Source organism: Numenius arquata, chromosome 7, assembly GCF_964106895.1.
Source record: "Numenius arquata chromosome 7, bNumArq3.hap1.1, whole genome shotgun sequence".
Taxonomy (NCBI): Eukaryota; Metazoa; Chordata; class Aves; order Charadriiformes; family Scolopacidae; genus Numenius; species Numenius arquata.
In genome coordinates, this window is record NC_133582.1 from 1,351,621 (window position 1) to 1,473,516 (window position 121,896).

At 41.4% G+C, this 121,896-nt stretch overlaps 1 protein-coding gene across 1 annotated transcript; it reads right to left on the minus strand.

Moving 5' to 3' along the window:
- Window positions 1–19,788: 19,788 nt before the first annotated feature.
- Window positions 19,789–118,051, minus strand: COL12A1 (collagen type XII alpha 1 chain). Its single transcript, XM_074150628.1, has 65 exons — window positions 117,979–118,051; window positions 110,011–110,127; window positions 109,175–109,318; window positions 108,220–108,276; window positions 107,508–107,771; window positions 107,224–107,388; window positions 106,605–106,778; window positions 105,758–106,048; window positions 104,931–105,533; window positions 103,282–103,554; window positions 100,690–100,962; window positions 99,467–99,739; window positions 86,970–87,239; window positions 84,657–84,923; window positions 82,095–82,287; window positions 81,269–81,390; window positions 78,443–78,592; window positions 78,237–78,356; window positions 77,535–77,699; window positions 77,198–77,344; window positions 76,417–76,556; window positions 75,973–76,102; window positions 74,772–74,917; window positions 74,364–74,493; window positions 73,407–73,546; window positions 72,778–72,907; window positions 71,782–71,921; window positions 71,378–71,510; window positions 71,233–71,259; window positions 70,775–70,917; window positions 67,636–67,765; window positions 66,350–66,489; window positions 64,392–64,521; window positions 63,546–63,688; window positions 62,378–62,507; window positions 61,305–61,447; window positions 59,672–59,801; window positions 59,359–59,478; window positions 58,562–58,708; window positions 57,653–57,769; window positions 57,150–57,296; window positions 56,603–56,677; window positions 56,095–56,234; window positions 54,127–54,250; window positions 53,780–53,923; window positions 52,087–52,251; window positions 50,779–50,817; window positions 50,547–50,685; window positions 48,270–48,412; window positions 47,774–47,883; window positions 42,553–42,702; window positions 41,642–41,719; window positions 40,917–41,003; window positions 40,007–40,060; window positions 39,390–39,485; window positions 37,686–37,739; window positions 36,486–36,539; window positions 35,205–35,258; window positions 34,021–34,092; window positions 26,417–26,452; window positions 26,240–26,306; window positions 24,733–24,921; window positions 23,564–23,632; window positions 22,343–22,513; window positions 19,789–19,970 (listed from the first exon to the last, which is right to left on the minus strand). The coding sequence occupies exons 1-65, from the start codon at window positions 118,049–118,051 to the stop codon at window positions 19,789–19,791; spliced, it is 9,369 nt and encodes a 3,122-aa protein (XP_074006729.1).
- Between the last annotated feature and the right edge of the window lie 3,845 nt (window positions 118,052–121,896).

A 121,896-nucleotide genomic window follows, 5' to 3' on the forward strand; every position in this document is an offset into this window, starting at 1 on the left:
AGGAGCTCCCCACGTGTAACGTGGGCCTTTGGACATAACCTCAGGAAGATATGGTGAGCCCTGGTTCTGCAACATGGGGGTTTGAAGTTTTTTCCCCACTCACATGATGCTCTCAAGTCCTTCCACATCAGGGTGCATCATGTGGGATATGTTAGATATTAATTAACTGTACGTCATACCTGCCTCTCTGTGCCCAATCCCTAGATCATATGGGTGATTGCAAGCTCACATAAGACACAAAAAAAAAAAAAAAATAAATCCAACTCATAGCAAATGTAATATCTTTGATTTACCTTGCGGCTTACCAAGAAACTTGAAAAATACGAGCCAGGACAGAGAGACCCATTTACCCCTTCTCTCATGACTGTCTGTCTATTCTGCTTATGGATCTTCATCAAGCGGCTCTCAGAACCAAGTGATATCTTTCCAAAAGGCAGACAGCTTTTACTCAAGGATTTAAATAGTGACAGATTACACATCCTTAGTTATAGCATTTTAATAGTTAATTATCTTCACTGTCAGTAGTGCCACCTGGGTTTACTTGCCTTTAATTTCCAGCTGCTGGACCTTTTGATTTCTTTTTTAAGCTGCTTTGCTTTTTAATGAAACTGATCTGCCTATGGAGACATCTGGGGAAGTATTTCAATAAACAACAGGACAGGAACATACGTAAGTTACTGGGTACCATCCTTTAGCCTGTGTGAGGTGACCTGAACAGTAACACTCTGAGCTGCTTCTAGATTTCAACCTGCATAATTATGCAGGACTGCAGTGCCAGGTGGTGAGAACACGGCAGTTTATGTAGTTTTGTGTTGCTTTTGAGGTGAAATTTAGCTCAGAAACTCAGGGAGACAGGATTACTTTTAAAAAGTAGAATGTAAAGCACCTCACAAAAGCAAAACCATATCTCAGGATGGTCAACCTTTATCCCTCACTGTCTCTTGAAAACCACATCCTGGGATAATTTCGTGTTTGAGAAATAACTGCATTTTTGCAAGAATTCCTTAGCTAAGCAGTTCAATGCTTTTGTTAATTATCTGTTGTTAGTCATAAGATAAAAGGTCATTTCAGCATATAGGCATATGCCAACTTGTGTAGAAGAAGAGACAATGGTTAGATCTACACAGATGGACAGTAGTTAGTCTGACAGGGGAGTCTCTCAGCGTATCACCAACCAGTGTTCAGCTTCTCAGGTACCATGGGAAAGGCATATGCTAAAATACGTGTAGCTCTTGAATTTATTAAGATATATGAGAAGGTTCCTCTCTCATGAAAAGATAAACTTGGGAAGACGCATGAAGATGTTTCTCATAAAGATGTGATTGGAGGATGGTGGTGATTTGTACTGTGTTGTTTAGAGTTGACACCCTGGGAATATACAGATGATACAACTGCTTCTCAGTGCAGTTAGAGAGGACAAGGAAAAAACCACTTGAAGAAGCATTCCAAATTAGAGGCCAGGCTATTGGGCATCCCACTTTCAGGTCAGGTGTTAAAATACTGTAGTGTGCTAGTACGAATCCAAGCTGAAATCACAAAGGAGGGAAACCTCTGATTTGAGGCTTATATTAAAAATGGGGAGCAAAAACCCAGAACCCTTCACCATGCTTTGTCTTGACTCTTACACGCTAAAAGTAGCCACAAGCTTGTGCTTAATATGGCCCAGATTTGCCAAGAATAGCAGCCCTAAATAGGGCTTCATATTCCTTCATTTTTAGGTAGCAAAAAAGGCGGTGCAGGGAACCATCGAATAGTAAGCACCTGCTCTGCCTGCATTAGTGTTCTGGCATATCCAGCAAATGTGCCAAAACAGAGACACACTAACCTAAGAGCTGATGGGTTTGGTACACTCCTTATGACTCTGTGGTCCTGACTATGTTTCCAGTTGCTGGCAGGAGAGAAGGGCAATGGAAATCCTTAAATTGCTTACACGACAGATTAAACAGTCTGGTCTCTCAGCAGCATTCAGAAACTTGCTTGCAGACCCTGAGATCACGAGGCTGAGCAGGAAAGCAGGGCTTTGCTGGCATCATATCACCATTAAGTGCATACAGTGGTACTGACAAAAGCCAGACATCCCCAGATTGCCTACATTTCCTTCAGGCAATCCGCTCCAGATGCCACCAAGTGACTTCCAGCAGTGCCCGCTTTGGAAAGGGGGGTTAGCTGGATCATCCCTGCAAGGGCCCTGACTCACTTCAACATAAAAAAATGTCACAAGAACAATATATAATAATTATTTCCATTTCAAACGTGTCCTAAACTACATGATTTCAGAAAATAAGAAATATAGCCGGGAATACTGCAGCAGTGATGTGATTTGTGTAGCAGGAAGGAATTACTGAAAATGCTGCCATGCAAATGGAGGTTTTGCTTCTGCTGCCTAATTGCCTCTTCCTTGTTGGTGTATCTCCAGAGAGCTTCCAAAAATAAATTCAATTAGGTTTAAAAAACACACTTTGAATTATAATTCTGTAACTAAAAGGGTGTGGAAGTGATAAGTCTATAGGAAATTCAAAATTTGTCTATTAAACAGGACATTTTTGTAAGGAACTTATAGTACAGATTGACTTATATGTAGATTTAGGAGCCAAATACACTTCATTTCAAAACATCATTGTGATTTTAAGCAACTCCAATCGCAAAAAGATGGACAATTACATGCCTGGACATAGTTAGAGAAACACCTTCCCAAAGTTTGGGGGTGGTTGAAGCTAATGCTCTGGACATTCTTGCCTTCCTGCTGTTCTGGTTTTCCCACAATTAGTACCTCAGAGGCATGAATGTATCAAAGACAGGATAATGCTGTGCAGAATAAGGAAAAATAAGGTTTTTCCTCAAATGAAACACTGTTTGTCTGCTGTTCCTGCCCATGGAGAGGTGGAAGGGCAGATCATCCGGCAGGAGGAGGTGCTGGTACCTATAGAGAACCCAAGGAGAGGGAGATAACTACTGGCAGGAATTAATCAGTGAATGCCTCTTCTCTGTCCCATAGCTGCTTTGGCCCTTCTTGACCCCCAGGAAAAGGTCTAAGGTTGCACATACTGCTTCAGGCCATGTCCAATGAAGCTCTTCTCACTCTTTGTATGACACATGAGAAGAAAATCCTGACCCAAGGGGACTGCCTTGACTGTAATTCAAGGTCCAAGGCTGAGAACACAAGATTAGGTTTGACTCCGCACCATCGAAAACTGCGCCTCTAGTGCAAGAAGACTCAAAGTACGACCATTTTCCCAGGCATTAATTTGTACAAATTCCATCTACCTGGATTGTGCAGCTGTGCCTCCTTGGCTGGAGTATGTGGGCAGAACATGATCGTGGGCTACAGCCTTTCTGATGAGGGGACAACAGCAGTTACTCTGCTCCCACTCTCCTAGGACTTATGGTGTCCTAAACCGACTCTGAAAAGGGCACAAGCTCTTGTTTCCTGCTCTTTCTGCACACTAAATAGATCTCAAGCCCAGGGCAACTGGGCTTGTTTTGAACTATGGCTTTAAGGCTCATTTGCGATTCATGTGGTTAGAGTTTATATGTGGGGAAAGAAAAAAAAGCCGTTTCTCACCCCCACATTCATTCTATGCTCATGTATATTCCAAATCATCCATAAAAGGTCTGCAACATCATCCTTACACTGGTCAAATATGAAAGGCAGTCTTGCAAAATTTTATTCACCCACACTGCCTGCATGAGTCACCTTTCATTTTAACCAGTAAGGCATTGTTTGTCTGTTGTTGTCACCACTGATGGAAGAAGGGATGAATAGGTTTTCTGTGACTATAAGGCATATTCTCCTTCAGTGCTACTTTTCTCATGGCCTTTTGCAAGTCTGAAGTCAAAAATGTTTCGTTCTGATCCTATTTTATTGGGTTTTCTCCAAATCTGGGTGCTTGCTAGACATGAAGAGCACCCATTGCAAAAACAAGAACTCATAACTTAATTTATCTGCAGTTTTGCTTTTTAGGATTTATCAGCCAGCTACGTTTCTGGAGAATCATCCATGACTTCCCTGAACAATGAATAACTGTCAAACAGCCGTTGCCCTCTGTGGTTGTCCAACTGTTGATATGCAGCATCCAGCTCTCCTCTCAGCAGCAACGGACACAGTGGTCACAACCCCAGCTTTAAACTCCTTTGTCATATTTGGAAAGGTGCAGTAAAGCTGGAAATTGTTTGTGTATTCCTGAAGCTGAGATTGGTAAACCAGGTCAGGTTATAGGACTCCCTTTGAAGAAAGTAGTTGTTAATCATTGTCGGGGCACTTATAAGCAAGGAGCAACCGGTTTCCCACCTTCTCACTCCTGTTTATTATACACACTAGACCTCTTGGCAATAACCAAAGCATTGCCAGAAGTGATTTTTATTTTCTTAGCTATCATGAGTAAGAGGTTACAGATGCTGAACGCAGTTTATGTCCTACCTAACTGTGCCATTGATTATGCTCACCTGGAGTTGGAAATGGCTCCTCCCCAGGATTACTCATGTAGAATTAGTTTCAAGTATAGCAAACAGCTGTCCTCTAGACCATCATTTCTCAGGAAAAGATCAATAAATTCTTAATTGCTTTTGTTATTTTTTATGCAATGATTTCTGCAAGCCTTTTCCATTTGTGCATTTAAAGGTTCCCTCAAATATTTTACCAATAGTCTCGTTTGCTCCAGTGAACAGAACTCTTCAGGTCTTTTTTTTTATTTTATTTTATGTTATTTTTAATGGGAAGATGGGAAATTCAAGTTCAAAGCACTAATCATTTCTTAAATATTGTACATAAAAATCAACATGAGATGTAAGTCTTAATTTGAGACCCATGCTAGTTCCGCAGTGCAGTATGACGTTATGTTGCCCTTAAATAGATTATTTTAGTAGCTAATGCAGCATAAAAAGAAAACTACCCTGTGTGATTTTGCAGCTCCCCCAATACCTGCATACTTTACGGTCTTTCAGAGTACTTATTGCAGTATATTTATTCATTGAGCCTAGTCCCCACAGTGGCAGATGCTGTACCACGTAATCTCTTCCTAAGGCACTCTGTGGCTACTGACATTGCCAGCATCAGAATGCTCCCTTAAGATTCCCCTCCCTCCACTTACCAATCTTCATCTTTTATGTATGTCAGAATCTGGTTCAGAAAGTCTCTGTAGTCCTAATTTCCAGCCCAACTATATTTATGACCATTTCCAGAATGACTCTTCCCCTTTGCTGAGATTTACCAGTTCCTGCCCAATGTACTTCTAGCCAGTAATATTTTTGTTACTTTTTCTAATAGCTGAGGAGTTGGATCACAGGGAAACTCAGCACTCTGAAGGACTGCAGCAGGTTGGATAATGGCATCTTTCTTCTTTTTGTCTGTGTGACTTGGAATCGAAAAAGCTGAAACTTTGAACTCTAGCCCATTCCCTGCCTTTCCTAGTAACTACAACAGACATGGACCATTTGTGAACAGCTCAGACCTTTGGACGCCACTTACGTACACAAAACTTAATCCAAAATCCAAGTGCAGTCAATGGAAAGACTTCTGGTTGACTTCCATTCTCTCTGGACAAGGAATACTTCATGGGTCTAGAACATACATGCCGTCTTTTGCTGCTTTTTCTCCACGTAGTAGCACATACGTATTGCCTCTGCAAATCTTTTCCAATTAGTGGTCCAAAATAAAGACCCAAGTGCTTTAGCACAGTCTCCTTCTTCACAGCAAACTTCCAAAGAAGGGTAGACAGTGACTGGGAGCCACCACACCCAGAACAACAAACCAGTAAGTAGCAAATGTTCAGTAAATATAATGCAGTATCTATAACGTGCAGCAAAACAAACAAACAGAAAGGCTTTGAAGCAAGATTCTGGCCATGAAGATGTGAGTTTTTAGAGATGCTGATCCATTTATGAAACTTTACAGCAAACAGAAGTGAGACATTTTTGTTTCTACATTAAAAAAAAGAAAAAAAAAATATTTATGCCAGTCTGTAGTGGGAGTCATTGATTAGGCAATAGGACAAGAGGAAATGGCCTCAAGTTGCGCCAGGGGAGGTTTAGATTGGATATTAGGAAAAAATTTTACACTGAAAGGGTTATTAAGCCTTGGAATGGGCTGCCCAGGGAAGTGGTTGAGGCACCATCCCTGGAGGGATTTAAAAGACGGGCAGACATAGTGCTTAGAGATCTGGTTTAGTGATGGTTTTTTATCAGAGTTAGGTTGATGGTTGGACTTGATGATCTTAAAGATCCCTTCCAACCTGGCCAATTCTATGATTCTATGATTGTTTTCACTGATACCTTTGCGATGTGCTGGCCTCACTGGCCTGGCACTGCTTTGGTTACACCTGACCTGGTCAAGCTCTGGTTGACCTTACCCTTCCTCACAAGTGGTTTTACAGCCCAGATTTATTTCCACGTTACCCATCTCTGGACTGGGCCTGAAGAGCATTACCATGGATGTTCTTCAGCAGCACAGGTCACCAAAGTGACACTACAGTGCCTCTGTGCAATCACTCCTTGATAAGAATGGTCTAAGTCCTTCTCCAGCCCAAGGCGGTGCCATGAAAACAGCCTATTTATTCTGTCCTTTCTCTCATGAGTCTGATGCTGGTTTGAAGGCAGGTCAGGCTTTCGGTTCATGAATTTCCAAAACACGTGATCTGAAGTAGCATCATCACATTTTTTTAAACCAAATTTGCAATCAAAGTATTTAGTATCAATCTGAATCCAGAAAAAATTTTTTGAGCTCATTGGCGATACAAAAAAAAAAAAAAAAAAACAGGGTAAGAAAATATAAGAATCAACCTGCTTTTCCAGTTGCAGTTACAGCACTGAGCAATCCAGACCATTGACCAATACAGAGAAATAATGGATTAGTGCCAAGGAGGATTATGATATCACATCAGAAAGGTTAAGATGATAAATAAAACATTGAAAGAGAAGATGTCTACAGATCTAAAAGATAATGTTTGTTTTTCTTTTGAAAAGCATTTCTTAGGAACCCAACGCTCCGCAAGAACAGGCTGTACTGGCATGGGCAGACAAAAAGCAATAGGAAAACCCAGTAAGTCCACTTTCAACCACATAAACAAACTTGTCTCTAGGCATGACATCACAGCCCATAAAAGCCTCCGGTGCCAGGGTTTCATTCTGCTGTAAGATCATCATGAGCATTCTTTTTAGACTTGGCATGTTGAATAACCCCAGGGGAAAAAATGAAAGCAAGGAATCAAGGCTCTCCTCTGTTCATCAAAGATCTGAAGGCGGCATTTCCCACCCACTGACACAATGTATTTCAGCATTTTTCCTGAAGAGCAGCATCACTGGAAAGAGCTATGGGGCATGGAGACTCCTCCTGGCATCGCTCCTGGCAGTAATGTGGACTGGTGGTTTATCTTCTGAAGGAAGAACAGTTTCTTGACAGTACATTGAATGTAACAGAACCAGTAACAGAACTGTAACAGAACCTCTTTAAATAAGGACGTAATTCATCCCTCCCTGAAGTTTTGTGGTTGCATTTCTGATAGAATCTGGCAATAAACCAAGCTCTGGCTGGAAGACCTGAACCTACTTCTCCAGAAAGAACAATCAGAGATAATGTCAAAATAGTAGGCTGCTTCTGAACAATAATCTGCCACAGAATGACAAACCACTGAAAGACAGCTGTCAGTGGTTATAGAATGGTTTGAGTTGGGAGAGAACTTAAAGATCATCAAGTTCCAACCCCCTGCCCTGGGCAGGGACACCTCCCACCAGACCAGGTTGCTCTAAGCCCCCTCCAACCTGGCCTTGAACCCCTCCAGGGATGGGGCAGCCACAGCTTCTCTGGGCAACCTGGGCCAGTGTCTCACCACCCTCACAGCAAAGAATTTCTTCCTAATTTCTCCCCCAGATCATTGCCATTGAGAGGACACTCCTCTAACTAACACCTCTCTTAATGGATAAGAAGGTTCCCTCTTGAATCCATCACTGGTGTCCCACTTGGCACTGGGGTCCATGTTCCAAAGCTTTCACTGGGTGGCAGCTAATGATTAACTTAAAAGCAGAGCATTTCAGCGAGGGAGAGGGTTGGTCCTCAACTGCTTTTAGTCCCTTATAATGATGGAGGAGAACAAAACAGGACAGAAAAAGCTGAATTCATTACTGCCTCACCGCTTTAGTGTAAAAAAAGGTCTTGCAAAAAATCTTGTTTCCCATGCTGGCTGCCATTATTTATTTTGCAAGGTGCCAGGAAAAGGTTAAGAGCAGGAATTAGATGAGCACAGTCAGAAATCAGCTCTTTTATGACCTTCCCATACCCTCGCCCTTCATCAGTCCTGGGACGGCTCTTTCCCTAAAAGCTTTTCCAAAGGATTAGTGGCCTTGATTTTCACTTCTACACGTGAACCAAATGACTGTTCTGGTCCAAATTCAGGTCTGCCTGAAAGCAGCTCAGAACTGCAGTTTTTCAAACCGTGGCAGGAGTTGGCCTCAGAGACAGCACGTAGTTCTGCTGCGTGTGGGATCAGAGCTAGGACGTGCTGGGTGACCCGGGGTGGGAAATTATGCTGGCCCTCGTACACCACCAGGTCATGGAGGACCCAGCAGAGATGCTCAGAAGCAACCTCTGCACATCTCAGGCTCCCGTCCTTTTCCGAAACTGCAGCCTCTATTTAGGGCTTTTTCATTTGTTTACATGAAAACGTTGTCCTCTCTAAGGATTCACTTCTGAAAATAAGCCTCTGTTTTAAATGCTTTGACAGTGACTGCATAAATTTACATGACTCCTGTCACAACACTGGGAAGCTTGCTGTGCTAATGATGGATACTCAACATTTCTTTGAGATAAGTTTGCAGTGGGAGCTGCGGGGGAAGGCCAGACTGGCAAGGCCTCAAAATCTGAGGAGATCGTTAAACACTGCGAATGACATCTTCATGCTTTATCTCAACAAGCTATTTTTACAACATGAGAAATTACACCAGAAATTCAAATTACATTCATTTATTACACTTGCCCAAGCAATTTTGCATGCGGGTATGATCCACTTTGCATTGCAGGAGTTAAGGAAGAGCCAATTACTGAATAACAGAACTGTTGAGGCTGGAAGGGACCTCTGGAGTCAGGCAGTCCTATAGCAGACACCCACTACAATGTCACCCCTACTGGTCTACTCTGGAAAAATGTGGAGGTGAGGAGTGAGTGAAAAATGATCAATCTGTAATAAGCTGATTGACAGCATCACTAAGATTTGCCTCATTTTTCAGTACCCAGGAAGTCGTGATTGGGTAGGAAGAAAACCATGAAAACTTAAATGTTTTTAAAGTGCAAGAGAACGAAGACAGAGATAAATTGTTGTGGTGTTTTTTTTATTATTATTTGTCTTTGTGCAACTACCTACATTTCATGTAAATATATATGATGACAAAGAGACTTGGAGGAATTGCAAAACTAATTTTATTTTTATTCATCATTTGTTAAAACAATTAGGCTTTTATATAACCATGCTCACATGCTTCTGTTCAGTGGCAGATATGTTTAGCAGATGTGCCTTTTGTGTGTCCTACCTATTAGGACAGATAGATGGATATTTTTAATATGGGAGGGATCCTCTCCTCTCCTCTCCTCTCCTCTCCTCTCCTCTCCTCTCCTCTCCTCTCCTCTCCTCTCCTCTCCTCTCCTCTCCTCTCCTCTCCTCTCCTCTCCTCTCCTCTCCTCTCCTCTCCTCTCCTCTCCTCTCCTCTCCCTTCCCTTCCCTTCCCTTCCCTTCCCTTCCCTTCCCTTCCCTTCCCTTCCCTTCCCTTCCCTTCCCTTCCCTTCCCTTCCCTTCCCTTCCCTTCCCTTCCCTTCCCTTCCCTTCCCTTCCCTTCCCTTCCCTTCCCTTCCCTTCCCTTCCCTTCCCTTCCCTTCCCTTCCCTTCCCTTCCCTTCCCTTTCTCCTTGGTGCATTTTCTACTTTCTACTCTAAAAATAGCACACCAGAAAATTAATCTGCATTTTATTTTTGTACGCTATTAGCAGTATATTTAGTTGTGAGATCCAGATTCACCCACCCAAAGATGATATTCTCCCAGTCTCATGCTTGGTGAAGTTCAACAAGGAATGATGTCCTACCACGAAAACAATCTAGGCATGGCCCCCCCCACCATGGAGCACCCACTGTGCAGTCTTCTCCTAAATGTCCTGGTTGAGTAAGCAGGGAAGAAAAGTGTTTAGCCAAAGACTTCCTAGTTTTAGTCTTGATGGTTTACCTTTCTGTAGGCACCTACAGCTTCCTGGTGGAAAGCACTGGGTCACTCAGCAGGATGGGTTCATGATCTAGAGTGAACAAGCTCACTGTATCTATGGACCTATATAGATCTATATCTATAATGCATTCCCAGCATGCATTATAGCTGAGCTCTGGTTTTCCTTCTGTTTCCTTCTTCTTCCCCTTACTCCTGAAAATACCATCCCACTACCTCCCTTGAGCTACCACCCAGAACCAATCCCACCCTCTCATCTGGCCTTTAGTCCGTGCACTTTGGGTGCCAAGGACACTTGCTAACTTTTATTTTCTCTGATTTTTCTCCGACGCTATCTTCTATATTCACCTTCACTGAAACCAGACAACAAATTCTTACACACTAGACATTCTTGAAAACATGAAATCATTGAGATTAAGGCTGTGTAGTTACTTCAAGACATGTAAACCCTACGTGCATTTGAAGATGGGTTGTTACAAGCCACCCTCAACTCAGGAGCTGTGTAGATGTGCTAGATGGGCACTTAAAAAAGCGAGTCCTCTCAGCAGATCTCGCTCGCTCGGGCTCAGCATCTCGACAGCCTCCTCTAAAAAGCTGCTTCACATCTGACCCCAGAGCGCAACTCGACTCAGTACCTAAACAGAAGTTGAACTTTCTGGAAATAAAAACCCAGGCTTAACTCATATTACCAAGGCTGATTGAAAATCTGGCCACAGCTTGTGAAATTCCATACTGACCCCTTTCCAAAGAGTTTATTAAAGGCAAAAACCCAATCGGTTTGGAAGGAACTAGTTCTTCCTCCAGTGGAATTTCCACCACACTGGGATGTGGCTCTTCCCACAGCCCAACGCACAACAGTACTAATGTTACAGGATAACCATATCCCAACGGGACCGGCCAAAACACTACGTACTAAGAAAGTGAGAAATGTTGGTTGTAAGTTTTGACTGCCGAAGCTGAATGGCTCCATGCAGCTTTAGAAATAGGTATGATTTTTGCAGCATTTTGTGTAAGTGATGGTCCTGGGGAAAGAATAGCAAGAATAAAATCAGACGTAGCAGATAAAGCTGAGTGAAATTTGAACTGCAGCAAAATGTCACACTCTATGGGTGTTGCAGTGAGAACTCCCCAGATGCTGTAGCTGGAGCCATTCTAAAAACTGCAAAAGCAAAATAGATAGATTAAATACGCATCACACCAAGACACAGTGAATATATATCTTGTGAATCACAAAACACGTCCTATCATAATGTACCTCCTTCTGTTCACTGTGTTTACACAGAATGCAAAACAAGGGGAAAAAAAAAAGAAAAAAAGAAAGTAATTCTGCACGGGAAATATAAGCTATTTTGGTCTGTTGGGTTCTGAAAGCACAGTTGACTGGACTTTTTTAATTGACCATGTAGCACAGTATCTAAGTATCCCAGGAACGTTCTTTCATACTGAAAAAATATTTTTATGAACCTTTTGGTGTTGTAAGTTGCCATAAATCCAGTGTGCTCTGTTCTGCCTCGTGTACATTTGTGAAGCATGGCAACACATGCAGAAATTCTAATAAAGACTGTTATCAAGCAACAAAAGTAAGGAAGCTCTGTCTCTGCTGAGAATTTCTGGGTAGGATCTATACCTTGATCTGAAATGAAACTGTCCTTGCGTATCCCCATCCAGGTGCTTTTTCCCCTCTGTTGTCTCTAACTTAACATTGAACCCTACCACATTTTATAAGGCCATTTTAGAAGCACTTCTAAGAAGGGATAGATAATATTTTTTTCTTTGAGACATCACAAACTCTTCATTTACTCTAAGATGGATCTATTAAAAATACACAATATTACCATGCAGAAAATAGGAAAAGCTGCTCTTGTGATACCTGGCCATATGTGGCTGTAATATTACCCATTCAGCTTTGAATAAGAGTCATAGGATGATGCAGAAATGTGAAACGAGAATTTTTTCATTTAAGGCAGGAATTTAAAATTGTAAGTTGAAGTCTGAATAATGCAGTTAGACTGAAGTTGCGACATATCACAGATGAACTGAGTCAGAGTCACAACTGAGTGAATTCTCTCACAGAATCACAGAATCCCAGAATGATATGGGGTTGGAAGGGACCTCTGGAGACCATCCAGTCCAACCTCCTGCCAGAGCAGGGTCACCCAGAGCAGGTCCCACAGCAACGTGTCCAGGCAGCGTTTGAAAGCCTCCAGATACAGAGACTCCACCAGCTCTCTGGGCAGCCTCTTCCAGGGCTCTGCCACCCTCACAGGAAAGAAGTTCCTCCTCTTGTTTAGATGGAACTTCTTATGTTCCAGTTTGTGCCTGTTCCCTCTTGTCCTGCCACTGGGCACCACTCGCATGCAGGGTTGTGGAAGAAAACCTTATTTTTCAGGAAATCTGCGATATTGTCTCTGACAAAGCCAGTGCTTGGCTGAAAGACTTAGCTCAGTGTTGGGGCCCATGCTAATTAATCTATTGCAGGGAGAAAACTGTTGGGAATCTCATTAACGTTGCTTTCCCCTTCCTGTCCTTTTAGTCCCTAATATCTCAGATTCAGGAAGAAATGGGAGCAACCTGTGACCCTGTGGTTGTACATAGTTATTGTGCAGGATGGTCTCTCTACCTGGTTTTCTTGACCTGTGGGTGGGAATTTACATTGGGCCAATGCTATTCTGAACCATGGAAACACTTTAATTTTGTGCCCCTGTCTAAAGTAAAGCTTTTAATCTTTACTACACATTTAAAACTTTTTCTCTTCAAATTTCTGAAAGCTTCACCTATTTCACTAGCAAACTTCTTGGCTTTTTTGGGGGGGAATCAAGCGCTGTAGAGAAAACACATCTTTCAGGCATGTCTTTGAGAAATGGGACAGACAGATGAAATGTTTGGGGCTGTTTTGACTTCTGTTGCTACTGGAAAGAGATCGGCTGGGGAGATTGAGAAATACAACCTCAGGATGCTACCTCGGAGGATGCGCTAGCAGGGATTTTACAGTCTGCAGGCGTTTTCTGTCAGATATACTGTACACAAGGGCATTGCCAAATAGCAAACACAGAGTATTCGTGGTATTCTGAGGAACTGCCAAAGAAAATAAGCCTGCAGATTGCCCTTTATTTCATGTTATGCTGACATTTCTCACATCAACAAAGTTTCTAGAACTCAAAACTTCAGGATAAACATCTAAGGATGGATACGGGGCCAGGATTCCTTTTCAGCTTTTTAGGGAAAAATCCTAAATATATTGAAATCAGCCAAAAGTCAGAAATTATAAAAAAAGACCTTCGGCTCTAAATAAAAAAAAACCCTTTCCCTTATCTGTAAGTGGGTGTGTAAACAAATAACATATTTATATATTTTTTAAGATTTCTTTTTTCTATTTCAAACCTTGATTATGGTTTTATATCTTTGGTTATTTACCATAATGTAAATTAAAATTAAAAGCCTTTATAGTTAAGAGTATTTTTTTCACTCTCTTGTGGTGCATAGAAAAGTACTTGCTTTGTTTCTTGTAATTATGTAAAAGAAATAGATTTGGAATAAAAACATGTCTTGAACCATCTCACCTGGTAACTGACACCTGTAGCTACGTATAAGAAGATAATAATGAAATCTACCCAGGAGACTTCCTGCTTGTTAATCCATTCCAGCAGTAGTATAAAAGCAGGAAATTCAAAAAAGATAAAGGAAGACTTCAAAAGGACAAGTGCCAACAATAAGGAACCTTAAAGCTCTCTTCCTAAAACCCTACTTGACAGTTTGGGATGCAAGACGGGCCGTAGCAAGTCACATCAAGTGCATCATCCAGGAATCCTGGGAACTTTATTAGTCTTTCATTCGTGTAAATAAATAAATAGAAATAAAATAGAAAAATAAGTATTTGGAATAGCAGGAAGGCAAAGGGAGTTGAAGACAGCAGAGGGATCCCTCCTTTGCAGACTTTGCTGGGCTAAACAAGCCCAACTCTTCCAATCAGCGGGTGCTCAAGCCTCTGGACCACCGTGGTGACCCTCGGCTGGACGTGCTCCAACATATCCTTGTTCCTGAGGAGCCCGGAGAGCTGGATGGAGGGGACTAGCTCACAAGCTCCAGGAAGGACAGAGGGCTTGGGAGAAGCGAAGGACGACTGTGAAGGACATGACACGTTGGCATAGCTGATAAAGAGGAAACCATGACTGTACAGTGTACAGTAATTTTTAATTAATTTGTTCTGCTCATTGTCATTAAATAATGTGTTGCAACTTTCCAGTGGTGGTTGCTACGAGACATAAACAGCAGGCTCTTATCGTTGATAAATGCCTCACATTTGCTTCAGCTTGGCAGCTGTAAAAACAGGATTACTCAAGGTATTTATCAGTCCTGTGTACTCCTGCTTACCCAAATAGGAACGCTTTTGTCATGATCAATACTGGAGCTCTGGTAACTTATAAATGTCTTTCTCATGCTGAGAGGCCAATAATTCTGGTGAATTTATACGGCAGAAGTCTCTGGATAGGTGCCCTGTCTAACGGAACAAGATACAGCTTTTGTTTTCTCCTTTCTGGTATTTCCTGAGCATCTGAAGCTTTTCTGCTTTCATTATAGCTGAAGGAAGAAAATCCACCTCCTTCAGTATTTTTAACTTAAGAACTTTGCAGGGATAACACACTATGAAAATGAGAGACAGAAGACATTTCTTCTCTGTCCTATTTTTATTGGGATTTTTAATATTTAATATTATCCAAATAATCTTGGTAGTGACTTAGAAGATAACTTGAGGCTGGTTAAAGACATCAAGTTATTAGAGGCATGTTGCCTTCTGAAACTAAGAGATAAATGAGTTATTCCTGAGGACTTTCCAGATCTCCAAGCTCACAGCAGAGATTTGTTGAATGAAGGCAAGGCCATAAATTCAGCCTCACTAAATTCAGTGGCAAAATGTAGCTGATGTTACAGGAGGAAGGATTTCACTTTGCATTTCAGAATTGCTCTCCGAGGTGCAGTTTGTCACAATTAGCTTAATGACCTCATGCATGACACAAAAGAAGAAAAAACAATGAGATGGGGGCATATTACACAGCACAGGAAAATAACTCACTGAAAAACGTAACTGAGCATTTCTCTTCAGAGGCCAATCGTGCATCAGCACCAAAATCCCTCTCTGATTCTATTCTTTTTAACTGAGAGTCATCTAAGGAATGTTCAGCTGTGGAAAAGCCTTCAAGAGAATTTCCTTTCATTCCCTTCTCTCCTTCTAGAGCATGGAAGCGTTGGCTGTGCTTCTTTTAACTACCTGGTCGAGGCAAGAGTTTGAGGTCTTCTGCAGAATATTGAAGGAAGAAAAACCTCTATTAGAAGCTGTGTTTTCTTGATGGCCATAAGCTGGTCTGATCTTTCTGACTCTGAAGACCAGAAATACAACTGCCTTCGTATCAGGATGTTCAACGAGGCATCTAAAGTAAAATGACACAAAAGGTATTCATTCTTGTATTAAAAAGCTGACATGAAAACAATTACTGCTTTCCCAGTACAACACCTTCCCATTTGTAGCTTTGGTCTGAGTTGCAGTCAAAAAATATCAACGCCTTATTTTACTTCATAAAGGTAGTGGACAAACTCAAGGTCTATGTGATGCCTTTAATGTGTTTTCCAAGGTGGAATTTATTTTGGAAATTTGCTAATATGAACGACTGCCTTTAAGATCTCTACAGATTGATCAAGTTATCACTACATCTTCTTGTTCTAGTATACCCCATCCCTATATCCCCATCCCTGGTTCAAGGCCAGGCTGGGTGGGGCTTTGAGCAACCTGGTCTGGTGGGAGGTGTCCCTGCCCAGGGCAGGGTGTTGGATGATCTTTAAGGTCCCTTCCAACGCGAACCATTCTATGATTCTATGATTCTTTTAATATATCAACAGGAGCTTTCATAGGAACAAAGATCAAGAGCTGATGTTGTTGGTAGAAACTCTTCATGTCTGGCTAAATCAGTCACTGTCCCTTTATCTTCTTCTTTTATGACCGTCTCTGTGCAGTCAGTGCCAAGGCATTCACAAACCTATTGAAAAACCACAACAGAAATGAAAACGAAGGGAGGCAGTGGTAGAGAGGTGGTGGGGTCTTCATCTCTGGGGACATTCCAAACCTGCCTGGACATGTTCCTGTGCAACCTGCTCTAGGTGCACCTGCTTTGTCAGGGGGTTGGACTAGATGACCTCCAGAGGTCCCTTCCAACCCCATATCATTTTGTGATTCTGTGAGGCACTTTTTCAAACAAGGCTCTTTATGTGCTGTTCCTTCACTCCATTTTGCTTGTTATTGTCCAGAGATCTCAGTGGTGATGCTTTACCGCAATATTTAGCCTTCATAAAACAGTCGCGCAGCCCAGGTACTTGTGCCGTTTTCCCATCCGTTCCACCAGGAATGTGAAGAACTTGCTCTTTGAGCAAATGTTTGCGAGACACACAACGTCTGTCTTCGTTAAGGCTCTCACTGCAAAGCTCAGTCCAAATTTCCAACAAGCACCAGCCCTTTCCCACCTGGTTGTTCATATCCAGTTTTTGCCAAAATGAGAGAAAAATGCATATACAACTAAAATGGAGCTTTTTTAACCATTTCCTTCTCTAAAACTTCTGGCCCGTGTAAACTGCTCAGTTGTGCATGAGACATTCAGGGACTCGGACTTGTTTGTATTTGCTTTATGTGCGTGTGTTTCTCCAGGATTTGTTTGGCTCAGCCTCGCAGCAGCTTTCCCAGAAGAGGCAGCAGCAGCCCCCTGCCCCCCCAAGAGCCATCCCCTGGAGAATTCCTGGAAATGAGCCCTTCTTCCTTGTTGGCCTCCGTCAGTAAACACCCATTTACACGCTGTCCAAACACTTCAAGTATTTTCTCCAGATTTTGGATGAGCCAGTGAGTGATGAGCCTTTTACACTTCAAAACACGCTGTCAGAAAAAGGATGCCTCTGTCAAACATGGTGGCACGGGTGAAAGAAGTGTTAACCAGGTCTGGGGATTACGGAGATTTGTTTGGATGAAGTACAGATGTTTATCAGCACTTATCTCAAGCTCAGAGATGGGCATGACTCATACGTAGTAATTCTGTGCCTGCGGGAAGCACACGTCGTAAAGCTGGTATCCATCCTGCAGGTCCATCAGCAGAATTTTGTCCTTAAAATGTACTGACTTACAGTAAGATTAGGTTTTATTGAACATTTAAACATTTCAGCCCACCGGATAATCAAATAGCAGCTCCTAAGATTGATATTAATAAAGCAGACAAAAAATACAAGGCACGGTTGGCAGGCATTGGATGTACTGTGTGAAGAAATAGGAAAATAATTTAAAATATATGCTTTAAATAGGGTAAAACCTTCTGCTTGGAGGACGGAAGGGAATCTTTATTATGAGGATACAGGCATCTGGTTAAGCTTGTCCTTAAGGACACACAATGCCAGAAAAAGATAGATCAATGCAAGATGTCAATTTTTTTTAAAAATACAGTTCAGAGAAACGTTTTAATCACTTCCCCAGAATTCTACCAGTATCTTTTTTTTCTGCCAAACACATGCATTTCTTTATTGCACATCAAGCCGCAGGACATGTTTTTGATATTTAACTCTCTGCAATTAGAAAGAAAACATAAAGAATCAATAGCTTTGATTCTCCTTTAAACATTCCTCAAATGTTCAGCCCAGAATTGTTCTCTTACAGCCCAAAAGGCATATGTCTGCAATCAGGATCACCCTTTGAAATGCCATTTGTTGAGATTTCGTTGCGCTGATAACCAGTCGGGCAGTCTGAGGAGCGGCTGGATAATTTCCAGTTGTGGGCACTGAAAGCTGTTGTATGGCTTCCAGTGGGGAGTGGAATTCCATGACGGAGAAGGTAGCCAGCACATCTGGCTCCAGGTCCCACGGCAAAAGCCATTTCTGCTTCTCAGACAGACCTTGGTTGAGATCCCATGGAGAGGAAGGATCACCACCAGTCCCCTCTCTCCTCCTCAGCTTCCACGTGATTCTTCTGGTTCACTGCAGTTTTTTGTTCTTGTCCAAATCGTCCTTGTCACCCTCAATAGGTAAAGCCACATCGCAGCCACCACTGCGATCAAAGCTCATGCAGATAGGGGCGACCTCTTGAGAAGACAGCAGCCACCTCACGTATGGTCCCAGCAGGATGGAGCTCAGCAAACACCAGACACCCGCTTTCTCAAGAGAGCCCTTTGCCACGACCTCAACTCTCACAGCACACGAGGCATTAGAAGTTTGTGTGACTTTAGGTACTCGCTGCAGCCCATGTAGTTCCTCGGGTGGGAAGAGTCTCTTTCTCGCCAACAGCCATCCACCAGAAACTCCCCAAACGACCACAACTGAAGCGCAGAGCCTCTCTCTTGCTTTCTTCACCCAAAGCCTCACAGACTGAATTTGTTAAAAGCCTTGTTATACCTCCGACAGAGGAATCCCCTCGTTCCACCCACCCACCTCCAGGCACCACAGCCCCAACACCTATTTCAAGACTACTCCCATTCGAGTTGATTTTGGGGACCTGGAATTTCCAAACGATGGAGTAAATGACACTAATAGAATGCAAAGACGTCAGTCCCACCGTGCCTTGCAAAAAAACAAAGAGACACCTATAAATTTTCAGTAGTTTTATTGAAAAATGCCTCTTTCATTTCAGAAATAAATAATATAAGGCAGTGAAATTCACAATTTGCAGTTAAAATATAAAAGCAGCAATTCTATATCCATAGTCTTGCAAACAATTTCCAACTGCTTTTGATAACTAAGAAACATTGTATTCTGAAAAAAAAAAATAAAATCCATACTAAATATACAACATAAACATGCAATTCCATCTCTGCAGGATTGACTGCAATTTGGCATAAATGTTACTGTGTCTACAAACAAGGAGATTTCAGGCATTATTAAACTGTATCCAGTTGATACAATGATTTCAGCTACTTAATGTTTGTGGTGTTTAAAGGAGATGTATAAGAGCAGTATATGCTCTGCGAAGTGTAACTAAGAAGAGAAGAAAACGACAATGATATTGGAAGGAGAGGGAATTTTTTGTTTCTTTCTCTTGTAACTAGATAATGCGGACCTGGGATGGGGCTCAACGGCAAACATGCATTTGAAAAAGGAAGAAAAAGGCAGAGCTAAAGCAGACAGTCCGTAGAAAATTTGCAGCAGCTCCGTGGTTATTTTTGGTTTGGTTTTTCGGTTTTTCTCTTTTTTTTTTTTTTTTTTTTTTTTTGGTTTCTTCGTTTTTACATTATTTCAATGAGAAGGCAGCACTAGGATAACTGAATGCACATATTGACCTGTCGGCAGCCACTACAAGCAGAAGTATTTTACAAGCGTCTCCCGAGCAGTATGAAGTCTGTAGGTGCACACACGTTGCTATCCCCACACCAGCCAGATACACAACGGGGGGGCGTCCGGCAGGAAAAGACCAAAAAGCCAGATTCTGGCGTGAAAAGACCGAAAAGCCGGATGGTCGAAGGAAGGAGGTGCCCTCCCCGTGCATATCCGCAAATGCAAGTATAGCAAAAACCAGAAAAAAAAAAAAAGAACCACCAACCAAAACAAAAACCCCAAAACCCAACCGAAACAAGACACAGCTCTTTTATGGTTCTGGTTTTGCTTGTCTGGAGAGTGACCTTTTCCAGCGCATGTGCTCGGGGTACTCGGGTGAGTGCATTTCAGCGCCATAGTCCTCATACTCGTCCTCCCTCCTCTCTGACTCCATGGGTACCACAAAGGGTTCCCCCTCGGGCTGATAGGGTCCGCTTTCGGGCACGTATGGCTCTGGTTGAAAATAGTTGTCCGATTGAACATAATCGTTACCGCATGGCTTTTGAATCCACAAACACAACGACAGTTAAGTTTGTCTACATCATGTTAGTCCGAGCTTATCGCCGTATAACAAATATATAAACTAATAGGTCACGGGGGAAATTTTCAGGTTTTTTGTGAATGCTTTTTGGCAGTAAAATAATAATAAGTTTAAAATTCATTTCAAAAGGCTTTGTATTTATAATACACAAAACATTGCAGAAAGTCTTAAATTATGCAAGGGACCAATTATTGTAAAAGGAAAAAAAAAAAAACACACCACATTAAATCAAATAAAAATATTATTTTACAGCTACTTCAGTAAATCCAAGCACTGAACTTTATTTTAGACTGCGTAATTAATAGAAGAAATGGAGCAGGTAAAATGAAGGGGTGGATTGGCATATACTAATTTTCTCTGAGAATGGGAAAGCGTAGACATAACTATCACCAGCGGCAATATACAGTACATGGCATTTTCTCGTGCTGTTCCTCGTAACAAACCGAGTTACAGCTGGTGCTTCAGGAACACCAAAAACTACAGCAAAACAGAAGAAAAATCATTATAAAACTTTGGTATTTGTGACTGCGGTTACAGAATCCAACAAGATGACATATTGACAAGGCACATGCCCCGATTCAGACGTCGGTAACAAGCAGAGGGGGAGGTTTCATCAGTCGTCAGGGGTGTTATCCCGGCACACAGCAAGCAGCAGCAGGCTTTTACGCAAGAGCATCACGTAGGATTGTTAACAGATTTTAGTGGGTACGGTCCCGTACAAATCATTTACAAGCCACAATTAGTTTACTATTTACATATGTCATTTCTCATTTACCAGGTTAAATCTGTCTCTTCTAATGGCGTTACCTTTGCTGGTTAGTAGTTTTATAAGCCTCCTTCACCACGAGGCTTTGGATGGTCTGGGTCTTTTTTTTTAGAAAAAAAGAAAGACTGTCTATTTAATTATTGAAATGCAACAGGCTGAATGAATTGACATCACTGTCCTTTATCTCATTCCCGAGTTGGGTTAGTAAAAAAAGAATCTCCCCATTCTATGAGGCCAGCATGGTTCAAAAACCATATCCGGGGTGAAATATCCATACGGACTCAGTTTCTAATAAGCACGTGCGCAAACATCTCAGAAACAGGATTTTCATGTATTCAAACTGTAAGCAGCACTGGCGACTTAGAAAATGTGTTAGCCGAAACCTGAAACAGGTCAAAGATGATGTTAGTCTTTTAAAAGTCCATCCGATGTGCAAAAACATACTTTCATTCAACTCAATACATAACAGTTAAGTCATAGGCATATATTTATATATGTATACAGAGCTGCTTACTAGAGAGGAGAACACTGCTGAATCACAGACACAATTTTCTTTCTTTTTCGTTTAAATTAGAATTTTATGTGAGATCTGCACGACCACCTGGCTCTTTAACCAGCAGCACCGAGTCTGCAAGTGTGTACATATATATATATATATCTTTTCATTTATTTTCTTTCCGTGGATACATGCACAATACACTAACAGCAAACCAGATCCAAGAGTAGTATCACATACACTAATTTTGAGATGTCGCAATGCATACATATTAATTTGTTAACAATACTGTGGTCCTGCAGGATCCCCATGTTAAAATATATTAGAATCTTTCCAGTCAGAAATTGGAAGCCGCTGTGACCCTTTATTTTGATTCCAGCAGCAGCCCATTCTTTTGAGCTACATCACAGGGTGGAAGGCTGATAGGACCCAGGGCTAAATCAGAGATTCCGTGGCGTTTAACTCAGCAGAAATTGTAGGACAGTGGTGTTTTTCAGTTGACTGCACTGTATCACCAAATGGATTTCCTTTGTGGATTTTTTTTTTTTTTATTTTGGGTATCAATTTTTGCATAAATAATCCTGACATTGCTCAAAAAGAGACACACGGAAATTGCCAACCACAGCATTCTTTTTATTTTTCAAGAGAAACATGGAGAATTCAACCTTGTTCTGAAGACGATTGGGTAGGGTGGGGATGGAGGGGAAAAAAGAAGAAGAAGAAAACGGTCACTTAAATCCTATGAGCAACATTATCAACTACTAACCGTCTACATTTTAAAAAAGAATACTAAAATATTTAGTTACTACTTCCTATTTAAAATAAACCCACATAACATCGAGTAAATCCACAAAGTCCAAATGGCTGCTCATATTCCTGCACGTTACAATGAGGCAGACCTGCTTCTTGCAGCCAGTTCCTCCCGATTGGGCAGGTCCGGGCCAGCAGGACTGTCTCATGTAAAGCAGCTCGATATGACCAGCCACCTCCCTGAAGGCTGAGGCAAGACATTCATAACCTACCTGGGAATCCTTGGCCATTGTAAGGGATGCTAGCACACTGGGATGAATCGCAATATCCTGGTGGCCCTGGGGGACCTCGAATACCCGCATTTCCAGGACGACCTGGCGGCCCTGGTGGTCCTCGTGATCCCGTGGAGCCTGGTGGACCAGTCCTAGATTCCCCTTGTGGACCTAATTTTAGAAATGAAAGGTTGGGGGTTTTGTTTTCTTTAAGAGCCAGCTTGATAAAGCAGCTAACGTTACTGCTGTCTAGACTGCACAGTCTTTGGTGAGAAAACACTTGCACTTTGTTGCTAAATGGGGGTCAACAGAAAGAAAAACAAAAGAAAACTAGAAATGTGACTCATCATTAGTTCCTTCCCCGTGTGTGGCTTACTTAAGGATTTATTCACAGCAACTGAGTTAGTAAAATTTGAGCCAAGTAAGAAACATCAATGAATTCTCTGGTTTATTATTTCCCCTCCGTGTAAGATACCAAGATCTCCAGGGAAACCACTAGATTAGACAAGCACACTGGATTTCAATTAAAATATCAGAGTACACTAATTCTGCTACCCTGCAGCCCCAGGACAGATGAGGTAATGTTTTTCTTGGAAGCGGTCTTATTATGGTTAGGAGAAAAGTAAAGCTTCGAGTAACTGAGGCTACAATTTGCTGCAAGCATCTTATGGGTCCTGCAACGAAAAACCATGTTTAACCGAGTCAACTACAAGCAGAAAGAAATGATGCAGCTGATTTCTGCCAAGGCATCAGCGAACAAAATTGCCCGATGCAAAGACCAAAATCGATGGTCAAACCATCTGACTCCATCATCTGGCAACTCGGCACGTGGGAATATTTTGTAGTGTGGGGACTATTTGCAGTTCTGTAATCACGACTGAAAAATGGAACTAAATATTTCAAAAGTATCATCTGATAACGCTTATGAAAATATCCATCAAATATTTGGACAATGTATTTTCATTAAATACATTTTTGCACAAGCAAGCATGCCAGAAGAGTAAATTACAAGATAAAGATAAATACCTATTAGCCATATCCAAAAGTCTTTCTAAATTGCCCTTTTTTGTAGTGGTTTCCAGTAAACTCTAATATGTGTCAAAAGCATGAAGTGGACAGAGTAAAGCGTGTTCATTCACCAGATGTAGTCTGGTTCCCTATGAAGAAATGTTGGCTATTTCTCCTACTTTTCTGCAATCTGATAAAACAAGAAATATTTACCAGGTGGTCCTGGCAAACCTCGTGGTCCTTGAGATCCAGTCCCTCTTTCGCCTTTCTCTCCAGGCATTCCTACAGAATGAAAAAAAATTTAAGTAATAAAAACCAAAGGATGGAAACCAACAAATATTTCTCCATGTTCTCTCACTGATATTAACATTTAGTTCCCATTATTTAATATAACAAGGCTGGTCAAACCTTATTTTGTACAGATGTCCAACTGTGCGTTTGCGAAAATAATTTGGATACAAACATACCAACCTAAAAATAAAGTAGGATGGAGAGGTAATTTTGTGTGAATAAGCTTTCTGAAACATAGAAAAGTCTTTGAGATACTTAAAACACTGCAGAACCTTATTATTTTAAACTACAAACAGGAAGGTACTTTTAAGCTTGCATACTTCTGCTATAAAGGATGCTTTATACTTTCTTACAAACAGTTATGATGAAATAAATTTAAGAAAGAAGAGAATTCAGAAATTCATTCTTCTTTGATTTTTTTTTTTTCAGTCTGTTTTAAAGATTATAGTCTAATAGATGGTAGAAAACACAGCATGAGTTTATGCTACAGCAGAGCCGCTGGAATAAGCAAAGGCCACAACATAATCCAGGACAGACCCTCTGTGTCGTTGCAGGGACCCAAGGAAACCACAAAATAGGATCACCCAAACGCTCAAACTCAGCTCAGAGTTGCTCAGAGTTGCTCCCCCTCAGAGTTTGGCTGCACAGAGCCAAAGATGCAGACCTAATTCTTTCAATTCCTACTTTTTATTCTAGGTAATGACTCATTTTCTCTCACAGTCAGGGTTCTGTTCTGCAAAGAGTTGTGTTCCTGCAAACAGCCTTTCGAGATGTAGCCGTTTAGCGCCAGAAGAGTTCTGAGAACAATCCCTTTCCTTGGGATACCCTGTGGAAGCCTGAGACAGCAGCCAAAAGGTTATACCAACTTGTGTCTCGTGAAACACGAGCAAGGGAGAGACAGAGGAAAGCAATGGTGTAATTAATCTTGTCCTCAAGAACATCAGTGTCCCTCAGACAACCCAACTGACCCAGAGAGCTGCTGCTAGGGACGGGCTTCCTGGCCTGACATGGTAAAGGGATGAGACTGCTCCCCTGGCAGCCCCTGCACTGTGTCCACTGTGAAATACACATCTGCCTTGGAATTTACTCACCTCTTTCACCAGGTGGTCCTTGGACCCCAGGAGGCCCTGGGAATCCTGGTCTTCCTCCAGGTCCAGGCTCTCCTCTTGTCCCAGCCGCTCCTGGGGGACCAGGTGGTCCTGGTGGCCCTGGCTGGTTACGGTTTGAATAATAATCGTTGGGGATTTGATTCAGCATTTGATTGAACCGGCTCATTTGACCTTCGAAAGGAAAGAAAAATGGTTCAATAAACCATGTGAAACGAGTGAAAGTCTTTTACCAGAATGGGAAGAAATAACAAATTATCTCCCTTCATTAAAATCCTATCCTTGTTCCCATTCAATAAATTAGCAGTGACCTGGTACAGATGAATTAGGAAGACTTAAGATGATGTCTGATAAGAAGGATGAACATAAATGGAGGAGGAGGGAAGAAAGGTAAGGGGGATTCTGGAAGCCAGTAACATTAACAAAAATTAATTTTAAAGCAATTAAAGTCACAAAAAGCATTTGTTCACAATATTCTTGCAATCACAGCCCTAATTAGAGCTTCTGCTCTGAAGAACAGAAATGACTTGTTACACTTCATTAGACTGATTAGTGTAACGTGCCAGCCCAAGCATAACCCTGACCAGATGAGCTGAATATGAAAAAAAAAATAAGGCAGGGATGTTCAAGAAAGAGATGCTAAAAGATCTCAGGTATCTTCATTCATAGGCCTAGTACATTCCTGACTGTACTTTCCCTCCTCTGTGAGGGATAACCAACAGACACATCTTAAACAGCAGCCACCACAGACATTCTAAAGGACATCCTGTCCCTTTCCTGTACACACGCACCCTTAATGATCCAGAAGGTGTATCTGTTTACCTCAATGTCATAAAAATAACGTTAAGAACAGTTTATGGGCACATTTGTCTCTGTCCTCCTTGGCAGGTCTACTGATAGCAAAAGCATTGCCTCAGGGACAGAGAAAAAGGCTGTTCTCTCTCCAGAGAACCTTCCATGGACCGCACCGCGTGGCAGCAGAGGACTGAAATTCAATTTGCAGTCCTCATCCAGATAAATATCATTTTTACTTGCACAGCACAGCTGATTCTGTGCACAGTGTTTACCCAACACTCATTTGTCATTTCAAAATGCCTGCACTGAGCAACCTTTTTCTCACCAATTCCCTCCTTCTGAAGACAACACGTTTAATGAGAAAATAGATACTAATTTTATGACCAAGATGAAGTCATTTTGGACCAGACTGACAAAGGAAAGTCACTTTCCTTGTACAGAGCATCAGACTTGCATGTGTGTTTCCAAAGGTCACAGATTGGTTCAGGACCAAGCCAGCCATCTGGATCTGGCAAAAATTTAGTGCTACGTTTTTTTCCACCACCTCATTGGCACTGGACATCTCTCAGATCACTCACGCTCTGGCTGGGCTCTGAGGCCAGTATCTCTCACCTTCAATTTAAACCACCGTTTTCCCTTCTAACAAAGAAAGTAATAAATTATTAGCATGAGGAACAAAGCAGGCAACGCTGTTTACCATTTATCAGTTGTTCACAAACTTGTCTTGCCACCGCTCGCATCATGTTCTGAGAAGCAATGTCACCCTAAATGATCAAACCCGAAACAAGTGTTTTATTAGCAAGTGTCTGTGCTTTTAAAGACATAGTGTTTAATTAAAAAAAAGCTGAGATAAACTTATTTAAAGCAGACTTACTCTGTCACCTTTCTCTCCCTTCATTCCAGGTGCACCCTAAAACAAACACAGTAAAAATAAAACAACTGAAGGATTATGTTATTCCACCCCCACCTATAGGCTTCATATATGCAATTTTAGAAAACATTTTGACTCCTTCAAGACGACAGACCTGGTCCTCCTTGAACTTTACATTCCAGAGATGCTACAGCAGGTGCCAAAAAAAGACTGGACAAGCTGTGATTTTCTGTGTACAATCAAACACACTGACAGATACAGAAAGAAAAGATCTGAAGGGAAAATTCAAACTAGGGCCAAAGAAAGGGGCGTGTTCTGACACTGGGAGCACACTGGCAATTTGAAAGTTGGATTTCTAGCATCACGTTTCTGTAAATGGTGAATTTGCCTCTAAATCCCTGCTAATTCTCAACCATTTCTGGTCTTACAACGGCCTCACAGAAGTCTTAGCTTGAGCTACTTTATTATTATTGACATTTTCCAAGAGCTAACTTCTGTCTAATAGCAATTTCCATTTGCCTTTGAATATTCTAGTGGTTGTTACGGTTTTTTCTGGTTTTCAAGAATGCCATGTAAGAAGCCAACCAGAAGGACTGGTTCTAGTTTTTATATATGTACGTGTTTATGGCTGGAAAAACATCAGGTGTACTGTGAAGATGTTTTTAAAATGCTGAACTGGAGAAATGGAAGCACAATCTACTCTGCAAACAAATTTTTTTGTGTGCACCTCTCACACAGCATTCGGAGATTTTAGCCTGCATTCTACTGGGGGCAAACAAAAGCATCAAGAGAGAGCAAATCATACTTTCCAAAGAAAATGTCATTACAATGCTTGGTATGATGGATTTTTAAAGATTTTCAAAATAGACAGTCATGATCTCAGTAGGATGTTTATAACTCACTTTGGTCTGTTTGACATGATTTTGACCACAGTGAAAATTGCAGATGCTCATTTAAAATAAGTAGAAAATTAGATTCACAGTCATTTGTTTTAGCCACTAGGTCACCCTTTGAAAAATCTAAAGATCTGCCAAGTGTTTAAAAACTATTATTTCAATTTTGACATCGAAATACAAAAGAACAAAAAACCAAAAAAAAACCCCCCCAAAAACCCCTGCATTTACTGCAAGACCTGCTTCGGAAGCCGCCATGAATAGCTCCTCCGATGCTCTCGAATACTCACCATGACAAATGCCACGCGTGCCAAATTCCAGAGCAGCACAAATCAAGCTTTTCCCTGAACTACGGCTCCTGAAGCACCTACTGTGAGTTTTACAGGTGACTGCAGGGGGTGCAGAGTTAGGCCACGGCTGAGTTCTCCTAAAAATCTACTGTAAATTCACCTGCCAGCGTGTGTCCAAAGAGCACAAGAGCTTCATTAGTCAAGCAAAAAGGGGCTCGTATGAGTTCGAATAGATTTCCACTCGTAGCCTAAATTACTATTTGCACGTAAGGCGTGTTTCAAAGGTGAAAGAGCAGTCTGGCCATCTGCTGCTCTGCGTGGATCTCCACGTAGTTACACCTACATCCTAAAGTATTACTGCTTTTTGCACTGTAGTATTTCTTTAAGGAGCCTGTTTATCACCATTAACGAAGCAAAGGCCAAGTGTGGGCCGCAGCTGTTTCTCATAACATTCCCACAGTACCCACAATTAATTTCAACAACACAAGACAACAAACCATTCCACTGAGGTCGCAGTGGATGCAATTCGAATGCGGTGGCACCGTTCCGCAGACTTCCATCAAGGTTTTGGGCAAAACAAATTCCCACAGGGAATGCTGGGGTGTGAATGTGTGAACCCGGGCTTCTCTGCAGAAACTTTGCATACACCTACCCCATGACACGCAACAGAAAATACAAGGCACCTCATCCATCGGTGGGTTGAGCAGTCGGCATAGGGTACATTTGCAGCAGGCGTTAACAGATCGTTCATGGAAAATTAATTGTACAGACTCAAATGAAAGATTTAGAGTGGTGACACCTTAACGCACTTGGGGTGCACCAGGAAGAGTGTGGCCAGCAGGTCGAGGGAGGTCATCCTCCCCCTCTGCTCTGCCCTGGTGAGTCCACATCTGGAGCACTGGGTCCAGTTCTGGGCCTCCCAGTTTAAGAAGGACAGGGAACTGCTGGAGAGAGTCCAGCGGAGGCTACGAAGATGATGAGGGACTGGAGCATTTCTCTGCTGAGGAAAGGCTGAGAGACCTGGGGCTGTTCAGCTGGAGAAGAGCAGACTGAGAGGGGATCTCATCAATGCTGAGCGATATCTAAAGGGCAAGTGTCAAGAAGATGGGGTCAGGCTCTTCTCAGTGGTGCCTGGTGACAGGACAAGGGGCAACAGGTTCTGTCTGAACATGTGGAAAAACTTCTTTCCTGTGAGGGTGGCAGAGCCCTGGAAGAGGCTGCCCAGAGAGGTGGTGGAGTCTCCTTCTCTGGAGACATTCCAAACCCGCCTGGACACGTTCCTGTGTGACCTGCTCTGGGTGACCTTGCTCTGGCAGGGAGTTGGACTAGATGGTCTCCAGAGGTCCCTTCCAACCCTGACCATTCTGTGACTCTGTGAAACCATAAATATGCCACTGGAATAAATTATGCCACCAATGAGACAGTTACTAATCTGTAAACAATATACCCATCAAACTGGTGAATATTCTTTCCCTTCTGTCCTTCACTCTTTCATCTACATCTTTTCTTAGCTGATTAAGTCCACGGAGAAAAGATCTGTCTTTTAGTCTTAGCTTCGCACAGCTACGAGCTGGAACAGCCCATGGACTTGTAAATGCCGTAACATAAATAAGGTGTAACAATTAAGACCAGCAGGAAAATATGACATTTCTATCTGTCCTCTTATTAAATTGTGGTAAATGCTGATGCACTGAAGCTCTAAAAGAGATGTATTTTGACTCTCAATTCAGACATTAACATCTCAGTCATGAACTATCACTTTTATCTGAAATATCCATTGAATAGGTGTGGAGGTTTTTCACTTGCACTAGTCTATAACATGAAAATCTGGGGGAAAAAAATTAACAAATTATTGCGTGCTTCTCTTTCTGTTTGAAACTTGGCAAATTTTTGCTGTTTTCTGAAAGTATATTCATTTGAAATTATCTGCTGAGCACATATTTATAGAATGCATATATAATGTGTGCTGATCACACATTTATAGAATGGTTCGGGTTGGAATCATAGAATGGTTTGGGTTGGAAGGGACCTTAAAGATCACTGAGTTCCAACCCCCTGCCCTGGGCAGGGACACCTCCCACCAGACCAGGTTGCTCAAAGGCCCATCTAGCATGGCCTTGAACCCCTCCAGGGATGTGGAATACCTGCTCATTCTAATTCTTGTCTTTCTGAGGCTTTAATGGTACAACCCTGTATTGTTTTGACTGGAAGCAAATCACGCAGTAAGTTTTCTTGATTACTCACTGGGTAAGTGCAAGCACTAGAAATCAGATTTCAGGTCTACAGTCCCAGCAATATTCTAATAACTACTTAAATTTCCCTGTTCCAAGAGTTCACTTGCTAGGGTGTTCACACACCAGAACTACACACAGAAGAGAAAAAAAAAATAACACAAACTTAAAATGTTCAAATCCTCTATACTGTTTCTGGCAATATTTTTGCTGACCAGTCAAGAAAAGTTCTTCAGGCTGCCTTCAGCCACAGGCCACGTTGGTAGGACAGGCGGGTACTCTGGTGACAAAAGCAGAACGTTGCTCCAAAGTATTGACAAAAAGGTCCCCCAGCCAGAAAAATGCTATGGCTGTTCCTTAATTAGAAGTTATATATGGGCAACTTTACAATTCATTGAACTCAATTGAGCCCCATTCTTCAATCTGTGACCTCACAATGATACACAGATTCAGCTTTGTGATTCCGAACTAATCCTAAAATTTGAAGATTAGAGGCTGACTAGCTATGTTAACAACAAAGTTCATTTTCCACCTGGATGTTTTAGAGATATGATTTCCAAAAAAATAATTACAACTGCAATTACCAAGTTGCTATTTGCATCTCCCTCCCAATTGGTTATATTCTTCTTACATTTCAGTTTATTTTCTTTTAAGAGACAAACCCATGCAATTTAGGCAACTGCTTGCCAGCATTTTGAGAAGCAGCAGCTGCTGCTGACATTCTGTTTTGTTGATACCCCACAATGAGGGAGTCACTTGGGGTCAGTGTGCGGAAAAGCCAGTTTATGCTGCATGTGGGATTTTTCTGGGCTGTGGGATGAAGTCTGGGGCTGCGGCAAAGTTCTACAGCTGAAGGAGGACAAAACAAAGGAAGTTTTGCTATTTTTTACTTTGAAAGATAATGTGCTCAATTGTTTTCCCCAAAAGAATGTTCGCTTCCCACAAGAACCACCAGTTCACCGCTCCCAAAGTGGTGTCTCTTTGAGACTTCATCTAGGATGTCTGCACAGATGGAGGCAAGATCAGCAAACACGTGGCAGCAGAGAACGGAAAATGCTCAAAAACTGCATTTAGCTCACAACAAACATCCCTGCTTGGGATTAATCTCTGAAAGTTTTCACTGTCTGTTTGGTCCTGGAGGCATCAGTCTCACAGCACCTTCTACATCAAGCATAGATGCCTTGCATCGTTTCCTGGGGACCTTCTAGATCTACAAAGTCAGACCCCTTTGTCACAGAGTCTGTTTCATAAACAAGACAGCTCTGCCTTAAGACAGCTTTAGTCTGTCTCCCCATCCATTCCCATTTTCACTCTCACACCTATAAAACAACAGCGCTGAAACTTTTCTTCTTGATAGTCCAAGATCTTCTATTTCCCATTACATTTATTCACAGGAAACATATCCATTTTTTCCTGAGCTAACATCCTCTTCTAGCCTAATGACTCTTTCTTACCCTTGCTGGTTGTTACCCTACGATATATGTATGGACTATTATCAAACTCTCACTCTCTGTGGGATGAGAAAGACAGAGGATAGATATTTCAGTCTCCTGTAGGACAGCCAGTGCTCAATTCTCAATAGATTACTGACTCCTTTGTGTTCTTACTGTTCCTTTTTCAGTCATTTTGTTACTATACTGAAAAAAAACCCTATAGTTTATCTTGGAAATACTTATAAGCAGACTGTAAAATCAAATTTCCTATTTCCATGACAATTCAGTTAACACTTCAAATATCAACTTGCTGTACTATAAGTACACATTGAGGTAGAGAAATGTCTACAGCCACATTGGTGGTGTCCTCTGCCCCAGCTTAGCACATTGGGGAAGAGTTCCCTGTTGACCCAAGTCACTGGGAAAGCCAATCACATCCTGGGCTGCATCCCCAGCAGCGTGGCCAGCAGTGCGAGGGGGGAGATTCTGGCCCTCTGCTCCACTCTCGTGAGACCTCACCTGGAGCAGTGTGTCCAGCTCTGGAGTCCTCAGCACAGGAAGGACATGGACCTGTTGGAGCAGGGCCAGAGGAGGCCACAGAGATGCCGGGAGGGCTGGAGCCCCTCTGCTGTGAGGACAGGCTGAGAGAGTTGGGGAGGTTCAGCCTGGAGAAGAGAGGGCTCTGGGGAGACCTTAGAGCCCCTTCCAGTCCCTAAAGGGGCTCCAGGAGAGATGGGGAGGGACTCTCGATAAGGGAGGGAAGCCATAGGACCAAGGGTAATAGTTTTAAACTGAAAGAGGGGAGATTGAGATGAGATGTCAGGAAGAAATTCTTTGCTGTGAGGGTGGTGAGACCCTGGCCCAGGTTGCCCAGAGAAGCTGTGGCTGCCCCATCCCTGGAGGGGTTCAAGGCCACATTGGACGGGGCTTGGAGCAACCTGGTCTGGTGGGAGGTGTCCCTGCCCAGGGCAGGGGGTTGGAACTGGATGATCTTTAATGTCCCTCCCAATCCAAACCATTCTATGATTCTATGAATGTCTTCACAACACCAAGGCTCTTCATAATTTGCACGTAGCTGCGTACCTTTTGCCTGGGGCATAACATTCCTTGCTTTGTAGGGGTCTTTTGTAGGGTCCTTGCTAGGTAGGGTCTACCTGAATAATTAGATTATTCAGGTAGAAATAAAAAGTGGCAGGATCTGGTGGAAAATTATTTATTCCTTGTATTTATCAGAGGCAACGTGAAGCCTCATTATCTTTCTCCGGGATGGGAAGTAACAAATTCAGGCAGGTCTGAACTATAATTCATGACACTGCAAGTTGCATTTGGCCATCAGGCTGCACCTTTTGCAACTCTAATACCAGACACAAAGGAAAGCCTTGAAATCCTGTCCACCAGGAGTCTGATAAAACATGTGTGCAAGGTGCAAGCCAGAATTCCTGCTGGGATCTGCTCTAGAAATGTAAGAGAAACGGTAAATATGATGCACAGTGTCACATTACAAGAAAGTGCAATAACTGGAAAAAAAAAAACGTATTTCTAACTGAAAGGAACTCTTAAGATTATAGTGTAGGAGAACTTAGATGTGGTGGTTGGACGGGAGTTGACTGCCTTGCTTTGCACAAGCACCGAAACTGGGCTTGTGGCCAAATTTCTTTCTACGCACATTCTTTACCTGCAGCAGCTTTGCAGCTGAACTGGGTCAGTTTTCCAGGGTCCCAGGTGAAGGAAAAGCTGGGTACACCTGGTCGTTTGAAGCTTCACTTGTGAACAAACCACAGCACCTTGTGGCCCCAGCTATGTCTATCAGGCACCTGACCGAGCAGGAATATCACATCAGCAATAGTCATCTAAAGGCAGGAAAGCTTCAGTGCTTTCCCAAGACACTCAATGCAAGGAGAAATGGGATTTATAGGTTGGCAAATGCAGGCTGAATTCAACACACATATGAGGAAACAACCCAGTTTCCAGGTGCTCCTGGGAACTTCCACTCCATAACCATCTACCTTCCCAGCCTACGATATATTCCTCCAAATTATCCAGCTGCCGTACACACAAGGACACTGAGGGGGATGGAGAACTCTGGCTGATTGCCTGACATTAAGGCACAAGTAATGAATGACTTCCCCTTGCAATTGCTGTCTCCACTCCTGACTCAAACATAATTTCTCAGAGATCCTATAAATGAATCAACTCAAATTTCTCCTGAAACTGTTGCGGGGGGGAGGAAGGGCAACACCTCCTGCTCTTTCTCCCTATTCAGGATGCACTTTAACTTTAAAGGTTTGAATAGAATCCACAGAAACCATCCCCAAGTAATTTTAAAAATTAAAAAACACAAAACATTTGCAAAACAGAAGTGATTACATACTATTATCAAAGATTGTCCACCTTCAGCACTGCACCACTTTTTTACTACACACACATATAAACAGATACCAAGACTTTCCAGTCATTTTGCTGACCCAGTTCTTCGTGCTTATGCAGTGTAGGAATATGTATCTTGGCACGTAATGGCCTACCATCTTTTTAGTGGAAACCATAGACCACAATTTCCAGCCCCAACTATTAAACTCAGCGAAATGACACACTGTAAAAATAAAACTGTTTGAAAAAGAAGGCTTGCGGTCTTAGGTCAGCTCCATTGTATTAACCACCGCCATAAGCACAAGACCAGTACTTAAAGCACGGAGAAGTCTCATATTCATCAACAGACTGTAATTTTAAATTTAATACTATAAAAGGGTATCATTATCTTACTGGTGTCCCACGATCTCCTGGCTTCCCGGGTTTTCCACTTGGGCCAGCAACTCCTGGAACTCCCGGGGCACCCTGCAGCAGAAGACACGTAAAGTCAGTTGTGGAAATCCACAGTTGCCTAAGTGCTAATAAGAAATGTGTTATTGTATTGAGTGCAAAGCAATACTGAATATGGTTCCTATCAGGTTCTTGTTTTTTTCTGTTAAGTACATGTGAGGCTTGAAAACATCCCTCCAGAAAAAAATAGTTTGTTTCTTTGTGGACATGTACCCTTTTACATAACACCACAGTTTAACAGGCATTTCTGAATCTAAAGGTGCAGAGAGTGTCTATATGTTTTTTGGTATTGCTCTTAATGACAGATTCCTAAAGGAGTACAAGACAGTTTGGCCTTCTAACTTCATCTAGCAGCTCTGTGATCCATGTAAAATCCACAACAAGAGGTCCAGAAAATTCCTTCCAGTGATACAAGACAAATATGAACAAATAAAAGACCGGTGTTAGGTTATATGATAAAAGCTCATCCACACACCCACAAGGGAACACCAGAAAGACAACAGTGGGGGAGAAGGGGCAGCCCAAATAATACCCTGCCCTGGCAACTCCTGTCTATATATACATAGGTGGTGTAGATGTGTGCTCTGTGTACATGTGCCTACTGGGAATGCATCTTCCAACTTGCTGCTGGTCAGACCTGGTAACACGGAGCTGCAGCAACTTGCCCATCTCGAGCTGTTTTTCTCTAATGACCAGCACCTTTTCTAACGTGATCCCACAAAACACAATGAAGTAGCTTTTTCAGCAAAAAAACAATCCTCAAATACTCTTGTCACGAAAAACTTGCATTAACAGCGTTTTATTTTCATCAGACGACAAGTAATAATCTGAGTGGTTCCAGTAGACCTAGCTAAGCATTTAAAGATCATGGCTAAAGAATCAGGTAAGCTGTTTCTTCCCTTATTTGCACCAGCAGAAATCAGGTTCAAAACATCTCTTATGAACATTTGTGAAGACACGCTTTGCACAGCTGCCTGCTCACCTGTTACTGAGAGTTCCCCAAATCCATTTAGGACATTAAACAAAGGATCCATTTCATATTTGACAGAAACTGAAAATGCCAAAGTGGCTCTCTCTGGGCTCAGGACTCTTATTTCAGAGTGTATCAAAGACAAAATTATATTTACCCCTGGTCCTGGTGGGCCTCTTGGACCTGTGGGACCATCTTTTCCTGTGAAACCCTATTCAAAAACAAAAGCATGATTAGAGATTAATTTAAGATTGTAGCCTGATTAAAATGGATTGTGTAATTGCAATACTCCTAACTCTTACCAGCATGTATTTTAAAACCTATCCGTAATTTAAGATATAAAAATAGCTATCACAATTAGTGCTGGAGAAGACTATGGAAGAATGAGCTTCAGCCAATTTAGAAGATGTTCAGCTGCTGTTGATTAACTGAAGATGGAATGAATTTCTCAACATTTTCATGAAAATGAATCGTTGTTCTGTCCCAGAGGAGCAAGATCTCCCTTTTTGCTGTTCTCTCACCCACAGATTAGCTGGGAAATCTGAGGTTTCTACCTAAAGGAAGAACAATCTCCCTCTCAGATACCTCCCCTGCAAGAAGAGATGCTGAGAAATCCCATTTCATTAATCTAACATAGCACTCACAAATCAACATTGATGGTCCACGGCCCGCTAATGACCCCCCAACCCCATGGTATGTTCTTTGGCACCTGGCTATCACAGGGTGGTCTGTTTTCATTCCCAGCTATCAACTCCCACTAAAGGATAACTATAAATGTATATATCAGCTATTAATTTTGACTGTAAAGTCATTGCTTCAGTCAACTCAAAGGTGATATGCCACTGTGAAGACAAAAGAGATTTGCTTAGTTGACCTGAAATTAGAAGAAAGGGATTGCAACAACTCCAAAATGAAACCCCTGTGTGCGTGCCCTTCATTATGAAGGCAGTTCAGAATCCCCCACCCAAAGAAAAGCTCTTGCTCCAGATAGTCAGAGGTTAAGGAGCAAACTTGCCCTTCACAGGAAGAATGGCGCAGACAGATTCTTTATGGATAGGACATCTCCCAGACATTGAGACAAGCAGAGTTTCAAAGGGATTCCCTGCAGCAGCAAGAGCATGTGGAGGACATCAGGGCTGAGAACCTCAGCAGAGCCCTGCTCATGGACACACTGCTCTGGGGGTACAGTCACCTGAGAATCCCATCAGGAGAGGGAGCAGAGCAATTTTTACAGAACCTATCTGGCTACCCTACAGCCATCTCAGAGGGTTTTCACCCCTAGGTTTTTCCAGTCCTTCCACTTTTACCTCTCCAGGTTGGATAATGATAAAAGGACTCCTTTTGAAAAAGCATTTGGATAAAGAAAAGAAAAAGAGAAACAAAACCAAAACAACCACATCACTTGGTCTTTTCAGAAGGTACACTGAGGACACCTTACCCTTTCTCCTGGAGGTCCCATTGGGCCAGGTGGACCAGGTAAACCTGGGGTTCCCTAGAGGGAAATGGAATGATAAACCGCATTGATGACAGAACAAACACCACTGCTATGCTAATCACTCCAGTGTATATGCACACATTTAAATACTTAACTGTCCTCAATATTGCTTTTTGTCATTTACAACAATAAAAAAACCCAAACATATATATGATACAAGACTCTTCACCCTCACTCTGCTTTTTACTTCCATTTCTTCACCAGCCCATAATTCAACTTCAAAAATTATTTTCAGTACTGTTGCCATAAAGCAGATATATCTGGTTTATTGCCTTTACTAGCACGACTTACAGATGTCAGCTAATCCTTTAACACCTGGTGCTAAGGCCTAGCTGCAGTCATCAACCAGAGTCTATCTAAAGAACCAAAAATTAGACTCTTATTTTAATATTCTTTTCCCCCTATTGTCCTATTTTTTAACATTCTGCTCCTTTATTGTGCACATTCTAAATTTTCTGTTTCTGTCCCTTGTACCTTCTGCATAGAGAATAAACCCTAAAATTAAACAGGCAGGCAGTAAAATCAAGGACAATAGAGTAACCAAGGAAGATTACTTATGTCAACACACGTGCAGATTGATGACCTTAGTTTATCCAAATCTGGCTGATTATCCAAAAAAAACCCTTATTTTTTCTCCTCAAAACCTAATCCTACTTTACAATATAGAAACCTGCAAGTAAGTGAAATTTAATATTGCTTTCTTCTTTCAGAAAGCACACAATTAATGTCTCAAGACCACCTGACTTCCAAAGGGTGGTCTGAAGAGTGGTTCAGCAAAGGTTCAGCAACCTTTATTTTAGGAAGACATTCAACTGCAGGTGGTCAGAAGTTGGGGGACCTTCCCAGGGAGTTATCAGTGCGCTTTTCCCAATCCACTGGTCTGTTCCCGTGCATTCACAACCATCCAGACAGAGATTTGGCTTGACTCAGTCCAGCTGTTCTTTCACTCTTGCTGTTTTCAATGGTTTACTATTTCCTACACTTCAAATTCCTAAGTGTAAGATAATTATGTTTCCAAAACTATTACTTGGGAATGTATGACAAGAGCCCATGACTCCTGGTGATGTCGAAGACATCTGTCCAGCAGCCAACCTGCATCAGGAACAGTGTAAAATGATATATCTCGTCTAAGCGTCAACTTACCGATCGTCCTGGTAGTCCAGGCTGGCCAGCATCCCCTTTCATTCCTTGACGACCCTATAATTTTCATAAATTAGAGATTCTGAATAACAGAATAGATCAGCAAAATAATTAATTTTTGTAAATGGACACAAAATATTTCCTGCAAGATACCTAAACTAAGGAATCCATAAGCCAACCATGTATTATGGAGTAAACCAAGTTTTCTCCCAACCTCCCTTATATTTCTCAACTGGTGAACAGAGCCATCTACACTCACAAAAGGTAAAAACTCAGTCTTTTTAAAGTATCACTATTTTTTTCTAACCCATGGTCTAAAGGGCATTACACACTTCCAGGACACAAGGTGTGGGAACATTTAAAGAAGCAATGTATTGCCTTTCACAATTAACTTGCATTCCACATACACTACAGCACATAAATGCACAGTCTAAACCCAGATGAGCTAAATTTGACAATACAATATTTATTTTCCACAGTGGCTTGCGTGATAATCCAGTATTAATAATTGCTGACGACAGACAAATAAGCAATTTGTAAATGTAGCCTGCCAAAAGGAATTGCAATTGTTTTGAAAAATGAAATTACATGATGCAAAAGTGGCGCTCTAACTTATTGTGAATTAATGAGAAGTTCCATCAATATTGGTGGTTTCATTCTTCAGAGGCTTCAAACTGAATGTGACAAATAAATTTATTTATTGCATTCCACACGTAAAAGGAATGTATTTGGCCTTTCCTGCTGTTTGGCACCTCTAGTCATCTCAATGAAGTTTTTCTTCCCAATATACAACAAAAAACTGAAAAGCATCTACACTGGTTAAGAAGATCTTTGTACTTTTTCCTTACAAAACAGAAGGTGTACCTAATGTCTTTCTTAAAGCACATTCTGTTTCCCTCTTCCCAAATTCCATTACAGACTGAGAAGGTAACCTGGTTTCAAATGTAAAATTAGACTCAGACATCAATTCTATTTATTTTTTTCAATAAACTTTGTATTTTAATGAAAGACTTCATACAAAAAGCCCCTGATTATATAAAAATTCAAGCTAATCATAAACAGGAACCAGCAACATTATATTCCTGGAGTGATTACTTCTTAAAATATGGCAAAAGCAGTCTTAATTCATTCAGAATGTAGACAAAGGGTTACCTACGGTATCTGCTATAAAAAACAGAATCTGGTGACACTTGATCAGTGTTAATAGAGTTACTCTGGCATGGAAGACATGTATATCTAATCAGAAGTAGCCGCTCACTAAAACACACATGCTATTGCCAAGAAAGCCTCCAAGGAACGAAGGGTGATTTTGTATGACCAGATCTAGGCACCTGTTGCCTCTCTGAACTTCCAGCTACTGACTTAAGCTCAGAAAAACAGAAGTTGGACATATAAGTCTGGGAGAAAGTCTTCAGAGTCATATTGAACGCTTAGTTTTCCTGCACCGCAGTATGATAGTTTTGAGCCCCAGAACTTGAAGGCCCGGAAACTCTTCAGAAGAGCTGCAAGACTGACAGCGGAGTAGCACAATTGTACTTAGACTGTCCCTTCACAGGCATCCCATAAGGACACATCACATTCAGGATAGAAAATGCTATTGCATTCAGAGACTTGTTTGAGGAAATGACTTGTTTCATGCTACTACTGTGTTATGAGGAAAAGCAAATGTCATACGCATTGTCACCCGCACCCGGAATGGCCACTCACCGGTTCTCCTGGGATTGAAAGCCCATTGGGGCCCTGCGGACCTGGGGGACCTTGAGGGCCAGGAGGACCTGTCTCGCCACGAGGACCAGGAGGCCCCTTAAAGCAGAAAAGGAAAACAAGATTGGAAATGACAACCTGTAGATGTGTAACTGCAAAATCATTTCAGTTAGACTCTTAAGGTCAGAAGCCTGGAGACACATTTAATGCTCCAGGACAACTGTGGAAACAGTTATCCAAGTGGTACATCCTTTCATGAACTATTCTCTGATTCATGTTGGAGGTCCCAGGCCAATACATGCCTTCTGGCAGCATTAATTAGAGGTATAGCTGTCTCCTCTGTAAAGGAGAAAGGACAACGATGCTGCAGAGTGTGTATTAACACCCTGACGCGTGGACTCTAGTTTCCTGATGTGCGGTCAGTGCCTTTGAGGCTACATATATACATAGGTCAGGTATTTGTAGTCTCAAATAGGTAGGCTGCACATAAATAACATATAGGCATGTTTCCAAGTAGATTTTTAATCTCCAGTCTTAGCTCAGCATGGAGCTAAGCATACAAATTTCCATACAGGTGAGCGTGTAGCAACATTATAGATGCATTCCAGAAAGATACTTACAGACGATCCAGTCAAACCCCTTTCACCTCTGGGACCTTTAGCACCTGGGCCACCCTAAATTGAATATTTAGAAAGAAAATGTATTTAATATAGGGAAATACAGGGTACATCATAGTGGTGTGCGTTAAGAGTCCTCTTTATCAAATACTTATGTGAAAGCCCAAAGTTCTGAAGTGTATAGATCACACCGCTAAAAAGAGTAGCAGAATAAAAGATGCATCAGAAACTCGGGTAAAGCACATCTGCTTCGGCCTTGCCAAGTCAGCCCATGATTACTGTCATTTTGGTCTCTGCAGATACAAAGTTCATTTTACCTTCACCAAAATCTGGATAAGCAGACTGCCAGACAAATTAACCGGGCTTCAGATTCCTCATGCAGCACTTTTGATAGTTTCAGAGTAGAAGGACTACTGGCCCTTATATACAAAGCAATTTGTAGGAGCGCACCCATTCCATAGATTACTATCACTCCACATAAAAAAAAAAAATAAAATAGAGTAACTAATTTATTTCCCTGACAGAGTAAAGAATCTTTCCTTGGAGTGAAATCCTGACTCTGTATTTAGGAAAAATATTTGCACAGTCCATTAAAAATATCTTGCACATGAAGTGCAAGACAGCTGAGATCAGGCCAGATTCTTTCAGCCTATCAAACAACGAGGAGCTAATCACAGCGATCACCCTGGAAATATGGGAAAAGGATTATTAGATAAACAAGTAGAGGTGGTAATAGCTGCCCATGTGTGTTTTAAACTAAATGAAAGGGGAATAGATTACCACGATGTTATGGACCTGTTGACAGAAACTATCTCTCTGACAGACTTCTGTTTCACAAACCCACGGATCAACACAAAACTACTTCCATAAATTTAAACATCGGAATATCTGTCTATTGTGAGTAGTTCCTTACAGCTGGTCCAGGGGGTCCTGGAGGTCCCACGCTGTCTTGAGTGCAGGTACAAGCATTTGGAAGAGCCGGGCATTTGGCTTCATCTCTCTGAAAATTCAATCACAACTATTACTGTCCTTTTTTAAAAAAAAAAAGTACTTGGTGTCAGCATACTTTCCTAAAACAATAACAGCAAGACTCTCTATTATCCTGTTTTCAAGTACAAGCAAAACTCACAGCTAAACACTGATCTCCAAACGTTTCTACGGGACCTTTCATATTTTTAGCAAATTTTCTCTGTGAGCTATACAAGACACTAACAACAGAGGCACAAGCAAAACCAAATTTATATGCAATTTCTGTTCTAATATTTAGATCCCTTATACAATCACCTTGAACTGACAAAGAATAAACTAGTTACTTTTTGAATGCCAAACTAAGAACAGATTAAATAAAAAAAATAATACAGCTATTCCATTCGTAATACCTAGGGTCTTAAATGTCACTAAAATACAAATTATAACTGACATTTTTTCCACCATTCCTGAGGGACTCAATTCTAGCCCAGTACAATCGTTCTCCCTCAGACATAAAACTCTGAAATGCCTGGTTGTTCACTGCTTGCTCTGACGACTATGATTGAGATGTTTTGTCAGTATGAGGTATAATACCAGGCTAGTATCGATATTGTTAAATTTGCTATTAATAATGATTTTCCGAATAGCTTCTCGTTCATTTACACTTACCATAGAAGGAAGATCACAGCATCTGTCTCTGCTGGTCCAAACTGGACTGCATACAATGTCAAAATTCTGGATTTCTAACTGTAAAAGAAAGGAGGACTCTTGAAAGATACTAGAGACATTACTTATGAAACCTAGTGGCATTATCATTAAAAATGACTCCTCAAGCAATTTATTTTTCATGTAGTTAACGTCATTCAGACTTTCACTTCTGTTTTGGACACTGACAGAAAAATAATTTAAAAATGAGAAATTAAAACCAAGCCTACATAAGACTACAAGAACTACAAGCACCAGTGCTTGCTCTTGCTCTGAGGCAAAAGGTAACCATAGAAAGAGACTCAGGGAAGTATTTTGCAATGTTTAATGAATAATACCAATGAACTTCTACATCGGCTGACTGCCTGTGTACTTCAACATCATGAAATCTGGCTGAAAAACTTCTGGACCAGCTCTAAGGGTCATATTCAGATTCATGTGTGGAACTTCCCACTGACATTAGCAGGGACAGGTTCTGAAGAAGTGTTTCAGTGGGGACCTTATGTAGACTGGACAGTAAAAGCAGTTTCCTCTCTTTTTTAACCCCGATAGTTATGACCCTGCAGTTTGATATAACCAAACATTTTGGTGTTGAGCACAATCTTCTCCAGGTGTTAGGGTTTGCACACATGGGTCAGATTGCAGGCTTAAATCTTCTAATATGAAGACCAGGTAATACCATTGATTACATATTAAGTATAGTTAATCCATCAAGATAATTGATGTGCCTTTCATAGTAGTAGCCACTTTATCATTATGGGTTTATAGATCATAAAACCAGTGGGGGTTGTCTTTCTTAGCAGTCCTGAATCTCTCATCTCAATGGTTCATTTAAACGTTTTGCATTAATGAATGGATTACTGTTCGTTGCTTACTGTTGCTGATCGCCGGTCACCTTTCAGAAGTTTCCCAAGTATTTCATAGCCATCGGTTGTGATGTTCCCAGCTTCCTTAATTGGTTTTTCCAGTATTTCACTGCAGTCAATGTAAATCTTAACATTTGATGAAGTTACAACAATATGGACCTGAAAAAAAGTTTAACGTAATATTTAGAAAAGGCACGTAAGCATATTTACTTCAATATTTTAACAGTATTTCACTCTTTAGGTAACACTATTTTAAATTTTCTTCCTAGCAATCCTGCTTTACTTTCAACTGGTGGAAAAATTCAAATTCAAGGACACTCTATGACATTAGTAACCTCTTTAAAACATGTTGAAGGTCAACAGGATGAATAGACATGCACAGCTAAGAAGAGCTATTTAATATAATAGTTGAACCACAATGATCTATTTAAAAAATTTTGCCTGAAAATTGCTTTAAGGTGGCAGAAAAGTAAAAAATAAAAAGAATTTTTGAGAGAAAGTGAGTAGAAGCTTTTCTTGTCCTCTTGTGATTGGACCACACAAGCGGTTTATGAGCCTGTGCCTGCCCAGTGGCTGATAGACTCTGTCTGTAGTTCAGAGAGGAGATTTTTCAGATCCAAAGATCCAGGGTTCCATTTCCACAGATGACTCAACCAGAGGCATTAGTTGCATTGAGATACAGGAAGTGAGCAGAGAAGCCTGCCCAGAAAAAGACAATATCATCAAAGAGGCAAGAGAGACATTTCCATGAGAGAAATTTGGCTACAAAAACATATGTCAAAATAAGGGGAAACAGGGAATAAGAGGAAGAGATTAATTACTGGAAATAAGGGAAACTTAGGAGGGAAAAAAGAATGAGTGTAACAAAGGGAGACTAAGTTTACCAGGAGAGGAGAATAAAGGTGTGGGGTAAACCTTAAACAGAAGAACAAACAAAACTGAAGCAAAGGTTACCATTCCAAAAATGTATAGTTCATCTGGTGAATGTTATGCAAGTGAGTTTCCTACACATCTATGAAAACAGAAGACATTCAGGAGTCTCCAAGGAAGAAACAAGGGTCTGGCATTTTACTAACTCTAATATGCAGATGTTGGAAGAACATCTTACGGCAAAAGAAAGGTCTCAGTGGCTTTATATACCTTACATACTGCATAAATTTTATACACTTTATAACATCTATCTAACTGTTAAAATATCAACACATTAAGATCAACAGTAAAGAATCCTTGAAGTATGTCTTCATGTTTTAAAGCTTCTGTTATCACAGTACGTAACCCTTCAGAAATGTACTGCTATTTGATGACCGCTTAAAAAAATTGGCGTAAAGTTGAAGTGGAGATTCCCTTAAATGTCCTGAGTCAACAAGTGCTGAACAATCTCCTGAGAATCTGTTCTTTTTTTCCATATTAAATATTTTCCCATGTGGAGCAGTCTCCAAGGCATCAGCATTACTTATCTAAAACTTTCTAAACATTATGCGTTTATGCTTTATATAATTGGAATTAAGACTTTTGAAACTGCCCTCATTTTTTTGTCATCTGAAATCCAGTTGGCATCACACAGTTTAATTCTCGGTGCTGTGTATACAAGTGTTTTTATAATTAACATTCCCAACATAGTTCATTGACCAAGTAAAAAACTGGTGGAAAGACAGCTGAGTGCATCCAAAGTACATTTTGGTATTATGTACCAAACTTTCCACAAAATAGAAGCAGCACCATGCCATAACTTTAAATTCATTACCATTTATACATCATATACTCAAGTCATTTGACTATAATACTAAGTTTTACAGGTTAACTAATGCATCAAACAGCTTAAACTCATCGCAGATGTAATTTGCTAATTCTTAAAGGTACCTAACATGCAAATCCTTCTAGTGGAATGTTATTTGTCACAAATTAGAAAAAGCAAATTACATCTGCATAGTGAGCACATATTACTGTGTTTTTATTTGCACACAAAACTTAAGAGAGAGGAATCTACATCAGAGTGCGGAATGGGGAGCATAAGTTTGGAGATGTTCAGGCAGCCATGACTGCTGAGCATCGTCTGTCTGTCCAAGGAAGAAGCGACCCCAGCAGTCAAAAAATAAGCAGGGCTGCCCCGAGTCATTGCCTCAGCTCCCTGCTGATTTCGTGCCAGCTCTGAATTCCAGCCTGAACCTCATGGCCCCAGCATAAATCTAACAAAAGTATGCATCTAGTGTTTGCAGTAAATAAAACATCTCTGTATCCAATCCTGCCGCATTTTGTTTTTAACAACAAAATGTTAACAGAAACATTCTCTTCAATTTCTAACACAAAGCATCACTTCTGATCATTTCCAGTGCCAGAAGGCCCTGAGGTTTTAAGAAAGAAAACTCCGTTTAATCTTTCTCTCTGGACCCCCTTCTAAGACAGAGTTTGATGGAGTTCTGATGCACTGCTAAATGAACCACATCAATAAACTAAGCAAACTATTACCCCGTGTGTACATCAGCAGAACGACACACACTCATCATCAAATTTCCTGTGGCCAACTACTGCAAAGCTGCGAGCTGAAAGGAAGTCTAGCACAGTAAGAATAAGAAAGTAGAAGTCATCCGTCTCTCCAAAACATTCAGTTATAAATTTAACAACTGTCTCAGGCAGTCAGGATTTTTCCTACAGGGCTTGCCAGATTCAACAGCTCTCACCAGAGCTGTGCTGCGCAAAGCCATCGAGGACGCCAAAGCAAATTTCCCTGCACAGTTAGGTGTAGTTAACTCTGCTTCCCTGGAACGGGCCAGGAAGTCATCAAATAAAAACCACAAAAATGCTCGATATTTTGGAACACACCTTCTCGCATTCTAAAGATGTGTTATTTCTTTGAAACTGGATGGCAGGAGAAATTGCAGAAGTACCTTCTGAAATGCGTTAACCTCACTTTCCTACCTTCACTGAGCTGAAGCTACTGCTGTCCTTTATTAGGAGCTAATTACCACGGCTGATACATGAGGCTTTCCCAGCACAGGAGCTGGGGAACCCCATGATCCTGTCTATCATTCAACAACCTGACTCATACAGCAATCTCCATAATCATCCTGGAGACAATCCAGAGGAGTCAGCTCAGTTGCGGGGTGAAAAATCCCAAATACAGCTCTTTAAATCAAGGTTACACCTGTTACTTTAAATACTATCAAAATCTGAACTTTTGTTTCCTTTTGCTTCCTGCAGTAAATAACTGATATATGGTTCATTTTTGCTTAAGAATTCATAGTTCCAGAGCTTTAACATAATTTCCAAATATCTGTTACTCCTGTACATTATTTGGCATCATAGGGTTGCTTTCTGTTCATATGTATGAGTGTATTTAACTATTAAAATAATACAAAATGCTGGATTTTTATTTCCCCTGTAATTATTTTTTACCAGTAACCAGCCGTAACTAGTGCTGCCGGGGTTGTAGGTTGTTCCCCCTTTGCTCTGATAAATGAGCACAGATTCACTGTAAGTGCCATCAGATAATTCTGCTCAGGTCTATCGCATTCAGAGGAACTGCAGGGAAAAATATGGCTCTGAATGTCAGTTAAATTAGCAGCAGCCACTTCAAACAGGCTCTTGGCAGGAGAGTACGCAGAGAGCTTCCCACCACTGACCTGGAGAAGGGAAATCTCAGCTCTCACACTGGTATCTCAAATGAGGCACGCTACCTGCTGCCCCGGGTTTTAACAGGGCTTCTTGGTGAGAAGTTGACCCAACTTTTACATTTCCTGAAAATTCAGTTGCCAAATGCCAAGGACAAAACAGCAGCTGCCTGATGTAGGTGTGATCCAAGCCTATTTATAAGTATTAGTCACAAAGCCAGTGACATAAACATCTATTCATATATGCAAAAAATAATTAACCATTAAATAAATTATAAACACAGGAATAATTGGACACAACATAGAAGCAGTTTGGGAAATTTTCCTCTGACAAATTCTGAGGAAACCAATAGCTTTTATAGACCTGTGTGACTCTTGTAGTCATCCGTGTTTTAAATAGAGGAAGTCACCAAAGGTGATGCTGGCACCAGGGAGCTCGCCCGGCTCTCAGCCCGGCAGGGGCAGGGTGACAGCGCGGCCTCCAGCATCAGCAAGTAGAGACAGAGGCAACCTCTTATCTCCATCCTCAAAGGAACGCCGGTAATGATTAGTTAGGCGGGAGAGGGTATCACAAAGAAAACAAATGTTATACTCCAGCCTTATTTAGTCATCAGAAGAAAACTAAACTAAGCAGAAGGGAGATAAATGAAAGCATGAGAATGTGCATTTCATCTGACCAAAAATGTTGCAATTGCAACTCACTTCAGTGCCCGAAACATATATGCTTAACACTGCAGGAAAACGTTTTTTAAATTGTCTTTTAGACTGATACGTAGCCTGAGTCAAACACCCCCTGATGACTAGAGGGAAGGAAGCCTGGCAGGAGCAATTTGTCATAATTCAGTGCACAAAATCAGAAAAGCAAGCACAAAACTATCCCAGCTGAAGGCAGCTGCAGTAACATGTAAGGATTTCACTAGCCGTTTTGACAACTCAAAAACCATGAATTTCATTCTAAATCACAAATAAGTTATATGATCTTTGATGGGCTCTATGTCATTATTATTGCTTCCTCAGTTAATATTACTTTGGAACGCTTTGGAACATTTCAGGCTCAGTGAATTTAAGCCAAAAATACACCAATACACATGTATACATACAAAATATATACATATACATGTATTACGTTTGTTAAACTTATGAATCTTATTCAATATGCTCTTCACCTCCCCAAATTGGTTCCCTGCCTTTTTCTATGAGTCAATATCTACTTCCTTTCTGCGGTTATATCATCTTCTTCTTTGAATGATTCCAAATCACCACACTTCCCCCCAATCTTTTCTCATCACAACTTCCTTTTTTTTTTTTTTTTCCAGTTTATCTTTTATTCTTCCTCTTTCATGTGCCAGGAAAACCAGGCTGTAGTGTCTTGTTCAGATACATCCCTCCACTTACACAACCTTGACAAATCTCTTACATTGGTTCCAAGCAGGACTTTAACTCAATAACAAAAAGAAGAGCTATAACTTCAGAGATCTTACTTTATACGATCTGTAAGTCCCTATTTCAACTTACAGCACTATACAAAGACTGGATATAACTGACAGCAACTTCTGCTTCCTTGTCCTTTGCTTCAAAGAACAGTACTCCAGAAAGCAACATTCATAATTACAATCCTTTACCTTGTGGAAGCTTCCATAAAAGATTTTCTTTACTTCATCATTATCAAAAGTCACAGTTTGAACCTCTCCCCTTGTATCCTTGTTGAAGAATGACAACACTTTGCTGGCAGCTGCAATAAATGAAAATAATACATTTCATTTTTATATGTACTACTAAAACCACCATCCTAATATACACTTACGGATAAAATGTGGTATATTACTCACATGGATAAACACTTAGATATAGATGGTCTTAGTGACCCATAAATACATAGATGTACATTCCTTTGGTTTTAGAGGTAATACCAAGGATGAAACGTAGCTTAGTTGAATTATTCTTAGTTGAAAAAATAATCTATGTACAAAGTATCCAAAAAAAGATATATCCTTTAAAACTAAAAGTATATAATCCTTTTACCATGTAAGAATGCTTTGGTTTTGGAAATATTTGGGAAGAATGCATGCAAAGTAATGTAATATAAATTCTCTGCACAACAAGCAAAATCATTCTTACGATCCAGCACAACTCCAACTTGGGGTTTGTAATCTCTGTCTGTAATCTGCCAAATGGCAAAAGGCTCATTGGGGGACTCGGGCAGCAGACGGAATAACAGGATGATGGTGTAAGCTGGTGGCAATCCCTCGGGGTGAATCTCCCTGGTAAGACAATGTGAGGACATTTTTTCACATGGAAACACAGGAGGAAAATAAGATGCTCACCGTTTGCTCTTCTTCAAAGAAAAGACATGAGAGTAACGGGGAAACCGCAGTGTTTAACATAACTGAGCATTTTAACCACTCTCTCAAATAGAAAAGAACTTTGTGATAAAAAACATTGTGTGATTTGTTAAGATGGACTCACAGCCTGTCTTCAATTGGTCTCGGCACCTCGGTTAGGGAGGAAGCCAGAATACAACCAAGAACTCTTGGAGACGTATTCCTGTGGCAAGATTATGCATAAACTACACATATTTCAAATTCCTTGATGATAAGTACAGAAAATAGGACCAAAGCTTTACTCTTTCATCTGGCCTATTTTAGACAGGCAACAGAAAACAGCACTTAACTATTGCCGCCCTTCAGGCACAGATACAACGAAGGATGCATTTAATGTGTTCCCTGCAACTGGTGATGTATTTGGCTTCGCTTGATTCATCAGTGGCTGAGGTTTAGATTTGTGCTGTTCAGACTGTTAGACATTAAAAAACAGAAAGGCAAAAGTAAATAAATACATGCATTAAATGGCCTCCAAGGTTTTCTGAAGGGGAAGGGAGGGAACGCAGGAAGGGATCTGTAAGAAAGGAGGTAGCTTCTGCTTCTCCTTAACTGTTTTAATGGAGCTGAGAAGGGGATTTGGCCTCATGAACATCAAGATAGAAACCTTAAAATGAAGAGAAAAGCTGCTCTATTCTAGGCAAAGCTTTTGTACCCGTACAATTATGGACACTGCAATAATAGCACAATCACTAAGTAAACACCACCACACAGCACAGTGCAAGAAATAAAATATTAAAGTAGGTATAGCAATACTATTTATAACTTGGATACCAAGTTATCTCAAATATTGAAACAACGATGCCACCGGGATCAGGATACTTTTATTGCTTTGCTGACTCAGTCTAAACAGAGTTTTATTTTCTGGCTTCTCATGAAAAATAAATGCCCAGAATACTCTGGCAAGTCTACTCCACCCTTCACAGCAAACAGACTGAGTATCACAACATTCTAAAAAAAAATTAAATACATAGAATGTCTGTTTATCATCTTAGCCTGCTAAATGCAAATTTAATCTTAATGTAAGGAGTAGCAAAACAGGATCCCAGTGACTGGGATTATCTGTACTTCCCTAGATCATAAAAATCCAGGCTGTCAGAGATCTGTCACTCCCATAGCTATAATGGCACGTCAACGAACTCAGAAAGTCCTCAAGTCCTCAACTTTTAAAAGTTGTGAGCTGAGAAGTCTGGCAAATGAAATTACTTCTTCATACACCTCAGCTGACCTGTGACCTGATCTTTACCCAACCTGGCAGGACTGTAGAAGATTTCAAAGGCTTGCATGAAAAGAAGATTAAATTTCCTTAAATTTAATAGGAACAATGGGCTATCTTCAGGCATCTCCTCTGACTCAAAATGACTTTTTTGGAACTTACTTAAATAGATAGCAGAGGAGCAAACATAAAGAGAGGTACTGTTCTCCTCTTAGTAAAACTAACTTCTAACAGGGTTTTTTTGTGTGAAAAAATTTTGGAAAGAATGACCATATGTTATCCCTCCATAACCAAGCTCTAAGACCATAGGCCCTTGAAAACTCCACTCCATTTGCCAAATACAGCAACTCAAGTAGAGAAGAAACCACCCTAAGTCAATAGCATCAAGGTGCCATCATCGTACTGCAGAATGAACCATTCTCCTGCAAAAAATGGTGCTTATCCCTCGTAGTGAAACCCTTTCCCTCCATCAACGTGCAGCTCGCTGTCCTAAGGAGGCTGTTGCTCAACTGCCTAAGGACAAACTGCGGATTATATGCAACTCGAATGGTTAAGAATCATAATCTCAAAAAAAAAAAAAAAGAACAATAAGCAACTGGTTAACTGGTTTAATAGTGAACAGATCACAATGGAAGAAACAGATTAGCATTTAATGATAACAATGATTGATGTTCTTTGGAGTATATTTCTTGGGAGTTCATAAAAACAACATCAAATAAATGCATCTTCCATTAAAATACTAATGATGTCATCTATAAACTCTATTAATCCCCTAACTAGGAGCCCTTCAGGTTTACTCACCGTATGGGCTGGCTGACAAAGGCGTTTTTGTGGAGCCGATATGCTACATAGCTTGGGAAAGAGCCTGATTCCAGTGACACGCCTTGTACAGAAGCAAAATGCTTCTCTGTTAGATTATATGATTCCAGCATCTTGAAACCTTTAAATCCGGAGAGAATATAAAAAATAAAAGCACTGTAGAGCTGGAAAAGACACAAATGTATCTATGCCAAAATATTAGACAGTTACTTACCAGGTGAAGTGTATCCGTCCAAGTAAATAAGAGGACAAGCTAAAAGACAGGAAACAACATATAATTCAAAACTATAAAACCAAACAGGATATGAACATATATAAACTTCAGAAAGTTTTATTACCAAAAAGTCAGTGCCATTATTAATTATCAGCCAAGTTTCATTACAGATGTCATACTGTGTTCCGCTCTGTGGTAGATGCACCGTTAAAATCTTTACCCGTTACTTTTAGTAGGGTATATCTACTGTGACAAATTGTAGGGAATAACAAAGGAAGCCCCCAAATATTTCAAGAGTCTAATTCATAAGAAAAAAGGAGCACAACGACACAGTCTTTCCATGAATATTTAAGGCATGAGTCAGGCTGCATAACAGCTGTCAGATTATCAAGGAAAAACTGCAGATTTATGTGGCTCCTCGGGAGCTGGCGGGTGAGGCAGCGCGGGACCACGCAGTTGCACATGACAGGCCTGAGAATTTCTCATTTTTGCCATAGAAGGATTTCACTGGAGTAAACAACTAAACTTTATTTAGATTAATTTTAAAACAGCGTCACAGTCTATAACTGCACCTCTTGAGCACCCCTAGACCAGTGGTAAATAAATGAGAGACCTCTTGTGCCACCCAGTTCACATGAGGCATCGTTCTATGTCTCCTTAAAGAGCAGTAGTTCTCACTGACTTACTCTCTTTTTGTTGTACCAGTCCTTTTGAAATGTGACACGAGATTATATGAAATGTAATACCTACTTCAAATTTTTAAAAAAGTAACTTGCTCCCTTTAACTATGTCCAGTTATTATGAAACCTAACGCTGTGAGGACAGGCTGAGAGAGTTGGGGGGTTCAGCCTGGAGAAGAGAAGGTTCTGGGGAGACCTTAGAGCCCCTTCCAGTCCCTAAAGGGGCTCCAGGAGAGATGGGGAGGGACTCTCAATAAGGGAGGGGAGCCATAGGAGGAGGGGGAAGGGTTTGACACTGAAAGAGGGAGACTGAGATGAGATCTAGGGAAGAAATTCTTTGCTGTGAGGGTGGTGAGACCCTGGCCCAGGTTGCCCAGAGAAGCTGTGGCTGCCCCATCCCTGGAGGGGTTCAAGGCCACATTGGACGGGGCTTGGAGCAACCTGGTCTGGTGGGAGGTGTCCCTGCCCAGGACAGGGTGTGGTCTTTAAGGTCCCTTCCAACCGAAGTCATTCTATGATTCTAACTTCTATATATGACCATTTCTTTTGATGTACCTCAAATGGGATGGCAACCATAGCAGTGTATGAGCAAATGTATTAATTTGGGGAAACGATGTCTTCTACTCACTTGAGGTAGCTGTCTCACACACAAAGGTGACGAGGTTATCTTGAATCTTTTCAAAGGCATCGAAATCGTCAACAATAAACACATGACGCTCACTGGGCTTGCTGGCAATCTTGGCCAGCTCATTGTAATCTACATCAGCCACTCCAACCACAAAGACACTGAAGCCTGTAAAAATAACACATTACTTGAAATACAGTAAACACACATTACCATTTTCAAGTCAATATTTCACAAACCATTTCTATCATTGATTTCTCAGGTTCTACCTACTCTCTTATCTGGTCTTCATTGTAAGCGTACATTCTGAATATACTTTCACTCTATTGAAGCTCAGGAGAGATTAAACTGTTTTTTGCATCTTTCATTCAAAACTTTCTCCTCCTTCATTGATTTTAGTTGGGCATTATCCAATCTCACACAGCCTTGGCTATGTAGTCCACTCACTCTTTCATGCAAAATGTACGATCCCCTCAACTCTACAGTATATTTTATCTGTTCTGTGTCCAAAATCTCTGTGCAGACTCTTAGTTACCCACTTCTCTTCCTGTTGCTACCTCCTGCATTTCATGCTTCTCAGTTTCACTATCTTTGGGTGGTATTTATCTCACCAATTACTCATTTCTTCTTTTCCCTTTTCCCATCTAAGCCTCCATGTGATAATTTGACCTCTCTTTGCTGTACCAGAAAACAAGGAAGAAAAAAAAACCACCACCACACAACTCAGCACTATATAGAAAAAAATCTCCCACAAAATTTCATTCACAAGAAACTGCAGAAACGTTGGAAATGCCGGTTGGAGGCTGAAAGGAGAATTCACGTTTATTACAAATGATAAAGCTATCTTTATTTACCTTTTTGATTTTTCAAAAAGAAGATCATTACTCTTCCATAGCCAATTCTAGTGAAGCTTTGGCTGAAACACTCTGTCCAGCTCTCAGCATGACACTTAAGATGCAAAGAAACCAAAGCAAGTAGAGAGGAGAGCGAAAATGATAAGAGGTTTGGAAAACATGATCAACACAAGGTTGAAGGAAATGCGTTTGTTTAGTCTAGAAAAGGGAAGACAGAAAGAGGAAATGACAACAGGCTTCAAATATGAAGGCCTGTTACAGTGGACAGTGATCAACTGCCTTCCTCGTTAACAAGGTAAATGAAGACAATAGTTTCATTAGCCTTAAAGAACACTTGGGTGGAATGTGAGGAAAAGCTTTCCAAGCATGAGGGTAGTTAAACACTGAAGCAGGGGAGACTGTAGAGGATTTTATGAATAGGGCAGCTGAAGAGCTTTATAAACCATGAAGACAGAGCTGGTTCCTTCAGATCCCAGAGAAGACGACCACTTGTGGTTTACATGCCAGTGATCCCCGTAAGGAAGTACAACATCTCCTTACTCAGGGAACAGGACTCCAGATGTCTCAAAAGTCCTATCTATGAAACAATATGCATGAGGAAATACTTGAAAGCCTTGGGACACCACATCCTTCCCCAGAGAGAAGGCTGGAGAAGGAAAAAGTAAGTCTGGCCCAGAGAGTCTAAATTCTTTACATAGCTTTGAGTTTTTCCCAAATACTCAGAATACGTTTCCGAGTCCATAAATGATGAGTAAAGGATTCCCAGTTAATTGAAGCACCACTTATAATTGCATTGCTTAACAGCTAAGAAAATGAAATACCAGGGACCGTGAATTGCTTACCTGAGTGCTGTATGACCGTTGCTGCCTTCCTCACCTCATCCTGAGACCGACCGTCAGTGACAACGACGAGTACCTTGGGAACACCTCGCCTCATGCCACTCTCCCAGGTCAAAACCTTCTCTTTGATAAACGTTAGGGCTTTGCCTGCAAAGTACACAGTGAACAAGGAGTCAGCCATAGCATCTCCAAGAGAAGAAATCCCTTACTTTATTTGGAAAGGACAACAGCCACCCAACTAAAACAGAAGAATACAAAAACCTAATTCTCCGACCATGCAATATTAGGATAATGAGGCAGTTTCTGACAGTATTTTATCTTAAAGAAATATGACTACTGCTCAGAATTACCCGTCCTTGTGTTTCCTCCTCTGTACTGAATATTTTGAAGAGCTCCTAGGGCCTGGGCCTTGTCATCAAACGTATTCAGTTTAAATTCCGATTTTGCCTCATCACTGTACTGCACAAACGAAACCTGAAATGGAAGATATCGCAGTGCTCAGTCTCAGACCCCCACGCTCCAGGCCAACTCTCTCCATTGAAACACGGATTGCGGTGTATCAGTAAGCATTAAATAATTGAAAAATCTTTTTCATATATGTATGATTACATACACACATATTTGCATCCCAGCAATGTGCACACAACACTTTTTTCTTTCTTGCTCTGTTGTGTATGAAATGTGATGTGACCTTAAATAAATATGATTAAATTATTGCTATTACTATGATGCAGTATATATTCTCTGCCTATTCTCTGATTCTGAGCAGATGTGCAGTATCTACAAAACCTCTTCCAGTTTTTTTTCTGAAATCACCATTAAATGTTATGTATATATTTCATTTTGCTCCTTTTGATATTCTGTAAAGTTGCAATATTTTAGTATACTAATTTGATGCTGAATAGACATCTCTCTGTATGTATATATACACATTTATTGAAGTAAATTCCCCTTTTTAAATGGTTAATAACCAGTTGAAACCTAAGATTGTTGCAACTATCTCAAGAGGTAGGTGACTTAAATATTTTACTAAACATTAGCATTTACATGTCTCTGTCACCTGTATTAATTAGACCTTCTCTGTCTCTATGCTGGGGACGCATATATATTTGCAGGGAAAAAAATATTATAAAACAAACAACAAACAAACAGAGAGAGGAAAACGATCTGGTATAGACTAGAGCTAAGAAGGATAAAGAATGTCTGAGACAAAACAAAGTATGCCTAGAGAGTTAAAGACAGGGAATCAAAGAGCTAGAAGATGAAAGGCAGTTCAGGAGTAATGTAAATAGTTACTGGGGAAAATCACTTCCACAAACTTCCACCAAAAAGAAAACCCCAAAACCACCTTCAGCTTCCTAACCCTGGAAGATGCACCTGCAGGTCACCGCAATGCTCCAGAAATACCTTGTAAGAAACTCTCTCACATCATGTCATTCACCTCATCTAGCGAAAGAGAAATGGTTATGGCAACCCAGGAGTGATCTCATCCAGCTTCCCATCAGCAGAAGAAAACCAGGAATGGTGCAAGGGTTACAGTAAGAAGCCTGCCAGGAAATGTTTTTGACAGCCCAGAAATCCTGAAAGTCCATCCCTCATTAGCTACTCCTGTTTACTAAGATGCACTAATTCATTAAGATGACTAACTTTTCACCTTTTCAGACTTTCGCTATGCCCCGAGCGGAGTGGACCCATGTTACCAGTCTTTAGGATGGGATGAAGAGACTTCTGCAAGCACCTCTCACAGGAATTCTGCCTACTTACTGCAGGGGGATTCTCAGCAGCCTGACCAGACAAGGCCAATGGCAAACCAGTTGGACTCTACATGCACAAGGCTCCTTTCTCGCACTGAGAAATTAAAACGTGACCCTCACTCAACTGCCAGACCATACCCAAAACAGATGTCTGATATGACACAGACAAAACCTAGCGTATCACAACCAGGCAGTGTGCCAGTTGTTGATGCTCTATAAAAAGGAACAAAAATGTACAACTAACCATATGTTGACTATACATCACCCCCGTTTCTCTGCCTGGAGGATTCCCACATGCTACAACTTTTGTCTTTCTGAATAGTAACCTTTCAGGTTACTGGATCCAGGCTGGATTCCCTTTGTATTTACAAAATGACTGATATATTTAATAAATAATTATACATGCACACACGTACACATGCGTTGTACAACAATCTAATACAAAAAAAAAAAAAATGACAGCATTCTGAAATAAAGAAAAAGTCAGATGTAACTTCAGTTACATGCTGAAGCTTCATCTTCAGTTTCCCTCCAAAATGTACCCGAAGGAAATAACAAACCTACCTGGATTCCAGCAGGATTAATCAGGTCAAAGGCTCCTACTGTATTAAAAACAAATTTCACTACTTTGTTGAAGTTATCATCACCAATACTCCAGGAAGCATCAGTCAAGAATACTATATCTGCTTTGGCACCTCTGCACACTGAAAGACCAAGAAAAGGAACACTTAAAACACATCCATCATACCCCTGTGAAATAATGAGCATTGCTTCAAAATTTGAAAATTCAGGAATGACAAATACTCAGCAAAGCTCTACTTGCTGCAGAGCTAGAGAATATCAGGAACTTTTTCCCCAAATGTATGTTCCTTGCTGTTCTAAACCAGGAAAGGTTGAAGTCTAATAAAGCTCAAGAGCAAATGGATGGCATTAGGAAATTGATCTCAAACTTCATTTCCCTAAAATGCTGTGCTAGTTTTAAATCTATTTCAATTTATGAAAAATAGAATTAAACTCTGAAGCAATGCAGCAACTACATAAAAATACTGAATAATTCTACAAATAAACATACCATCTCGAGCCGGAGGGATCGTGGGAGGCGGAGGAGGTGTGGGTGGCAGAGTTGGTGCCTCTGTAGGTTTGAGGACTGAAATGAAATAATAAATGTTTGACTCCATATAAATTATTTCATTCAAACTCTAGATTACGTATTATACTACCACACAGAAAGATTCTTATTTTTTCTCACTAACCTAAACTACATATAATTGGCAAGGAAAAATTTATTGTGTTACAAGAGTAATGAGATTATAGCTATTGGTTAAAACAAAGGTACATGGTTTCATTCTAACAGGAACATTTTTACATGAGCCTGGTAAGGCTGCACTCTGATAATGCAGCCGTTTTTCAGCCAAATGCTAGGAAATTCTTGGTTTGAAGAAAAGCATAAGAATTTATCTTTCCCTCATAAACTCCAGTTGGCATTACACTGAGAGAAAGAGGAAGGAAGACCACTTAGAAGAGGTCTCGAAAGCCGTTTAGGAGCAAGACAAGCCCTACAGCTGAAACAAGACAAGTTCTACAGACAAAACTGAAGGTTCACAGTATGTATTACCTACCCGTATGCTCCCTCATGGAGACTGGAGGCCCCTCAAGGTTAGGTGTCTGAACAAAGACAGTAGCATTATATTCTGTGTCAGGTGAGAGGCCAGTAAAACAATGGCTCGTTTCTGATCCACGCACTGTGATTTCCTGTCCTCTGGAACCTGTCAAAAACAGCCCAATGGAAAGTTAAAACCCACTATTCCCCTTTTAGTATGTGTACAAAGAAGTGTAGAAATTAGAGACCTCTTTAGAGGAGTTTGGAGCAGAGGGGACAGCAGTCTTATTCTTGTCCCATAAAAGCTTTTCTAGACCAAGATTACATGGTGATTACGTGCAGCACTCTCTCTTTGAAGCTTTTTCACCACTTCAGAAAAACAGGTTATGTTCAGAGCTTTAAAGCTCAAACAGATGTATCTTGGCTTCTGGTGGGTGCTTGACACCATCCCAAATAAGTGGTGCTGGCACTGAAATAAGACAATTGTGTTTCTGGAAAATGCAAAAAATAAAATGCACTTACCATCAGCTGGGTTTAACTTCAGCCTGTAGGAAGTTGCTGCCCGATGAGGCAACCATCGGATACAGAAACTGTCCCAACCCACTTTGTAACTTGTTAGGTCAGAGACATTTAAATACACTGTGAAGAGAGAAAGAGATAAATTGTTCTCTGGAAAATAGTATGTAATGAATGAAGCACATCCAAATGAAAATTGTATTAGCAGCAGTTCTGGTTCAGAAATTGATTTTTTTAAAATGCTAACAGAAGGAAAGGGCTGTTCTAGTCAAATCTCTTCATTTTCTGTGACACCCTAGAGACCCTGGTCTAGCTCTTTACCAAAGCCTAGAGTCTGGCACCTTTCCCATAGCGGGTAGCAGCCCATTTTATGAGTTTTCACATAAAGTAAGTTGAGTTCTTTATAAGACAAGAAACTTCCAAAAATCAGAATCTGACTCATGTATATGGCAGCATGAAAAGAATGTACTGAGTTGGCAAAACTCAGGATGCTTGATGCATCTTAACTGAAGAAATTTTTAGAAGTTTCTTAGCTGAGGGCATTAACAAAATCACTTCCTTCTGAAAAGCTCAAGCTTCAATCATTGGACACTCCTGGGAGTCCTAGCCCTGCTTAGCCTGGTTAGATTCTCTAGTACGTCGGGGACAGTCAAAGATTGACCCCAGCTATAGCTGAATAAAATTTTAGGAAGCAGACTAGAAATTTTTACATCGTCAAATCATTACTTGAAACTATATTTCCATTACTGTTTCCAAGCTTAGTGTTTTTAATGTCTACATCACAGACAGATAAGTAATCTCCATGAGACGATATTCAGACTTTCGAATAACCAGCCGTAAAAATCCTCTCAATCAAGGTTATGTCAGATCAGCATCTGTATCTAGCACAACTACAACAAAATTGTTTTGACTTACATGTAGTGCCTTGATCTGTCAAAGGTATGCTCATTCCAGAATCATACTGGGCATAAACATTCACATCGTAAGTAGTACTGGGAGACAGATTATGCAGGGTGTAAGAAGTCACTTCTCCCACAAAAACCTCCATGGGCTCATTTGAACCTTGAATTGAAAGGAAGTATTGAGGAGGTGCAGAGAGAGAGAAAGATTCACGATTAGGTGAGCGATCAAACTATCTGCCATCTTTTACAGTGCATTAAGTGTTAATCTCATTTTTTCTGAAACAAAACATACTAATATCTTGAATTTTAGCATATTATACTGTTGCAAACAGAACATATATGTAGCTTTATAAGCTATTGTGCAACGGTTGTGTTTAATTTAACTTAAAAAAAGGTATGTATGTTGTTTCATTGTCACATAAAACAACGGTTCTGAAGGATATTAGTACCTAAATACCTATTCAATACTTATCTCACATACACCAGTTCATATTCTCAGAAGGACAAGAGGGATTAAAGAGAGGAAAACAAAGGCTGGTCCAGGACTTTATCTAATCTTTATCTGTATTCAATTTGAACTGTACAATTCAATCTCTGTAACTGAATGTATGAAACACTATATTTGACAGTTTGTGTTTCTTATAAAATACTGATAATAAGTCTTAAGCTTCCATCAAAATCACTAAACAAAGGAAATAAATAAATCCTTTAACACAACCATTTCATGAGACACACGATTTCTATTCTGATCCCCCATTAGCCCCTCACTATTCTGGAAATGCTATACTCAAAATGAACAGATTTTCTTACCCACGGGTTTGTATACAATTTTATAGCCAAGAACAGGGGATGGTGAGGGATCCCAGGAGACTCTGAATCGAGTATACCATTCATCAGTTATATACATGTTTTGAGGAGGAAGCAGGCCAACTAAAAAGAAAGAAAAGCACTCTAATTAGGTTACTGACTGCTTTTCAACCTCTAGAAACTTACATTATAACTCTGTCGCGTAAGAATCACATCAGAGATGTAATTAACATAATGAAACCTTAACAATGTTGGAGTGCCCAAGGAATATGCATCTTAAATTTAAAAAAGAATATGCAATATTAAAACTAATTACCAGTTCTGCCATTTCCAGTCAGTTGTCCACCATCTCCATCTTCATACACAGCCACAACAGTAATTTTATATGGTGTATCTGACTGCAGTGGTTGTAGGATCACATTATTTCTTATCCCCGGAACTGTTGTCTAGATCACAAAAGAACCAGAGGAAAATAAATTCCTGGATCTGATCATAATGATGGTAACTAGAACTGAAAATTTGTCTTGACGCTTGGTGCACTTTTTTTATGTCCACTGTAAATAAAGTCATTTGGGATATCTAAAAGGTTATAGCCTATAAGTAATTATTAGTATTTGTTATTTTAAATTATAAAACACTGTGGTCAGCACAGAAAGATAAATCAAATTGACTCTTCAGTCCCTGCCCTCACATAAGATTGAGATGCTGCAGTTCCTCAGAGACTTCAGTACTGTTCCCTCATAGAAAGGAAAAAGTTATGATAAAGTGTAAACAGAGGAAAAAGCTTCTAAAACAGGGCTGGAAACAGTGTCATTCATGCTACTCATCAGCTTCATTTCTAACTTTTCATTATCCTCACCTTAGAATATCATTTCCTTGGCAGAAACAAGTTAGTCTGAGATGGAAGCTCTAAATATTTTGATATGTAAAACCGTGCCTATTTATGCATCTCTCAATCTCCTCAGCTTCCTGGGGCAGCCCTCCCTATGGCTCCCTTCCCATGAAATGGTAGGTGTAATCCCAAAAGTGACACTGCTCCATAAAAAAAAGTGGCCATAAAGGACTGAACCAGTGGAAACTAACTTGAGATAGATATCTCAAAACATGTCCAGGTCAACATTTTCCATTATTACTTGATAAAAATTTTCAATTCTTTGAGACTTGCTATTTTTATGAAATGTCCAGTATTTTCTATAAGGAAGATATGTGTGTTGAAAAATGTGCGTCCTGATTAACAGGTCCAGTAGGGAATTTTCAAACAGTGAATTTTCATCGTGCCCAATGCAATAATATATAAGCAGTAACATCATTTAAATAGTGCTCTTATACATGTTACATTTTGGCTAGTGGCAGTCAGCAGGAATTCTGCCATTGTCCTCTGTAAGATCAGTGTTTGGCTTTGCTATAAACACCCAAAGAATTTTACAAGCACCGGATTAACTTGTGCTGTCATTAAGCTGCAGGAAATTAAACACAAACACTTACAATTCGTACTGAACCTTACGAAAGCAAGTGAGCTGCTGAATCAAAGTTCCCATTGCTTTCTCATTAAGCTCTGCCAACTCCCTTCAATTTATAAAACACAGAGTTATGTTTATTCTGTTTCTCAGCACACTGACTTCACAATGAATTGAGCATGGAGTAATAGATGCCTATTCACCATACCACAATGTTTGAACTAAATGTCAGGAAGCAGGTTCTGCTCAGAGTCTTCTGATTAACATGTGACTCAGATTTAACAGTATTTTACACAAAAGTTGGTTCATTTTGTAGGGAATAAATAAATAAATAAACTGTTTCATACAGACCATGGCTTCTCAGCGCTGACAACAAAGAACCCACAGGACATGCAAAATGTCCAACATGTAAAATAGGTGTCCTTGTTCTTCTGCAGTGTAAAGAACCAACTGAGAGCGTCTCGGTGCTTACTAAGGAATGACAGAACTCACATATTCATCAATGGGGTCTCCCACGGTGGGTGAATAAATGATCCTGTACTGCTGGACTGGCCCATCGGCGTGGTCCCACTGTACAGAGAGGCTGTTTGTGGTCTCATCGAACACTCTCACGTTCCTCGGGCCGCTGCGAGGCACTACAGAAAGAAAATACAGAAGGTTGTGTGGGGCATGATTCTCCCAGTTCAGTGCTGCTCTCACCGATTCAAACGCTGCCCTGAAGCCCTGAATAAACACATGCAGGTAAATTTAGTCCATTATATTACAGCAGTGCCTGAAGGTCTTACATAGAAATAGGGCCTTAACTGGAGGAACTCGAGCAGTACGGAAGGGAGCAAACATCAGAGGGACATGCGGAGTGATGAGCATTGACAAACGTTTTGCTTCTCTTACTCTTGCAGACAAGTATAACCATAGCCTGGCACATCTGCAAGGGTTTTTTAGATTAATATGGGGATTTAATAGAGAAAGCACAAAAGCAGCAAACAAGAGGTGACCTATTATTGCCACAGACAGTTTCTTTACATGTTATTTCTCGAATGAATTTTAAAGCAGCCAAGTATAAGCCAAGCAAGATCCCAGAAGCTAAGCTGTAACAAGGAAGTTTGGTGTTTAGGCATCTCCAGCAAAAATCAAGCATCTGGGGAAGGTAACATAGAATTCTCATGTGAGACACAAAACACGAAGCCCATTTTTTTCTGTTGCCAGCAAATTCTATCCATCTTAAAGTGCTTGCTTTTTTTTTTTTTTCCAAAAGACAAATTGCTATTTATCTGTAGTCACATTTTAAAGAACAGCTTTAAACCCTTCTTAAATGATCAAATTAGGCTTATTTCACGAGTGAAAATTACTTTGGTGATTACGCATGTACCACAACCGCCAGACAACACAGCGAAACCTCCCTCCCATGGAGGACTAATTGCTTCAGCCATAATTCAGATGTTCTGATCTTGGTGTCACGCTGAACGGCTTACACTGTTTGTGATTGCAACCAATTCTATACGTTCTTCACACAGCAATTTTGACATATTTCACAAAGCAAGCCCTGAACTGCCTCTGCCTCTTACATGTTCTTCCCTGGGCTTGGCTCGGATTCCCTTCTCCATCCGCGTACAGAGCTATGACGTTTATGGAGTAAGCAGTGTCAGGAGTCAAGCGCTCCAGCATCACATCGCGAGTGTTGCCCGGTACCACAATCTAAAACAGAAACAAAAGGTGCGTATATAGAAAAAAAAAGTATCATTCAGATGATACTGCATCTTTGTAGAGTGAAGAATTTGGATAAAATATAGAAAAATTGGGAACATGACCAGACTGTACATTTTCCAAGAAAAGTAATACAATTTAATAATGTTGATAAACATTCAAGAGCAGGTACCAAAAAAAAAAAAAAGAATAAATACATAAGGAGCTCTCATTCTGGAAATGGAATTGTTATTATTTTACATTTTACATAAAAATAGGTTAGAGAAAAAGAAGAAACATTCAGGAACAGAAACCGAAAATCTATATTGTCATGGTTTACTGACATATAAAGGACATTTCCTATTATACTAATACAGGGGTTCCCAGTTGTCGGGGGGGTAATATGCAGTTTCACTTTACGGATGCAAATGATTCATTAAAAATCGTACACTTCCTTACACAAAACCATACCCATCTGTACCTGTACAGTATTGGGTGCACATTTTGTGTGAGCACATTCACAGACTTAGCTCTAAAACTGCACCTATTTCTTCACAAAGCCAAGAACTCTCACTTCACTCCTGGAGGGCAAATTTTCACCCACATCCAGACTCCGCTGCTCACCATGACCTACTTAAACACTAATGACTTGAGGTGAACAGATGGTTTCGTGGTAAAATCACACAAACATGGCATTTGGCTTCATAATTAAACATTTCCTAATAAATATTCGGTGTTTCCTTCTGAATTTTAAAAAAAAAAAAAAAAAAAAAAAAAAAAAAAAAAGGTTTATTTTAACTTATCTTTACCTGCAATATGATAAAGGATACTCAATACCCAGTTTTAAATGGGTGTCTTATTTCTTATTTCTCTTATTTCACCAAATTAAGAATTTATTTACAATGGACTAAATTCCTGTAGACTGTTTTCAGCAGGGACACTCCTGGGCAGACAGTTGGCTTGAGGTTATTATTATTGTTCTACACTCATTGAAGGAAGCAATACCCTCCACGCACTTTCAAGGAACAGTATAAAAACTAAATTACTTACAGATTCTGATGGCCTTGGGCCAGACAGTGGAGAGTAATTAATTCTATATTGCTGTACCGGACCCGGAGCAGGTTCCCACCGGACATTCATGCTGTTTGGTGTGGGATTGTAAACTTGGATGTTTCTGGGTGTTCCTCTCTCCACTAGAGCAAGGATAATTTAAAGTCAGTTTTGCAAAGTTGTTGACGTAAGTCCTAGTTCTACTCGAATTCATAACAGCGCTCAAAGGACGCTGAGAAGCGCATCGGCCCAAGATAAACACATTACTTCTGTTGCCCCAAAATCTACAGATCTAAGAATCTCAGTTACTGGACTTTATAAACAGACAGCAAAGTACATCTGTTTATGCTGCAAATTGCAAGTATGATCGTAACACTTTGTTACCCTGCTGTCGACCAGACAGATATGGAAATTAGCCATAAACTACACATTTTAGCTCATACTGACATTAGGAACTCACACTCCCCAGAAAATTTTAAGTACGTGGTATGGACATAAGCATGGATTAACCCCAGTATTTGCCATTTGCTCACCAGTATTGTTACTGGCACTACAGTTCAAATTTTCCTGCTGTGTGGAAGTGAACAGTGAATTTGCTGCACAACGTCAGAGCTGAGTTTGTCGGAGATAAGTGGGCTGAAAACCTCCACCCGAATAAGCAAACAAAGCGGAATAACTTACAGAGCTGCAGCCATAACCAAGCAGGTGAACAGAGTTTCTTACACTTTATTTTCCCCAAAGCTAAAACATAACTTCCATATTCGACGTAAGATCAATTTCTAATGATCTGAGCAACTCACACACAAAAAATCCTAACATTTTCTTCAAAAGGGCTATTTTACTTACAAGTTCTTCCAGTGTCAGAGACACGCCCACCATCCCCCTCTGGGAAAACTGGAACCACGGTGACAGTGTAAGGTGTGTTGGGTTCCAGAGTCCTCAGGATGACATAGTTTGTGTTTCCTGGCACTGTCGTCTGCAAAATTAAAACAACAGGTAGGGGCATGACATTCACATAAGTAGGCAAAAAGTTTAAGCTTTTTTGTATCTTCCTCACTTCTCCACCACATCTCATTTCAAGACTGGATGTGATAAAAATTTGACAAAAGATGAAGCCTGAAGTAACAGGGTTCATGGTATCTGCTGGAATTGCCTTTCAAGAAGGTTCCGTCTTGGAATTAACAAAAATGGCGGTTAAGTCCTATGTTCTCCAATACAATTGCTTACAGCTACATTCACCTTTGGGTCCAAATCCTGTTCTGCTAGTAACAGGAGCAGAATCTGCAGTGACCTCTTTAACAACTACTATTTAGCAGCTCAGAGGCATTTAAAAGACAATTTATAAATAAAAAATACTAAGCATTATATAACACTAAAATATGCTAATCATAGAATCATAGAATGGTTAGAGTTGGAAGGGACCTTAAAGATCATCCAGTTCCAACCCCCTGCCCTGGGCAGGGACACCTCCCACCAGACCAGGTTGCTCAAAGCCCCATCCAGCCTGGCCTTGAACCCCTCCAGGGATGGGGCAGCCACAGCTTCTCTGGGCAACCTGGGCCAAGGTCTCACCACCCTCACAGCAAAGAATTTCTTCCTAATATCTAATCTAAATCTCCCCTCTTCCAATTTAAAACCATTACCCCTTGTCCTGTCACTACACTTCCTGACAAAGAGTCCCTCTCCGGCTCTCCTGTAGGCTCCCTTCAGATATTGGAAGGCTGCTATGAGGTCTCCCCGGAGCCTTCTCTTCTCCAGGCTGAACAACCCCAGCTCTGTCAGCCTGTCTTCATAGGAGAGGTGCTTCATCCCTCTGATCATCTTCGTGGCCCTCCGCTGGACCCGTTCCAACAGCTCCATGTCCTTCCTGTGTCAAGGACTCCAAAGCTGGACACAGTATTCCAGATGGGGTCTCACGAGCGCAGAGTAGAGGGGTGGGATCACCTCCCGTGACCTGCTGGCCACACTTCTCTTGATGCAGCCCAGGATGCAGTTGGCTTTCTGGGCTACCAGTGCGCATTGCCAGCTCATGTTGAGCTTCTCATCCACCAGCACCCCCAAGTCCTTCTCCTCAGGGCTGCTCTCTAGCCATTCTCCGCTAATGACAATAATTAATGAGCAGCTCGCGTTAGAAAGCAAAATTCCACAGCATTTAAGAACATTTATCAGCAGCAGCTCCTAGGTGCTATTGGAACAGTGTCGATTCACGTACTCCTCATTTCATGGGCTCATCAAATGCACAGATGTGGGAAAAGAAACAAAAGTGGGAAAGAATAATATTTTCCCAGTTTACAACAAGGGTTCCTATTTTCCAAGATTGTTTTGGCTCTTTAGCAACTTAGTAATTCTATGAGATTGGAATAAGACACCTATGTGGATTTTTCTGCTTGCACAAGTATCATCCTGGCTGCCTCCCTACAGCCATATGACTTTTTAGCAGGAAAAATGGCTAGAAATGAGGTCTGCTGACTTTCTAGCCTTTTGTAGACCCTGAAGTCAGCTTTACATTCAAATGCACTGCTCTAAAAAACAAACAAATACTGCATGTGGTACTAAATCCCTGCACTAAGAACTAACCACTGGAGGTCTACTATATAAAATCAATAATCCCTAATACATATGGGAGTGACTGACTCTCATGGAGGCGCTTTGCATGTTCTCCAGGGTAGCTACGAACAGAAAAAAAACCCCCGTGGTTTTTTTCACTGGGGTGAAAACAGTGGTATTTCTGGTATTTCTCTCACCAGCACCACGAGCTGCAATTTATCTGAGGCACCTAGTGAGATCCACACAAAAATATTTACCATTTCTTCTGCGCCTCCAGCCGTAGGTCCATAAAAGACTTTATACTGGCGAGGGCTTCCTTCTGCATGATCCCATCGAACGTTCAGAGTGCTGGTGGTTGGGTCGTAAACCAGCAAGTTCCTCACAGTGGTGAGAGGTTCTGAAACAGAGCGATGAGCTGTCAGAAATGTGGAACCACATTCTCTTGCCTGCGCTGCCAGATCATGCCCGTGCAATGTATCGTTAGGAAATTTAAAAACCAGCAGGGTTAATAGCTCATGTTAAATGTTATTTGTCTTCATTAATCAGAATGCATCAGCCCCATCCAACAGCATAAGGAATGCTAATTAGACTAAGAAAAATTTATTTCTGGACACTATTTTAGAATTATAGGATGAGTAGAGAGGTGGGGGTTGGTCTCTTCTCCCAAGTCACAGGTGATGGGACAAGAGGAAATGGCCTCAAGTTGCGCCAGGAGAGGTTTAGGATGGGTATTAGGAAAAAATTTTACACTGAAATGGTTATTAAGCCTTGGAATGGGCTGCCCAGGGCAGTGGTGGAGTCACCATCCCTGGAGGGATTTGAAAGTCGGGTAGACATAGAGCTTAGAGATCTGGTTTAGTGATGGTTTTTGTCAGTGTTGGGTTGATGGTTGGACTTGATGATCTGAAAGGTCCCTTTCCAACCTGGGCAATTCTATGATTCTATGACTGTTTTCCTCATTCCTCTCCAAACACATTGCTATGTCTGACTTTCTATCGCAGAATTTCTATTTATTAAGAAATTTCTAGTTAAATAATTAATTAGTGAATTGGCTTTTATACTTGAAGTACCCCTGGGAGCAAATCACTCAGTGTTTTGTACCGCAGGACCAAAACAATGCTACCAACATCCAGTGGCAGAGTCTCAAGGAGCGGACTGTAAAGGTCAGGCTCTGAACTGAAGGGGCTGAGGGGAAAATAGTAAACTTGTAATTAACAGCACACATATAAGATTCCTATGCCTTCAGATGCTTTAAGGTGTTTACCAAATTGTGGCATAAGACAATTAAACAGACGAAAATGAGGAAGAAGTTCCATAGTAGCCTTAGGGTTTTTCTCAGCCTTAAAAGCTGGGCATCCAGTCAAAGGCAGTGGTCCAGGGACCGACACGCCTCCTTACTTTAGGGACTTGAAACCCATCAAAGGACAAATGACAAATACAGATGGGATGAACTTCACCACAAGGAATTTTTCTTGGCTCATTTGAAAAGCAACACATCAGTATTGCTTCACGCCTGATAAGAAGATCTCAATAAGCTACGTACTGGTTCTGCCTCGTCCTGTCATTCGTCCGCCCTCGCCGTCTGCGTACATTGAGGACACGGTGATAGCATATGGTGTGTCAGGCTGCAGCTTCTGTATCACCACGCTGTTCTGCCGCCCTCCGACCACAGTCTGCAGCAAAACAAAAGGAAAACATTAAAATCCCTATTACGCTGCCCCTTCTACGCTTACTGTTACAGTGGAGAATGTAAGTGCCTGACGCAGAGTGGGAACCGCTATGATGTATCATACGCTGCAATGCTCTCGCGATTGACACTGATGGTAGACACTGAACAATAATAATATTTAGTAGATATTAATTTTAGCAAGTTTAGACAAGTCCAGCGACACAAAGCCAGTATTCTTTAAGACCTCCAGACTCACACATAACCACAATTATACATCAGCTGCCAGCACAGAGCTGTTTCTCTGCGTTGCCCCTGACTATGTCATTCTGAAGTCAATGACAGTCTTTCATTCACTTTGATAGACTTTGAATTGGGCCCTTTATGCTTTGCTCTCAGGTAGAATGCAAGCTCGGAATAAATGACAACATTCTAATGTACATCTGATAGAATATCAACATTGCCTCTCCTTGATTTCAAAAATTTTACAGCATGATACTTCAGCTTCCAAAACATCTTTGTTAAGAGTCTAAAATCATTAGTGATGGTTATAAATGGATGGATATATCTTTCATTTGAATTTTTCTTTTACAGACCATCCTGTGATGATAATCACCAAGTAAAAGATTTACAGTGCACTGAGAATAATACTTAGATCTTCAGCATTTGTGACTCATGAGATTTTTGGGGTTTAAATTGTGTGAAATTACACTTGCTCAAGAGCATCCTTTGTACTTTTAAGACTAGGTGCACCTTTTCAAAGCCTATTCAGCTAATACGTTTGTCATCACACATATAAGCTTCTGATGATGAAGAACTGATATTGAGCAACCATTTATACATCTTCACATTTCATAGCAGTAGTTTGTTTTAATTTACAAGGAAAATTTTATTTGTACTCAAGTGTAAAAAGCTCAGTTCAAAGCAGAAATGCCTTTAGCATCCCATCATGGCTGCCCCTATATTTTAGTACCTGTTTGCCTTTCAAAACCTGACCCTAAATGATCACAATGGTCTCTGGAATTCAATATGTAGTTTTTGCAGAGTTGTCTTCAAATCATCTGTGCTCTTTCTTGGTGCTGAGGCCATAAAATGTCAGACAGAGCAACAAAAGAACTTCTAGAAATTCTGTTTTAAGTATTTTAGTGGAGACTCTGTTCCTGCCTACCCAGCAGCTGCAGTTTAACCAAATATAACAGTAACAAAAAGAGCAGACAAGGAATTACTGTCACAGGACTGAGAATTATTTGCAGACAGACATTAAAATGCCACAAACAGAGCATGACTGTTCCCTGTACTTTCCTCAAAAAGAGGTGTCTTCTCCAACTACCACCACTGGACTCTATCCACTTATGAAGAATTAAGTCTAAGTCTATTCTTTGCACAAATTTCAACAGAATACCCATAATTCTTTTTTTATTCCAGTACCAGAAATTAAGTACAGATATTAACCTTACTGTTGTTCCTTATTCTTTTAGGGATTTCTCACTAATCTTGCATTCAACTATTCAATTCAATTACCTCAACTCAAATGCATGCTGTTCAGAAGAGAGTAAAAATGGGTGCGTAAGGATCCCACTGATTCTAGAGTAAACATTCCTCGATACACTTCTGAACATGTGTGATCTCCAACCACAGGAACAAGCTAATGAGTGTGGTTTTCATCTGAGAGCATTCCTCTGAGTCATTTGGCAGCAACAACAAGAGCCTCCCACTGCAGAATAGGGCATTTTTAAGTAGCAGAGATTTCTGATAAACAGGCTGCTGGAATTCCTGTTCCCAGACGGTGTTGCGTAGGCCACCAGCATCCAACACAGCTCTTGCTGACGATGCCAGGAAAGCTGGCTGGTCACCCGGTACTGGCTCTCCCTATCGTTACAGCTGCTCAGTCATATTAAAAGACGCTAAAATTCAGAATCACAGAATCACAGAATGATATGGGGCTGGAAGGGACCTCTGGAGATCACCCAGTCCAACCCCCTGCCACAGCAGGGTCACCCAGAGCAGGTCCCACAGGAACATGTCCAGACGGGTTTGAAAGCCTCCAGATACAGAGACTCCACCACCTCTCTGGGCAGCCTCTTCCAGGGCTCTGCCACCCTCACAGGAAAGAAGTTCCTCCTCATGTTGAGATGGAACTTCCCATGTTCCAGTTTGTGCCCGTTCCCTCTTGTCCTGTCTCTGGGCACCACTGAAAAAAGACTGGCCCCATCCTCCTGACACCCACCCTTGAAGTATTTATAGGCGTTGATCAGATCCCCCCTCAGCCTTCTCTTCTCCAGACTAAAAAGATCCAAGTCCCTCAGACCTTCCTCATAAGAGAGATGCTCCAGGCCCCTCATCATCTTTGTAGCCCTTTGCTGTGCCCTCTCCAGCTGTTCCCTGTCCTTCTTGAACTGGACCCAGTGCTCCAGATGTGGCCTCACCAGGGCAGAGCAGAGGGGCAGGACCTGAAACCCTTCCTTAGTGTATGTTCTGCATGGATTCGTTTTTGCAGCTGCAGCTTCTGGGTGGTTTTTCTGTCCCTAGTGTGGTAAGGGACAGTCTCAACTGTCCACAGTATGTTCCACGGCAAAGTCCCTCTGATAGGACATAAATCATGCTATGGAAACCATGGAAAACTATGGGTTATGGAAGGAGTCGTGGTAGTTCATATCATTGCTCGTTGTGATGATTGCTTGTCTGTGACTTGTAGTCTCATGTCCTAATTGATTTGTTCCTCAATACATTTTAACTTTATTCTAGTTATATCTATTATTATCTGATTATCTGATTTTTCAAGAAAACGGGCTGTATCCAAAGTTATTTTTGCTCCATAAAGAGCATTCTATCTTGGATTTGAAAGGGGAGAAAGAAAAAGGTGGGAATATATACCTATTCTCTATAAATATTAATCTTTACCTAAAAGGTGATTAACATATGCACTGCTGTGCTTTGAAAATAAATTATTCTAAGGAATTAATTTGCAGAACTGTCAGTTAAGGTTGAATAAATATAGCACTTCAAAATGAGTTACCGACTGTTCGGGGCCATCCCCACTGATGGGTTGGTAAATGATCCTGTATCTCTGCACGCGGCCACTGGCCGGGTCCCACTTCACAGTCAAACTGTGGGACGTTGCATTGTACACCTGAAGGTTTCGCGGGCCACTCTTTGGGGCTGAGAAACATAATAAAGAGAGGAATAAATATGTAATTCAGACCAAAAAAAAGCAGGTACAAACACTTCATTTATACTTTTAGGGCTGCATGAATGCCTAAGCAAGAGCAGAATGTATTAAGTACAAGATAACATAAACTGTGATGTTTGTAAAATAACAAGCGTGATAATCTAGTGTTTAGTATTCTTCCAAATACACAATAATATTTATTAAATGATCTCAGCTTTTTAATGTCAACATTCCTCACAGTTTAGAAAAAAATATAGCTATGAGTTTTCTTTAATAATACCATACCTGGAAATGCAGATTCTTACCTTGTGTGGTGATAGGTACCAAAGGTACTAGAAAAAAAGTAGAAAGAGTTTTCAGAATTCTTGTATGTGTACGCTTTCTGATTTAATAACAACGAACAACAACAGAAACTGCCTCTTTAAAGGCAGAAACTCTTTATTTACTTACATGTTCTTTCACTGCCAATGAGGTCATCGCTTTCTGATTCATCCGGATAGATGGCAGTAACGGAGATGTCATATAACGTATCTGGATTCAAATTTTCAAAGACCACACTATTCTCATCCCCATTTAAGATAGTCTTGTGGAGAAATATTTAAAAAAAGAAAAAAGTAATAAATAAAAACAAAACTAACAAAACCAAACAAGCAAAGAATGGGATATGAGTAACTTTTTACACAGTAATACCACTCCAAGTGGCTGTGACTGTGTGTTCTCCACCTTCTCACTGAATTTCCGTTAAGCACAACAACTTGCAATTTACAGGCCATTTACTAATTACACTTCCGATTTTCAAAATATGTCCTCTGAGAGACTACCCACAAAATCTTATGGTGACCACTGATTCTTACCTCCTGTTTTTCCGGTCTTCCATAGGGTCCCCAGGTTATTCTATAAAGAGAGACGTCTGGAGCTCCGTGATCCCAAGTTCCTCTGAAACTATTGGTGGTGACGTCTGTGATTCTGAGATTGACGGGCGCTGGCACAGGCTCTGTTATGAGAAAAGGAAAAGTATTCCACAAAATGTAACTACAAAATAAAGATAGTTAAACCATGGAATTACTCAGATGAAGAATTGAGATTGTGTAGAAGATTCGCCTCTCAGTTACCATGATTCTAATGACCACAGTAAAGTGTTGGAGTACAACAGAGCCCACCTACACTAAGGAAATCATACTTCATAAGGTCACATCACCAGATTATTGTCTGATATCTCCACTGACCTCAGCAGAGGTCACAACCCACACGCCTCCTCACAACAACTGAAGTCCTAACTCTCACATTTTGGAGTTCGAAGCAGTGATTCTGAACTCCCACACACAGAGATCAAGCTCCTGCATGAGTTTCTCCCAGATCTTAAAATTCTTTATATAAGCCAAATAAGTCATGACTGAATCACAGCACTTATTTTAGAAAAAATCCACAGAGGTTAACTGTACATGAAGGAGGCAAAATATTATAGCCACTGGGAAGAAATGAGTAAATAGGTAAAAGCGGAGAATTAAACTAAAAATAATTTCTTTGGCAGAGCTTTCCTCCTTTTCCTTACACACACATTCACACAAAACCACAGCTATAGAAAAAGGTTAGCGCAAAAGCAAGGAAAAAAAAAAATCTCACACTTGCTGAGCCTGCAGGCTCGGTGTTTACTGCAATAAGACACTGAACTCATCTCAGATTCCCAGGGATTATCATGTTGCAAATAATGCTACAAATGCGAGAAAAATGTTTCTCAAGATAGATTAAATTACAGTTCCCCCTCAACTCAGTAATATATTGCAGCACACGCAACTTAAATGGAACATAAGGCAAAAATACCCACGAGCAGGGTTATCAGGAAAACTTACGAGTGACGGCTTCTGCGTTTATGGGTAGGGATTCCCCTTCGTCGTACACAGCAACAACTTTGACATTATACAGCGTTTGGGAGGACAGGTCGGAGAGAGTGGTGCTCGTTTTGAGTCTGTCGATTTCCACCTAAGAATAAAAATAGTCACTTAAGAACAGTAAATTGCTCTATTTCTGATGCCTCATTTGATTAAATGGCAGAAATTCCTGTACTGAAAAACGCAGAAGTATTTTGCGCTCAATTTTGCCATTTTCCCCTAAATTTAAACCCGAATATTGAGTGCTATCTCCTAACTTCTTTGCAAAGCATATTGTCTCTTAGAGCTCAGCAAGATAGCACTTAGCAGAGAGTAGAACTGGCTATTTATCAAAGCACAGGAAAATTCTCCAGCCAGTTTGAGGATTTTTCCTCTCTGGAGGAGGAAGAAGAGAGGACACACAAAGAAATCTCTCTCATGTTTATTCAGTTTCCAAGAAATCAGTACCTTTTCCTGACTGCAGCCACTAAGACTGAAGTTCTTCACTCTCAATGGTGATTTATGATACTCCTTTTACTGTAATTTTAGTAACATAGCTCTTCAAAATAGAACTGTTTTCTAGTACTTTCAAAAATGTTCCTTTCATTTACCTCCTTCACATCGTCTTCCTCAGCTATTTTGTATCTTAGGATGTATTTTCGAACTTTCCCTGGGGCAGGATCCCAACGGATGTTCATGCTGCTGTGAGTAACGTCCTGAATTGTTAAGCCTCTGGGTCCTGGCAAAGGTACTGTAAAAATAATGACAGTAATAAGTGAAAATGCTGTTCGCAACAGAGGTACAGATCTTTCACAGAAGGAATTGAATTCTTTTCATGCATTTCATTGAAATGGAGGCAATGACTTCCTGGGAAGTTCATTGCTCTGGCCATTAGATGAGACAGTTTAAGAGCTTATCGTCCCAGCAATGAGCAAAATAGAAATAAACTGTGGCAGCTTCACCTTGGTAAATAAGAAGCACAAGGCTTTTAGAGGTATCAGTGCTTAAGATCATAAATTTTGGTGACAACAGTCACTTTTCATGTAAAGTTAAGGGCTGAACATTTTTTAAGAACATAAGAATAACCATACTGCATGCATCTAGCCCAGAAACACACCTTTGCCAGTAGGAAATGTTTAAGGAAAAATATTTAATGAAAGATTTAGATCAATGTGTGTGTGTGTTTAGATCAATTTTTTTCTTGGTATGGCATGTTTCCTTGGATTTTCTGTACTTAAGAGAATGGCTGAACTCAGGAACAAGGTTTCTAAGTTAATGCAAGCAAAATCGAGACCTTTTAAAGACAGTATGACCTTGAGATTGTCAAGCCAACTCCCTTCACTATTCAAGGAAAAAAGGCTTTTGTTTCTCTTTCAATAGTTAGTCCCTCTTCATTGAAATTGCCTTTAAGATCTTTTGGAAATGTATGAGTGTTAGAAAATGCATAAAACATGGAAAAGATGGTCTTCTAAACAAAAGAGAATATATGAAAACCGTTGCACGAAATAAAATGGAAGTTAAATGTTGCTGAAGTAATAACAACCAAGCAAAAATCAAGTTGTCCATACGTGTCACTTCCTGGGTGGTGAGGGGATCGCTGGTGATGTCACCAAACAACACATAAGCTGTTAAAGTGTACTCGGTATTGGGGACGAGATCCACCAGCTGAACCTCATTCACTGACGGTCCGACACGCATCTGCACATGAAAAATAACACAAAGTGTTTAAAAACTGAAGAAAGCAATGGCAGAACAGCAAGCAATGATTTAACTTCAAGGGAATTTTGTTTGGGAGATTCACAGTGCATTTACAGCTTCCTGACAGATGTCATTGTATACACTATCCCAGCAAGTACACGGCACTTTGAGAAGGACGTGCCAGTCTCTTTTGACTACTAGGACACATCAAGAAAATCCATACGTTTTTCAAAGTTTATTTTTGGTAGAGTAGGGGAAGTGAACACAGATTCCCTCACCTCTTTCTCTGTGGTTGGGATTGTGGCGTTCACAGCTTCGTATGTTAACAAATAAGCCGTAGCTCCGCTGAGAGGCTCCCATCGTACACGCATGGAAGTTGATCCGATGTCATAAACATTCAGGTTTCTAACTGAAGAGATTGGCACTGCCAAACAAAATATATAGGTTTATTTATTTCCTTCACCTTCTTCCCCTCTCATATTTCACATACAGTAGTGTCACTAAGAATATTGCACGTGGGCATTAGGTACATCATGGGTAGTAGAAGGGTGATCTGAAAGTAGTGGTATTTTAAGTTCTGCTCAGTTTAAGAATGAGGTAATGGTCGTTGCATTTTGAATGCGCTACAGACTTGCTGCACACAGTTAAAAGTATCTTACAAGCCTGCAGTGGAACACTTGAATATTCTAAAAAGCAACATTAACTCACATGAATGCTCTAATATGAAACAGACCATGACTGGTTTGGGATCTGTACTTATAAAAGGAATTTTTGTACTTCCTTCTTTTTTTCTGTATTTCTCAAATTATTAAATAAATATAAAAAATTACCACAGACTTCATAAAAATCATGTACATACTTTGAGGGTTTATGGCAAGGCTAAAAGAAAACAATCAAAGAAGTTAAACGAACACCTAACATTCAATACACTTAAAGAGGCAGGAAAGTCACCTTACATTGCATTCAGCATAAATATACCTAAAATCATTCCTGCAGGCAGCTAAGAGCAGAAACATAACAGCTAAGTTATGTGTCATAGAAGTGATGCCAGTGTGTTGAAACGGCTTTTTGTTAATTTTATAAAATTAGGATGAATTTCTATAGAATTCTGGCTGCTAGTAGCAGGAATTAATTATCCAGCATAAAAATAAAGGAGAACATATTTGTGTATGATCAGATTTCGGAATTTATAAACTCTGTCTTGTAACTCATGGCTGTGGCTCTAGTCTTGTACAGCTCTGCTTCGTGAGCCTGGAAAAAGCTGGGACAAGTGTTTTTTACCACAATACAGTTTTACTCCGCTAAAGTCTTTCAGCCAAGGTCTGAATGACCAGTTTAACACAACGCTATTTGATCATTTAAATGAAAAATTTCGTCTCCTTTAAGAGGAAAGTCCATAGTGCCAAAAGTCCTACTGGACAGTTCCCCATGTGCCGAACTGGCTGTTGATGTGTTACTCAAGTTGCGTTTCCAACTTACAAGTTGTTTCCCTGCCGATCAGAGGTTCACTGCTTTCATCTTCCACCACAGAAAACACGTTAACGACATACTCTGTTTCAGGTTTCAGGTCTTTCAGAACCGTTGTTGTTTCCATCCTACTCACGTAAAACTACATAGAAGAGAAGCAATGTTAATCACTGTTCAACAAATCTCTCTGGAACTAAAAATTAGTATGATCTTGATCTTCTATGTATTTTGTCTTTCCCTATACCATGATTTTTGCAAAGCAATCAAAGTAATCTTTATGGTACTACTTTTTGTGATTTTGGGTATCATTTACTGAGGCACGATATTCTTGACCTTGGGAGCCTTTTTTCGTTTACTGTTATACCATACACAGCACAGACTTCAGAATTACATTACTGTGATGTGAAAGTCCAAGGTTATTGCAGACAATGCCAGAGATGAACACACGGTACTAACCTGTTGAGGGCTACCTCCAGAGGTAGGGTAATATTCAACTCTGTATCTATCAACACTCTCAGGAGGAGGACTCCATCTCAGTCTGAAAGAACGAGGTGTCACTTCCGAAATAACTAGGTTAGAGGGAGGAGGTAAATCACCTACAAGTGGAAGCAAATAAAAGAAATATTAATTTATCTTTTATCATCTGGAATAAAAACATAAGAAAAAAAATACTTAGGAAAAAAAAAACACTTTAGGTACTTGCTTATGTTTCTGTTTCCTCATGAATTCTTAAAACAACTCTGTGAAGAGAGAGCTCACCATCACACCCCCAAGACCAAATGAGTTCCCTATTGTTCCTACTCCACCTTCAACACCAGTGTTTCACTGGAGAACCATCACCTAACATTTCTGTTTTTCTGTGCTCAGCTTTGCTTTTTGGCTGTCAGACACCAATACTTGGCAAAGAGCCAGGCTGTGAAAATTTTCATTATTGAATGAGAAAGAACCTGCCACAATGGGCAAAAAGGTGACATGCTGAGCCACATAATCCCTGACTCTGGGAGAAAAGAAGGCACGTCCAGCCATGTTGTGCTGTGTTAGGTATCACACAGTCGTTATTGAAAGGAGAGGAAGAAGCCCTGCAGGGTAACCCAGGTGGGTCTGCACAACCTCCTCACACCAGCAGCTGAAAAAACAGCCCAGGGCTACACTGTGCCCCCCATAAGTAACAGAAAGAAATTAGCAGTGCAAGCACATAAACAGAAAAAGGATGAATTAGAGTGAAAATGGGCTGTACCTGGGCCTTTCACACTGTTACAGAGATTCGTAGTCACATCATCAACAATGCTAGCCAGGAAGGAGAAATCTGCAACGTTGTAAGCGTGGATGTCATCTGGATCCGTTGCAATCTGCTTCAATTCGTTTTCATCTGCATTTTTAATACCTTACAGAGAAGACATGAAAACAAAACTTCTTAGAAATGATGGCCATGAAACATCACACCATGAACTTGAATCCCTAAACACGTTCTTTGAATACCTTTTCAGGTATTTATGTACGTGGCCACTCCTCTGTGCAGTTAGCAGATGGGCAGGAGGTGGTTGGTGCAGGCCACCTCTTCATATAATACTTACCAATTGCATAAAGTTCCACTCCCTCATCTCTGAGTCTTCTTGAAGGGGTGACTACATCATCTTGTGATTTGCCATCAGTGATGAGAACACCAATTTTGCGAGCTCTGGGCCTTAAGCCTGCTTCTTGTTTGAAGTTGTTCTTTAAGATGAAATCCAAGGCCATGCCTAACATGATAAAGAAGGTAACCATCACTGTAAACTATTTCCATACAGCAGTCATGGTAAAGGACAGTATTTGATCCTAGTGATTTCACTCTGACAACATCATTCCACAATATGTTTCCTTCTAGAAGCTCTCAGAATCTAGTTGCAGCCCATCATCTAGACTTATCAGCAACTGACACTATTTCTGCCCTCTCAAAGTCTCTAATCTCTTACCTTTTATGTATCACCATCCTATCTGGTCTACTCCAGCTTCCCTTCTGGGCCCTCACATTGCCTTCCTCCAACCCTGACATGGAACTCCCTTTTATCCTTCTCATGTGCTCAACAGCAACCCAAGCTCTTCATCACCTAAGCTCTCCTCCATCGCTTTGCCCCAGATTTCCATTGAGTTTATGTATCTACAAGCCATGCCTGCTCTCTCTGGAACATACTGAATTAACTGTAAGGCCTTTTCATCATGGACAAATTTGAGCTCACTGAACAATACTAGAATTATTTTTATTGGAGCTGAAGGAAAATGCTGGCAGCAAGACGTACCTGTTAGAGTATTGCCTCCTTTGTACGGTAGGTTGGCTACAGCCTCCAGCAAAGCCTGTTTGGTTCGATAAGCATTGAGATTCCACTCTGTCCTGGGATCTCCACTATACTGTGCAAGACCTGGAAAAAAACCCCATCATTACTCACTTATTATGTGCCTGTGTAGTAGTTACATCTCATTTTGCCTCCAACATATGGGGACTTACCAATCTGTACTTTGTCAGGTCCGATATCAAAAACTTCAACGATACGGGAAATGAAGCTCCTGATAGTTTTAAAATTTGGCCGCCCAATGCTCCATGAGCCGTCCACCAGCAGCACGATATCAGCTTCTGCTCTAGTCTTACATTCTAAACCTGCCGTGTCAATCAGAAAGATATAGCCTCACCATGACAGCTTTCAACCAGAAAAATACAGCCTTAGCATGATAGCTTTCTTTCCCCCGTCCTTTTATATGACATATGTCATGAGTTAGCTTCCAAAATAACTCTAATTTTATTCACTGGCACTCTGTCAAGTATGACCTCTCTGTGAACGTTATTCACACTAGTCACTGGTTCCATGGCAAGAGCCGTATAAATTTCTTCATGTATGTTTCCTTTTATAAATAAGCCTTCACAAATGTCAAGGCCAGTGCTCTATTGTCACGACATTGTCTGGTTTGGTCTTTAAGGACGGCGGATTACTTGATTTCAGAGGGTTTTTTTAAAAGACTGCTAAGCTAACCACTGACATGACAATGAGCATTATCAGATTATCCAAATTTACAGTATTTTAGTCTGTCATGGTTTGCTAAACTACCACTTAATTTTCAATTATGTAACAGTGGAATTAATAGCGTATATTACAACCACTTTCAATAACATATTTCTGAATTTTCAGGGGAAAAAGACACAGTAATACAGGCGGTATAGAAGTTTGCACATCCAGGAAAGAAAGAACACAATTTAAAGAAGATACACAAACATAAACACAGGCCAAGAGGTAGAGAGGGGACAAGAACAAACATTTATATAAAGCTGCAATGTTCTGAAAAGGTGGGAAGATATTTCAGACATCTTCATTTTACAAATTACAGAATAAAATACGCATCATATTGTTTTCATCACAGGGAAAATCACAAATATTTATACAAAACAGACAGACACAATGATTTCATCCGCAGCCGTTTGGAAAAAAAAAAATAAAAAGAATCCTTGCTCTCTCTCTTTTCCTGTAGATTGTGTTACCAGCTGCATATTTTCTGGCTTCCTGCCATCAGAGCTTCTGGTCTTTATATGGAAGAAATCCCATTGAGAAAAATCAGCCACACTCATCACAGTTGAAAGATATTGTGATTTCATATATGTTCCACATAATTGATCCAACACTGTAGACTCATGAATATAACTATTCCATGTACCTGGGGGTTAAAAGCATGATCCTCTTCTGCATAGAAAATATAGATCTAGTCTTTAGTCAGGACAATACAATCAGTTGGGAGTACGGTTTAAGTAAAACCAGGTTAGTTCAAAAAATTGCATGCATAACTTTAATATGGAAGTTAAAGTTAGCTTCATGTACAATATAAAAGTTAAACTACTTTGACTTTTATTTTTCTTCCAACTACCATAGTTCCCCACACGGAAAATTCTAGCAAAGGCACCAGACCCAGGGTGATTTTTTTTTCCCCCGTTAATAAATAATGTACTATTACATTTACAATCCCAGGTATAAAATTCATTTTTCACATTAACCGTGACTCAAATCCATGCATTAGTAAAACTAATTAGCTTAAAGAATATAACACTGAAGACAGAAATGACAGCTGCCGTAAGAAAAAATAACAAACCAGTCTTGGTGCAATTCTTTTCCTGCCAGACTTATCACAGCTTTACTCTAATGGCCTGTTACACAGTTTTTCTCAGCTTTACCCTCTTGTATGAGACAGTGTGGGACAGTAATTAATTAAGAAATTTCTAAAAATGTCAACAAAGTTGCATGAGGTGACCATTTTTTACATAGCCCAGTGTGGAAACAAGGCATCAAAGAGGTTAAGCGAAAAGAATATCAAGCCAACTGTCAGAAACCCTTTTTTTATTTATTTAACTGTGAAAGGCCTTTGCAGCCAGGTTCTTTCTCCTCAGCAAGTCTCTTTGATGGTTACACAAACCTTGAAATGGCAGAGGAGAAAAGTCTTCCCTTCTGCACGTAGACCTGGCTATTGAGAAGCAAAGACTTGCTTCTTTATGCTTTCCGTGGAGGAGGACTGAGCCCTGAAACTCTCCACATCCAATATTAATTGAGATTACGGCAGGCACAAGGCACAGCTCTTTGCGTGAGGAGGCCCATTAACCACACCAAGGGAGCTGCTCTCGTAACATTCATAGAAACTTCAGCTGGAAGATTTAGCTCCACAAGGAGAAACTCCCAAACAGATACTGGAGAGCATTTAGCAATTGTATTTCTGAACTAAGTCTCCTCCTTCTATAGTAAAAAAAAAAAAAAACCCAAAAAACTAAATAATGGTTATGTTGCATAGAAATTTAAATAATACACAGTAACACGGGGACGTTCCCAACTATCAGATCTTTGCTCATTATACCATCTTAGTCTTAAAAGGAGAAGTCACCATATAAGGACAAGCAAAGGGCTAACGATCTGCTTAAAATTCCTTGTTCTACTTCTGTGAACACCCCTGTAGATAAGCCATGATCTCTGTTCAAGAATTTGACCTTATGTGATTTAACACAGATGTGGACGAGCTTGAAAATGCAAGGCAGATGGCTTTGAGTAATCAGCAAAACATGGGTTGTCTGAGTTATCATCTTTGTAAGATCATCTAAAGGGGGCAGAGGACTAGAATTGTGAACTGGGGCATGCTTAGTGGTCATTTCAGACCAGAGGCTATGTCACCAGTGCAGGGAGTGTACTGAATCCTGTAAACAAATATTTATGGGCACTAGAAAAACCATAACGAAACGCTGGTAAACATTTCATCTTTTTTTTATCCATAAGCCAAAGCTGCCTTTCCTTCAATCAATCATGTTTACCTCTAGACAAAAATGGCTCCGAAGTAGTATCTGAGAGGGTGGTCATCTCTTGTCCAACCAGGGGGTTGCTCTCTCCTCCTTCAAACATTCCAAAAACATTTACCTTATAGGTGGTTCCTGCCCTGCAACAGTTAAACAAATGTACTGTAACTAAACTCACTTGGCTTGCTAAATGCTGCCACTGCACTTATGAAACCCCCACAGGAAAAATTCCCCCCCGGAAAAGGTGCTAAAACGCGTAGCCCAAAGACTAGCTCTTCCACAAAATGCTGAAGTTTTGAGAAGTTAAAAGTCGATTCTAGGTCCTATACTTAAATTTATAGCCTACTTCATTCAAGTAATTTAAGACTAATATAATAATTAATTAATGACCCTATATTTAATATATTTGCACAACAGATTTTGGCACAGACTGAAGCCTACTGTATAAATCCAGGCCTCTCAGAAAATAAATCAAGAACTAAACTAGGCTTTTTTTAACATGAAGTAAGGAACTTTGGGGAGGAAACTTTAGAAATCCCAACTTTCTCCAGTGTTCCATTAGCCTTCTCATATGCGAAATGCAGAACACAGCCTCTGCCCATATCTTTGCCTCCTTCTGTTCCTGTGAGAACACCACAAGTGATGAGAATAATCCCAGAATGAGACCTGCCAGGTGCCTTTCAAAGCCTGCATAACAAGATCCTTGTAGCTCTCTGACAAAATGACTTCCTGACTTACAGTAGATTTTGCCAGGCATTTCCATCCCAGACCATGACCAAACAAAACCCTAAGCTAAAGTTATTTAAAAAAAAAAAAACAACCAAACATGAATTATGATCCATACCTAAGCTCCTCCAACACCACTGTGCTGTCGTACGGCCCCACTATTAATTCTCCAAGACTCCCGTCATCTTCGGTAGGGTGGAAAGTGACTTTGTACCCCTTCACTCGTCCCGGGGCCGGCTCCCAGGTTACTCGGAAACTTGACATAGTTGAATCAGAAGTTCTCAAATTTCGAGGTGGCTTAAAGGGAGAGGCTGAAAGGATGGGGAAAAAAAGGGTTTAAATCAGGTCTGGTGGAAAAAAAAAAAAAAAACTCAACAAGTATGGTTTTATGTAAAAATTGATATGCAAATCCAGGATTAGTAGCAGCTCTAAACTCTTTCTGCAATTCTGTCGACATAAAGGCAAATATTTGACATAAAGGCAAATATTTGACATAAAGGCAAGATTCACTTCACCTAATTTTAGCTGTTTAACCAATAGGTATGTAGGTTAAGTTCATTATCAAGGCTTCCTCTACAGTCAACAGACTGAGGGATAGGTAGCAGTTCATCTCACCTATCTTAAACACCCATCTGATCTTACAATAAATGTGGTCGATAGGTGGACTAACCTATTTCTTTGTGTTTATTAATTATGGAGAAAGACCAGATAACAGCTTAGACTAGCCCTCTCTCTTTTAAATGGCAACAAGTAGGTGAGCCCAAAAGAGAGAAACGGAAGCAGCTTCCTCTCAAACCAACACTGGAAAAATCAGAATTTACTGAAGGCCAACGTCACACCTAGATGGTACTCAGTCACTGGTATCACTTCTCAAGCTGCTTCCTCAGAGCTCTGGGTCCCACAGGTCAGATCGTGGAGAGGGTGAAAGCAAGGACCCTTTTGTAGAGAAGGTTCTGCCAATGGTCCTCTCCTCTCAGGGCCTGGCAGCTCAAGCAGCTTCACCAACCACAGATGGGGCGGTAGGTCAAAAAATAATTTTTCAGAGGAGTGACAGTCAAACAGCTTGAGGGTTTTGGGTCAAGAGTAACTTCCTCTGAAGACTAAGGGCTACCCAACGCAGGCCAGTACTCACGGACAGAGTGGGTAACAAGCCTGCCGATAGTTTTTGTGTCACTTTTGCTTTTGTGAATAACTAAAGTGCAGTGGTAGAAAACACTGTATGTAGCAGTGTAACCTCAAAGCTGCTAACATGGGAATTAGAGTAAGCCAAAAGTCACCACGACAGCTTTGGAGTTGAAAAGATGGAGGGGGAAAAAAAGAGTTTGTCTTATCCCTGTGCCTACGCAATTGCCATACTGTAGATGAAAGATCATAAATGTCCTCCAACTGTGAATTCTGCTGAGAAACAGCAGATACGCTCTCACTCACAGGGAACAATACAGTCTCTCTGTCTCATCTCCCATGATACTTCCCCCTGAATTATCACAACAGCTTCAGCTAACAAGATCCCTCAGACTCCACTTGCTTCCAAGAGTGATTACCTCCTCAGTTCTTTACACTGAAGGCACAGAGGCATATCCATATCTAGATGGACAGGTCAAAAATCAAAAGCAGCTGGATGACCTGATTCATCTCTGTATAATTTTCAAGATTTAGAAACTAGGTGTTGGTCAAGAGCTGATCAAGTTTTCATGACTCCTCTACATCAACAGCATTTTAATTTAAAAAAAAAAAAATCATCCTTCAGTAACTGAGGTGCCAATATCTCCACTGTTAGGAGACATTTCTTGCTTCCTGTCATCATTCAATACAACGTGCTCAGAGAACAGGGAATGGCATGAAGTATTTATAGTGTCTCTCAGTGAATGTCCCATAGTCCCATATGGGAAGAAACATCTTGAAAAAAATACTCTCTTTTGGTAATGGCGCTCCATCTACGAGATAGATGTATCTACCATAGAAGCGAAACACTGAGACTCAATTTGGTTGACTTGACCTGGATAGATCTTTCCATTTCCTTACCAAATGAAAGACCAGCATCAGATACCTACTAAAGGCAGAGCACAAAATGAGTTTTGCTTTTACAGCAAATATCACCTCACCAGGACTCAATAAGTATTTTAGACTCAGCTTCTGAGAGAGAAGACAGCTTGTCCAAAAGACCATGGTCTCTGAGGGCAGGCTTCCACTGACGACTCTTCAAAATCATCTACTCCCCCTTTTTATTACCTCAGGTTTTCCACAGAAATATGGTGACCAAAGAAGACAAATCTAGGTAACAGGATGCTGCTTAGCTATTTAATCAATACCCAGGACCAACAGGCAAATTATGAAATAACTGACGACATGTAATGAAGTAGTCTGTTGACACACTGTCTTCCTCACAAAGCACCTTGTTTTAACTCCTGATGGCAGTGTTTCAGAACAAGTCTGGTATTTCCAAGCAGATTTTACACCGTCTTTACACCCTCAATACCAACAGCAAAAACTTGTGCTCAGGCTACGCCACAGTGAAGTTTCCAACAAATCAAACACTTTTCTCAACCTCTAACATTTTCTTCAATTTGCCTGTTAAGTCATGATCTTAGCAGACTCCACCGTATTTTTCTACATGTTATAATTATTAATTTTAAGCCCAAAACTTTAATTATCAAATCCTGTGCAAGCTGGTGGTACATACCTGTTGTTCCTACTGCTTTTCTTGATTTCCCTTGTCCAAAATCATAAATTGGAACAACACTGAGGTCATACGTAGTTTGCGGCTTAAGTCTCTTCAACACGATGCTTGTAGCAGGAGCATTGACTCTTCCGAACATCTGCCTTCCCCCGCTGCGTGGCCGGTAGTACACGCGGTATGACAAGACTTTCCCGGGTGAAGGCTGCCACGTAACTCTCATTGTATTTTCTGTCTCGTTGTCTACCATCACAGTCCTGGCATTTGGTGACACTTTTCAGTGTAAAAATACGGATAAATGTTTACTTTGTCACATAAAGATACGTTCAAATGCATGTCTATAAAATTCATTCTGCTGTATTAAAAAAAAAAAAAATTGCCCTCTTTAAAATTACAGTGTTTGATGGTGGGGAAGACACATGGGAATCTCACAGACCAGTGTTAAATTATTTTTTTAAGTGTAATGGACTAAAAAAGCCTAAGTGTGCTTTCCACTACAGAGAAAAAAAGAGGGAAATATAAATTACACGATGACGCAGCATCATTGGGAGCTTTATTTAGTCACACTTTTCAGTAGGCTGTTAAGTAATGGATTCAGCACTCTCGAGTGAAACTGATAAATTATAAAGCCTTTTTCTTTTTTTTTTTATGAACACAAAGTCCTATAGAGTTAAGATTTTCTAAGTTTCGAGTTTACAGAGCTGAGAAGGTACAGGTCAATACCTAAACTGCTGGGTGCTGGGCTCCATACAAGCTACCCTGCGAATAGTGGTGAGTGACTTTCCAAACGCTTGGAAAATCACTCACCGCTATATGCAGGATATTATATGTGCTGAAATAAGCACACGGACTAATAAGGCGTTTTCTCTACAAATTGCAGCACTCGGCTTCTAAGAGATATTTTCCAGACCGTACAAATATGACAAACGATCTGAAGTGAACCGAAAGGCATGTGATGCTGGCTGTCAGCCGCAGTGAGCCATCTAGGTTTTGGCAAAAGTGAACCTCCTTGGCATGCCAGAATGGGTCAGGGTTTCATCCCACGGTAAGGTGGGCTTTGCAGGCTCCAGAATCCTCTCCCAGCCCTAGGAACCAAAATTTTCTAATTGTGTTTGCAACAGAAAGACGCAACATTAGTTAGTCTCGGGCCTGGGTCTATTGATAGACCTGACAGCAAGTTCCCTCAGACAGCACGTTGGGAGAAGCAATAAATGACATGGCCAAGCTGCTGAGGTAACCTAGGAAAGGCTGGCCAGATAATGCTGCTCTTCTTGAAGGAGGAAGGAAGACGTGGGACAGCAGTCTGAGGAGTCAGCTCTTCCCAACGGCAGCAATCCCTGCTCTTGGGAGACCTTAAGAGCAACTACACCGGGTCAAGGACAAAGGCTAAGGCAGGTCAGCAGCCTGTCTCCAACAGCAGCTAAAACAGATGCTTAGGAAAGAGGACAAGAACATGTAAACACATGATGCACTCCCTGAGCACTCCCTCAGGCTCTGTCTTCACATGGCCCCTTCGGGCAAACAACAGAAACGTCAAGGCTGATCCAGGCCATCCCTTCATTCATTCTGTGTCCTCTACTTGCCAGCTCTCGCTCTATGGCAACAGGCTATCCCCGGCCTCTCGGGGCTTTTCACTTTGCCTGCGCTGCTGGAGCGGCCTGAGCCTGCTTTGACTAATAGCACATGATGTTTGTCAAATAAGAAAAAAAGAAGAGCCTCAGGAAAAGTAAATAACAAACATCAAAATGACGCAGTGAGCCTCAGAGGCCTCCTCTGGAGAATTCAAAACCCCCCTGGACACGTTCCTGTGCAACCTGCTCTGGGTGGCCCTGCTCTGGCAGGGGGTTGGAGTAGATGATCTCCAGAGGTCCCTTCCAACTCCATGTGATTCTGTGATTCTGTGACTGTGAAGAATGGAAAGGGCAACAGATTGGAAAGGCAATTCATTGATTCTGTGGGAATTTCCCCCACCTTTCCTCCCTGCTCTATCCATAACATTTCTTCCACTTGATTTCCAGCAGCCACACCAAACCTATGGCTTCAAAGTAATCTGTAGGCAAAATTACGTCTTAAGTTTGAAGTAATTCTTGCTGAATCCAAACCTACACGAATACATTTAGAATAGATTTTCTTTTTTTTTTTAATGGTCAAGCAAAAAACTAGATCTTTACTGATCTGAGATAGAATTTTGGTTTGGGGGGACTTCTTAGAAAAAAAAAAAAAAGAGGTGAAGAAAAATAAGATCCATTTTCTTTAAAATATTATAATTTCATCACGAACAGAATGTTACAAATGGTGGTAATGTTGTACCACACTCACCATCAGTAAAAGCCTCTCCTTCTACTGGGTCTCCTTCTCCGCTGCCATAGGTCGCATACACTGAAATCCTGTATTTAGTCTCTGGCTCCAAGCCTTCCAGCACAGCATCCACTGTATTTCCAGGGACTCTCTTCTCCCCCATCGTATCATCATAAAGGGATTTCCATACTATCCTGTAATTATTAACTGTTCCTGGAGCTGGTGTCCACGATAACCCGACCGTAGTGTCGGTTATGTCTGTGGTAACCAAATTACGAGGTGAACCACGTTCTACAAGAAAGAAAACAAAAAATTACCTCTAAAATACCGATAGCAAAAGTTAGTGAAGTACAAATGGAAAAATAAAATGACCATAAGAGCAAAATCAAACTTTTCCCATCAATATTAGTTTCAATAACATACAGCTGCAGTTCCAAGAGAAAATTAATGGATTTTTCAACAAAGTGCTTAAAGCTAACTTTAGATTATGAATGATCCTATCCTTTATCATGCAAGATACTTAGCGGTTATGCTTTAGAATACACAAAATAAAAATGGCATTGATCAAAGACTTGGCATGAAGTCAGTGCTTAAATGTGCTGCAGCTCATTTAGGTAGGATTTAACTCTCAAGTAAATAATTTTAGTTCATTCATCCATTCATCTTCATCTTCATGTGTGTAACTTTTTTCCTGGGGGGTAAATAAAGGAGACTTTTACCTGAGTGAAACGGTTCTTTATGTTCTTATTTAAGAGTACTATTCTTATCTCCCAGAGTACCACTTACCAGATCTATCAGCTATTTTATTTTATGTTTACAACTAATTTGTAGTGTGTCTACTTTCAGTAGAAAGCAGTTTCCATCTTTCCACTCGTAAGACTTGTACCTCTTTCCTCCCTGTAGCTTGTTCCAGACAGCTTGGAACGAAGGAAACAGCTTGTTAGCCTGTGAAATCCAGTTTTCAGCTGGACGCGTGAGTTTCCCCCAACACACCAGAGTAATTCCACTGCTTAAAGATGGAGCTCATTGGTCTGAAGCGGTGGAGTGAAAGGAGTGCCTCTGTTTAATGTTTAACATACATTTATAACATATGTTCAACTTTCCTATTGCGGGGGCTGGCTTTCGGTGGCAGGAAAGGAGCGCTGATGGGTGGGTTTAATGCAATGGCCTCACTGTAGCAAAATCTGCAGAGGGGATCTCCAAACCCAGATCCACACACACACACAGAAGAGCTCGGTTCTTCAGCGTCTATTCTCCGTGGCCTCTCTGTGGACATTCCTGAGAGACTGCTCAGCAAGAGGACTTAAACACTCCAGGTGGCCTCATGGCATCACAGTTAAGTTTTCCTTGCACTGATAAAAATATATCCCTCTATTATACCACAGCAACAACAGGACCAGAGTCAAAATTCTTGGAACACAGAGAAATTCAGTACCTACCCAATTTCCACCGCTTAGGCTCATTGCAAGAACAGACCTCACTGAAGCAGTTTCAGTTCAAGACAGAGCAACAAGTTGCACAAAGACATATACTGTGTTTTCTCTTCTTATATTCATTTGTCTTTCACTCCCCCCACAAACCTGCGACATTTCCAGGCATAATCCCACAGGAGCAAACAGAACTACCTGTAGAAATGCTTCATTTTGGAAATATCTCATTGCTGGCACAACTTCATTAAAAGCAAGCCAATGGAAATTAATATCGAGTATCTGAAAACAACACTTATAGTATAATAAAAATTCACCGGCTGCAGAGATTACAGAATCCGAGGGTACCACTCCAGTCACAAAGGTGACTCTCAGAGCTGGTAAAGCATGGAGCAGAATCCCTTTGCCTTGTGGGGTTTTTCTCCTTCTAATCCCCAGTCTTGGAACATCCCACCACGTTATTCTGGAGGCGATTCTTTTCCCATCCTAACTCTGCATCAGTTCTTACAGTTTTACTGTTCCAACCATTTTTTAGACTCACAATATAAACCATCACAATTTATGCCATCTTCTCTTAAAAAAAAAAAAAAAACAAACACGTTAAGATACTTTACTTTGGTAAAGTTCACTTGTTTATCATTTCACAACAATAGCAGTTGCACATAGTGAAAAAGTTATAGTACAAAGGCCTGATTCAGCTCATGCTTCATGCAATCTCACTGAATTCAGCGACTGCATTAAATAAAAGCCAGGACAGAATCTAAACTCCAAAGACTAATTTTCCTGGAAGCCTGAAAAAAAGATTTGCCTTCAAAAGTAAATTACACCAATTTTTCTGTCTGCTCTTAAGCTTCTACTCCCAAATCTTGGCTTTTTCATACAATAAAAAAAAAAAAAAAATATTAAGGCAATCCAAATGGAAAAAATATGGAAAACTTAACTTGATAGAATGCACAGATGTCTCACAATAAAACCCTTTCTTTCCATATTTTAATGTAATATAAATATACAAGTCACTTTATTTTGGCTACTTTAAACCATGGCTCTGCCACAACATGATTTCAGTATTAAAGTATCTGCTACCACAGCACAATTTTTTGCAAGTCTACTCTTGGACGCTACAGCTAATGATATATGTTGGAAACACTGCAAAAATAACTGCATATTTAAAACCATTATTGATTAAGTCATTATTGAGGTCATTAAATAACAGAGGAAAATAATTTGTTTGGAATGGACAGTAATGAACAGCAGTTACTGTAATATATTGTTCTGAAAGAAATATTCTTTGGAACTAAATGTCTTTTTTATAAGGCAAGGTAAGAGAGGGAAAAGGGACTGGGATTCCTACCAAACCACTAGAACTAAATGGAAAATTTTTACTTCAAATAGTTGGAAACTGCTGACAAGACAACTTACCCTACTAAAGGAAATTGGACTTTTTATATGTTACACTGCAACCGAGAACACTTCTTTAACATAACACACCAACTTGATTTGCACCTCATGTGTGAGGGGGAAGTCAACCGACAGCTTTTTTCTGCTTCACTGGATCTCCCACAAGTGGTTTTGCATTAGGGGAGCAGCTGTGCTTAAGATGCAGTCCAACCCCAAGTCTTAAATTATTAGGATTCCATCAAGTATTATCTAAGCTGCTACACTCAGAGTCAAGAAACATATTTATGCTCCACAATAACACTGATGTAATGCCATGACCAGCAAACATACAATTAGACCTATGAGATATTTTTCAATTGGATTAAAACAAAATACCTAGTCACAAAAAAAAATTTAATAAATCTGCAAGTGTAACACCTAATCAGCCATTCTGTTCTTTGTTCCACGTGTTCAGAAATGTTTGTTGAACACCTGCCTCTCACCTGCTTGATTGAACAGGATGGAGAAGGGGATGGAAAGACAACACATGATGTAAGAAGGAAAAGTGCTGGCTGGCAAGTGGTTAACGGTGGGAAGGCTCCAGCTTTTCCTGACTCCAAATGGAAGCTGAAGTACGCCCATCACTTCATGCAGCCCCAAGTCACTGGCAAGTGAGGAAGCAACCAGGTTTTGAAAATTATCCCTGAGCAGGCCTTAGTCCTGTGATGCTCTGGAGCACCAAACCAGGTGGTGTGAGCAGAGCTGTGAGCCATGGTGAGTATGTGCACAGTAAAACCAAGCGCTTGCAGGGACAGGTTGAACCCTTGCCTGGGCGAGGAAGGCAGGCACCAGTTTCAGGCCACCAGATTCTTTTTGGTTGCCTTTAGCTCAGAGCTGCAGCCTGCCTTCGGTGCCTCTCTACTGCAAGATCATAGAATCATGGAATGGTTAGAGTTCAAAGGGACCTTAAAGATCATCCAGTTCCAACCCCCTGCCCTGGGCAGGGACACCTCCCACCAGACCAGGTTGCTCAAAGCCCCGTCCAGCCTGGCCTTAAACTCCTCCAGGGATGGGGCAGCCACAGCTTCTCTGGGCAACCTGGGCCAGGCTCTCACCACCCTCACAGCAAAGAATTTCTTCCCCACATCTCATCTCAATCTCCCCTCTTTCAGTTTAAAACCATTTCCCCTTGTCCTATGGTTCCCCTCCCGGATCAAGAGTCCCTCCCCATCTCTCCTGGAGCCCCTTTAGGGACTGGAAGGGGCTCTAAGGTCTCCGCAGAGCCTTCCCTTCTCCAGGCTGAACCCTCCCAACTCTCTCAGCCTGTCCTCACAGCAGAGGGCTCCAGCCCTTGCAGCATCTCCATGGCCCTTGTACATCTCTACCATCCCTTGGTGCAGGTACACTCTCAGAAATTAACTCCGTAGCTTTCAGTCGGGTGCTTTCACATCCAGTTCTGGACTTCTGCAATGTCCAGTTTCCATATTAAGTTTTTCCACTATAATATTCCAGAGACACAATAGAATATTAAAGCAGTTTCCTTGTGTGCACTTGGCTCACTTCCCATAGCTCTCCAGCAATCACTGTTGTTATAGAACAGGAGGCTGTGAATCAGCTAAAATTAAAATGTTGACATTCATAATGGCCTTATTCAAATGGCCCTTCCCCTCAGAAATATTTACACAACTCCAGCTGATTTTGGTGGGAATTGTTCATGCAGTTCGGGCCCAAAGCCTAAACATTTTTCTGTATGTGCCCTTAAAACCAGCTTTCAAAATCAAACTGCAGCAGTATATTTCATGCAGAGTCATGTTTCATTTAAGTTAAACACAGGATTAATCTAAGCCAGCATCCTGAAAGGTCAGAACCAACTAAATAAATGAGCCCTCTCTTTGAGAGGCATGTACTAAAATTGTATGGTCCAAGTCCTGCCTTGTTTACAATGGGACATGTCAGGAGTATCCCATTAAGTCAGCAGGCTAGGTCACTGCAGCCAAGGATCACAGAGTCATAGAATGGTTCGGGTTGGAAGGGACCTTAAAGATCATCCAGTCCCACCCCCTGCCCTGGGCAGGGACACCTCCCACCAGACCAGGTTGCTCCAAGCCCCATCCAGCCTGGCCTTGAACCCCTCCAGGGATGGGGCAGCCACAGCTTCTCTGGGCAACCTGGGCCAGGCTCTCACCACCCTCACAGCAAAGAATTTCTTCCCCACATCTCATCTCAATCTCCCCTCTTTCAGTGTCAAACCCTTCCCCCTCCTCCTATGGCTCCCCTCCCTGATCAAGAGTCCCTCCCCAGCTTTCCTGGAGCCCCTTTAAGGGACTGGAAGGGGCTCTAAGGTCTCCCCGGAGCCTTCCCTTCTCCAGGCTGAACCCCCCCAACTCTCTCAGCCTGTCCTCACAGCAGAGGGGCTTCAGCCCTCACAGCATCTCTGTGGCCTCCTCTGGACTCTCTCCAACAGGTCCATGTCCTTCCTGTGCTGGATCCAAGTGCACCCATCAGGTAAGATGGCAGCAGAATCACTTTACAATTTTACTCTAATGGCCAAACTCTCCCCTGCACTGTAGGAGGCAGTAACTTTGGTTGGCTGACATCCTTTCCTCCGAGCCCCAAAGCAGTTGGATATTCCTGGAGTACCAGCCCTTCGTGCACGGAGAGTGTGGATGTGGAGATGGTGCAAGGGAGAGTCAAGGACTTGCTACACAAAGGGGATGCTCACTTGGCCCTGTTAGAGCAAGTTTCTCGCTCTTCTGCTGCTGGGAATGCAGAACGGTGAGAAGATGCAAACCAGGAGAGTTCTGACCCAAAACAGAGGGACTTTGGCCAGAGCACTCCCGAGTCCCTGCTCCAGGATAAAGCCAACAGGAATTTGCACTCAGTCCCTTTAATACTTCATCTGTCTTTCCCAACAGTTAATCAGTTAACACTACGCTCAACTGTCTAGAATTATCCTTTATTATTCATTCAGCCTTCCCCGTGTTCATTTTTTTTCCTGATATATACTTCATCTTCTATATAAAACTAAGACAGTTTTCCACAGATTATCAAAAGTCAATTTCAAATGTCAGACTCAAAAATCTTGGAATGTATAATTTTAAAAATGCATGAAACAGCATTAAATCTCCTGAAGACACTGAGTCCTTGTTTCTGTCAGGACGGAAACAGCCCGAACATTACGGAAAGTCCCTGTGATATGCTAAAAACCTCATTGTAAGAAAATGTCACTTGAATTTGTACTATTCTGCCTGTAGGAAGCATTCTTATGTTACTATAGAAACAGCAAAAATACATCATTTATTTACCAAAGAACTACTATCCATTCTGTGACCAAAAAAATGTAGACTAGAGGTCTCATTTACTTCTAAAGAACTGCATCCATTTACACCAACAGTGTTTTTAGACCAGGAACTTCACTGATATAAGTGGAAATACTTTGAAATTTATCAGTGCAAGCAAGATGGGAATCTGACCACTGAATCTTTTTCTAAAAAAAAAAAAAAAAAAGCTTTTTTTCTAAATTTTTCTGAAATTCGTACTTAAAAGTGTAATGACTGCTTTGAGTCAGTAACTGAAATATTCTTAAAGATATTCTGAAAAAATATATGACTGCCAGCAAAAGGACACTCATAAAATAGATCTGCAGCTTTCAAACTTTTCAGACATTGACTAGGATTTAATGTTTCTGTGTAGATTGGTTAATCTAGCAATGAATTTGTGTCTCTTTAAAACAACTGCGAATTATGGAAGTCAGTCTCTTTAGCGGCTAATGTGCACTATGTTCTTTTCATCCGACGGATGCCTTTGGGCAGAATACCACATTCCTGCCAGACTTGCAACCACTTCTCTTATTAAAAAATAGATTAGAAAAACAGTAGCTCTCGCAAAGGGTTCGCTGCCCGTTGCCTTTACACCCACTGTCCTCGCCACGCTTATCGTTGTGTTTTATTTCTGATGTAGGATGACTTGGGTAAGATCATATTATCCCCAAAAAAATTGAAAGCCAAATGGTTAGTTTGGGGTGTCTGGGGATAAGAGGGAGACTTTTCCCCAAGGCATTCCTGTGGGTGTTTCCTGCTTGTTCATCAACCTGTACTACCTATAACATCATTAAATATAACCATCAGTGCTAATTTCTTTAATTCCTCTGGCTGCCACAAGCCTTGTTCCACCCCAGGGCACACGCAGCCTGCACTGATCTAATTCACTTTAGCGGTTTCAACGACTTTGTGTGAGCCAACAAAATGTGTCTGAGGAAAATTTTTCCATGGCACTTTTACTGAAGGGCTCCAACCAAAGCTGCCTAGTGATGGATCGCCACGTGATTTTGAAAGTGAGAGGATAAAAGTGAGAGTTTTCTACAGCACGCATTTTGCACGTGCAGTTATGTTTAATGCAGTATGAAATATAAAGCTCCAGAACTTTCACCTCTGGATGGTGCTTCATAACTGCAGACAAAAGCAGCCAGTGACTGAAAGAGGCTGTATAAGAGATCAAAGCATTATAAATATCCTAAAATCTGGACTACTGAAGAAGTAAAGCACACTCCTTCAACAAAGGGGCAAAAATATTGTTTCCCTCTTCCCACTTCTCAAACACAAAAAAAGAAATAAACCCATTATCTCTGAATAACAGTTACCTGTATGGTATGGAACAGCACCCTCAGAAAGGAGTAATTTTCTGATTACTCATTTGCTGAACTCCCTGTCCCGTGTTGTCTGTGAACAGTTCATAAAATTCTGATCCTCTGGCATGTACTTATCTTTGGGCTGGACCAGAGAGCTATGCAAACAGTTTACAGAAGAGATTATCTACAGTTACTTGGGGAATAATTGCCCTTTCTGTTCTGTGTGGAGAAACAGCTAGTATATATTTACCAAAAAGAAAAACAAAATGAGAAGCAGAGATTGCCTAGATGGTATAGGATTCCAAGTACACAGAATGGTTACTGGGTTTGTATGGACTGATTTTCCTGAGTACCCCAAAACAAACAAGGCCACTTCAAAACACTGAAAAACTGTCCTGCAGAGCAAAGCGGAGGGAGAGGAGGAACATCCAAGAGCAATTTGTAACTGCTCCAAAATACTTTGGATATAACACACACAACTGAAGGACCTTCAATGAATGCCTGGGCAGACGCGTTCTTGCAAATTATGTTAAGAGCCGTCTAAAAAATTACCAGTTTTTCCCTCTCTGTTGAAGGCTACCCTTGCAGCTGAGATACAGTAACTGCCCATGCGAATTCTCCTACTACATGCAGAGCAAAATAAATCACTACTGAAGGCAGTAAGAATGTTTGTCTACACACTTAGTCACAGGGGACCATTTAGTGACTCAGTAAAATTCCACCAACATCTGAGAGCTTGGATTTTTCATTTCCTGCCCCTTGACTACACAATAACTGCAGAAGCTTCTGCGTCCAGCTCCTCTTTTCTCACTTTCCCTACACCCAAACTGATTTCCCTTAGACTACGTATCAGTACCATAAACTAACAACTGTCCCAGTTCGAAAGGCAATCCCAAGCCTAGCTCTTGATATAAGGATGAACTGACGTGGCCAGAAACTATGGCATGGCTGACTGAATGGATTTGGTGAGAATTCATATGGTGAAGACATCAAGTAAGCCCCACTGGGATTCCTGATACAGGAAAATCCTTAGGTGCTTGGTACTTCGGTGCTGTTGGCAATGAAAAACACACACTGCACTATTTTGCTTCTCAGACGCTACGGCTCACGGAAAAACTAACTGAAATACTAACTACTTTTTCATGCTTCCTTTCACAGCTTTTTTGTCAGGACTGTTGATAAGTTTATTTCTCCAGGAGTTAAGACCTGTCCCGTTCCCAGCCTCAGTCAGACAAGTTATTTCTGCTAATAGTTAGTCAAGTATTTGCTTCACTGACCTGTGTAACTTCAGCCAAGCCCAACCATATTTATTTCAGCTTCACAGGCAGCATAACTTCTTTTTTTTCAAGTAAACTTCTATACCAAGCTTTGAAGCTTAAATGTTACCTTTCAGTTCCAAAATTGCAACCCTTTTAGTCCTAATTTTCTGGTTTCTCCTCACAGGTTTTGTCTTTTTATCCTTCAACAAGGTAAGAAAGTGTCATACAGTGAAATACTGTCTTATATGTACTTCAACAGAAATTCTGAGAACCTTTCATAACATTAGTCGGAGAATCTTTCAAAGTATCTATGGACTATGGCCAAAGAGTTTTGTTCTAATTCAAGTATTTTTATTACCTCATGAAACTGCAGATCTGCTGATTACTGAAACGCACAGTGGATGTTCCATGATTTAGGCCTCTGTTGTCACGCAAACAGAAATTTGTATTCTGTTCTTTACCTTTGATCACCCAGTAATGACTGATGTCTGTATATGCTCTTACTAACATTTTATCTAACCAAGAAAAATTTAATGGACAGCTTTAATGCTAAAAGTAATGTTTTCTGAAGTGCACCCTGATAGGATTTTCAAATCCAGCCAAATCTTCAAAGGGTATGTGTTTGAGTCACAAAGCTGTATCTGTCAAAAGGATAAAAGTAATTTTCCATTTGGTTTTCTCCCAGCCAAGGAACTGAATAAAAAGTAATTCAGTTAAGTGACAGGATGCTCATTTCTTCATATTTACCACAAGACAAAATCTGTCACAGAATTACAGAATTTTTGACATAAGGTTTGAATTCAGTTGCTGAGAGTAAAACCTGGTACAGGAATGCTTCTGTGCCCTTTTAAGTGTAACATCCATTTTAAATTCCATCCAGTCACTTATAAATCCATTCCTGAGATATACTAAGCTATCCTTGTAAATTCTTTGACTTCTCTTATTGACAATTTATCACTGCAGAAACTCCAAATCGGAATCAGAGCCCTCCTGGTGGGGGGAGCACTTGGAAGGACAAGACAGTCTCTACCCGAGACTGAATTCTGGGTTTCTGATGAGTCTTCTTCTTTGATTCTGCTGCGTTTCATTCACTGCTCTCTCTATTTTGAATGTGTTTTAACTGAAGCTCTAGGCAATGCCTTAAAAGACTTTTCTATTGCTCAAGTTTTATGATAGGGCAAAAAGCTAAGCTTGTTTTATGAACTTGAGACTCACTTGATGTCTCCAGAGGTCCATGCTAATAGAGGGTCTCTCACAGGTTTACTGCAAAGATACCCCATGAAAACTTTTCCACCAAATGCAAACAGTTTACTTGGTCAACCCTTCAGTAAAACTTGAGGCACGTCCATAAGGAAGTGGACAATTCAGCCTGTTCAACAGAGAGACTGACACCTCTCAAGATTTGCAAAGGAAGACCGAGGCATTCCTCTTTCCACTCCCAGCACAGAGGAAAAAGCAGGGATGTCAGATTCCTCTGGCCGCTTGGGATCCAGCCTGCTCTCCTTCTGAGAGTGAAGTTTGCATTCTTGGGTGTACAGTGGCTCAGGGACAACAGGAAGAATAACGGAGACTCTTGCCCAGCATATATTTATATGCTGCTGTAACAGCTTTCCAGTCCCTAAAGGGGGCTACAGGAGAGATGGGGAGGGACTCTTGATCAGGGAGGGGAGCCATAGGACCAAGGGGGAACAGTTTTAAACTGAAAGAAGGAAGATTGAGATGAAATCTCAGGAAGAAATTCTTTGCTGTGAGGGTGGTGAGACCCTGGCCCAGGTTGCCCAGAGAAGCTGTGGCTGCCCCATCCCTGGAGGGGTTCATGACCAGGCTGGATGGGGCTTGGAGCAACCTGGTCTGGTGGGAGGTGTCCCTGCCCGTGGCAGGGGGGGTTGGAACTGGATGATCTTTAAGGTTCCTTCCAACTCTAACCATTCTATGATTCTATGATACACTACAGCATTGTGAATCTGCTGGGATGTGGAGATGTGAGTTCAGACTCCCCCAGGACTGAGTGAGGCCCAGATCTCCTTGCTCCCTCTTCCCCCTAAAAAAGCATTAGACCTAGTAAATACCATACAAAAGGAAGTGGCAACACCACCACCACCAGGTAATTTCACTAAGTCCTGATCATTTCTGGCTTTTCTGGAGGATATAGGCAGAATCCAGCTACCTCTTCTCCTTTACTCAGATCTCAGCAGTGTTGTGGGCAGGAGACAGGTCCTCTTCTCCCACAAGAGAAGCATTTTGGGTCTTGAATGGGTAGTGAAAGCAGGGGAGGTGGTGCCTGATACACTGAGACAGGGTGCAGCCATCAAAGAAAGTAAGTGGACTGGATCATTGCCTGAGATTTAGGCAGTAGGGCGGGCAGGGGCTTGGGGACAAGCTCTCAGTTGCTCCTTCTATAGTCAACGGGCAGAGAAATGTTCCTTTGATGGAAAAATGAGATCTCAGATGGACTACCTGCCTTCTGGAAGTATCTGCCTTTCTTCATTAATCACAGAAGAATCCTTGAGAGTCCATGCTGCAAACTGCAGCGTTCAAATAAGTGCCTAAATTTTAGTGGGATGAATCCAACGCACTGGTGAATCATTGCAACTGATTTATTTATTTATTTATTTTAATTACAGTTTCCTATTCAAAATAGGTTTTCTGGTTTGTTTCCTAACCTGTGTCATAAACAAAAAGTTAAACTGATGGAGAAACTGAGAGCCAAGCATATCCCTACTATAACCCCATTAGCGTCAATGGATGACTTTTAATTCCACATAATTAATCTGTAAGATGTTTTCAAGTGCCATGGCTACACAGCTGCAGTGCCAGACTTTAGCAATACATACCTGGCCAGCACAGAGCCCAGTCACACTTCCTTTCATGGCCTAGGAGGCAGCTTTCCCTGCCCTCTGACAATTAACAGATGACACCGAGAATGCTCCCAGAGAGCAAGTTTGAGAAATTCTCCGCTCAAAGGCAGCGGGCGAGCAGCCTTCCCTCCTTATAAGAAAGTCTTTGGCCCTGACTTAACGCTTTTGCCAGCATTCTGTTAATGCTCTGCTCCAGGTTCTTACTGCTATTAGTTAAAAGCAGGATATGATTCATTATTCCTAAGCCTAGACTAGATGCTCCTTCTCTAATGCAAAAAATGGTCCCTGAAGATCTTTCAGTCTCAGTACAGTGGAGACCCTGCAAATTTTCAAATGGATGACATACATTAAGAACAATCTGCCACTAAAACTGTTTGGAAGTTGAGAATTGAAAGACAAAATATTTCACTGAGGCTGGTGTGGAAGCACAGTCAGTTTTGGTTGGTGCTTCTGGCAGTATCTTTTACAAGAGACCCAAGATCTCCCTCTGCAACCAGTTGATTTGGCCCCACTGTTTTCTCTGATGGACAGTAGGCTTAGAAAACCCCTGTAAAGCAGGGGAATGTCTTTTTTGCCTATTTTTCATTCACATATTTACTTCCACAGAAAACTTAGAAAGACAGTACAATTTCAGTACAAAATACAATTCAATTTTATGGCCTCAAGTTGTGCCAGGGAAGGTTTAGATTGGATATTAGGAAAATTTTTTACACTGAAAGGGTTATTAAGCCTTGGAATGGGCTGCCCAGGGAAGCGGTTGAGGCACCATCCCTGGAGATATTCAAAAGACGGGTACACATAGTGCTTAGTGACATGGTTTAGTGACGGGTATTTTTTATCAGTGTTGGGTTGAGGGTTGGACTTGATGATCTTTAAAGGTCCCTTCCAACCTGGGCAATTCTATGATTCGAAGACACCATAAACATCGATCAAATAAATGAACAGCTGTATAGAAACAATAAACAGTTACCTTCAAGCGTTTCTCCCTCTCCAGAAAGGGCCTCTCCTGCTCCGGAGGCGTACAAGGCAGACACAGTCAGTGTGTACCTCGTGGCTTGGTCCAAGCCCTTCAGCACTTTGGAGTTAGTGTCACCTTTCACCGTCACTTCCTTCGTTTCGCCTCCCGCCACCGGAGTGTAGGTGATAAAGTACTGCTGCACTTTCCCAGGAGCAGCGCTCCAAGACAACCTCATGGTCGATGTCGTAGCATCAGAAACTCTCAAATTTCTTGGATTTCCTCGGACTGCACACGTCAAAAGATGTTGAAAACAAGTTGAAGTTTGTTCACTTCTTGGTTTATTTTTTAGGTTACCATAGCATAGGGCTTAATGCTGAAAAAAATAATTCCTGAATAGCCTGCACTAACGTTGCTACAGTATGTTTACTGTAATTGGGAATGTACAATTCCATCCCCATCCTGCTTATGCAAAAATGCCCAATAAAGTTTTTGTGCTCCTATTTTTTTTCTGTTAAAACAGAGATCCTGGAACACTTACACATACTAGCACCTGAATATATGCTCAACTTCAACACGCCAAGATACATGGTGAAGTCACTGTCTGCAGAATCAAGTCACAGATCACCAATGAAACGTGAATTCACGTAATAACTTGTAAATTGTAATAACACATTATGTTTTCCTACAGAGTTCTTTTCGATGATAGCTTTTCTGGTTTCTTATATTTAGAATCTCAGTGAAGTTTCACCAGTGCCCAGGATGTTCGTACTGCCTCTCTAATCTTCGGATTTTGTTTAATAAGGCACAATATGTGTTAAAGGTTCATACAGTTTCATACAAGTTAAGGCTAGAGTGATAACTTTAGTAAATTAAATGCTTCATTCATTCCTTGCTAGCCATTCAGAACAAAGTTCAAACAGTGTCTGAATTTGCTGAAAAGAAATATAATTTATATCACTGAATATGAAGAATCATGAGGACAATTAATTAAACATACAGGTAGATTCTTCACCCAAGTTACTCTGCCACAGCAAATGTTGCAGGTCCAGACTGTATTTTAAAATGAAATATTACAGTTTTGATAAATTATAGTGTCTTAAATTACCTCTCAACTAGGCTTGAGCAATTTTATAATTCCCTGTTCATACGGCCAATATGGGTTATTCTCTTTTCAGTACGAATATGTCAGCATGCAGGGAGCTCTTCTCAAGTTTACTACATTCACAGCATTGTACCTTCATCGGTTTTTGCATATCCATTCAGGGAATTCCCAGGCCCAGACTGATACTCGGGAATGACAGACACTTCATATCTTGTATCTTGGATCAGGTTCTGCAGAGTAGTGGATCTTTCATTTGCCGAGACAGTCACTTGTCGCCTTTCTCCTCCAGTAAGCGGCCGATATACCAGCCTGTACCGCAGGACGTTTCCTGGAGCTGGAGTCCAGCCAACTACAAAGCTGTCGGTCGTCTCATCTGTTATCCTCAAGTTTCGAGGAGCACCTTTAACTGCAAAAAATACAAGCATATAATTTGTAAATATTTGCTTTTAATCAAGCAGTATCTGAAGTGAAAACATCCCAACCATTCTGTTAGCTCACCAAAACAACAGCTTATAATGTCCTCCCATTTTTTTAAGGAACACCAACCATGAGTCACTTCCGAAAATTTAGGGCCAGTTACAACCAGCAGCGTAACAAAGTTGTCCCCAAAAATACATTAATTCCAGTATATACAACCACTTCTGAACATCAACACCGCCTGAGTGTGTTTGGCAGTACCAGCAGAACTGAACTACGCCAGGGACAATTGAGCACAGCGGGGACATTTCTTAACACAACGAATCGTACGGGTTTCTTTGCTGTGGCCATTTGTCCATCTGTTTCTGCACCATCTCCATGTACAGAGAGTTGTCAGAGACACCTGACTACAACAGGCAGCTCTCATATTTTAAAGGAATGACCAAGGTAAATGCAACAGGAAAAAAAAACCTGCAAAAAAACACCAAACCAATTCTATTTCCTTAACTTAAATTCTCACAACAAAAAATATATTCATTGTAATACAAGTTGCATCTGGTGTTTAAAAAAGGCTTCTGCATGAAGTCTCACAACTCAAAGACGAGCACTAGCTTGTTATGGCAGAAATTAAGGAAAAACTGTGGTGAATGACTTAACCTAGTCTGCTCCTTGAGAAGAGATACAGCAGCTCAGGTCATTTCCTATGAACTCAATGGGGACACCAAAGAAGAACCTGACTCTCCCAAGACCCGTTAAGATCTACTGTCCTGCAAGTTGCCTAGCAGTATGTAGTGTTGTCATTTAGGCAAAAAAAAAAGTTGTGGTTTTTGTTTACTGTCCAAAGTATAATTCAGATGGAACACTATACACCAAAAAGTATTGTTCTTCAGTGTTAAATTACAGACATGTTAGAGGTCTGTAGAGCAATTAAGAGTGGAGCAATTAATAATCCTAGTTTTGAAGAAACCAAGTTGTTTTCTACTAATAGGAAACACAATACTTTCAAATTCTTTAAAAGCCTGAACGCAAAGTTAGTTGCCAAGAAAGCTGCCTGGCCCAGACTGTCAGCTAGATCTGCATGGAGAGCTGCTGAGGTTTACATGATTGCAGAACTGTCTTCTCAGACACGTTGGGATTTCACCAGATCAAGATGCTGACAATTATTTAAGGCAGTATCAGCTGCAACATGGGAACGCTGGTTATTTTTGTTAAAGCTATTCCTTCTCCTGTCCCTGATGCTCACAAGCTACACGTTCTATCAGCCAAGAGTTTGTCTGTTTTCCTAAGGGAAAGTTCTATGTGGCCAAAACATTCGGACTGGTACAGTCATGGAAATATGCACACCAGCAGTGAAACCTGTATCTTCCAACCTTAACATCCAAACTAAGCTATTTTATAAGCGTGTATTTCTATCAGTCCTAAGAGGACGGAGCAATTAACAAATTTCCATGCTGTTTCTTTTGCTCCCTTGGAAGCATTTACGTCACCAAAGGTCACAAATGACAGCATGGAATAATGAAAAAGAGTGGATCGATATTTTAAAAAGCATGATTTAGACTAGACTGAGTATTCCACTACTGGAATAGAAAATCAAATTTACTGTCACCCTTCCGCTTTAAATCAGTGGTAATGCATGGTGGCAACTCTACCAAGAAGGAGTACAGCTGTCACGCTTAAATTTACAGCTGCTGATCACAGAAGCTCACACTGACATCAGCGGAAGTTTTGAATCAGTAAGAGTTATTGGATCAGACCCATGAAGTTCTGATGGGAGACAGCTGATCAAAAACTCAGCCCCCTTTAAGCCTGTGGTACATAAAACAGAATTTCTTTTCATGCCAGATAGATGTAGACACAGCAAATTACATAGGTACATGCTTGACTTTAAATGTATTGAAGTCAACATGCATTCCTGCATCAGAGTCATAACTATTAAATAGACTAGAGTAGTTCAGTTGGAAGGGGCATACAATGGTCACCCAGTCCAACTCCAGTGTATATTAAGATAAATACGAGCCAACGAATTTATTATTGACTTCATTCAAAAATAGGCCACTGCAAAGAATCACAGCATCCATCCAACTTTCAGGGAAAATAAAATCCAATCTTAACAATTTAATGTTGGCCTATTATTGGAATTTTATATCTTTACCAAATACATTGAGAGACAATAATGTTTATTCTTATCCTGCACATCAGTACAGCTTCCCAGCCTTGGCTGGCTGTTCCACATAAACCCCTTCTCTCAAAGCAAGTTCTTATTTCAATGTCTCACTCCTTTGTGCCTGAGAATAACAGGAAGCCTTACTTTCTAAGGTGGTTTCCTCTCCATCCAAGGGAGGGCCATCACCATCTTCATATTCAGAAATCACACTGACGGCGTAAGTAGTTTCAGGGAGCAAGTTGGTGAGAACTGAGCTGGTACTTGAAGCTGGAACTGAAACAATGAACTCATCTCCACCGACTGCTACTTTATATTTAATGAGGTAGGACAGAACTTCAGATCCAGCTGGAGACCAGCTCACTTTGAAACTGTCAGATGTTACATCAGAAAAGACCATATTCTTTACAGGCACGTAAGCTGTATGGAAATAAAAATGCACAGATGAGATACACTTGCTAGAATATTTTTTAACACAAAAATCTCTAAATGAAATGAAAAATGTCCCTCGATAATTTGATTTATTGTAATTGAACAGGTATTTTGTTGCACATGCAACAGCATTTGTTTTCTACACTTGCTTACAGCTACCAAATTTCATGAAGCTCATATCTAGGTTGCCTCAAATCATACAACAATAAGTAGAAGCACCAACACAGTGATTTCTACATCAAATGAGAAAATTCCATCTAAAAAAAATGTATTTATGAAAACTTAAGTTAAAATCTGATGATTGGGTTCCTTCTTTCACATGTCCCATGAACAGCAGTAACCTTATGCCCTCAATGGGAACTAAGAATCCTTGGGTTTTTTTCAGATCTAGATTAGAAATAGGACGAAATAAATCCCAGTATTTTTGCAGGAACGGAGTCAAAAGGGAAACAAGGAACTTGACATGAGGCACAAACACAAACCTGACATCCTGGGCTTGTTTTGCTTGGCCTAGTCAGCCTAACAGTGGGGAGGATAAGACTGCTTGAGCCCTCTAAAACAAAGGCTGCTTTGCTGGTTTGTTCCTCAAAGCTATCCTGAAACAAAAGGCTTGTTTTTAAAGAGAGTGGGCTTTTCAATACTGGGGACTATTCAATGTTAGTGTTCTACTGAATATAGGTAGGGACGCTGAGGGTGCAACTCATCCTGAGTAACTTTAGCTGACCAAAAGTTGGTGATTTAGAAATCTTTCAAATATTAAACATTATCCAATCTCACCAATTTAGATGCATGTGAAGACTTTCATGTGCTACTTCATTTCGGTTTTTACAGTTAGATTGAGATTAATGTCCACGAGCATCTGCTGGTTCAAATTGCCTGAGCCCATTTCAGAGGGCCATTCATTTTACCCTAAAAATTACTCAAATCACCCTTTGGAGGTGTTGGCTTTGCCCCACTGCCTTTGAAATTCTAAAAGGCACACTTAGACTGGCTACCTCATTTTGGGCAGCTAAAGAAGAATGGCCCTAGTAAGCAACGGTTTTATTCAAGACAGTGAGTGTAAAAGCAGAGCACATCCCACTAAGGTCATTCCAGATAGACACACACTTTAATAGCTCTCTAGGTACCAAGGAGGGAAAGGGAAAAAAATATTCTCCAACAATTTTTTTCATGTCCTTTTTTCCATTAATTTCCCCCCTTGCTTTTTAGTATGTTTGAAAATGAGAACCAAATCCCCACCTATTAAAATTATCATTTGTAGAGGGACAATTTCATCAATATACATTCTTTAAGCACAAAACATTGGTTCCAATCTTTTTTTCATCGCGTTTTCTACATTTCTTCAAGTAATAGTAGTTACTTACATTTTTTCCTTATAGCAGCCAGTTCCTGCTCAATCCGTAGGCAGACAGACTGTGTAAGTTCAAAGGATATCCTTTGAAAAGCATCAAAATCTTCCACTGTGTAAACGTGGGTTTCGGCAGGAGGTGAGGCGATGGCTTCTAACTCTGTACGCACTGCATCCTTCACACCAACTGCGAATATTTCTACATCTGCATCCCTCAGCTTTACTGCAGGTTCTTTAAAAGCATCTGACGATTTCCCATCAGTGATAAGAATCATGACTCTCGGCACGTTTGGTCTTGATCCTTTGCTGGTAACAAATACTTTCTCCCTCACATATGTCATGGCTTTGCCTGTGTTGGTAGATCCACCTCTGTAGGGGAAGGTGTTAATAGCCTGAATTATGTCTTCCACTCTGTTGTATCTGTTCAAAGAAAACTCCATATAGGGATCTCTGCTGTACTGGACAAGACTTATCTGTACTTTTCGAGGCGATATCTCAAAGCTTTTAACTAACACTTCCAAAAAGGCTCTTACTTTAACAAAATTGGCGATACCGATGCTGTAGGAACCATCCACTAAAAACACAACATCAGCTTTTACATCCACACCACGTGAGCATTCTGTAAAGAAAAAGAATCATCACTATAAACAGATATTCAATAGCCAGAGCATTACAATTGCATCTGCAGTTCGAATATCATACCCGGTTGCTTATAAAGGAAACAAATCATTCTAAGTAAAGCTGTTTCTCATAAATAACAAAGGTATGATACTAAAACAAGCATCAGAGGTTTAAACAACAAAAAGCTACTGTGTGGAAACAACACAGTAGCTCCTAACTCACCCACTTGAACTTTTACTTGTTGTGTTTTTTCCATTATGGTTATTGGCTCACTGGGGGTCAGTCCTTTCATTGCGTAAACGTTTATCTGATACTCTGTGTCTGGAGAGAGATCTTTCACATTCAGAGCCGTGGTCTGAGGACCCACACTCAGCATGTGTTGTTTTCCACCAGCTATCATGGGAATGAACTGCAGCCGGTAGCCAGTTATTTGGCTTGTGGATGGATCCCAAGTGATCCTAACAGATTTTGAGGAGATCTGAGTGGCCACCAGGTTTGAAGGAGGCTCCACCACTGAAAGAAATCAAAAGCAAAGCCAAAATATTAATTACAGTTATAAACAGATTTTCTTCCAGGTGTTTATTTCTGGAATAAATTTAGTCATCTTTGCTTAATCTTTACTAAAAATCACTTCTTTTTTTTAGCATAAATAAACACAAGTGAATTACAAATACAGGCCGACATCTGTGTTTTCTCAGCATTCTCCAGTTTTCATTCCTTGGTTCTTAACCTATTACATATTCTGCCCCTTCACTAAGCAGGTTTTTTTCCCATTAGTACATTTTTCCATAGAAGTGATGCCTGTGTTCAAACTGACTCTATGAGACTGATAATTGCACGTCATTGTGTTGCCCTTGAAAAGATGGAATAATGGAGTTATTCCAAATCTACGACGTCATATGTTCTGTTCTCCCACATCTAAATGCACAAAGCTGAGACCTGTTTTCCACACTTGCTCATGAGACAATGGATCAAACTCCAGAAATAAAGCAAAGGAAGTAGGGATGGCCCCTTAAACAGGCATAAGAATAAAATGAAGTCAATAAATGCATTTATATAAATATCTCACCTTCTTCTCCACTAACCAGTTCACCAAGTTGTTCATCAACACCGGAGCACACTTGCAAGATAATTTCATTCTGTATATCCACAATTCCATCAAAATTAGCCACGTTGAACACATGCTTCAGTGAAGGCTGAGATGCAATTAGCTTGAGTTCCTTTGCATCTGCTGCTTTGATTCCTAGAAGTTGCAATAGACAGGACTGTGTCAAGTGGCCATAAAATACAGACACCTGTGAATGTGTTCATAAAGTATCAGAACGTTCTGGGGTAAAGCTGAGTTTAATTCACTTCTGTCCTCTGTCATCATCAATAATCAAGCTACAAAATAATGATTAATGCGATGAAGTGACATACTCCATTTTCAACCTGAGAAAATAATGTGGTATCTTCAACAAGGCCAATTATGCTTGTCAGTCATCTTAATTCCCATGCAGGAGCTACAGAATTACTGTCAAATTAGGACAACTAGTACATTCCACTCTGGAGGGCACAAACGACCCGTTTCAAGGCCTACCCATGGAAAGAGTGGCATAGCAGAATTCTTGAAACACAGAATCTGTAAAACATATAAGCTCCTTCTTTAGGAATGTTAATCTTTCAATCGTTAGAAAAGCTCAACGTACCCAAAGAAAAAACTTCCACTCCTATGTTGCGAAGCTCTCTTGCAGGAATTTCAACTTCATCTTGAGCTTTTCCATCCGTAATGACGATTGCTACTTTGGGAAAGCCTTTTCTTGCTCCAGCAGACTCAGTGAAGGTGTTTTGAACCAGGTAATCAATAGCCTCACCTAAAAACCACACCACAAGTTGTGTTTTATTAGGCTTGAATGAATTAGGCTTCCGATTTGAAGCAAATCTGAATTAGAAAGTGAAATGCTGAATAAACAGGTTTGTGGGAAATCTGTACCTGTCATTGTGTTGCCTCCTTTGTAAGGTATCCTTTTAATTGCATCAATAAGATCACTTCTTCTGAAATACTGATTTAAATTGAACTCTGTTCTTGTATCTGAACTGTACTGAACAACTCCAACTCTCGTCTTTTCTTCCCCAATGTCAAAAGCTGATACAAGAGCAACCATGAAGTCCAGAATATATCTGAAGTTATTTCTTCCTACACTCCATGAACCATCTACCAGGAAAACTAAATCTGTCATTGCACTTATGGAGCATCCTGAAACGCAGGGAAAAAAAAAAAATCTGTTAGCAAAAACTCACATACAAAACTTTTTGCACAGTTTGACATTATAGGAACATTTTATTGTGTTATCACTTCTGTTTTGCATCTCTGTCTCCCTGTAATAGCAGCACAAGTTCTTCTGAAACGCCTTTTATCCACAGCACAATGTCTTTTGTTAATAGGACTAAGACACTCAAGGATTTGCTCAGTTTAGTTGCATTAAATTCCTAGTTTCAGTACCAACTTTGCACTTTATTCGTTCAATGAGGCTATAAATTCCTTCCATCCCAGTCCCTTCCCAAGTTTCCTTAACTCTGGACGATTTTACAAGTGAGTATCTTTGCTAGATGACACGGGAACACGGTTTAACTGTACGGGGCCCTAGAGCTAGACCTCATTTATCTCTAAAATGTCAGGTAAGCTGAAAGACAAAACATCTTACTTTGTAATTGAGCCTCAACCTTCTTCTCCTCTGGTACCCCTGGACCACCTGTCTGAACTGCACAAAGCACAACATAGAGACAATTAATGGAGGGAATCAGGTTAAATTTGTAAACATCAAAGAAAAGCGTGTAGGGAATTAGGGACACAAATCTGACAAGTCTCAGAATATGACAACATAAATGCAAGTTATGCACACATCATCGGAGTTAGATTTGACAACATAGCACTCAGGGCAACGCAACATACAGACAATGCAAATAATAATCCTCTATATTTGTACATCTTGTACAGTAATTTCCTGAAAATTAACTGCAACATCCCTGGATGAAATACCAGTACTACCCTTCTCTAACACACAGGGGAACTCATCGTCATTCCTTGTGGTTGCTTGGGAAGCCCGAGACATGCGACAAAACGTGTCATAGAAGATACTCTGCTGTGCTTAATGCTTTTATTTAATTAAATTTATTTTACGCTTCATTTAATTATTAAATATAAAAGATAAAAAATTAAATTCCATATTTTATTATGCAAATACATATATTGTGTCACATTTTATTGTCTGAGGAAGGTAGCTAGCTTTTTTCCCCACCACCACCCAAGAAGCCAGTCAGATTCCTTTGTTACTGAGGTCAATGAGAGTCTTCCCCTCAACGTCAGCTGATGCAGTTTATAGGAAGTAGGTTTAGTTCAAAAGAGCCTCCTGCAAAGAATTCTACAGGGGTTGTCAGACACGATATATCCATGTTATGTTAGTCTCCTCTTCTCTGTTGCAAATTATCTCTGCTTTTACTAGGAATTTTCCCTAATGGAAAAGGGCTGCTCAGATACTACATCTGATCCGAGTTTAGGTATGTGGCAATTTTGGGTAAGGAACTGGAACTAAGCCAAGTTTTGTGGATGACTACTCTGTTATCTTACACAGTTCCCTAATTGTTATTAGGGGTACTTACTTGTCAGTTGGCCAAAAACAGGTAGACTCTCCTCTCTTTCATCGTATGAAGCTATTGATACAACATACTCTATGTCAGGTGTAAGATCTGACAAGACAGTTTGGGTAGTGCTAGGTGAAAGAGTAAACTCTTTAGTAGGCCCATCTGCAATAAATATATAAAACAGTTAATGCAGCCTTTAAATCCAGTAATATCAATGACAAGAACAGAGAATAATCTAAAATCCAATGAGAACTTTAGAACAACACACTTCCTTTTTTCCTGAAGTATCAATTTTGAAACGTGAAACTTCAAACTAACCTGTTTTCAATAGTGAAAAAAAATTCTGCAGTGTTTAATAGATTCCAGGAAATTTGAAACTTAAAATGCACACACAACATGTACTATTATCTAACAAATCACAGTCCAGCTCTGATCCAATTTCTCTTTTATGCTGATTATCTCTCAAAGGGAAACAGAATAATGGGTGTCTGCATCAGTGCCTGACGCATGCAATAATTCCCCTGGGAGAAGCACTTGAATGAAGTACAATACAATTCTTCTAACTTTAAGGTAAAGAAGAGGAGCAGAGTGATGAATCTGCCTCCTTTTGCTCCTTGCAAAGGAAAGGCATCCAGAACTTATTACTTGCAGCCCCCAAAGGATAAATGCTATGGTAAGAAAAACTCCGACTTGGAACAATCACTGCTCCTCCCTGTGTGCTCTTTGCTGCTGCCTCAAGCACAAACTCCAGGAAGATGTTAATGGCTACTCTCATACTTAAGTTAGATATAAGTGAAAATAAACCCCAGTTTTCCAAAAATTTAATGACATAAACAGAATTTCACAGAACTCACCATTTGTTGGGACCACTGTTATCCTGTACCCCACTATTGCATCTGGTGGCCTTTTCCATGACATTTGAACATTACGTTCATCTATAATTGTAAAATTCAAGTCTGTCGGTGGATTAACTGCAAAAGATTTATAGCAAGTGGATGTTTATAAGTTTGAACAAGCTTTGGCAAATGAATAAATAAAATAATGTTGAGCAAAGCTTACTAAAATTGTCTTTGCATAAATTTGTTTCCAACAAATATAAAGATATGTTGTTGGAAAAAAGAGTAAAATAAAAGCTGACGAAATATGACAAAACATCAAAGAGTATACGCATTACAGAGGACAGCACAGAACATATGTTTCTTGAGTTGCCAAGACATTCAAGAATGGCCAGCAAAATCAAGCACAATAGAAAACACATTTGGGTACATGTACAATGAGTTCACAGATAATCACCACATATGCAAACATTTCACATAACAATTAAAGGAAATTTTTTTACATGCTGGGTGCAATCCGTAGAAGCATGCCAAATCACAACCTGCTCACAATACCATGAGATCATTTAGGACATTGAGAACACAGTACTCTTCTTAATTAGACATCAAAGAATTGATCGGCTTTTTAATATAGTCTCTGCATAGTCGTATTTCTTATAAATTTCACTGAATGTGGAAACTTGGCAGAGAAAAAAAAAAAAGGTATTTTAAAGAATACAGGAAAAGATTGGGCATTTAATGATCCGTAAAACAATTTCTGTTAGGGTCCAGATATGAATATACATGTAAAATGTATATCAGTAATAATGACATACTGATGTATCGTTTTATTTCAAAATAGGGACAGCTCTACCCCTTTGTTCCTGGAAGCCACTAAAGTGATATACTTTGCATATGGCTGCAAAGAACTCAGGAACGAAGGATAATAAACGGGGTTAGTAATGGTTGCAATTTGCTGAAATACTTGAGCTGATGCGAAAGTTCACAAAAAAAAAATAAGATTCTCCCCGTTTACACCAGATTGCCGTACAATTTCAGAGGTGTAAACTCTTGGTTTCATGTTCCCTTTTGCAGCAGGTGTACCCATACTAGTAGTGGCATTTTAATGTAAAATGCCAGTATGGTTCCAAACAACACAATGGTTAATTATGAAAAGACAACATCAAAGTATATTTATGGACATTTATTTTACAGAACTTATAGAAAACAGCAAAGAAGGCACCAGTGACCTGAACAAATGACTGCAAATAAAACTTGTAGGAGCTGATGACAGAAGTAATTGAACAGTACAGAGAGGAATAGTTTACATACACTATTTTGCAGCATCATGCATATGTAAATGAAATGTTGATTATTATTTTTTAGCTTCCCATGATGGACAAAAGCCTCCATGTACAAGGTTCATTACACAAAGACGTTTCATAAATATTTTATAATGATATTCTCTTTGTAAAATCATCATGCTCATTCATGCAGTATTTTACTGACTCACTGTCAGTGCATGGTAGGTGTATTATATATTATTGTTTAAATAGGTCTACAAAGTAAGATTAGATTCAGCCATACTTTCCTTAATTACTTGCGAGACCATTTTGCAGGCATTTTTAACAGACAGATCTTCTCAGTTTCCTGGAAGATCTCCATCATATGTCAGATTTTGGTTCAGTTTTAAACATAATTTAAAGAGCAGATAAAGGAATAAATGCTAGAATGTACACTTATGAAAAGACATTGTCCAATTGCAATAAGTAGCATTGAGCTCAAAAAAAACCTGGCAACCAATTGTGTAGGCAGTTTGTTCTTTTTTTCTTCTAATTTACTCTGATTTCCAACCTTAGGATAATATGGCTTTGTAATACTGATACAATAGATACGCTAGTATTGAAGTAAATGTTATTTTTCCTATTGTCCATACACAGGCAGTGAGATTAGAGCATTAACCTGCATGCACAGTTTATTCCTCAGACAGTCGATAAGTATCACAACGCTAGAGACAGCAGGGTAGTCACTTAGTGTCAAAGTCATGCAACGTGTGTTAATAGTGAAATACATCCAGGTGATAAGAATATCATTATAAAATATTGTTTCAGTAGCAATGGCTCAGGACAAATTTAATGCAAAGGCAGAGACAACTGACCTGAGCATGCTTTTTAAAAAAAAAATTCAGTACATGGAAAAAATAGCACCACCAACCTTGCAAGTAAATTGGCATGTTGCAGCAGAGACTTTGGGCTTTAGCTGCTGAAGGAGAGCAGCAGCCCAACTTGTTGATATCCAAATGACCGGATTCCAGATAAACTGAAAAAACTGACTGTGAGGAAAAGGCTTTAACATTGTAAAGTTTTTTTTTAATCCGTTTCGTGAAAATTCAGATGTGGATCTTGGCAGGTAACAAGAATAGCCCATGGAGAGATAAGCGGCGTATGCGTTCATCCGGGTGCTCACAGCCTTTTAGAACTGCAGAACTTTAGAACTTTTAGAACTCTTAGCTGCAGGGGACCTCAGAAAGTCCCCTCCTCCATCCCACGGCCGAGACATGATCAGCCACCCCATGTCATTCCTGACACGTTTGCTTAGATCATCCCTAAAGCCCTCCACTGTCGGCAAGACCGCCAGGTTCCCACAGACATTACTCCACTCCCTTTGCCATTGTCATGTTATCCCCGACACCTAATCCCAGTCTTGGTGGCTGCTCTTTAAATCCGTTCGCTCTCAGCCAGCGGTTGGCTTAGCGAACTCCAGCACTGGACACTTCTCCCATTGAAATCAACACGGAACCTCGTCTGAGTCAAAAGAAAAAAAAAAAAATCCAGTTTGGATCCAGTGTCGTCATAACGTCTTCCAGATGGTCTTTGGATACTCAACCGAGCCTATGAAACATCCTCAGGCCTTCACGTGGGGAAGATTTCACCCCTGTGACCCTGGCTGCGGGGTGAGGACGAGCCACGGTTACAGGACTCAGAGCAGTAAGTCCACCTGAAGCACAGCAAAACGTTTTGCTGATAAAAACCTTATTGCGACAATCCCAGGGCAACTGTTACTCTGCCTGATTGAAATTTTTTCTTCCAGAAGGGAATTCACCAGCGGGAAGATAATACATCTGCAAAAAGGAATCAGGCCAGAGTCCCAGGAGCAAAATGCCCCTGGTTGGGGTGGGAGTTAGTCCCATTGCAGGGACAAACCTTAAAACCCCACTCTACAAAGGCTGACGTGTGAGAGCAGCTTTACTCAGGCAAGCGGTCTCTATGTCGGGCTACTTGCCTAAGTGAAGTTGCCCCTATGGTGATCAGTCTGACCCACCAAAATCCACCCCAAACCTCTCGCTGGCCTGTCAAGGTACGGGATCATGATGGTAACGCTTCATGGTGTTATAGTATTGCCTTAATTCCATCTTAATTCCATGGGAATGTATGGCTCCCCTACAGGTTTCCAGCGTGGTAAAAAAAAAAAAAATCTTGCTGTATGACAATAATGTTAACGCAGTGTTAACTTCCACCACTCTGAGAACTATGTGGTAACTTCCTCCATCAAATGAGCACAAAAGAAAGACAAAAATCAGCCATAACATACTCAATTCATTGCCACTCCTTGTGTTATATACATGTATAATAACAGTGTATTTTCCGAAGCAAAAAATATAGAGCAAGTATTACTTAACAGGTAATACAAACCTAATATACCAGTCTACAGCTTTCTACAGATAACACAGTGTGGCTGCAGAAGATCCCGATGAATATCTTAACAAGAGAGAATTAAAATCTAATCAGAAGATCATGCAATTTAAATCTAGAACCAGGCTCAAAAGTGGTATCACTTGGAAGCAGCTGCCATCCACAATCCCTACGTGAAATAAAATCTGTAATTCCATCACTGGAAAAGACTTGCTATAATTAGCATGTGAAATAAGATGTTAGCCCATGTTAAAATAAAATAACATACAGGCCACGGAAGCTGAAGAATCCAGCTTTGCTCTCACTGAGATAAGCCCTGCTGAGGCTGGAAGGGGCCAAAACTCCTTTGCTTTTAACAGCAGCAGGAAAAACAGAGAGTTATTTATGCATATACACATTTCAATTTCACACATCAATCTACATGTCTCTCTCTCTAGGAAGTTGGAAATCAAGAGCTAGTTTCTTGAAAGACAGAAATTGGACACCAAAAATGCAATAAAATAATGGTCCCACCAACCAGTTCCAAAGCTGAATAGGTGGCTAGTTTTCAAAGTTTCAGCTATCCTGGACCATCTCTAAACCCTTCAGTCAATGAAAATTAACATTTTCAACACACGCTTTATTACATGAGAAACTTCCTAATCCTCTGTAACTGCAATTATTTGTAGCTTACTGTATTGCATGTCCTGGAGACAGATTTTTTCACCTGACAAACCTTTATGCACAACGTTTGGCTCAGTGACACCCTCCCTCCCTCCCTCCAGCCTAGAAAACAGACTTCTGTAGGTCTGAACCAGTTCCTGAAACACTGAAAAGTCAGCACCTTCATACGCTCCATGAGGTCACACAGAACCAATGATTCCCTCATTCCCTTCCCGTGCCTTTGAAAAGCCCTCTGTATGAGGGAACACAACACACTACGCAAGCCATGACATCGTCCCAGCGTCACCTCCAGATTATCACTAACAGGTTATTTGCATGCTAATCTCCTTGGCTTAACTGTGAATAAAATAATGAAAACAATTCTTATCTAGAGAAAGGACACAGATTTCCCCCTGGGTCTTTGTGATCACAGATGGAAAAAATAGTGTGAGAGAAAGTAAATCTTAACAGGAGGATACACATGGAATGCACTGCAGTGTTGCAGTGCTGGACTAAAAAAGGCAAAAAACGACTCAAGAGCATCAAATGTAGCATCACACGCAAAGTTTAAACTGAGAGAGAGACGTCAGAAGGATTGCAAAATAAAACAAGAATTTCACCCTAAAAGAAAAGAGCAAAAATGCTGAGCATGAAAATAGATTCTCTTCCTTGTCCAGGGTAAACAAACAACTTCCCCAGCGAAATGCCATGAACGCATTTAGACTATATGTTGGTTTTACCCCCTCTACTGCTGCAGCGATCGTCCCAGAAACCCCTGTGCTGCTGTGTCTCTGCAGAAAAGCTCTAACATCCTTCCTGCATCTCCCTCCCTCGCCAGCAGCAACAGGGCAAGGCTCTCGTGAAGGACTCGCAGAGCAGCCGTGATGCTGATGAAGAACCAGCTTCATCCTGAAAGATTTAGGAATCTCTGAGCAGCAGCAGCAGATAAACACCAGATCTACTCCCTGGAGAGACTGAAAAATGAAAGCTGAAGGAAGGCAGAAAATTAGAACTAAGCTTTTCCTTCCCTCTGCTTTCACTCCATCTTCCCACCCCACATCAACAATCTTTTACCACATCAAATGACCCTCTCCCTCATCCTCCTCTCGCTTTTTCATCCCATCGAGTGTCTACCCACACTTCAAGGAAAGAAAATTCAAAGTGCACCTCTTGGGAACAACCCAGAGAGAGCCAAAGGAACAAAAACAAAACAAAGGACAGCAAAAAAAAGAAAAAGAGAGGGACAGGACTGACTGGTGGGGGGACAGCTTTGCCACAATGTGATCTGAAAGCTGGAAAAATAGACTAAAGGACAACTGTCCACAGGAGAAAGTCAGCTCAGCAGACAGGATTTAAGTTGTAATGATACCAAAACTAACGTAAGTAAGATTCAAAGTGCAATTTACAGGACAATTCCAAATTGTAGCACAAAATTAAAACAGTGTAGGATGACGAGTATAGTGCAAATAAAAAACACACTGCAAGAAAGCTCTACGAAAGCAATTCCCACCGGCGCAAGTCCGAAGGTACTCCTAGCTGTGACCTTCCATTTTCAGCACCACCATTTCTCACTGCACCTCCTACTCAAGAAACTCTTCTGCTCTTTCTTCAAAACCCTGGAGCTAGAAGTTTCTCGTAGAAACCCGACCGCTGTAAACTAGGTAATTTGTTTAATACACATTTCCGAATGCAGAGTAATGTAAGTCCTGCCCAGGAGCGCTCTACAACTCACAAGATCAGGCTTTGTCCACTCTTTTCCTTAGCAATGGCGCCTCCTTCAACATCACATCTAAACAAGCCTGGTCAGCGTGTCTGGCAACGCATCTAGTTTCGTTGTTATAAAATAACTGTGTGCTTCTCCAAATACATTTGTGTCGCCTTCATTAACAGAACTCAAGCTACGACTGGTAAAACACCTTCGCTTACATTTTGAAATAACCTACTCCACACACAAAGCCAGTGGTGTGGGACAAGAGCAACGTTACTCCAGCTCCGAGAGAGCTCCTTCCTAAGATGGGGAAGAACACACAAACACATCCACTCCCTTCCTCCATCAACACCGTACACTTTCCCTGCTTTCTCTGGCCCGGCGGTCTCCTGCATTTCAAATGCAGCTCTGAAATGACTTCAAATGACCTTTTTTCGGTTCCTCGGCCAACAACAACGCAGCGCGAGAGGGAGGCAGCAGGCTGATCCTCTCCTAGGGTGACCAGATGTTGCACCACTGGCAGAAATGTCATCTTTTTTCCAGAAAGCCAGTGTACTTTTTACATCTGCGTGCCCCAAGCAAGCACCGCTGCCGGGGAAGGGTCCCAGATGCATCTCTGACATGGCAGGCTTTTAGTAGCCATCAGCCAAGGTGACCAGGTCCAAACACAGGAGCTTGTGGCAGGCCATGATCCAAGAATTTGTTTCAGTTCAATACGGAAAGACAAGGAAGGGAAAAAAAAAAAAAAAGCCCTGAATTAGCAGACACTGGCTTCTGGGGTTTTTTTCCAGCAAATCCGGGGGAGCTCACACCCAGCGGTTGGGTTCACCCTACGATGGAGTCAGGTCCCGAAGGTCAGATCAAGTCATTTCAGCACAGGACATTCACCATCTCTATTTTGCCCTGGCAGAAATACCACCACCATGACCGAAGCCACGCAGCTCACACAGAAGGCAAGAGGGGAGCTTGCCCCCACACTTGCTGTCAATCCACTGTGGAGGCCTAATGCACCAGGGCTGGGCCATTTTGAGCCACTCCATGGCAAGCGTGATGGCCCCAATGGCTCTCCCCAGGTCTTCGTCCCTGCAGCTGGAGAAAGGACACTGCCAGGGGCTGACAGAGACCTCAGCCTCCAGAGGGACTGGGCCAAGGCCCTGCAAGGAGGAGGAGGAGGAGAAGGAGAAGACAGGCCTCTTTGGGGGTGATGGTGCCACACGCACGCCCCGGCCGCCATGGCAAGGCCTGGTCCAGACCCACCACCCTTCGGCAGTGCCCAGGACGTATGTCATGGCGCTGGCAGCATCTCCTCGGGGGCGTCCCCCAGATCAGACCCGCCACGGAGGCTGAAGTGTCCCTGAGGGAGCGTGAGGCCAGCCCAGGGCTCGGCTGGGGGTCGCCCGGTCGAGCAGGGGAGGCCGTTGTGCCGGCGGGGCGATGGCGAAGGGTCCGGGCCGGACAAAACACACAGGCGCAGAGAGCCAGACTCTGTGGGAGCATTTTATTTCAAAGCTGCGGGTTTGTTGGGTGCTGGGTTCTTTCGTTTCCTCTCTCAACATAACTAAATGAGACTCTACAGCACGGAGCCCAGCCATTCTCCGTCCGTCAGCGGGGCAGCGGCCGTGCCGGGCTGCCCGCCAGCGGCAGCCATGGCAGTGGGCACCTCGGGGGGCCCAGGTGGCCACGCTGGCCGGTGGCCCATGTCCTGTGTGCGGGACGGTGTGGACAGCACACCCGAGAGACAGAGAAGAGGGAATTACGGTCCGGCTGAGGAGCCGGGAGAAACAGAGCACAGAAGGAGCTGGGCAAGGAAGGAGAGGCGTTTCTCTGAAGGAGAGAAAGAGAGAAGGCGAAGGTAGTTACACTCAAAAAAACAAAGAGGGAGAGAGCCGGTAGCTCAAGGCTGGCTGGGAGGTTTGCTGGTCAATGGGGCAACGGGGGGCAAGGGGACCGGGAGGGGAAGGTTACCTTCAGCCTCGATGGAGGAGAGGAGGGCGGCTGCACACAGAGCAGCGACTGCCGAGCACAGCGCTGTCTTCATTTCTGCCCTTTCAGATCACAACAACATGAATGAATCTGCAGTGATGGGGAGGGGAAAAAAAAAAAAAAAAAAAAAAAAAAAAAGAGAAAGGAGAAGGAAATGATACGCGTGGATTAGAGGATTGCGTGGGTGTATTCATGAAACATAGAAAAGACGAACCGTGGATTTCACTTTGTTCCCTTATCCCCAGCCCCCACCCACAGGACCAGGTTGAAACCTCTAGACTTGAAAGCCGTCCAAGACGATGACAGACCTGCATGACTAACTGGAGAGTCTCGTCTCGCAATAATGTGCCTTTTGTTGCTGAACCCTTTCCAATCACCGTAAGCATCCACGGCTTTAACCTACTCGGGGTTAATTTGATCAGGGAAGCGCGGTGAAGATCCGAGCCTCCGCACGGGCGGGAGCCAGGAGGGAGCTCCATGACTTCATCGCCAAGTGCGATGATAGCTAATTCAGAGGTCATTCCTGCCTTGGATCAACTAAATGTCTCTTTCAGCTGGGGATTTTATTCGGCTCCTTTTTCATAACTGCTGAAGCACTTAGTTAGCTGTGTTTTAGTGGTCTCAAGGCAGCTTGGAAACTGTAATAAAACTTTTTTTGGAGGGGTTCTGCCTACGAATGTGTTATTCCTCATTTCTTGAAGGTCTGAAATAGATTATACAGAAGTGTGTGTAACACAACTGAAACTTGACACGTCTGTCTAGCCATGATGTTTCAACATCTGATAATTCATTTACACGTCCTGAGAGAAAACAGGTTTAAAATACCCTGTAAAAAGCAGGCAGGCAAAAGAGTCTCACCATCACTGCAGGTTGTCTAGCAAAACTGGTGAGATTAGGCCAAGTTAGTGGTTCCTAATTGCAAGCAGCTATACCTTCCTAACTATATACTCTAGCTCACATCAAATCACTCCAAATTCCTCCAGCAAAACTTCCAAATTTCCTTGTCTAAGTAAAGGCTAATATGAACAGTTCTCATCACATATGCACATAAGTGTTTCTGAAGTCTGGGGTTTTCTAGCTTAGGAAGTAGGTGAGGGGTAATTTGTTTGAATAAAGTCACAAATGCATCATATATCATAATTAGGCTGGAGGAAAGAGAATTCCAAAAGCAATTAGGCAACAGATTTTATCGGGAAGGTGCCAAGAGCAAAATAAAAGAAAAATAAATAAATCATTAGCCCGCAGAAACAGCTGAAGGGGAAAACAATATTCTTCTGCCACCTAGAGAACTAACCAGCAAGGCACATTTAGACGCTATGGAGATCCAGGAATTTCCCAGTTACTGACACTGACACTGAACTTTTAACAGGCTTCTGCCGGGCAGCTGGATATACTCGCCTTAGCCAAATGCCTTTACTGCACAGAAAAAATACCAGGAGCTCAAAGGAAAAACTAAGCAAAGGTTTCAGCCCAGCGATACCTCCGGTGGGTAAACAGAAGAGTAATATTGACCGTAAAGACTCCCTGACACTAACACCAAGAAAGACCAAGTTTAGCATTAAATTGTCCTGAAAGCTCCAAAATCGTATCACTGCTCCGCGTGGGAAACGGACGTCCCTGAGCACATCTACCGCATTCTGCAGCCAGTTTAAGCATCGCCTAAACTCAATGTAAATGGACTTCTGTCCCAGAAATCTCGTGTGGGCTTGGAGTGCCATCTTTTGATCCTTCTCAAGAGCAACTGAAATTAATCACCTCACAAAGGCATCTAATTCACTTCTGCTGCAGGTCTATCATTTCTGATATTGCTCTTTTTTTTTTTTCTTTTTTTTTTTTTCCCATGAAATAAAGTGTCTCAGACAAACCATTCGTTTGCCCACCTAGAAACACTTTCTTTCCCTCTGGCAAACTTAGGGGTGTGAAGGCAAGCCTGGAGGTGGCAGAGGAAAGGTCCTCTCTCGCGCTGGCTGAGCAGGGACACGAGCAGACTTGGTGTCAGGACTAAAGGTTTTCTCATTGATCTTTAGAGACCACTTTAAAAAAAAAAAAAAAGCGGGCTTTCACCAGTGCCACCCCAGTCTCGCACTGATTCAGCCTACCAACGCTTAGCCAAAGCATTTCCAAACCGCCCACTGCAGGACAGTTACCGCTTTCAAGAAGAAAAAAAAATAACCTAAACCAAAAGAAAAAAGAAAAACCCACTACCTATTAAAGGGTATTAAGAAAAAAAAAAAAAACTGGAAACGGGAGAAAGCATCACCGGCAGCTGCACACACAAGGGAGGGAAGCCAGAGCTCCTGCCAAAGCCGCAGCGGTAGCCTGGAGCCTCCGGACGGAGGGACCCACCGCCACCGGGACATCGGGACACCGCCACCGGGACACCGCCACCGGGACATCGGGACACCGCCACCTCCCCCTGCCCTCCTGCCCGGCCAGCCCGCCGGGCTCCCCTCTGCCTTCCCCGGGGCCGCAGGGCCGGCAGCCCCCCTCGGGGGGCTCCTCTCTGCCCCCGCGGCGCCCCGCCACCCTTTCGCCCCCACGCCTGCCAGCCGGCCCTGACATGCCCACCGCGCACAGACAGACGGACGGACACACGCTCCGTCCCCCTTCCCGGGACAGCCTTCAGCCCAGCGCCGCTCATCACAGCCCGAGGTGCATGAGAAGGGGCTGCCCGCCCGGGACAGGCGACACGGGGGGGGGGGGGGGGGGGGGTGTCAGCCGAGGGGAGCGCAGGGGACCCCCCGCTCCTGCCGCGGGCACAGACCTTGGGGGGCGGCTGCGGGGCGGCGGGGGCAGCTCCTCCGGCGGTGCCTGCAGCAGCAGCCGTCGGACCTGGAGGAAGGGAGGAGGAGAAAGGATGAAGCTCCGGAGGCACCTTGTGGAGGGAGCAGCAAGCGGCAGCGGCGGAGGAGGAGCAGAGGCAGCGGCAACCGCGGAGGAGGCGCCTGGGTTCCTGTAGCTCCCGGTGCGAGGGGTCCGTCTGGGAAGACTTGCCTTCTCCAAGTGGGAAGAGCCTCTTCTCAATCTGCTACTTAATAGAGGGCTGTTCCCAACTCTCAGTTTACCCTCGTAAGCGGTTACGAAACGGCAGGGAAGGTGGACTGCTGCCACCGGGTGATATATGCGCCGCTCCAGCAAGGAAGGGGGATCCGCTTCTGGAAACTGGCGCATACCTCCGCGCATTCCTGCGGCATGAGGCGGGCGGCCGCCGCGGCAGCGCGCCCGGGGGCAGGGGCCCGACCCCCCACCCCCTCCCTCCCTCTCTCCTTCTTTCCCTCCCCCCCCCCCCCCCTCGGATTCCCAAACCCGGGGGGGGATGGACACGGGAAGGCTGTGGAAAAACTGAGTCCCCAGGGACGGCGGCGCGGAGGGTGTCCCCGTCGGGGCGTTTCCACCCAGTCGTCCCCCGGGACAGCCTCGCAGGGGGACAGCCTCGCAGGGGGACAGCCCCGGTACCTCGGGGGCAAAGAGCATACTGTCATTTTAACACAATTCAGGTGTGTCTGGTCTCCACCCTGCGCAGCCTCCATACATTAAACCACCTGCCCCGCCACGGCGCCGTTTTGCTTCGAGCACAACGGGGGGTTTTGCCCGGGGCCCCGCGGGCAAAAGGGAACGGGGCGCCCGGACCCCCCCCCCCACCGCCTCCTCCCTCGCAAACCCGCGCCCGTGGCCCCTGCTCTGAAACCGGGTGCCTTCAAAAGCGACTGCACCTCCCCAAACCGGGTAGCCCGCTGGGCGAGCGGCTCGGCGAAGGTCTCCCGTCGCTTGCCCCCGGGAGGGTCCCAGCGCGCCGTGCCAGAGGGTGACAGGGCGGGACGCGGGGCCCTTGCCCTGCCTGGGGGAGGCAGGTAGCGCCCGGTCGGGGCCAGGCGGGACTGATCCTGCACCCGCGGGGAA

Coding starts and splice junctions, on each gene's coding strand:
- COL12A1 (XM_074150628.1), bottom strand. CDS start 118,051: ATGAAGACAGCGCTGTGCTCGGCAGTCGCTGCTCTGTGTGCAGCCGCC. Junction 78,593..81,268: donor GGAGCCATTTTTGTCTAGAG/GTAAACATGATT, acceptor TTGACACGGCAG/GTTTAGAATGTAAGACTAGA. Junction 66,490..67,635: donor GACAGGACGAGGCAGAACCA/GTACGTAGCTTA, acceptor GCTCTGTTTCAG/AACCTCTCACCACTGTGAGG.